This window comes from Eleutherodactylus coqui, chromosome 11, assembly GCF_035609145.1.
Source record: "Eleutherodactylus coqui strain aEleCoq1 chromosome 11, aEleCoq1.hap1, whole genome shotgun sequence".
Lineage (NCBI taxonomy): Eukaryota > Metazoa > Chordata > Amphibia > Anura > Eleutherodactylidae > Eleutherodactylus > Eleutherodactylus coqui.
Window position 1 is genome coordinate 133,351,077 of NC_089847.1, and position 144,179 is coordinate 133,495,255.

General features: G+C 47.9%; 2 protein-coding genes and 1 long non-coding RNA gene across 5 annotated transcripts; 1 reads left to right on the forward strand and 2 right to left on the reverse strand.

The window, feature by feature from the left end:
- Positions 1-4,712: 4,712 nt before the first annotated feature.
- Positions 4,713-66,801, forward strand: USP47 (ubiquitin specific peptidase 47). 3 transcript variants are annotated; one of them, XM_066583550.1, is made up of 29 exons: positions 4,713-4,859; positions 14,349-14,408; positions 15,786-15,977; positions 18,795-18,908; positions 19,209-19,362; positions 19,781-19,877; positions 20,347-20,492; positions 20,906-20,985; positions 21,065-21,214; positions 24,497-24,592; positions 24,673-24,825; positions 27,022-27,186; positions 27,284-27,412; positions 38,748-38,824; positions 39,288-39,343; positions 40,801-40,913; positions 40,983-41,087; positions 42,598-42,805; positions 43,874-43,989; positions 47,225-47,344; positions 50,010-50,763; positions 54,250-54,425; positions 55,779-55,859; positions 59,412-59,527; positions 59,604-59,722; positions 60,948-61,078; positions 61,167-61,214; positions 61,298-61,428; positions 62,470-66,801. In XM_066583550.1, exons 1-29 carry the CDS (start codon positions 4,821-4,823, stop codon positions 62,642-62,644), a joined length of 4,101 nt encoding a protein of 1,366 aa, XP_066439647.1. In that variant the 5' UTR covers positions 4,713-4,820; the 3' UTR covers positions 62,645-66,801. The 3 variants fall into 3 exon arrangements, with proteins under 3 accessions (XP_066439647.1, XP_066439648.1, XP_066439649.1); XM_066583551.1 differs by having other exon boundaries at positions 27,025-27,186; XM_066583552.1 differs by lacking the exon at positions 14,349-14,408.
- Positions 66,802-67,842: 1,041 nt separating this feature from the next.
- DKK3 (dickkopf WNT signaling pathway inhibitor 3) lies at positions 67,843-101,540 on the reverse strand. The gene is made up of 8 exons (XM_066583553.1): positions 101,507-101,540; positions 100,066-100,306; positions 92,302-92,430; positions 91,668-91,748; positions 74,779-74,871; positions 74,087-74,225; positions 70,056-70,209; positions 67,843-68,871 (listed from the first exon to the last, which is right to left on the reverse strand). Coding segments are annotated over exons 1-8 (1,074 nt in total). The 5' UTR covers positions 101,509-101,540; the 3' UTR covers positions 67,843-68,636.
- A 16,623-nt stretch (positions 101,541-118,163) lies between these two features.
- On the reverse strand, positions 118,164-119,110 carry LOC136581866 (uncharacterized). The gene is made up of 4 exons (XR_010787092.1): positions 119,094-119,110; positions 118,869-118,949; positions 118,578-118,745; positions 118,164-118,485 (listed from the first exon to the last, which is right to left on the reverse strand). It is a non-coding gene; the product is annotated as an uncharacterized lncRNA (long non-coding RNA).
- Positions 119,111-144,179: the final 25,069 nt, after the last annotated feature.

Genomic DNA, 144,179 nt, shown 5'->3' on the forward strand with positions numbered 1-144,179 from the left:
ATGCTGAGAAATACATGCAGATACTTATCCATCATACAATACCATCAGGGAGGCGTCTGATGGCTCCAAATGTATTCTGCAGCAGGACCATGACCCCGAACATCCAGCCAATGTCATTAAGAACTATCTTCAGCATGAAGAACAGGGAGTCCTGGAAGTGATGTCCTGGAAGGCACAGAAGGATTGGAGCAAGCCGACATCCACAGAAGATGTGCTTAGTTCTCCAAGGTGTCTGGAACAACCTCCCTGCCGAGTTCCTTCAAAAACTGTGTGCAAGTCTACCTAGAAGAACTGATGCTGTTGTGAAGGTGAAGGGCGGGCACACTAAATGTTGATGGGATTTACATTCCTATTTTATTATGTCTCTTTGCATTTTGTTAATTGATAAAAAAATAAACTATTAACACTTGTATTTTTCAGACCATTGTGACTTTGCAGCATTTTTTCCACCGCTGCCTAAAACATGACGGGTTTAAGTAGAGCATTTGCAGCAACAACACTTGATTAGGTAATTGCTGATAAAACAATTCCTCAGTATATCTCCAGCCTTCCAGTAGAATGTCACTCCTAGTGGTGGACATGGTATCATTCGCTGTGTGGTTTATTAATGGTGACACCGGCTTCCACCTGTAGATTATATGAAGGGGGGCGCCCTAAATCCTATGGAAGCTTTCCGAGGGCAGACACATGATCCCCAAGCACTGTGAACTTCAATCCCAAACTATAGTTTACAAAGTTTTTCTGATGTGTCCCTTTCCCAAATCACACAGTCGCACTTTTGCGTCCCCCATTTCCTAGATATTCGGGGGTTACTGTGCGGTCACATTGTGATGCCCCTTTCTCCTTAGTTTACCACTAATTGAGCATCTAATGCTCATGTTAGGCAAAGATCCTCGTTTTAGCCGAAGCATGTGTTAGGCTGGTGAAAAATACGGCCGCGTGAATAGATAGATTTACATTAGCTCCGTACTACAATCCATAAAATACGGACCGAAAACCAAGGTAAAACATATGCCTGAAAGTAGCTTTGAACAGTAGATGGGAGGTCACCATACCTGACCAGGTATCTGCAGTGATGGTGGAGATTTTCTATCATTGCATTGTTAATATTACGCCCTTGAATTAACATTCCAGTATTCTCTTGCCTCTTACTGGAAAATGAACCAAGTTAATTCCTGTATTATTCTCCAGAGCTGCACTCACTATTCTGCTGGAGTCACTGTGTACATACATTACTTTTCCTGTACTGATATGAGTTACATCCCACATTATACTCCAGAGCTGCACTCACTATTCTGCTGGTGGAGTCACTGTGTACATACATTACTTATCCTGTACTGCTCCTGAGTTACATCCTGCATTCTACAGCAGAGCTGCACTCACTATTCTGCTGGTGGAGTCACTGTGTACATACATTACTTATCCTGTACTGATATGAGTTACATCCTGTATTATACTCCAGAGCTGCACTCACTATTCTGCTGGTGGAGTCACTGTGTACATGCATTACTTATCCTGTACTGATCCTGAGTTCCATCCTGTATTATACTCCAGAGCTGCACTCACTATTCTGCTGGAGTCACTGTGTACATACATTACTTATCCTGTACTGATCCTGAGTTACATCCCACATTATACTCCAGAGCTGCACTCACTATTCTGCTGGTGGAGTCACTGTGTACATACATAACTTATCCTGTACTGCTCCTGAGTTACATCCTGTATTATACTCCAGTGCTGCACTCACTATTCTGCTGGAGTCACTGTGTACATACATTACTTATCCTGTACGGCTCCTGAGTTACATCCTGTATTATACTCCAGTGCTGCACTCACTATTTTGCTGCTGGAGTCACTGTGTCCATAAATTACTTATCCTGTACTGCTCCTGAGTTACATCCTGTATTATACCCCAGAGCTGCACTCACTATTCTGCTGCTGGAGCCACTGTGTACATACATTACTTATCCTGAGTTATATCCTATATTATACTCCAAAGCTGCACTCACTATTCTATTAGTTACTGGAAACAGTCAGTGGGCTTGTAATCTAAAGGCCCTTTTACACACAACGATTACCGCTCAAAATTCGCTCAAAAGCCATCTTTTGAGTGATAATCATTGCTTGTAAATGTGCCCATCCTTTACCTTTCTGCTGAACGATGATTTTATGTTCAGCATAAAATCCATTGTTTGGCAGAAGAGCTGATAGCAGGGACTTCACACTGTGTTCTCTACAGGAAGCGCAGATAACATTGTCTCCACTGTCAGACCTGCAGCAGAAAAAAGGGAATGTATTCAGAGAACAGACCACCTGCTGTTCTCTGAATATAGCTCCCGGTGGCTCACACGCATTAATAAGCTACTAATTGGCATTAGTACAAATTAATAGTTTATGCAAAATGATCGCTCAAAAGCCATCTTTTGAGCGATCATCTTTGTGTGTAAAAGGGCCTTAACATGCCGCCTAATAGCTTAGATGGGAACTTTCATCGGATGACTATGCAGGACACGTCCCAGGGTGCAGGTAGTCATGAAGTAGATGGTGGACATTTACTGTATTAGACCCCCACCTAGCAGCACGATGGACATCTTTGGCCTTCATAACTGCAGCAGTTTATCATGTTGTCCATCCACAGTTATCAGAGGTCCCAGGATGGACCAAGAACACCGCCCCCCCCCCCCCCCCCCCAGCATCACTCCACCAGCTGTACAGGAAGGGGTCAGCGATTCATGCTGCTTGCAGCAAATTCTGACCTCCCATCAGCAAGAGAAATCTGGCTCCATCTGACCAGGTGATGTTTTACCGCTGCTCAGTGATACAAGTTTTGCGCTCTTTTGCTGGAGTCTTGCCTCTCTATTTCCTTTACACACAATGGCGCTGGAGCTGGTCGTCTGCTGTTATGGCCCAGGTGTGTAAGGAACGGCGAGTTGTGCGTTCGGACACGTTAGTTGGAGCTCCAGCGTTGTATTCAGCTGACTGTGCAGCCTGTTGGTCAGAATGATTCCTGACATCCTCCACCGACCCCTTTCAGTGAGGAGTTGTTTCCATCCACAGGATCCCCTTTCGCTGGATGTTTTTTTGATCGCGCCATTCTCGGTATACTCTCCATATTGTTACACGAGAAAACCCCCGGTTTGCAGTGAAATCCCGGCCCGGCTAGTCCAGCCCGATGACCGGCCTCGTTGGAAGTCGCTCCGATCGCTGGATTTTCCATCTAATGTGGATTCACACTGAAACTGATCCACGGAAAACTTGTCACGTGATTTTATGCTCCGGGGTCACGGGGGGATTTACCATACAGGGGAGCGCCAATTGTGAGAGCGCCGGGCTGTAGTAAAGGGGCGCTCAGGGTACAACAGGTTAGATCGGTCACACTTCTATTTACATTTATGCTGTAGCTTGACTGACATCCATAAAGACATGTTTGGCAGCACCAGCTTGTTCTTCCGCTGTCATGACTGACGGGCGCTGATCTGCTCGGCTGCCGCTGGGGTCATTAACCTCTTAGTGACCACCCTATAGTGTTCTTACATCCCGCAGATGCAGGACGTGTATGAAGGGCGATTGCGGGGTGACCTCCCTTCATACACGCCGGGCGCCAACTGTTTCTTACAGCTGGTACCCGGCGGCAACAGCCCCGACAAGCCGCACAGCACATTGGGGCTGTTAACCCTTTAAATGTCGCTGTCAATTCTGACAGCAGCATTTAAATCCCCCAAGCCATGTTCGGAGGTCCCGTGATGAGATCGCAGGGAGCCGTGCGGGTGTCACGGCAACCGGGGGCCTTCTCAAAGGTGTCATGGCAGAATGCCTATCAAATTTAACTCTCCTCCATTTTGCCATATTTATAATAAAAGATTCTAAACCCTAAAACAAAAATCCATATTTGGTATCGCTGCGTCCGTAAGAGTCCAATCTATCAAAATAACACATTATTTGTCCCGCAAGGAGATTTTTGAAGGAAAAAAAAAAAAGAATGCCAGAAATACACTTTTTTGGTCACCCTGTCTCCAAGAAAAAATGCAATAAAAAGCGATCAAAAAGCTGTGTGTACTCCAACATGGTACCAACGCAAACTGCGGGGCGTCCCGCAAAAAATTATGTCGATGGAAAAATAAAAAAGTTATTGTGCAGAGAAGATGGCGGCAGAAAATAATATAAAAAAATGAAATATCTTTGAAAAAAAATACAAGTAGTTCAGCAAACAAAAAACTATCTAAGTTTGGCATCGCAGTAATCGGGCTGACCCGTAGGACAAGGTTGGCATGTTATTTTTGGTGCAGTTTGTGCGCCGTAGAAACAAGACGGGCCGAAAGATGGCGGAATTTATTTTTTTTCCATTTCCCTCTACTTAGATTCTTTTTTTCACGTTTTTCAGTACATTTTATGGTACGTTAAATAGCACCATTGAAAAATACAACTTGTCCTGCAAAACGCAAGCCCTCATACAGCAGCGGCGATGGGTAAATAAAGGAGCTACGGTTTTTTAAAGGGGGGGGAGGAAAAGACAAAAATAGAAATAAACAAAAAAGCTCCGTAACTAAGGGGTCGATAATCTTTATAGACTCAGGTTTCATGGCTGCTTGGAAAAGTAAACAATGAGAGCACCAAGATGGCGGCGGTCACAGCTGGCGGTTGTCATGGTGACCGAAGCTGCTCAGGCTCAGGCCGGAAGTGACGGCGCACGTCCTCTCGCGAGAGTTCCGGCGGCCATTTCTCCATTGATTGCGTCTACTCCTGGCAGTAAGCTCCGCGCTGAGGCTCCTCATCATGATCCCCGCCTGAAGCCTCTTGGCCCGGCCGCGACCAGCACGGAGATGGTGCCCGGAGAGGACGGTCCCCTCGTACCCAAAGAGGTGAGGCGGCGCCTCCGGGACGGCGGACAGCGGCTTCTGGCCTCTCAGTTGTGCAGAAGCAGGGGCCCTCGGGAGGCTGCAGGGGAGCAGGGGCCCTCGGAGGGGTGCGGGGGCCCTCGGGAGGCTGCAGGGGAGCCTTGGGCAGGCTGAAGGGAAGCGGGGGAAAGGGGTGCAAGGGCCCTCGGGGGCAGGCTGCAGGGGTTCCGGGGGCCCCTCGGGGGCAGGCTGCAGGGGTTCCGGGGGCCCCTCGGGGGCAGGCTGCAGGGGTTCCGGGGGCCCCTCGGGGGCAGGCTGCAGGGGGTCCGGGGGCCCCTCGGGGGCAGGCTGCAGGGGTTCCGGGGGCCCCTCGGGGGCAGGCTGCAGGGGTTCCGGGGGCCCCTCGGGGGCAGGCTGCAGGGGTTCCGGGGGGCCCCTCGGGGGCAGGCTGCAGGGGTTCCGGGGGGCCCCTCGGGGGCAGGCTGCAGGGGTTCCGGGGGGCCCCTCGGGGGCAGGCTGCAGGGGTTCCGGGGGGCCCCTCGGGGGCAGGTTGTATTAGTCTCTGGCCCCCTGCAGGTAAATGCCTGACCCCCCCCCCTCCCTTTACAGAGGAGAGATTTGATCTGTTTTGATACAATGTAACAAACCCCCAGCTGTGAGCAGTTATAAGGGGGCGGTCCTATCCACTGGATGGGGATAACCTGCTGATTGGTGGGGGTCTCGCCATTGTAAGCCCGCAGTGATGCGGACACAGGACCCCTGTACCTGCGATGGTGGCACAACCTCTAAGCGGAGGATCGGGCATGACTGTACCTGCGTTGTGGGCTGCGGCTCCATCCTCGGCGGACTGCAACCTGCTGGAGATCCGCTGGATCACGATCCGTCCCGCATGTTGGGGTGCAGCGGAAATATATCGCTGATTCTTGGAGGGGGGCTGGTGTCACAGCTGGGGGAGCGGCGCATGTGGAGACCGCCGTCCGACCTCCATAATGCCCGCCGCCAGTAGTTGTCACCCAGCGTCTGCTTCTTCCTTAGGAGACAGCTGATGACCCGTCCTTCGTAGTGCCGTGATGCCAGCGTCACCTTTAATAGCGCAGCCTCCATTTCCGTTCATCCTGAGATTTCTGGTCCATGAATACAATGCTAGAAATACGGTGAAGACTGGCAAATCATAGGTTGTTATGCTCCTCAAGGTAGGCCTTCAACAGTTGCTTGGGGCTGCCGCTCGGGACCCAGCCGGTCATCTGTTTGGGTCTCTGCTGCCATTGGCATTGGGTACGGAGCGGAGGCAGATCGCTCTCCCCTCCGTGCAGCGCCGCTGATTGCAGCTCTCATTGATATCATTTTGTGGTCCGTGACGCCAGCACTTGTGTTTTTTTTTTTTTTAAAGCTCGGTCCCTTTTTTTCCCCCATCATGCTAAACTTCCTGCTTCATGAATACTATGTCAGAAATGCAGTGAAGACTGACACCTCCTAGGTTGTAACTCTACATAGCGTTGATATGATGCCCAGAGTGTGTACAAAGCTGGATGACACTAGAACGGCTGCCACCCAGGTTGACAGTATGTGTTGAACCTGCTCAATGTACTTTTTAAAGGGGCATCACATGTGCCCAGTGTGGGGCCTGCGGGCAGCACATCAGGGTTCTCCGTGCCCCGGCACTACACAGTGTTTGGGTTTTGCCTGGAACGTCTCTTTAAGAGGCTGCTGAGGAATCTTGTATTTGCTGGCATTCGGCTCCACCTCAGTTTACACGGCGCTCTGCAGCGGGTGCCATGCAGCTTGTTTACTGTCGTCCGCAGTATGTATGATGCCAGGTGCACGTTGGCATCAGTCTTAAAGGGGAATTCCAGTTATAGTAGCAGGATTCCCCCCCTTATTCTGTGACTCATGGTGACCCCTGGCCGTGTAACTCGCTGGCGTCACATATTATTATGATGAGCGATGACTCACAAGGCCGCTCTTAATTTTCCAGGTTGGCATTTCATGGGCACACGTTCAATTCTGTATCAGAGTTGTCATGATCTCGGTGGAGTATCCTCAAAGCTGGCCCCCATGATCAGCGGTGCCAGGAGGGTCCAGCATCTACTTTTCTCCCCGCTGAGTGCAGTAACGCTCCTTCCGTTCAGCGTTAAAGGGAACCATACACCAACCGGGCAGCATGAACCTGGGCCACACATGCCCGTTGCCCCGGTAGGCGTTATTCTGTCACGCTTCAGAATGAATCCACACTAAAGTCTGACTCTGAACAGAGCGCTCGAATTTAAGAGGCAGATCGTGCCGTCCTCTTCCCCCACCCGCAGCAGGCAGATTGACAGCTGCTCTCCATGCTTGGGTATAGGGACAAGGCTGTCACTTTCCATGGCCCGCCTCTCTGACTCAAGAACTGCTTTCCGAGTCCAACTTAAGGGTCTGTTCACACGTAGCGGAAATGGTAAGGAAATGTCACGCCAAAATCCACCGCAGATGTCAGCTGCAAAAGTGAGGCCCTGCTGCGGCGCCGCGGCCGTGTTTGCCATAGAAATCGGATTTCCAAATGCCAATCAAATGCAACAACCGAGGGTATTTGTGAGGCGGGTTTGACACATTATTCTGCCCCGTCGCATCCGAGCGGGAAGATACCCTATTATTTTATTTTATTTTTTGCCGCAGAATTTTGTGCGGTTTTTGGTTCAGAAGTCTCCGCCCCCTTTCCGCTACGTGTGAACGGACCCTCAGAGTGTTCGGTCCGCAGCGTCTCAGCGTAACACATACCTGGGCGCAATCTGTCCTGCATGAGCCTTTAAAGGGATATTGCCATCGCAGCCTTTCATGCCGTATCCTGGCGGGCGCAGGTCCAACCTATCCATACTGTTCAGTGGTAGGTGCGCCCGCAATACCAACTCGGCGCCATCTCCTTTTTGCGCTTTTCATATTGACATCGGCGACCTGATGATCGGCGCGGCTCTTAGGGGACGGACCTCCCACTGATTAGGAAAGGTCGTCAATGGTGAAAATCCCCAAAGTTCCAGGCAAGCCCTTTAATGGGGTTTTACTGCAGAACTATTTATCTTCTGCTCTCTGGGGTTAAGTGGGGGTCTGACTGCCGGCACCCCCAGGGATCCTGAGCACAGCGCCCCCTAATGTCCCTACAAGTAGAATGTCAGTTTGCATGCTTGACCCCTGCACCAGTCACTTCTATGGATCAGAGATCAATGCGCTCAGCAATGTCCCTCCGTCCCATTGACGTGAATAGCGCGGCGGTCGTGCGCACGGCTGCTCCGTTCGCATGGGGGACATCCAGGGTGCTTTTCCTGGGATTGCTGGGGGTCCCTGCAGTCAGACCCCCAGTGATCAGATCTCCTGCCCTTGTAGATAGAAGACAGATGTCTTTGATTGCAAAACTCCTTTAAAACCAATTAAAACTAGTCCAACAAAAAGTGTCAGGTTCCCATAGCAACCAATCAAACTTTAATTTGTTAGAATTTTTTTTTTTTTTTTTAATGGAAGCTTCCTGATTGGTTGTCGGGGCCCAGATTTGACCTCAACACCAAAAGTAAATCTCTGTAAAGTTGAAGAAAGTTTGACATACGTTTTGGACACTTTTGACAGCAGGTCATGTGTCGCAGGCAGATGTGGAGGGAGAGAAAAAGTTTGGCGCAAGTATATGTGGTATATTTACCGAGCGCCACGTGCAGCATTGTTGGTTGCCAGGTAACCATGTAAACGTATCTCTGCACATGTCCGGATTCTAAAGCTATCTTTACACAGGGAGATTATCACCCGAATTGTCACTGGAAACAGTCAATTTGCGCGATAGGCATCCTGTGTATTCGCGGCCGGCGCTCTGAGCGAGAAATCACTGGGAGACGATTGGTTTTCATCAGACCTTTAAATGAAGCGACCGTCGGCCGTGTGAGCAGCTTCTGGATATCCCCCAGCGAGCTTCACCTGAGCGATAGTTGGTGGGCCGGCTGTCGGGCTCCGGTGGTCCCGTGTAAAGGTACCTTAAGATGTTTACCCGTCGCCAGAAGCCAGGGCCGCGGTGTGAAGTGGCGCGATGCCTAAAACTTGTTCAGTGACGTTTATAGCACTTATATGAGGGTTAGTGGCCCTTTAAGACCCCCTCCCTCCTGGGCCCCCGTCGGTGTTGTCTGGTGGTCCGGCTTTTATCTGTGCAGCTGTTTAGTGGAGCGTTCAGCTAAATTTATATCCTTGCTCGGTGTCACCTGCTCCTCAGCTCTGATGCCTCCATGAAGTTGGCGCTGGGATCCGTGCCCTCCGCCCGCCCTTACTTGGCTCCAGAAATAGTTGGGCGGTGAACTGCGAGGCCTTCTATCTGACACCGCATGTTTGATGCGGTCCGGCTTTTGGAGGGGTTTGGGTTGGCAGATGGTAGAACGCTGTTTCTCTGCCCACCTGCTAGGGCACCATGTGTCACTGGCAGCTGGCATAATAGTCACCTACTTCTGGCCTTTTCCATGTGATGCCACCTCTCGCCAAACTGTGGTTGCTGTCATCTAGGGGGGCTCCTTCTACGGACCCCTCATCTCCCCACGTATTCATGTTTTGTCCCAGCATCGGAGATGGCAATGTTATTATCCGCCATTGGTCTTCTGTGCCCATGTCCCTTTGACCCGCTGGTTCCAGGCACCGTTTTCAGTCTCATGATGGCCAACGCCGTTTTCTTACAACCTATGCACACCGTCCGCTGCTCTCTGATTGGCTATTTGTACTCTCCAATGAGTGAGCAGGTATAGTCCGTCAGCAGCCTGACTTGGCGCTGCGTGTAAACGCTCCCTGCTCAGCGCTCCACGTAGATTAACGTGTGAAGATGCCGCCGATCACCTGACAAGCGAGCGCTCATTTGTGTGTTGGCGACACATTGTGAACGCGGCATGTGCCGCCAACGGGGATTAAACCGCATGGCGGTCATGTGAACAATCGGTCGGCCTGCGTAAAGGCCAGATAGATGAGCGCCGATCGCCCTGATGTCGGCTAGTTTGCCTGCCTCTGGCGCAGGTCCTGGCCGTTCGTGCGCGCCTCTAATCTGGAGTTGATTAGGCGTCTTAAGCCGTGAAGTGTGGTTTTAGCAGAGCAGTAATACCTCTTAGTCCCGGCACGGGGATTTACTCCACTTCTCATGCCACACCTGCGAGAGGCTCTGCCCGCCTGCCAGTCTGTTCCTCTGCCCGCTCTTGCCAAGCTGTCATTGTGCAGAAGATGATCAGTCATGGCTGAGAACTAATAAACGGTCGTCTGGTGCCACCGTAATGGACAGCGCCGTGGATCCGTGGCCGCTGTGCCTCAGTGGGTGGGGGGCGCCCTATAATGCGTCTGTAATCAAGGGGACAACTTGTAGTTTTGGTTTAACCTCTTTAACGTTCTGTTTCTGGGAAAGTTGGGTGACGACCTTCATGGCCGCCAGAGCTTTCCTGAATGCGGATACTTGGACATTATATTGTGCCATCAGGAACCTTGGAAAGCTGGGTATTGGTGGCAGAAGCCGCGTACCATCGGGTACCGGGATGAGCGCCCCTCCTTCTCCCGTCTATACGTTGCTGTGCCCGTATACGGGATCGCCCGCAGCTCCAGGTTACTGGCGGTCGCCGCGGCGTTACTCATTGCGGTCGTTAAGCCTTCCTTCACCCTTCCAGCCGGCAGTTCCATTCCTCCCTCGTCCCTCCGTGACGTGGTTTACAGCGCCCGTTATATGGCCCGCAGTGGAGATCGCAGCTCAAAGTCTTGCAGATAAGCAGCGAGAAAGCAAGAAACTTTCTACTCGGGAACAGGAAGTAAATCACAGCCTTCCAATCCCCCAACAACCAGCCAAGACGCCGGCCGGCCTCGGAGCTTGCACTCGGTTGCTTGACATTGGACCTTCATCAGTTGGCGCTCGAGGGGGGTGGCATGGTGAAAGATGCCCGCGTGGGCTGGCCTGAGCTGTGCCGTGGCCCTTCTCGCTGAAAAGGAGCCACATGCCTCCCGGCACGGGCGTCTCCATGCTGCGCTTCATCGTCAACCTCTTCCTCTCTTGTTCCAAAGCCAAAGATGACTTCATCGTCCTCAGTCAGGTAAGTGCGCGCGGCGCGGCGCCGGTGACCGTGCGTCATTGTGTAGTTATGTACATACTGGTGGACGGAGTCATGTGACCTCTAACCAGTGACCCGCTTCTGTAACGCGTCCGCAGCCCCGGGGCGGTGATCTGTATAGGGTTATGTACGTAACCTACATTATGCGTATGACGGGCTGCAGTTATTGGGGGCACATGGGGGGTCGTGGGCCATTTTTGTGTTCTCTGGTTTACACGGTTCTGCGTTGTATGCGGCGCTGGTCACCCTGGAGGACCCCCAGCTACAGCGATGGTGCCCGCCGTCCTCTAGAGCCCGCCGCTGCTCTGTTCTTGGTTCCCTAGCTTCGCATATAGAGGAACCTCAGTTTGGCGCACGTCATTGAGTCTTCAGGCTCATTCACGCGGTTGTATGTATATTTCACTCTGTGCGCGGCGTATCCGCGGACTGAGGCTCCTCCTATTCCCTACTATTTTATTTTTTTTTGCACATGTATTTACAGCAGCAAACCCCCCCCCCCCCCCCATACGCAAGCGGGGCCCATTGTTTAATACGTGATGAATACGCAAGCAGCGTGCGCCGTCCCATTGATTCAGTCGGCGATTTTGGTACCTGATAAGTACTAAAATAGGACCTGAAAAGTCTGCGCAAGTCTATGCGGAATCAGCAGTTCGTGTTACATGTGTGCGAAATACACGCGTGACGCAGCGTACATCTCCCCTTGTGAGTGAGCCCTCCCGCTGTGTCCAGGAAGGGGATGTGATGAGCAGTATGGCTGACAGATCTCTGCTCCAGATCTTGGGAAAGCTGGACTTGCTAAGTGCCCACACCCCGCTGCGATGGTGTAACACTTGGCACCGGACGTTGGCTCTTGTGTAAGCCTGTGACGGCAGCCTGCTGCAATAGTCGCCAGCAGCCGGTCGGACGCTGTGAGGGGAGGGGGGGTCCCGGACAACAGATGCGCCTGCTGACGAGCCGCCCGGAGAGCCTCCTGGTCCGTTGGCGCTCACGCCCGACAATTCTTGGGACTCCTTCACATCACTGTTTTCGTTTTTGGTGGCGTTGTACCAAGACTACACGTTATTCCCTTTCCACAGGATAGGGGGCAGTAGCTGATTGGTGGGGGTCTCGCTGATGAGACCCCTGCTGATCTCAAGCATGGGGGCTCCCTGTAACCCGTCATCGTGTCTGTGGGGTTACTGCCACTGCAGTGAGGAGACTGAATGGAGTGCAAGCTCTGTGGCACCACTTTCACTTTCAGTGGGAGATGCCAAGGGCTCACTTGGGTATTAGTCAGCCCCATGGAAATAATCGGAGTGCCAACCGTCTGCCCAGCCAGCGTTCACCCTGACATTACTGCGGGGCACCGCCTCGTCTTGTGACCTCATCTCTGGATATTTACGAGTCTGCTGTGTTTTATAGAAAAAACTTTTATTTGTCATTTTTGTTTTCTGTTGGAACGTCTTCTGTTAATCATTGATTCCTTGAGGAGGAACATGTGACCCGCGGCGACTGGTGACTCTGTAACCTACATGGCTGAGGCACGGGATCTCCAGCCGCCACCCAGAGTGATACCAGAGGTCATCTGCTGCTCGTCAGCGCCCGGCCGGGTGGCTGAAGGCCCTTTTACACGGAACGAGTATCGTTAAAAAAAAATCGTTAATATGAGCGAAAATGAGCGCTAATCTTCAGTGTAAACGCGGCCAACGCCAGAACCATCAATTATTCGCTTTTCGCTCATCGTTGGTTTTATGCGGTTGTTAAACTCATCGTTTGCTCACTAATCACTGGGTTTAAATATCGGTTGTTCTCAGTCACTAAAGCTGCGTTTACACGGAACAACCATCATTCCAAATGCCATTCAAATGACCGATAACAAGAATGGCGCGCTTCTTATTGGGAATAGTAAACGGCGACCGAGAAGTGAACGATTCCCGACGATGATTTTCCTGTCTATACAAGCTGCGGGAGAGCGAAGAGCCGGCGCGGTCAGCAGCTCGGGCAAACAAGTCGTCAGATGTGAACGACTTCTCGTTTTACCGCGCCAGCGATGTATCTGCGGTATAAACGGGCGGCACGAGAGCCAACGCCGACGCTTATTTGCTCATTCACTTGTTCAAACAACAAATCTGCAGGTCTAAACAACCCCTTCTTGAGGTTAGTGGATATCATGCAGAGCGGTCCTCCGCTCAGGACCGGCGTTTGTGCACTTGCACACTAAGGCCCATTTACACGCAAAGATAATCTTTCAAACGATTGCTAAAACTTTAAAATCTTTCAATCTTTTTGCATAAAGTGTTAATGGCCAGTAATGCTTAACACGTTATCTTCATTTGCATGTAAATGGGCCTCCATGATCTATTTGCAGAGCACAGCATGTGACTAATCACACGCACAGCTGCAATGTTCTTCACGCAACTCCTGGCAGAATGCGATATAATCTCCCGTTTCCTCGGAGAATACAGTGTGCGGTCTGTTCAGAGATCCTTTATGTCTCTGCGGCTGAACGATGGATTTTAAGCTCACCTTAAAATCATTGAGACAAAAAGGGCACTATGGCAGCGTTTACACGTAACTATAATCGTTACATGTAAACGGGCCTTTAGATGAATGTTGGCCAAATCTGTGGATTTCAGTGGGACCAATGAGGACAATGAACTCCTCCTGTATGCAAGGGAGAAAGACAATGGACTCTGCTGGCCAGATAATCTGCCGCCCAAACACCCCGAGCTGCCACTGAAGTTTATGTAAAGCAATTTACACACAACGATTATTGCTAAAAATTCGTTCAAATGACTGAAAATGAGTGCTAATCATCGCGTGTAAACGCTGCTATTGTTCACTCTTCGGCTGAACGATAATTTTAAGGCAAACTTAAAATTCATCGTTCAGCCGCAGAGTTATATACAGGGCCCGCATGCTGTGTTCTGTACGGGAGTCAGAGATTACATTGTATTCTGCCGACAGCCCGTGTGAGAACGATGGAGTTGTGTGCAGAACTCAGACCACATGTTGTGCTTTGCAAACAGTTCCCGAAGTCCTTTTTACACGCAAAAGAAGCTGATAAAGTGTTAGTGGACATTAGTGTGCATTCACACTTTATGTAAAATGATTGCTAAAACTGTCAATCTTTCAGCCGTTTGAAAGTGTCTTTGCGTGTAAATCAGCCTTTAGCCAATGAGGGAGAAGACAGATTATTAGGTGCGAGTACTTTAATTCAAAAAATGTCAGCAGTTCGTTCAGTCGTGCTGTTTAAGCGATAGTCGTAGCGTGTAAAAGGGCCTTTAGGAGTGTGGCAGGGAACAAGGGGGGGGGGGTTCTTCTGTGGAGTCTGGCGGGGAAGAGGGCAGCAGGTTCTGTGGTCTGTTGAGCTTGGCGGTCGCTTACTACCCTCTCCCATCTCTTATCCCGGAGCACTGGTGATGCCCTGTGTGCTTCTCACGGACCCCTTTCTGCCCCCTAGGGTATGTTCTGGAGTTGCAGACAGAGTATCTTTAATGAGATGAAGAAGAAGTTCTCGCAGGTAGTTTGGCGCTTGCTGCATGTCCGCGGGCCTAACGCTTCTGATGCCTGCCATACCATTAACCCTGTTGTGTTGGGTGACTCGCACTAACGGCTCGGCCCGACGCTTCACGCACATGGCGGAGCTATGTGATGCTTGGCCTGGCACCGTATCACCAAAGGACCGTCCTCGCGCCGGAACATGGCGACCGCTTCAGCGTGGCAACAGCTTTCCTGTTTGTCTTTAAATGGGAAACCTTCATCCACCACCTCATGATACACGGAGCCGTAATACCACGGGGGCGGCTGTACGAACATCCTCTATAGGTGATGGTGACCCAACGTGGATCTGATTAACCAGCTTAACCCCCGCCGCTGTATGGGACCGCGAATGTTCACACGCAGCAGAATTGGCGCAGATTTTTTTGCTATGGAGAATCTGTACTAAAATTCGCAGCAGATCTCACTTGTCCAACTGAAAGGGCGAAATCTGCTGCAGATCTGCGTCAAAGTCAACGCCGAATGGTGCCAATTTTTGACGTGGTTCAGCACCAAAATCCGCTGTGGTTGAATGTACCGTCACAAATGGCGTGTTCGCTGTGGGCTTTCTGCAGTGGAAAACCCGCAGAAAATGCGCCGCGCAATTTGCAACTGCTGCTAAATGTTCTCAGTGGATTTTGCTGCAGAAATTTAGCAGCGTTTGTAATACAAGCCACGTGGGGGCCAATTCAAAAATCTTGCGTGGAAACAATAAGCGGATATTTTGAAAATGGCGGCCGTCCTCTCACGAAGGAGCAGTACATTGTAGAAGAATTAAATGCGCCGCCCAGCCTCAAAATGTTTTTTCAGACCTGTTCGGGGTGATGAAAGTTTTTTAAAGGGCATAAAAGTTTTTTTTGTTTTGTCTCCTGCTGCTGCTTCCCTGCGGTCGACCTCCCGCCGCAGCTGCGATATTGTCACACCGGGGACGTGCAACGGCTGCAGCGAATTATTGTCTGAAGTGAGCTGATGATCGGCTGCAGCAATCGCGTTGCTGCTGTCGGTGATGGCATCGCTGCTGTAGCAGGAAGTGGAAAGCAACGAAGCATCCGCCGGGGTCAGACGGGAAGGACTACTTCTGTGTTTCCACCATCCTGGGCCGGTTTCATAAAATGTTTTGAGGCCGGGTAACCTATTGAAGCTGCACTTGTGTACATCAGCTAGGAAGCTCTTTCGAAGGCAACCCACCTGACAGCACAAGGTAAGTCGTCTGCATTCGGGGTTTGCGGGACCCCCATAGTAGCGCCTTGTGCTGCGGAGTGCCGTGTTCTGCTGGATGCCGTTTTCGGCTACCTTGCACGCTGCTGTTTCGCTTTTGATGCTCGTGGATAACTTTTTGGTTTTTGTTTTCTCCTCCCAGATTGAAAATGCTGCTGATGAGCCCAGAGTGCTGTGCATCGTACAAGACACCACAAGCTGCAAAACCATCAACGAGCGGATCACCCTGAACCTCCCGGCCTCCACCTCTGTGCGCCAGCTGTTTGACGATGTGGCCAGCAAAGTGGGCTATGTGAGCGGGACCTTCAGCCTGAAGTTTGGGAATGGAGACATGGTGAGGACTGAGCACACGTGACACCAGCGGCTCTCGGATGGAAGGCTAGTCTCATCTGAGGCCGACGTCGAGAATCGCTCTTAAGGCTAATGCCCACGGATGGATTATTGCTGTGGAATTCACGGCCAGACTTCCGCAGTAATGTCTGTCCATAGACAAGCTGTGTTAAAAGATTCTCCCCTGCCCACAAGCAGAAATCACTGCGTTTTTCTTTTTTCTTTTTTTCCCCCCGCTCGCGGGGAAGAGGCGCGGCATGTTCTATTTTGTGCAGAAAATCACACGGACGGCTTCTATTGCAGTCGATGGAAGCCATCCGTCCTGCGATAATCCGAGCAGTGGGCACAGCGGAAGTATCGCGGCAATCCGCGTTACAGCCCAGCGTTGGTGCGTCATGCCCTACACTGCACATGCTCACCGAGTGAGACGCGGTAACGGGCAGGTGAGTATGCGGTTTCTGCTTGCGTGTTTTTTTTCTTCTTCTGTGTTTTTGCGTGCATAACATATGTAGGTATACGCATGTAGAACACACATGTGTGATTATACACAGGAAATATTGAAGGGATGAGCAGTTGTAATTCTGTGTTTTTTTTTACACAAACCCCCGTGTGAACGAGCCCTTAACTGCACTCCGTTCTGCATTGTACATCGGACGGCTTTCATTTTTAAGTCTGGTATTGAACAAGTAGTTTTTGATGCCGTTCTTTGAGCCAACTTGTTTACAGCAAGAAGAGGTAGATGGCGTTCCTTTTATATTTATCAATTTTGGCTTTGGCGCAAAAAGTTACACCAAAAATTCCGGATGTGAATCCAGCCTTGGTGTTCTGATGCGGCGGAATATTTCCACTGCAGATCTGGCCATGAATCCACTGTAAAATCTGTTACATGGGGATTGTGCTGTGCATTCACACCAGCTACCTTGAAAGCGGAAAAATCCACAGTGACCAGTGTTGGCCTGATGTGCCCAGGGCCCACCAGTAATCTTTATTTGGGGGCCCCTATAAAGATCCATTCTTGATCCACATTCACAAGTTCCTCACCGCCACCTGCTCCTTATTCTTGTTTGCCTGCAGCTGTCTCCACCGAAGTATATGGAGAATGCAGCGGGCTGGAATTAGTGGCCCCCATTCATCCAATATATGAAGATCCAGTGCGGAGATAGGCTGGGGGCCCACCTTGTGGGCTATTCTGAGCCTGACAGTGACCATCCAGAACAGAGCAACTTGGTCATTATTACATCTGGAAGGATGTGGATGAGATTCATTTATCGCCTAATGGCAGGTAAAATCTCCGGCAAATTCTGACTTCTGTGCATTTAACCCCTTGAGTGGCAGGTTTCCTACCACACTGTCGTGCCCACCAGGGCAGGTTTTTTAAAATGGTCTAATCATTGAATTTCAACTAATTTTGCAGTTGCGTCTCAAGAGCCATAACTTTTTCCTTTTTCCATTGACATGGCCATATGAGGGCTTGTTTTTTGCGGGACAAGTTGTGATTTTTTAAACGGGGGAGGAAAAAAAAAATGGGGGAAAAAAGAAAAAAAAGGGGCCATGTCATTAAGGGGTTAAATAATGTATTAACTTCCTTCTCTGGGTCATTACGACGCATGGATACCACATGTGTGATTGTATGTTTGATTTTTTACAAAGTAAAGGGAGACAAGTGGTTTTATTATTTTTTTTATAATTTGTTTACTTTTTTTTTTTTTTTCTTTTGTCCCTTTAGGGGACTTCCACAGGGACCCATCAGGACCCCCTGATCACATTCCGGGGGTCCAATGGTGACAGCCCTTTACATGCTGCAGTGACAGCCCGTTACATGCTGCAGTCACAGACTGCAGCATGTAAGGGGTTAACACAGCAGAGATCGGAGGTTTTCTCTGATCTCTGCTGTAAGAGCTAGTACCTGGCTGTCCTCTGACAGCTAACAACCAGCTCTCCCTGCCACAGAGACCATCGGCTTGCTTCTGACAAGCCGATGGTCTCTATGGCAACCTGTAAACAAACCAGTGCAGGAGATTGCCGGCATGTCGGCAATATCTTCTGCTGGTTTTTCAAAGCCCTTGCTTTGTTCTCTCTGGGTTTGTGCAGGCAGAGCACACTGTCACAGCTTGTGGCATTGTGCTCTGCAGCTCCCATAGTGATACATAGCCCGGAAATCTTCTGGGCTATGTTGCTATGAGCAGTGGAGCTCGTCCCGGAAAATTTCCGGGCGTGCCACTCAAGGGGTTAAATGGCATTCTGGTCCCAACAAGACCTCTATCCACGGGGTTGGGAATAACTAGCTAATCAGTGAGGTCCGAGTCCTCTCCTGACTTGCCCAACCCCCACCCCTCCCCCATACACAAGGACGCTTAGGGGACCTTTTATACAATACGACTGTCTGACACAGAAGTGCCTGCCAGCTTTACCAGCGACTATTTCTACTGTGCTTTTACACATAGTTGATCAGCAATTGGTGGGATTGTTCCGGCCGCCCACCTTCATTCACAGTAAGCATCAATGACTCCTATTTATGCTGAGCGGGAAGTCACCCATAACTCGTTCTGTTTCATTGGCAATTGGGGTATACTAGAGTGGGCAGAGCACCCAGAAGGGATCGTATGCCCATGTGCTGAGCGTATTGGCCCTAGACGCGCCGTCTGTGTATTCTGCTGGTCGTCACCATTGCACCGCACACTAATCATTGGAAGCATTCCAGCCCTTGTTCTTCCCATTTGCTGCATACATGAATCCTCTGGGCTAAATGTGTAAAATCCATTTTATGTCCGCCAGCGTTGTGGGGCTTTTCTTACAAGCTGCTGTATTTATGCCTTTTCAGACGGAGCTGGATGCCGCCCAGGGCCAGTCCTTACTGGATGCCGGCTTTGAAGCAGGAAAGAAGAATTTCCTTCACTTGACGGATAAGAATGGGGAGCAGCCTCAGCTGACATCGGTAAGAAGCCCCGCACTCCCCAGTGTCAGCGGGAAGACTGGGATCTGTGGGGGTGCAGATACCTTCCCTGCCCCGTATTATGGGTTCACATAGCAGTGGCATCTAAATAATGGTCATTCGTGTTGGTCCTTCACTAGAGCAGGACCAGGGACAATATTTACATGGTTTTTGTGTTCTTCCCTTATTCTCATGAGGCTTGCACATCAAAACGGGTCAATCTACTATAAGGGCATTCGGTAGCCCATATCTGTGTGTGATGTGCCTTGTGTGCCCTGATCTCGGCATCGCCTGTGTTTCTAGGATGAGTCTGGGACGGCAGACAGCAGCGGCCTGGATGACAGCACCCAAGAGAAGTTCATCGGCCCCCTCCCCAGAGATGGATCTGTGGGCTGCACCAGTGATTACGTCAGTCAGAACTACTCTTATTCATCACTTCTCAGCAAATCCGACACCGGTAATCCTAATTTCTTCTAGTCTGAGCCGCCCGGCCTGCGGGGTTACATGGCTCAATTTGAGCCATATAACAAGTGCAGGGTCAGCACTCGTCTCGCCGGCCCTCACACAGGCTGATTAAGAATTGATGGGGCCGAACGATAATATGCAATTGTTTGTCCCCCTTACAGTTTCACCATTGACGGCAGCACATCCCCCTTTTATACGGGGTCTGTACTGCTGACGGCAATTATTTCAGCTGTGATTGATAAACAGATGTTTGCTTCTTCATCGGCGCAGTGCAGCTTCGCACAGTCCGATGGGATAAGCAAATGTCCCCACGGTTATTACCAATGATTGGTCAGTGTAAAAGGCCTTTTGCTGCATTGTACATGAAGTGTCCCGTCCTAATTACTCCCATCTTCACTTTCTGTTCCCAGGTTATGTGGGTTTAGTGAACCAGGCCATGACCTGCTACTTGAACAGTCTTCTCCAGACGCTGTTTATGACGCCGGAATTTCGGAATGCTTTGTACAAGTCAGTATTTGTCAGTTTGTGCTTTAGGGTGTGTTTGCACGTAGGTAATTTGGATTTTGGGCAGATCTGCAGTTGATTTCACCCTTTCAATTGTATTCTAATTGAAGGGCTGAAATCTTCTGCAGATCTGCAAGTCTGCTGCATGTGAACGCACCCTTAAACTTCGGATTGGGTGTACTAAAGTTTAATTGTTGTATAGGAAGTTCTACAACTTTCTAAAAGACTCTGCATTTTAATTCCTCACCATTTTCTAGATCTTTGCTTGCTGGCAGTGAATGGGGGCATTATAGTCTACCACATCCTGTGTACATTGAAGGCTGGTTGAGTCAAGCCGCCTGGTCTCCAGGCTATATCCCCTTCTATCGGCACCTTCTAACATAAAGTTTTTACATTAGGGACTTGGTCATTTTTTTTCTAGTTGTCCACATTGGTTTTTGCAGGGTACAAATGACTACTTGTTGTCTTTCAGGTGGGCGTTTGAGGAGTCTGAGGAAGATCCAGTCACCAGCATCCCGTACCAGCTCCAGAGATTATTCGTCTTACTGCAAACCAGTAAAAAGAGGGCGATTGAAACGACGGACGTGACGAGGAGCTTTGGATGGGATAGCAGTGAAGGTAATGGCCTGCTCTGATGAAGGACTTCGTGGTCCTGGAAGCTGTGACTTACGGCAGCGAGTCTCGGATTTTATGTAGGTGTGAACTAACACAAAGGTACTGACAAACGGTAGAGCAAGAATGTAGTAGAGTATAGTATAGGGTCTCTGTAACGGTGAAGGATGGGGAGGTTATATAGTAGTAGAGGATAGTACAGGGTTTATATAGAGGTGGAGGGCAGGGGAAGGCTTATAGACCAGCGGAGAGGTAACGTTGCTGATTCCTAGAGTTAATTAGATTTTCCTTGGATCACCATTGCTCTCTGTTATCAGCCAATACTGAGTAGGCAGGAAGTGTGCAATAATATGCCCTTTGACACAATCGCCTCCCTATCCTCTCCTGTGACTGCTTAGTGTGTGTCCTGTATTCTGCAGCGTGGCAGCAGCACGACGTCCAGGAACTCTGCAGGGTCATGTTTGATGCACTGGAGCAGAAGTGGAAGCAGACGGAGCAGGTACGTGTGCCGCGACCAGTGCAGAGCATCAGCAGGGGAAAGCCCTGTAATCCTTCTAGATGTGTTATGTATCTGGCAGGCCGACCTCATCAATCAGCTCTACCAGGGCAAGCTGAAGGACTACGTGCGGTGCCTGGAGTGCGGCTATGAGAGCTGGCGGATTGACACCTTTCTGGATATCCCACTGGTTATCAGGCCATATGGCTCCAGCACAGCATTTGGCAGCGTGGTGCGTATACCCCAAAGCTCGTCTTCTGGAAAATTTGGGAATCCTACTTTATTTCCCAAGTTAAGCAACTCTTAAATAAGACAACTGTCTGGTGCATTACCACCCAACAGGCGTCCAATGGACTACCGCATGTGCTAAACGCTGGAGCGATATTTGCTCATGTGAAAGGAGGCGGGGTGGTCGGGGATCATTCAGGGATCATTCCGGCCACTCTCCTTCATTCACAGTTAGCAGGAGTCGCTCAAACCTTGTGAGTGGCTCCTAATTACACAGGCTGACGGTCACTTAGTTTTTATTTCTGCTAAAAGCCAAGGGACTTCGGCAGGTGAGCGATTCCTCGATCTGTGGGCGGCCACATATACGAGGGGCAATTTATAGCCCGACTTTGCTGTGGTCGTCAATAACTCAGGCGATGATCGCCCCGCATAAAGGTACCTTTTAGGAACTGGAGTCGTCAAATAATGGCACAATGTAGCACAGGGTCCCTGTCGGGTATCCCGCCATTTGTGGAACACTAAGGGTGCCTTCACATGGGACAGGAACGCTATCTTTTCTCCTTAGGGTGAGCACTTAGAAGTGAATGAGGAGTATTATAAGGCCATTCGTGCTCCTCTGGGTAATATGCAAATAAGGGAGATGAAACAGTACCTCTCCAGCACCACCTATTGGAAGGCAGCATTCCTATAAGTCAATGTTAGACTTTTTATACAAGCCTTGAAACAATTTCTGGGAACTGAAATCCAAGCCAGAATCCATAGACAGGCAGCTGAACAATTCCCACTCATTGTTTCAAGGCTTGTATAAAGAGTCTAACATTAACTTGCAGGAATGCTGCCTTCCAATAGGTGGTGCTGCAGAGTTATTATTCCATCTCCCTTATTTTCACATAAATGCAGAATTTGCTGCAGAAAATCTGCAGCGTTTACGGTGCACGCCGTGTGGACGAGGTGGAGACATTCCCTGCGGAATCCCCAGCGTATTTGAAGTGCGTTGTGGATTCTAAAGTTGCAGCTTGTGAATTTATTCCGGGCTCACACGACTTGGAGCTCCTGCACAGTGGCAAGGGCGATATTGGGCCATGATTCACGGCTCTATCGCTCTTGCAGTCCTACTGAAAAATCACTGGATATGAGGCGTTTTCAAAAGGACCCGGCCTCGGATCTCTGCGGGGCTAAAGGAATTCCCCATAGAGAGGAAAGAGGGAGGCGGAGCTACAGGGGATCTCCTAGAGATCTCTCCATATTTGGGGAGAGCGGGGTGGGGCTGGAGGGGCTTCCCCGAGAGCGGGGTGGAGCTGGAGGGGCTTCTTATAGGGATTCCTCTCTCTTGGGGAAGCCATCTAGCCCTGCCCCCTATCTAGGAGATTCCGCTGTAGCTTCGCGATCTTCTCTCATTGATTTCAATGGGGCTGGCGCTGCTGCCACCAGCCCCATTGAAAACAATGCAGAGATATCGCTAAAAGAAACGACATGCTGCGATTTGTTTTATGCGTAGCAGCGCAGTGCTATGCAGGAAAACATTGCAAATATGAATTAACCCTTTCAAAGGAATGGGTTTCATATTTGTCCGAGATTTGTGTGTCTCGCAACGCACAAATCTCGCACAATTTTCTTGCCAGTGTGAAGGAACCCTTAGTCAGATTGTGTCTGTGAGCCCGGCCAGTGACCCTGTGTTTGGCAATTGATTGTATTGCTCATGACCGCGATGGCTCACACACAGTACAGGTTTTGGGTTTTTCTTTGTATTTTGCAGTCTGCTAGTGATGCCGCGGGTACCCCACCCAGCCCATGCGCAATGTATATGGGCTGCTTGTTGGACGCCTCAATTCACATCAATAGAAGCTGTCCATGCGGATTCCACGGCAAAATAGAGCATGCTGCGACTTTTGTTCTGCTTGTGGAATATGCAATTCGTGTTAGAGTGTGAAAGGAAAAGAAAAGTGCATGGCTTTCAATGTCCACGTCTTACTGCGGAAACCAATTGTGGAGTGCGCAATTCAAATCCAGTCGTGCGAGATCGGCCTTATACTGAGATTTGATAGTGGATTACAGCCTTTGTGATGCAAAAGTTGAAACCCGCTGAAAATCTGCACATATAAGTCTGGATTTGGCCCTCAGTTTTGCTTATTCGCTGCTGATCTTTCCACTTTGGAAAGCTTGCAGTATTTCCCGTTACGAGGTGCCCGAGGACTACATACACTGCAGTGACTCCATAGCAAAATCTGCATGCGTTTATTTCTGTAAAATCAGACTTACAGCATCAACAAGCAGAAATGTGTGTTTTAGTAATTCAGTTTTTCTAGTATGAATGGAGCTTAAAGGGGTTGTCCCGCACCGAAACGGTTTTTTGTTTTTTTTTAACACCCCCCCCCCCCCCCCCCCCCCCCCCGTTCGGCGCGAGAGAAAAAAAAACAACCCACACAGCGCTTACCTGAATCCCGGCGGTCCGGCGTCTTCATACTTACCTGCTGAAGATGGCCGCCGGGATCCTCTGTCTCCGTGGACCGCAGGGCTTCTGTGCGGTCCATTGCTGATTCCAGCCTCCTGATTGGCTGGAATCGGCACGTGACGGGGCGGAGCTACACGGAGCCGGCATTCTACACGAGCGGCCCCATAGAAGACTGCAGAAGACCCGGACTGCGCAAGCGCGGCTAATTTGGCCATCGGAGGGCGAAAATTAGTCGGCTCCATGGGAACGAGGACGCCAGCAACGGAGCAGGTAAGTAAAAAACTTTTTATAACTTCTGTATGGCTCATAATTAATGCACAATGTACATTACAAAGTGCATTATTCTGGCCATACAGAAGTGTATAGACCCACTTGCTGCCGCGGGACAACCCCTTTAAGGTCCGAATTCTCCGATGCGACGAGCGTCTATTCACAAGCATGTCGATCCGTGCCCGTTACATTTTTATTTACATGGGCTGAGAATCTCTTATGGGAACAGATGATCTTTCGTCCCCATAGGCCGCTGTATCGCTCCCTATTCACACCTAGATAAGCTTTTATGCTGGATGGAAGTCAGCAGTTAGCGAATGAATGAGCATATTTGCTGATTCCGTCATCTGATCGTTGGCCCATTCACACAACCCAATTGTAAAGCAGATAAGTAGCCGGACCTTATGGCGATTAGGGAGTTTGATTTGTCCCATCTGGAGAAGGCAGGTTGAATAATAGTCCTAATTTAGGGAGTTGCCCCCTTTACAGTTCCCTATTTTAGAAGTTTATGTTCCCTTCTGCCCATCGTGCGGGGCTCGGGCTAATCTTTCTCATCCATACCAGGAAGAAGCTTTGCATGCCTTCATTCAGCCGGAGACCCTGGATGGTCCTAACCAGTACTTCTGCGAGCGCTGCAAGAAGAAGTGTGATGCCAGGAAGGTGAGGCATCCGCAAGCGTTACAGTAAGCCGTACGTCTCTCCGCCACAGAACTTGGGAGTGATAACTTTACCTCCTACAGGGCCTGCGGTTTCTGCACTTTCCTTACCTCCTGACGCTGCAGCTGAAGAGATTCGACTTTGATTACACCAGCATGCATCGCATCAAGCTGAACGACCGCATGACCTTCCCCGAAGAGCTGGACATGAGTCCTTTCATCGATGTAGAAGATGAGGTACGGTTTTTGTTGCGCTTCATGTTTTCACTTCTGACCGAAGTTCTACTCTAACGACGGAGATGAGACCAACTTCAGATCTCTGTGTAACTCTCTGTATGCTGCGATCAAAGCGCACTGTAACTTACATGGGGACAGCACAGGCCAGATTTATCTTGGATCGCTTCACAAGTAATCCCTGCGATGTGGTCTATACCTCGTATGAGTAGATGAGCCGGGGTCCACTGCAGGACCCGGGGCTTTCTGCTCAGGATGCCTGCTTTTAGCCCCTGTACCCCTAAGTATATAGGTTAATGTACTTTTGCATGCACATATATAGATAATATAGAAAGAGTTAAATATATAAATGAATGACAGCATTATTCTGTAAGATCCTAGAGAATCCATTATGTGGCTATAATTAAAAATGTAAACACTATTTTTACACTGTTACAAATGAGGGCTTGTTCACAGCATTTGGGGAGCAAGAAAACTGCACCCCTTGGACGAATGGACCTCCCTAACTGTAATTGGGTCTATTCGTTTTCCGTCCAGCAGTCCGGCATCCTACTGGACGAAATAGCGCAGTTTACTTTTTCTAGCGGGAACCAGAGATGGGGGTTTCGAATGGAATCTCTGCCGCTGATGTGAGTGAGCCATTGTATACACATGTTGGATATCACCATACCCATAACTGTGAATGGAGCCGCGATCTGCATGTGTGAACACCGCTGCATTCATTTCAATAACATGGATAGAAATCAATGCGCTCGACAGTCTTCCTCTGTTCCATACAAGTGAATGGATTGGTGGTCACATGTTCCCATCGTCGTGCCATTCAGATGAAGGACTTAGGTTGCCCTGATGGAACCACCAGCGATCAAATAGCGGTCAGACCCCATCAACTAGACCTTTTTATGGCCCACCCCTGGATAGGGGATGAAGGGTATTGGAGAGAAAACCCTGTTAAGACTAAACCTGTTCTTCAAGCGGTAAATGTAGGTTTAGGCAAAAGGTTAGAAGACATTGAGAGGAAACAGACTGACTGCTTCTGCGTTCACAGTTCTACATGATATGACCACATTGTTCTCACATGGCCAAGAAAATCGCATGAGATTTGTTTGTTGCGAAACGCACAAATATGAACCCCATTCTTTTGAAAGGCGTCATACATGAGTGATTTCCCCCACCCCTTCTCCAGCGTGATGCGGGAAACAAACCGCTGCTATTTTTAACGGGGCCGACAGCACCGCACTGTGTGTGATGCAAGGTTTCCCACAGTGGATATCGCAGTTACTCCCATTGTTTTCAATGGGTAAACCTCACATCGCACGTGGTGCGATGCTGGCGCCATTGAAAACAATGGGAGATGCTGTCCGCCACGGCGGAGAATTGCTACTTCCCCAAAGTGATCCGTGGCGGTTTTGCTATATACATGCCTCGCATCCGCAGGGAAACTGCATGTTGGCGAGCGCGATATCTGGCGATCATTCACGGTTCATATATTGCGCTCGCCCGTGTGAAGTTGCTGCTCTGTTCATGTTCTCTTCATTGACTTTTACTTGGTCATACACAAATCCATGTTATATCTGATCAGTAATTTACTCTGGATTGTGAAAAAATGAACTATAGTTCCCATAAAGTGAGTTTCGGGTGGTATAGTTTCTCCTTGAGTGGAGAAGGAGTTAGAGGGTCTTCTACATGCTATGCAATGCTTCCTGGGGAAAAAACATGCAAATAAGTGATGGAATAATCTTTCATAGCGCCACCTGTTGGAAGGTACCTGTCCTATTGCAGCATGACCAGGGATTTAAGCCACACCAGAGTACCCATGCCCAGAACGGTTGTTCTGTGGTTCTCGCGCCTCACCAGTGTCCAGTAGGGTTCTGCTTGGCTGGGTGAGAGGCCATCACTATGAGTCCATCTGGGTAAGGTTTCTTCTTTTGAAGAGCACCACGAAGGTACTGGGAGTCTTGGACAGGCCATGCAAATGAATGAGGAAATACTCCTCCACACCGCCACTCATTTGCATGGCTTTTTCCCATGGAACATTGCATGACTACATAAGACTCCCTGCCGCTCACATGGTGCTCTCCACAAGGACAAACCTTGTCCAGATTGTGTCATGTGCCGGTCCGTCAGAGGATCGCTGCCGATGTGATGAGAGCCGTCAGTAACGGTTATCGCTCCCTTTTTGTCTTGTTTCATCTCCTCAAGAAGTCCCCTCAGACGGAGAGCTGTACGGACAGCGGGGCAGAGAACGAGGGAAGCTGTCACAGCGACCAGATGAGCAATGATTTCTGCTCGGATGACACCCTGGATGAAGGGATTTGCCTCGAAAGCAGCAACAGCGTCGACAAGCCAAACAAATCACCGGAAAAGGTAAATGGAGGCTGACAAGCTGGAGACGGGGATGACAGCGGGGCCGTGCGGCGCTGCGGGTGAGGACTTACATGGATTGTCTTTCCTTTGTTCCTAGAATTCTTTGTATGAACTATTTTCTGTGATGGTCCATTCGGGCAGCGCCGCCGGCGGACATTACTATGCCTGCATCAAGTCTTTCGCGGATGACCAGTGGTATAGCTTCAATGATCAGCATGTCAGTCGGGTGAGTCCGCAATCGGCTGCAGTTAGGAAGTCTATTTGTGCATTAGATCCTGCGGCTATATTTTACTGCAATGATGGGGATTCGCACACTAAGGTTATAGATGGTACGTAAAGCACAACGTTCCTGGCCGCTGGACATCATCCATTAGGCCGAATGAGGCAGAATACTTCCACCAACCGATCTCGCTGCCAATCTACAGCAGAATCCGCACATGTGCATTTTGCCCCATGCATTGAGTTTCTGTAGTCCATGTTGAACGTCCACAGGATTTCCATGACATATTAAGCAAATCCCACGGTTCTTCAATTTGCCCATACTGTCAATAATGGTTCCTCTATTGGCTGTGCGCTTACAGACCAGCATTTCTAACACCAGTCTTAATATTTCACCCGGCGCATAATGCACCTAATATATGAGGAGGCATCACCATTCAGAAGTCCTGGCAGCTTGATGCCCAGGCTGTGAGTGTTGGTGCCCGAAGAATGGCTAGTGATGCTGCTGCCTCTGATTTGGCTGCAGCCGTCATGTAGTGGTGATTCTAAAATAAAGACCGTGGGACTGCAGCTCTGAGGACAGGAAAGCACCGCTTATTTTGGTTTAAGCCGTTTACCTGTCAATAAAATATCTATATTGTAACTGGTGTGAGAGTAGAGGCCCGTTTACACACAACGGCTATTGCTCAAAATTCATACAAACGAGTGATATTTTAGCTTCACAGTAATGATTATCGCTCACTTTCGCTCACTTGTCGTTCGCGGTTGTCTTAGCTGACTTTTTCAGTCTACTTAAACCTTGTTGGCACTCGCTGGTTCTTGTCCTGTGTGACAGCTCTCCGCTCAGCGCTTCACATAGGAAGCCGGGAACAAGAAGCCCGCGAGCCGGCGGCAGGACTTGGAGTTTGAAAGCTCTGCATGAGCGCTGATGACATAGCGGTGATGTCAGCAGTCGTGCAGTTGCTGAAGACTGTCGGCCCGTGTAAGAGAGCCTTTATTCAGCGGTTGCCTTAGCATATTATTCTTCAGGGTTATTACAATCCATTTAGAGACTCCTAAAAGCAGTAAGAAAGGGGAACAAGATTACGTGGGAACTGTTCAAAGAATGAGGATTTTGTCTCCCAAAGTAACCTTAATAAGGAGAGACGACGACAAAGCGTATCCCGACAGCAGCATTCACAGGGGGGAGAAAAATAACAATGGGATTACCTGAAGAGAGAAGCCCAAAGATTCATCTGGGGACTAATTACCACCTATAGTCTACATCTGTTTATCCGTATAATATAATTAAGAAACATTGGCCTATTGTAACACAAGACCCCCAGCTGGCAAAATGAATCCCATCAAATCCACAGATAATCTTACGAAGGGCAAAAACTCTGAAAAATTGTCTGGCACCGAGCAGATTAACCCCTTAGTGACGGCCCCATTGCCTTTTTACGTCCCGGCCTGCTGGGCTTAATTCCCAGAGGATGTAAAAACATGCCTCCTCTGGGAATGCAGGCTCAGGACGTGATGGCTCCATGCTGCCAGTTACCGGAGGTAGCCGACAGCATGGAGCTGTCATCCAGGGCCACGGGACCCCACCCCTAGTCACGCGATCGCCGGTATCCACAGATACCGGCGATCGCGTTAAGTTTACCAAAAAGTTGAAAAAAAGTTAAGATTTCAGCTCCCCTTACGGATCGGATCTGTAAGGGGAGCTGAGAGTACTCACGCCCTGTCCTGAGCGCCATCCGGCGTCTTAGTTCTCCCCGGCCCTGCCGCCGGCGTCTGCGCATGCACAGAGAGCCGGGAGGCCCGGGAAATTTAAAACTCCCTGCTCCCGGCTAGTATGAGTAGCTGAGAGCAGGGAGCGGCTCCCGGTCACATGATTGCTGCTATCCAATGGATAGCAGCGATCATGTAAAAGTTAAAAAAAAGTTGAAAAAGTGTAAAAAAGAAAAAAAAGTTTTTCATCTCCCCTCATGCATCATATCTGTGAGGGGAAATGAAATTAGGTACCTAAAGCCCCAGATTTTTTCGCGGACGTTGCCTGGCTTCTGTGCACATGCCCGTCACCAAAATGGCGGCCGCAGGCGCAAACGCCGCAGATTGGCGGGGTAATTTTAAATCTCCCCGCACCTGGCTACTAAATGTTGCCACGAACCTGGAGATTTCATGGGGTGCCATGGTACGCGTTTCCCAATCACGTGATCGCCGTTATCCAATGGATAACGGCGATCACGTAAAAGTAAGAAAAAAGCTTAATTTTCACCTCCCGTCGCGGATCGGATCCATGAGGGGAGGCGAAATTACTTAAATAAGGCCACCAGCAAGGTTCCCTGACGGGATCCTTATCCGCGGACCTTCCCCCAGTTTTGTCGAATGCGCTTGTCGCCAAAATGGCGGACGCAAGGGCAGAAGCTGGGGAGGGCAAGAGGAAATTTAAAATCTCCTGGCTACTAAAGATAGCCAAGAGCTTGGAGATGACACAGGGGGGCCGCGGTGAGCGTCTTCGGTCACGTGATCGCCATTATTCAATGGATAATGGCGATCACGTAAAAGTTAAAAGACAGTTAAAGTTTGACACTCCGTTCAGTTTGGGCCCCGTTGTGCATCCAGACAGAAGATTAGGGCCACAAGGGGTATGTTTCTGGACACGGGACAAATGAAGGTATCCATTTTGGGGTGAACGTCTTCATTCCTATGTATGCTGTACAAAAAAAACTATTTTTAAAATGACATAATTGCCAAAAAAACAATCGTAATTTTTTCCTTCTGCTTTGCTTCGATTCATTTAAAAACGGCAAAGTCAAAATACGCAGCACACCCCTAGATGAATTGTTAAGTGGTCTAGTTTTTAAAATAGGGTCATTTCTGGGGGTCTCTATCATTTTGGTCCCTCAATGGCTCTACAAGTGAGCAATGGGGCCTAAATCGCCCTAAAGCAAAATGTCTGTTCTGAAAACCACCGGCTGATCCTTTCATTTTGGGCCCCGTTGTACATACAGACATAAGATTAGGGCCACAAAGGGTATGTTTCTGAACACGGGACAAACGGGGGGATCCATTTTTGGGTGAAAGCCTCCATTCACATGTCTGCTGTCCAAAAAAAACTGTTTTTAAAATCACAATTGATTTAAAAAAAAAATTGTAATTTTTTTACTTCTTCTTTGGTTTGATTAATTTAAAAACTGTTGGGTAAATATACGCAGTACACCCCTAGATTAATGTGCTAAGAGGTCTGGTTTCCAAAATGAGGTCATTTGTGGGGGTCTTCCGCGTTTTACAAGTGAGCAATGGGGCCTAAAACGCCTTCAAACAAAATGTCTGATCTGAAAGCCACCGGCTGCTCCTTTCGGTTTGGGCCCCGATGTACATACGGACATAAGATTAGGGCCACAATGAGTATGTTTCTGAACACGGGACAAACGGGGGGGATACATTTTGAGGTGTAAATCCTCGTTTTCATGTGCACTATAGAAAAAAATCCTCTGTTTAAAATGACGTATTTGCAAAAATATGAAACTTTATTTTTTCTCCTCTAAATTGCATTAATTCCTGAAGAGAAACTGTTGGTTCAAAATACTCCTGACCCCCCTCAGTGAGTACATTAAGGAGTGTAGCTTTTAAAATGGGGTTATCTATAATTCTGACACCCATGAGCCTTTGCAATCTTGGCTTGGTGCAGGAAAATAAAGTGTTCCTCAAAATGTTAATAATTATTGTTAAATTTGTACGTCTCCTAAATGGTTAAAAAAAAACAAGTTTTTCTAACGTGCATTAAGAATAAGTAAACTGATGGAAATATATATCTTAGCAAAAATTTGTACAGTATGTTTGCACATATTTGAGATATTACAGTTGAAAATGTGAAAAAATGACATTTTGTGTGTGTGTGTGTGTGTGTGTGAGAGACGTGCATGTAGCAGAGCTGTGTGTGTGAGAGACATGCATGTAGCAGAGCTGTGTGTGTGTGAGACGTGCATGTAGCAGAGCTGTGTGGCGCCACCAGAAACGCTGATACTATAATTTCCTAATAATCCTTATCAAAGTAAAGAAAAAGCCTTCCCCCTCTTTTATCAGCTGACACAAGCGCTAGATAAGGAGTCTGCCCACCTTCAACATATTTCCCATTATATGTACAGTGAGTCCCCAGCTAAAATACTGAAAAGGTGCAACAACCACAAAATGCTGGATTCATCTATATATATAAAATTGAATGTATGCGTCTGTCTCTGTCTGTCTGTCTGTGTGTTTGTCCTTTATGCGCTACTACACAATTCATCTAATCGCCATGAAACTTTGGGAAGTTGTTGAGTACACTCCTGGAAAGATTATAGGCAAAGTACATTTATGCTACGATAAATGGCGTGCGCGTCGTCGACAGTTACGCCCCCCCCCCCCCACGTAGATCGTTCAATTTCTATCATTGCCACTAATTCTCTCACTTCCCAATGTCGCAGAAACAGGAAATTTGGCCCGAGCATTTATTATGTCATAAATAGGAAAAGGTAACGGGTCCCAACTCGATTATTCAATTCTAAGCGCCAAAGAATTAGCATCCAAATTTTACGTATGGAATCTAATTGTCTCACTTCCTGATATATAGACATACATTCATTTATGTCTGTTTGTCCTTTATGCATTACTACACCATTCATCCAATTGCCATGAAACTTTGGAAAGTTGTTGAGTACACTCCTGGGAAGGTTACTGGCATAGTACAACTATCCTACGATAGGTGCCGCGCGTACGAGCATCGTCAACAGTTATGCCCCCCAGACAAAGATCGTTTGATTTCCATCTCAAGCACAAAAGCAAAAGGCATTACGAGCAACGGGAGGCGTGTTCAACTACAAAATGATGTATCCGCCGAACGTTTCACAAGACAATTGCTGGAAATTGAGAATGCTGAGGTAAAATGAAACCTGTGCTGTGATTGGTTGCAATTTCTTATACTGCTGAGGTAAAATGAAAGCTGTGCTGTGATTGGTTGCTATTTCTTATACTGCTGAGGTAAAATGAAAGCTGTGCTGCGATTCGTTGTTATATATTATACCACTGAGGTAACATGAAAGCTGCGCTGTGATTGGTTGCTATATATAATACTGCAGAGGTAACATGAAAGCTGCGCTGTGATTGGTTGCTATTTTTTATATTGCTGAGGCAGAATAAAAGTTGCGCTGTGATTGGTTGTTATTTCTCTTACTGCTGAGGTAACATAAAAGCTGTGCTGTGATTGGTTGTTATATTTTATACTGCTAAGGTAACATGAAAGCTGTGCTGTGATTGGTTGTTATATATTAGCAACGCGCGACGGGTAAGCTAGTCTATATATATATCTATATATATCTGTGTATATATCTATATATATCTGTGTATATATATATATATAATATAAAATTGAATGTATGCGTGTCTGCGTGTCTGTCTGTTTGTCCTTTATGCGCTACTACACCATTCATCCGATCGCCATGAACCTTAGGGAAGTTGTTGAGTACACTCCTGGGAAGATTATAGGCAAAGTACATTTATGCTATGATAAATGGCGCGCGCGTCGCCGACAGTTACGCCCCCCCCCCCCCCCCCCACGTAGATCGTTCGATTTCCATCATTGCCTCTCATTCTCTCACTTCCCAATGTCGTAGAAACATGAAATTTGGCATGAGCATTGATTATGTCATAAATAGGAAAAGCTAATGGGTCCCAACTGGATTATTCAATTCTAAGCGCAAAAGAATTAGCGTCCAAATTTTACGTACGGAATCTAATTCTCTCACTTCCTGATGTCATCTATATATATAAAAAGGAATGTATGTCTGTGTGTTTGTCCTTTATGTGCTACTACACCATTCATCCAATCACCATGAGACTTGGGGAAGTTGTTGAGTACACTCCTGGGAAGAGTCCTGGCATAGTACAACTATCCTACGATACGTGGCGTGCGAGCATCGTCGACAGTTTTTTTTTTTTTGTTTTTTTTTAAACTCTCTTTATTTGCACAAATAAAATGGTACAGTACAGACTACAATGGAAGTTGCCAATCATATAACCTTCAGCGTATTATTTGTGTTCTGTACATTGAAGAATACCACAGTAGGGGAGTAATTTTCTTATTGAGAGAAACATGCAAGATTCTCGGGTATTGTATTCAGCGATTGCAACTGTAAACTTATTATCTGAAATTGGGGATAAAACAAAACTAATTAAACTAAAACGGTCTGTGCTGGTCTTGTTATTTCGATTTAAGGTTATATTGGTCCAGTGAGTAATGTGGAGTGTGTGTCTAGCCAGGGGCCCCAAATTTTTTGATGTTTGTCTGGGTTTCCCTTATTTTGATATATGATTTTCTCGTAGGGGATTATGGCGTTTACTAGTTGGATCCATTTTGCAATTGTTGGTGGTTCTGCGGCCATCCAGTGCATGGCTACTGTTTTTCGGGCTAGGAATAATGCCTCTTTAAGAAATATGCACGTGTATTTTGACCATGTCTCTTCTTCTAATAGGCCGAATAGAATTATTTTGGGGTCTAAGTTTATGTTGTATGGGGGTGTTAGAAGTTGGTTTGTGAGAGAGACTACATTGGACCAAAAGGTCTTAATGTACGGACAGTCCCACATCAGGTGCCAGAAGTTCGCGTCTGGTTGACGACATCTGCGGCAGGAGTTCGAGTGGTTGTTTCCCATTTTAAATAGACGGCTGGGGGTGAGGTATGATTGATGAATAATGTATAATTGAATCAGTTTATTATTTATGGCAGGGGAGACTGACAGAGGGGATTCCTCTATTTCCTGCCATTCTTCAGGTGTCAGGGATGGGATGCGGAGCTTCCATTTATTGAAGATTGGGAGTGGGTTGGGGCCCATTTTGGCTGAGAGTAAGTGTGTATACAATGTTGAAATTAAGCCCTTGGGGCCCTGTGACTTTAGAATCCCGATTGTAGGGTATTTTGAAATTTGGGTCGAGGCCGGGGGAAATTGGGTGTTTAACGCATGTCTCAGCTGGAAGAACCTAAATAATTGCAGATGTGGGGATTGCAGCTTCTCGCGCAGCTGGGTGAACGTAGGGAACGTTCCATCCGTGTATATGTCTCCCACTGAAAGGACTCGGAGATTGATCCAGTATGAAATGTCTGGAACGGAGTGTAGGGCCGCTAAGCCAGGGTTATCCCAAAGAGATAAGTCCGGCATCACGTCTCTGTATCTCTGAAGTGATTTAGTCTCTCCATACACTAAGCGCCAATCTGTGTAGTGGTAGAATTCCTGATGAATGTGTGCAATCTGGGAATTCTAAATAATTTAATAGATTATTGCCTGTCACTTGCATTGCTAAGTATTGATCTGCAATAGGCATCTCCTGGTTTCGGAACCACGACTGGATATTTCGTAACTGTCCTGCCAGGTAGTATAGCCGGAGGTCTGGTACGGCCATTCCTGCATGGTCTTTTGGCCTTTGTAGTGACAAACGGCTCAGTTTGGATCGGGTGGAGTTCCATATAAATGATGTGATGAGTGAATTGAGGGATTGGAAGAAACGTTTTGGGACCTGGAGTGGCATGTGTTGTAGAATATATAGGCATTTACCGTATATACCGGCGTATAAGACGACTTTTGAACCCCGAAAAATCTGCTCTGCAGTCGGGGGTCGTCTTATACGCCGGTAATTCAAAAAAAAAAAAAAGTGTAAAAAAAAAAAATTCATTACTCACCTCCCCCGGCGTTCTGTCGCGCTCCGGCAGGCTGTCGCTCGCTCCTCGTCCCGGCGCAGCATAGCTTTCTGAATGCGGGGCTTGAAATCCCCGCTTCCAGAAAGCTAATACACACGTCGGCAGCCATGACAGCATTGAATGGCTGTGATTGGCTGAATCACACCCATTCAATGATGTCATTGAATAGTGTGATTGGCTGAAGCCACGTGTGCTTTAGCCAATCACAGCCATTCAATGATGTCATGGCTGCCGGCGTGTGTATTAGCTTTCTGGAAGCGGGGATTTCAAGCCCCGCATTCAGAAAGCTATGCTGCGCCGGGACGAGGAGCGAGCGACAGCCTGCCGGAGCGAGCGACATCCTGCCGGAGCGCGACAGAACGCCGGGGCAGGTGAGTAATGAATTTTTTTTTTTTTCTCCACTGAATACCGGCGTATAAGGTGACAGTTGGGGGGTCGTCTTATACGCCCCGTCGCCTTATACGTTGGTATATACGGTAGGTTGAATCGCCATTTTAACCAAATTTATGCGGCCTGCCACTGATAGCGGTAGTTTAGTCCATTTCCTGAATTTATGTCTAAGGTTTTCCTGTAAGGGTACAATATTATCGTCTATGGCATTATGACAGTCCCCAGACATAATTATTCCTAAATATTTAAACTTGGTGACTACGGCCAGATCATATCTAGATACCCAAGGGTCGTTTTTGGGGTTGAGTTCCGTATAAAGAATTGTGGATTTGATCCAATTTACGTATAGTCCGGAGAGTTGGGAGAACTTGTCTATGTGGTTCATAGCTCTGGAGAAAGAGATATCGGGGTCTGACAGGAAGAGTATAGTGTCATCTGCGTATAGGCCTACCTTACTTTCAAGTGTTCCCCATTTGATGCCCCGGACATTAGTGGAGGATCTCAAACGGATCGCTAAAGGCTTCTATGGCTATAGCAAACAGGGCTGGGGATAAGGGGCATCCTTGGCGAGTACCTTTTGAAAGCGGGAATTCGGCTGAGGGAACGCCATTTACTACTACGTTAGCTTTCGGGGATTTGTATATTGTGTTGATCCATTGTTTAAATTTGGGACCGAATCCGAAGCGGGTTAAGCAGGCCTCCAGGAAACTCCACTCCAGGGAGTCGAAAGCCTTTCACATATCTAGCGATACGAGGGCCCAGGGCATATTATGCTGTCTGCCTAGTTGAATGGCTGTCTGAACTCTGCGAATATTGATCGTAATGGATTTCCCTGGCATGAAGCCGGTCTGATCAGAGTGTATTATGGATAGGATTACTTGGTTTAATCTGGTGGCTAGGATTTTTGTTAGGATTTTATAGTCTACGTTCACTAGGGAGATGGGGCGATAAGAGTTACAATCTGTTGGGTCTTTATCGGGTTTTAGGATGACTATGATGGTCGCTTCATACAGGGAGGGAGGTAGGGATTTTTCCAATGAGGCGTGATGTAGGGTTTTGTGCAGGAGTGGGGTTATTAGTTCGTTGTATTTCCGGTATATTTCTATTGGGAGGCCGTCGGGTCCGGGGGATTTATTAAGTGCCATGTCTTTAACTGTTTGTTGGATTTCTTCCAGCGTAATTGGGGCATCTAGAAATTCCACTTGTTCCGTGGTGAGTGTTGGGAATGTCAGGTCTTGTAAGTAATTAAGGACTTCGGAGGGGGTTTTGTTTGTGGAGGAAGTGTAAAGGTTTGCATAGTACTCCTTGAAGCAGGTTGTTATAGATTGCGCATCGGTGAGTTCTATGCCCTGTGAGTTTTTTATTTTCAGGATCGTGTTGGCTTGGTTTTCTCTTTTGATAAGATTTGCCAATAAGTGGCTAGATTGATTGCCTAGTTCAAAGTAGTGTTGTTTCATTAAGAATAGTTTGCGTTTAGTTTTGACGTATACTTGTTTATACAGGCGGGTGAGGCCGAGCCAGTTTGCTCTATTGGCATCGGTGGGGTTAGAGATGTATGTTTTTTTCCACCTCCAATGTTTGGGATTCGAGTGCTTTATCTATTTCGTAAGTTGATTTTTTTTGATATAGGATATGGCGGATTTAAGACATCCTCTGAGGTATGCCTTAAATGTATCCCACTTCAGGGCATAGTGATTGCCATCGTGGGCTTCCAGGAACATTGATATATGGGTTGGTGTTTGATCATTTGCCTTCAGGAGTTTAAGCCAGAACGGGTGTGTTTTCCAGGCAGGGATGATCTTGGTGTTTGGAAATGTTAGAGTTATTAGTATGGGGCCGTGGTCCGAGATGCCCCGTGGGCAGTGTACTATATCAGATATGTGAAGTACCAGTGTTGGGGAACATAGAATGTAGTCTATTCTCCACAGTGTGTTCTGGCCTGCCGAGTGGCAAGTGAATTCGAGTGTCTGGATGTCTCAGACGCCAGGGGTCTATCCAGCCTACACTCTCGAAGAGTTGTTGCATGGGGGAACCATCTGTGGTATTAGGTCTAAGAGGTGGGTGGAATCTGTCTTTGGTTGGGTTCATAACTTGATAGCATCGTCGACAGTTATGCCCCCCAGACAAAGATCGTTTGATTTCCATCTCAAGCACAAAAGTAAAAGGCATTACGAGCAACGGGATGAGTGTTCAACCACAAAATGATGCATCCGCCGAATGTATCGCAAGACCATTCCTGGATATTGAGAATGCTGAGGTAAAATGAAAGCTGTGCTGTGATTGGTGGCTACTTCTTATACTACTGAGGTTGCATGAAAGCTGCGCTGTGATTGGTTGTTATATATTATACTGCTGAGGTAAAATGAATGCTGCGCCTCGATTGCTTATCTATATATATTTAAAAACGAATGTATGTCTGTCTGTCTTCGCAGCAACGCGCGACGGGTAAGCTAGTTGTTAATAAAAACAGGGGAGTTGATCTTAGAAGTACGTCTGGTGCCCTTTAAGAAAAGGCATTGTGCCAACAACCACTTTTTTCCCCCTACATTTATTTTAAGAAAGGGCACCATTGTGGAGGCTGTCTATATACGGTCATCTAAAACTGGTTTGCTGGGGGAAGTCGGCACAATTATGCGATTACTATATTTGCATGTTTATAAGATTAACTCTTTCCAATCCACTGTCTGACCTCTGAAGACATTATGATTTAAGGCTGTACAGCTCCAATGTTGGAAGACGTTCATTGGGGTTGTCTTACTGTATATTGCCAGCCTCTCCGCTGTCGGAGCCTATCCAACGTGTCACCTCATGCAGTACTGGCTTTAGCCAGCATATAGCGCCATTGTATAATGCCAGAAAAAGTAAGCCCCCTAGGAAAACCAGGATACAAATTGGATTGGAAAGGGTTAATGTATTCATGCGTTACTTGCAAAATGGTTAGCAACAAAAATTCTGCATGCGGTGTTGGTGATTGGACAGCTGTGGGGTGCCGTCTGACACTAATTGGTTAATGCTATTCTTCACTTCTCTATATAAGTGATAACACAGTAAGTGGCTTCAGAGAAGCTCGGAGCCGCGGTTCCACCTTTTCCGTGTTGTCTCAGTACTTCAGTGCACTGTATAGATAGTTGGGCATACCTGGTTGACGAGGCTTCGATACCCCTTGAGTATGGCCTCAATTAGGAGATTACGCCAACACCGGCCGCCCCCTGGAATAAGCAGACCGGTTTTGTTTTCACAGATAACTCCAGAGGATATTAAGAAAACCTACGGAGGATCTACAGGAAATCGCGGTTACTACTCCAGTGCCTTCGCTAGGCGAGTGCATCTTGTATTCCCTTTGTTGAATAGTTATCTGATTGCAGGTCACTTAGCTCTTCAGGGGGTCATTACATAACATTATTCCCTATCTGATGGGTGGGAGGTCTGACCGCTAGGACTCCCACCGAGCCTGCGATCATTGGGGGTCATACGACAGAATATGGATAGAAACAGTAAATGGCTTCGTAGGCAAAACTAACCTTAAACCTCCGTGATCTCGCTGGTTGCAGTGATCACATGCCGCACACAATCCTTGCATGTAACCATTAGCTGCAGTGCTGGTCAGCGGGGTTAGTGCGTCATGGCTGTGGCCTAGAGGCCCGTGGAGGACCACAGAAGGTGAGCGTGCGCGCCTGTTTGTCATCTTTAGTAATTTGTGGCCATTTATGGACCGTAATATGACAGTAACGTGTATTTCAGTCGTGTACTATATTTTACAAATCTGTTTATTCCCCTGCAGTTCCACTAACGCATATATGCTAATGTACCGTCTGAAGAACCCCGCTAGAAATGCAAGTGAGTAACCGTCATAGCGGAGTCAGAATAATCTACCAATTATCCTTTGTTTTTCTTGTGTAAAAATAATATACATATGTCCACCTCTGAAGTCACTGTGTGCATACATAACTTATCCTGTACTGATCCTGTATTCTACTCCAGAGCTGAACTCACTATTCTGCTGGTGGAGTCAGTGTACATACATTACTTATCCTGTACTGATCCTGAGTTACATCCTGTATTATACCCCAGAGCTGCACTCACTATTCTGCTAGTGGAGTCACTGTGTACATACATTACTTATCATGTACTGATCCTGAGTTACATCCTGTATTATACTCCGGAGCTGCACTCACTATTCTGCTGCTGGAGTCACTGTGTACATACACTAATTATCCTGTACTGATCCTGAGTTACATAATGTATTATACCCCAGAGCGGCACTCACTATTCTGCTGGTGGAGTCACTGTGTACATACATTACTTATCCTGTACTGATCCTGAGTTACATCCTGTATTATACTCCAGAGCTGCACTCGCTATTCTGCTGGTGGAGTCACTGTGTACATACATTACTGATCCTGTACTGCTCCTGAGTTACATCCTGTATTATCCTCCAGAGCTGCACTCACTATTCTGCTGGTGGAGTCACTGTGTACATACATTACTTATCCTGTACTGATCCTGAGTTACATCCTGTATTATACCACAGAGCTGCACTCACTATTCTGCTGGTGGAGTCACTGTGTACATGCATTACTTATCCTGTACTGATCCTGAGTTACATCCTGTATTATACTCCAGAGCTGCACTCACTATTCTGCTGGTGGAGTCACTGTGTACATACATTACTTATCCTGTACTGATCCTGAGTTACATAATTGTATTATACTCCAGAGCTGCACTCACTATTCTGCTGGTGGAGTCACTGTGTACATACATTACTTATCCTGTACTGATCCTGAGTTACATCCTGTATTATACTCCAGAGCTGTATTCGCTATTCTTTCAGCTTCAGAGCGGAAATCTTCCAGTACGTACTTTTTTGTTTGGCCACATTCTGAGAAGTTCTTTTTGCCACAGATACCATACAGTCACAGGAGAAGCTGCCACCCCTTCTCCCTGCATTTTAGAAGCTCATCTCAACTTGTGACCAAATACCTAACAGACTATTTCCAATAATAACCAGCAGAACTGTGATTTCAGCTCTGGTGTAAGATTGTAATTTAGTTTTAGGGGTGTTTGTCGCCCTTCCAGTGATAGGGCTAATGTTCGCGCTGCACTTTAGCTTGCAGGTTCAGCCCAGCAATTGTCGGGATTATTAAAGCCGTATTTATATAATTAAGCCACAGTCCAAAGACGATGAGTGTAGATACACTGTATGGTGGCGCCCCGCAAGCTGAAGTGAACTATATGAAAACAAAATGAGACAAACGTGAATTGTCCGGTCACCCATCCTGTGCTTCACTTCTCAGGGTTTCTGGAGGCCTCCGACTTCCCGGAGCACATCAAGAGTCTGGTGCAGAAAGAGAAGGAACAGGAGGAGGAGGAGAAGCGGCAGCGGGAGATTGAGCGCAATACGTGTAAAGTAAGTCGCCGCTTGCAGGGATGAGCGTTCTGTAGGAGCAGCCAATGAAGCTCTTCCCTTCTCTTCTAGCTGAAGCTTTTCTGCATGCATCCTGTCAAACAAATCCTGATGGAGAATAAGCTGGAGGTCCACAAGGACAAGACCATGAAGGAAGCCGTGGAGATCGCGTACAAGGTAGGATGGTCAGCCCAATGTCTGGGTGGGGCTATGAACTGTTCTCATACCGCCACACAGCGCCGAGTGTCTCCAGGACCGGCGGTAATCAGGAGATGTAAGATGGTGGAGCCGTGCAGTAATGTGATGGAAGAATTGCGCACGTGTGTTTGTTTTCCTGCCCTTTACTGTAAAGTATTGAGTAACTTAGAAATAGTTAAAGATTAACCCCTTCCTGCCGCCTTTTATTTTTCTTTCTTTTTTTTTCTTCTCCCCGCGCCACTTTCTAAACATCATGACTTTTTTCCCATTTTCCGGGCTTCCTTAGGATGAGTTGTATCCTTCAGCGGTACATTTAACATCCAATATAATGATTTGGGAAAACTTTAACAACAATTGTAAGTGGGGCGAAATGGATAGAAACGTGAATGCACTATTTTTGGGTGTTTTTACGGCATTCTTGGCGCAGTAAAAAACGGCTTTATGTTCTGTTGGTCCGTAAAACTACGGTGATACTAAACTTTATATAGCTTTTATATGCTGTTGCGTAAGAAATAAAAACTTTACCGCCGTCGTTTGACTCCCATAACTTTTTAAATAGCTTTTGTCGCTGCGGCTGTGCGGGGGCTCGTGTTTTGCGAGGCGACCTGTAGTTTTATTGGTACCATTTTGTGGTGCAATGTCTTCTTATGCACTGTTTTTTTCTTAGACTGGCATTCTATGAAGACATGCCACAAGTGATCCCTACGTCTAGGTTTCAATGAGAGCTGTGCTTGCAGTTACATGCGCCGGCCACTACACAGAGATCAGCAAGGAGACTTGTGTTCCAACCCCTGTGTATTTGCATCGCTGACAACATGCGCCCGCTCAGCTGATCGGTCGGGGTACCTGCTCCTCTATTGGCCCATTTTTTTTCTCTTGCGATTGATCACATGACTACCAGGATGCCGGTGATGAGCGGCGTCTGATGTTGGGTCTTGCTGAACTCTGTACAGCCCGAAGAGTGACAGGAATCGCTATAGTGAGGGAGATTCCCCCTGTAAAGGCTTGTTCACATGAGTGTTAGGATACTGTTGTGCAGCTCTGTTCGGGGAACTGAAAAATGGTGAAACTCAAAGTCCCACATTCTGTACCTGCTGGGCCCAAACTGTGCTGGACGAGCCCCATTGACTTTAATGGAGTCCATCTGGATTCCGTTACGTTCTCCCTCATTTTCCAGGACAAAGTAGCGCTGCTTGCTACCGTTTTGGGGTACGTACACCCCTTCACCTACAACCCCAGGATGTCTGTTTACAGTATGTGGCCATGAAGGGGTTGAGGGACAGACTATAATAACAGAGGAAAAATTCAAAAACGAAAAAATATTAAAAATTATCTCCCCCCCCCCCCCCACACTTTTTAAAAAAAATTTCTATAAAAATGAAAAAAAGCCACAATCTTCTCGACAGTAGCCAACCAAAGCACATGATAGCCATTACACGGATGCATGCTGTACCTGTGGTCATCGCAGCTTTGACCCTTTCTGTTGCAGATAATGGATTTGGAGGGGGTCGTTCCACTGGACTGTTGCCGACTAGTGAAATACGACGAGTTTCACGATTACTTGGAGCGATCTTATGAGGATGAGGAAGATCGGCCAATGGGACTCCTGCTTGGGGGCATCAAGTCCTCCTACATGTTCGATCTCCTCCTGGAAACAAAGCGGCCAGACCAAGTGTTCCAGTCGTATAAACCTGGAGGTGAGCGGTCGGAGCTGTATGGCATTGGCTGCTTTCTGCCTGTCTTTGCTATGTTAGGAAGGAAAGCCTTGATGGGAGTGCGAACAGGAAGCCAAAGCTACTCATACGGCTTAGGTGGCTGTTGAGCAAATGTTTGGCCTGTGTTAAGCTTGCCTAATACAGATCTATCCTGACTTTTAGGTGGATATGCCATATCTTAAGCTGTAGCCTCTATTGCCCCCAGCCTGACTTATGCGGTGGCACGGGCTGGTCAGGACTTGAGGAAAAAGCCCTGCAAGCTTTGTTACAGTTTCTGTAACTCCCTTAGAAGTCAATGCAGGTTTTGCTGTACTACCCTGTTTGCATAACCCCCTTTGACTTCTATGGGAGTTACCGAAGCTGCATAGCCCAACCGTGCAAAGTAGTTTGTCATCCTGGCCACCTTATTTAAGGTACCTTTACACGGGGCGATTATCGCCTGACTAATCACTGCAAAGAGCGATTTTAGGAAATAGTGTCCCCCTGTACACACGGCTGCCAGTGAGGTGCTGAGCTAGAATTCGCTCACATGTCTGAGTCCTTGGGTTTTGAGAATGCAAAAAACCAAGCGGCTGTTGGCTCATGTAAACAGGCAGAACATGGCTGAACGACTGCCTGTTGGCAGAGAATGGTGCTGGGTGGCCGCAACAATGTCTGGCTCGCTCCACCTCCGTTCTCTAATCGACTATTGCTTCTGTCTGATGGCTGTCGGGTGCTTAAAGGGACCTTTTACAAGGGTCTTCCCAGCGCGGCCGCGTGCTGCCCAGACAAGCCCACCCCTTTAATGCTTCAACAAAAAAGAAACCGATGAAAAACAGACAGTTTGGACCACAAAACACAACAGTATCGGAGCCAAAAGAACTGTCTGTATTCTTCATCTGTGTTTTGATCCACGTTTTCACACCCAAGTGTAAAGTAGTCGCCTGGAACTTCTGCCTGAGCCGATATTTGAGATTTGGCGGCATCCCATAACGTGGTTCCTGCTCTGTTTGTCCTCTTACATGCCCGGTCTGTAATGTTTCCACTTTTTGTCTTGTCTTTCGTCTCCAGAGGTGATGGTGAAGGTCTACGTGGTGGACTTGAAGACTGAAACCATCGCTGCTCCCGTCAGCGTTCGCGCCTATCTCAGTCAAACCATCCAGGAGTTCAAGCAGCTGATCTCAAAGGTTGAGTGCGAATCTTACAGGGAAAGGATTCTGCTGTTTTGTCTTTTTGTGAAGAATATGATTTGTGGTCCTAAATATCTCCATTAATATAAAGTTGGATTCTTCCAGTTGTCGTAGTGTAGGGCCCTGTGAGGTCATTAACGTGCTTGACTTGTAATACCAAGCCTGGCCACTGCAGTGGGAATGGAGTTGTTTGCTCCTTTCAGAAATTGGCTCCATGCACAAACGCATTGGCCCAGAGAACAGCTAATCGGCTTGTGTTTCTGGTGACACACCCCTGCTGATGATCTAAGGATTGGCCATCAGTAGAAGTTTGGAAGGTGTCCGCCACCTGGAATGCCACTAATTCACTCTTTTCTGCGTGCGCTCATGCATTAAGCTGATTTCTGCAGGAACCAGGCGGCTCCATTGCCACTACAGAAGCCAGACTTTATATTGCTGGCAAAATTCCCATTCAGTTCAAGGCCTGCAATACCAAGCCTGGCCACTGCAGTGAGAATGGAGTGGTCTGCTTCCTGTAGAAATCAGTTTAGTGTATGAACACACCAGCCCAGAAGATAACTTATTGATGTGGGTCCCGTGCAGCAGACCTTCGCCAATCTACTACTGATGACGTAGTCTTTTATTATGTTTTTTGTTTTTACCTCCTCACGTAACCCCCTTAGTGATGGAGCTTTTGGTTTTTTTCCATTTTCATTTTGTTTTTCCTCCCTTTTTTAAAACATTTTAACTCCTTTTCTTTATCCATCGACTTCACTGTATGAGGTCTTTTTTTGCACGACGGGTTGTATCTTTTAATGGTACTATTTAATGTGACATATAATGTACCGAAAAACATTTAATAAATTCTAAGTGGAGAGAAATGGGAAAAAAAAAACAAAGTTCCGCCATCTTTCGGTGCGTCTTGGTTCTACGGCGCACAAACGGCAACAAAATGACATGATAACTTTAGTCTACGGATCGGTACTATCACTACGATACCAAGAGCGTGTGTGTGTGTGTGTGTGTGTGTGTGTGTGTGTGTGTGTGTGTGTGTGTGTGTGTGTGTGTGTGTGTGTGTGTGTGTGTGTGTGTGTGTGTGTGTGTGTGTGTGTGTGTGTGTGCAAAATTTTCTCTACTACTTGGTTTTTTTTCCCAAAAGGTAAATAATTTAAAAAAATAAAATTCACCATTTTCTGCGCACAATAACTTTTATTTTTCCGTTGACATAGTTGTGAGGGCTCCTTTTTGTGCGGTACGTCCTGTTTCTGTTCGTACCATTTTTGAGTACATATGACATTTTGATCGCTTTTTCTAGCATTCTTTCTGTCTTTTTTTTTTTTTTTTGGACAACGTTCACCGTGCGGGGTAAATAATGTGTGACTTTGATCGGATTTTTACAGACGCGGCGATACCACATATGTATTTTTGCTTTAGTCAGATTCTTTTATTCTAAATATGGCAAAAGGGTGTTTTTTGTTTTTTTTTTACTTTTATTTCTTTTTTTCCCCCTAAATAGTAAAACTTTATTTTTTATTTTTTACATTTTCTTTTTGTAATGCTGTAGCATTACATCATACTGCATTCTGACAGGCAGTCTATCAAGCCACCCCACGGGGATGTTCAGAAGGCCCCCGACTGCCCTGACACCCGCACAGCTTCCCCGATCTCAGAATTGACCGCGGCATTTAAAGGGTTAGCAGCTCCAATCGGCCGTGTGGCATGTTGGGGCTGTTGCCCGTGGGTGTGGCTGTAATAAACAGCTGACACCCACGATGTATGGAGGGAGATGGCAGCGCCGTCTCCGTCCATACACATCCGGCAAATGGCAGGACATAAAAACCCTATGGGGCCGTCACTAAGGGGTTAAAAATCCTTAACTTTTTTATCTTTTTGTTTACATCGCTACATTAGGGCTTGTTTTTTTTTTGTTTTTTTGCAGGCCAAGTTGTATTTTTCAGTGATACAATAAGGCCTCATGTCCACGGGGAAAATCAGATCCGCTGCAGATTCTACATGGAGAATCTGCAGCGGGTCCCTCCTGCCCCGCGGACATGAGCGCCGAAAATAGCAATTTAAAAGCATTTACCTATCCGTAGCGGCCGGCGAAGATCAGCTGTTCCTCACGGCCGGATCTTCATTTTCGGCCGGCGGATGAATTCCTGACGCCGGCGGCACGTCGTCGATGTGCCGCGCGCATGCGCCGGCACATCCGCCGAGCCGAAGCAAGGGAGATGCGGCCGTGAGGAAGAGCAGAGCTTCGCAGCCCGCTGCGGGTGAGTAAATGCTTTAAATTCCTATTTTAGGTCTCCCGCGGATCCGGACGGCTTCCATAGGCTTCAATAGAAGCTCGCGGGAGCCGTCCCCGCGGGAGACCCGCACGAAAATGGAGCATGGTCCAGATTTTTTCATGCTCCATTTTTTTTTAAATCACTTTTATTGACGATCCGCGGGTATTTATGTACCCGCGGGTGGTCAATGCATCCCTATGGGATGCGGATCCGCATGCGGGAGATCCGCTGCGGATCCTAAATCATATTTTCCCCGTGGACATGAGCCCTAATTCTAAGTGGGGTGAAATGGGGAAACGGCAATTACGCTTTCTTTGGAGGAGGGGGGGGGGGGGGGGTCTTGTTTTCTCGGCATACACACTGCAGCAAAAAAAGACCACTTCGTTTTGTGGGTCAATATGATTTTGATGATTCATAATTTATATATAGAATTTTGTTTGGTTTTTGCTGTACTATTTTTAAAAAGTAAAATATCTTTAGAAAAGAATTATTTTTTTGCTGCCGCCTTCGGACCGCCATAACTTTATTTTTCCGTTGATGGTGGTTTGAAGGCTCCTTTTTTTGCGGGACCTCCTGTAGTTTCTATTGGTTCCATTTTGATGTCACGTGACCTTTTTGATCACTTTTTATTAAGTTTTTTTCATCGATTATGTGATGAAAACTGCACAATTCTGTCTTTTTTTTTTCACCATGTGGGATGATAAATTTGTTATTTTGATTTGACTTTTATGGCCGCAGAGATACCAAATATGCTTTTATTTAATTATAAATATGCAGAAAGTCCCCCCCCCCAATAATTAAAGTTGTGTTTTTTTAGTCCCCATAGGGGATTTGAACTTGCGATCATTTGATCACTCATACAGTATAATGTAATACCCCAGTATTACATTATACGGCATTTTGTGAGGCCGTCTATGAAGGCGTTCCACAACCCCTGTAATCATTCTGACTGTTGTATATTGCAGAGCATAGATTTGCCTCCTGAACACATGCGGATTGTTCTGGAACGCTGCTACAACGACCTGCGTCTCCTCAGTGTGCCCAATAAAACGCTCAAGGCCGAAGGGTTCTTCAGAAGCAATAAGGTGAGCGTTAACTATAGAACTCCCCATCTTAAGGACTCTCTCACACGAGCGGATGTTTGCGGCGCGCCAAGATACTGCAATAGTCCGTGCTATGGACTCTTTCACACACACGTATATCTGGCGCCGTTTTCGCGGTCCGATGATATACGCTACCATATGATGTATTGGATTCCAGTGCATCAGATCACACGGCTGTATTCCCATGGCGTAAAAGCCCCCGGCTGGTAAATGTAGCGTCGGGTGCTTTTATGTCCTGGAACTATCTTTGTGCCCAGAATACGTTGGCCGCTGCATAGGCTCCTATGCGGACATGGGGTGGGTGCTTAGCTCCGCCCCCATCCCGCTCACTCTCATTGCAAACTCATTGGGAAAGAGAGGAGGTGAGCCGACGAGGTGGAGGGAAGAGGAGGCTTATATGCGCAGAGCACATGCTATCTGAACGGGCGCACAAACGTTAGATTTGTGTGCCCGTTCACGCGTTTTTATGGCGCCGGCAGACGCACATAAAAATGCCTACGCTTGTGGGAAAGAGCTCTGTGTGAGCGGCATAACTGAAAGGTCATATGAGATTAGTACTGCGTACTGCAGAATACGTGCTAGCATAGGCTGGTGTGTAAGAGCCCTGAGCAGAGAGGAGTTAAGGCCCATTTAGATACGATTGTCGCTCAAAAGATGTCGCTCAAGTGACTTTTGAGCAATCATCGTTGTGTCATTTACAGCGCAAGATGAGTAATCGTCTTGCGCTGCCAGCGGAGGATGCAGAAAACAAGCGGGGTCTCCCCCGCTTGCCTTCTGCATCCAGCTGTTTTCTGCACGGAGCGCCTGGCTGTTAGACAGCAGAGCGCTCCATGCCAGATATGGAGAACAGAGCTGGACCGCTCTGTCCTTTATACCCAGCCTGTCTTCAGGGAGCGACCTGGTCAGAGCTTCGTAGATCAGTCAGATCACTTACAGCTGGTGACCAAGGAAACCTCTGTGCTGTCAGTCCCATTCAGAGCTTTGAACATCTACGCCTCCGTTCTCTCTGTGGCACTGAAAGCAGCCGGTTCTGATCCGCACTAGCCCGCCTGCGGTTGGATCACTGATTGTTTGTGCTCTGAGACCTGCAACAGGCATTTAGTGGGAAATACAAGCACATGATGACGACTATCACCTTTTGCCATCATTTCTTTATAGGAGTTGTCCTACAAAAAGATGTTCTCACCGCCTCACAGTATAGGATAGAACGCTTATTGGTGGGAGTGCAGCCGCCGGGATCCCCACCTAACACAGGAACAAGGGACCCCCCCCCCCCTTTAATCTACTGTAGTCCAGAGACAGCGGGGGTCTGTGAAGAGCAGATAGAAGCAGTTAATGAAGCTTCTGTCCTCATTGCAACCTTCATAGCGCTTTGTAAGTGCTGTGCGGTGAACGGAGGCAGCGGTAATGTCGTTGCTTCTGTTTAACCCAGCAATCATATGATCGCTATGTGCCCCCAACATAGCAGAGCTGTGGGGGATTTTTTTTCTCAGCAGCCCCTATAGAATCATAGAAAGGTAGAGTTGAAAGGGACCTCCAGGGTCATCGGGTCCAACCCCCTGCTCAGTGCAGGATCACTAAATCATCCCAGACAGATGTCTGTCCAGCCTTTGTTTGAACACTTCCATTGAAGGAGAACTCCCCACCTCCTGTGACAACCTGTTCCACTCATTGATCCCCCTCAATGCCTAATATCTAATCTGTGTCTCCTCCCTTTCAGTTTCATCCCATTGCTTCTAGTCTTCCCTTGTACAGATGAGAATAGGGCTGATCCCTCTGCACTGTGACAGCCCTTCAGATATTTGTGGACAGCTATTAAGTCTCCTCTCAGCCTTCTCTTCTGCTAAACATTCCCAGATCCTTTAACCGTTCCTCATATGACATGATTTGCAGACCGCTCACCATCTTGGTAACTCTTCTCTGAACTTGCTCCAGTTTGTCTGTCTTTTATAAAGTGGAGTGCCCAGAACTGGACCCAGTATTCCAGATGAGGTCTGACTAAGGAAGAGTAGAGGGGATAATGACCTCACGTGATCTAGACTCTATGCTTCTCTTAATACGCCCAGAATTGTGTTTGCCTTTTTGGCTGCTGCATCACACTGTTGACTCATGTTCAGTCTATGATCTATTAGTATGCCCAAGTCTTTTTCACATGTGCTGCTGCTTAGCCCAATTCCTCCCATTCTGTATGTGCTTTCTTCATTTTTCTTGCCCAGATGTAGGACTTTGTATTTCTCCATGTTAAATTCCATTCTGTTAGTCGCCGCCCACTGTTGAAGCTTTTCTAGATCTTTTTGAATACTCTCCCTCTCTTCCTTAGTGTTGGCTTTCCCTCCTCCTTTCCCATCAATTCCCTCCAGTTCATTTATAAAACTGTTGACCACCGCTGGGCCTAGGACAGAGCCTTGTGGTCCCCACTTTATACATTATTTCAATATTGGTGCAATTTCACAAGAAAATACTGTGCAAAAAGTTATTTTGTCAGCCCAACAAAACGGACAAATGTGCAAAATTGCTAAAAAGTATCTGGTAACTGGTTAACCATGCACATGGGGTAATACACAGACCGCATGATATGATTAATTCTCTGCGGGTAATAACTTTTTATGTTCTGCCTGCTGATGCGTCTTCTTACTTTTTGTCACAGGTGTTTGTAGAAAGCTCGGACTCCACCGACCACCAGTTGTCGTTTCCAGACTCTCATCTGTGGAAGCTTCTAGATCGTCACGCTAACACCATCAGGCTGTATGTTTCATTACCTGAACACGTGCCGGGCTCCCACGCCAGCCGCTCCACCTGTCTGAAGTCATGCGGGGACTTTTGCGAGCGTGTGAAAGGCAGCAGCAAATCTGTTGACGCTATTTTGGAGGAAAGCACTGAAAAACTGAAGTCCCTCTCTCTGCAGCAGCAGGAAGAGAGCGGCAACGGGGACAGCAGTAAGAGCACGGAGGGCAGCGACTTCGAAAACATTGACTCTCCCCTAAATGAGGCGGATTCCTCGGGGTCAGCCGACAACAGAGAACTGGAGAATCGGATTCTCCCAGCTGACCCCGAAAATAACTTCCCCTCAGAAGAGCGATCGGACTCTGATATTAATAACGACCGGAGCACGAGCTCCGTGGACAGCGATATTCTCAGCTCAAGCCATAGCAGCGACACTCTGTGCAATGCGGACAATGCCCCCATCCCTCTGGCAAATGGGCTGGACACTCACAGCATCACCAGCAGCCGGAGGTCCAAAGCCAACGAAGGAAAAAAGGAAACGTGGGACACGGCCGAAGAAGATTCCGGCACGGACAGCGAATACGACGAGAGTGGGAAGAGCCGGGGAGAGGCTCAGTACATGTATTTCAAAGCAGAGATGAATTCTGGGGAGGAAGGGTCCAGGGAGGGACAGAAATGTAAGTTTTGCTGTAGCTTGGCTTATTTTGCTTTGTATTTCACATGATCCTGGTTGCACTTCCCAAAATTAAAGGGGTTTTACAACCAAGAACACTTATCCCCCTATCTACTAAGTAGGGGATAAATATCTGATTGCTGAGACACCCAGTCCCCCCCCCCTTCCCCCACACTAGATCGGCGCACATGAATGCATCATTGGAGTAAAGTGGCGGAGTACTAGCTTGACCTCCTCTCAATTTACTTCTATGCAGTAGGCGGAGATTGATGTGCTTAGCAATCTTCATCCATCCCATAGAAGTGAATGGCGCTGTGATCACGCAAGATCACCTGCGATCCAATCGCGTGGGACGTTCGGGAGCACCGTTCTTGGTATCCCAGCAGTTGGACCCCCCCCCCATGATTAAACCCTTTTTTCCTGTACTGTAGATGGAGGATAAATGTCCTTGTTGATAAAAACCCCTTTAAGGATTGACGAGCTGCATACGGAGTATAATCCTATCAAGAGAAACCCTAAAATTGAACAGATTATGGCCTCTTACACGCGGTAAAGCCTGCGCGGAGGCCATGCCACTCTGTTGGGTGGCGAGTCTGATGGTGATTACACATATCCTTCTGTTTGATTTGAGTGGAAGTTGAGGTGTGCAGAGATACAGGAGAGGCGCCGTGTACCTCTGAAGGGAGATCTATAATACACCCATGTACATTGGCACTAAATCTATATATAATATGGCATAAAGGCCCTTTTACACGGGTCCGTGATCACGAGCAAATGTCCGTCCACATGATTATTGCCCCGTGTAAACAAAGCGGCAATCAGCTGACAGCAAACACTTGTCAGCTAGTCGGATCTCCTGTGCTGCTGCAATAATTGTCTGCCACACATCCCTGCGTAAAAGGGGGACGTTCTGCCGGCAATGATGGATATGTACTGGGGGGAGGGGTGGGGGGCATGATTGTTCTTCCCCTGTATTCAATCTGAATCTGCCTCTGTGAAGGCCATTTAAACTAATGCTAATATCAGCGCTTGTCATCTGACTCGGACTGAGCCATCTGGAGGGTCTTTAAGGCCCTTTTACACGCTATGATTATTGCTAAAACTGCCGCGTGACTGAACGAACTGCTGACATTTTTGCATAAAATTAACATACAGATTGTTTTTAATCACCTCCTTTTCATCATTAGCTAAACTAAACTCTGTACGAGTTGTTTGCTCAGCTGGGAGTGTTTGTGTGAGGGATTATCTGGCCGGTAGATTCCATGGTCTTCTCCTGGCAGAGTAAACAATGTACTCATTATGTATGTAAGGCAAACGCAGTGAGTACATTGTTCACTCCCCGCAAGTCGGCAAGCCGCTCAAAAGACTGAATGAACTTCTTTCAAATGGAATGTCTTTTGAGCGGTGAAGCGATGTTTTTTATGCAGGGTGAAAACCAGCGCTGAACGAATAGCGCACAACTGCCTGCGTTTACGTGTAACGATTATCGCTCACTTGTTGCATGTAAAGGGGCCTTTTACGGTGATTGTCTTACGTCAGCCATTACCTGGAATGCAGCCCCAGCCATGTCCGGAAGTGTGGGGCAGCGGAGGATGCGCTTGTACACCTCTGCTCTCATTCACTTCAATGTGACTGTCAGAGATGGCCGACTCTGTTGCATTGGAGTGAATGGGAGTGGTGGTGCCCATGTGCGTCCTCTGTTGCCCTACACCTGCTGGCACTGCTGGGCAGCAATCTGGGTATGGGCTGTTGTGAGACGACCCCTTTAACTTTGGAAGTGCTTTGAGTTGTATCACTGGTGGTTTATGCTGTTGCATCGTGTCTTACACTCCAGTCACATCCAGAGCTGCAGTCACATCAGTACATTCTTGTATATGCATTTAGCCTTTTATGTCCATCTGGGGTGAGAAGTGAAACTTGAGCATTTTGTAAAGTTTCTGATTCTGTAAAATAGAAGTTCCAATGCTGAGTTTTGTATTTTGCGACCGATATCACAGACTGAAGAGAAGCGATAACCTCTATAATGGCAGCAGTGATTTCTCCGTACATTAGACCCAAGAAAACCTAACTTTTTTTCATTTTTTATGTCCTGAAAGCTGCATTTACTATAAATCAGGCGGCCTTTAACCCATTGCTATATATGGATGTATTGGTACGTCTTGGTCCTCCCATAATTGACGTCATGGTGATCGTGCCAACGTTACCACTGTCCCTACTTGATCACCGTCTGGAGGTCGGCTATTATAGATCTACATGTCACTGCAGCCATGTTGGCCCTGAGAGGGTTAACAGGGTTTTCTGGGACTAGAATATTGATGACCTATCCTTAGGAGATATCCTCGATACCTGACTCGTGGGGGTCCTCTGTCCAGGACCCCCTCTGATCAACTGTTTGCAGTGACCTCAATGCTTGTGTGAGCGCCGCAGCCTCTTTTTGGGCCCGTGACGTTATGTTTGTCAGTCGCACGGCTTTATAGCAGCTCAGTTGCATTTAAATGAATGGGATTAAGCTGCTATACCAGGCATCACCACTATGAAATGTACAATGCTGTGCCTGCTAGGTAGTTAAAGGTCTGCAGCACTCTCCTATCTTCAGACAGATCAGTGAGCTTTGCAGATCTTCACCGGTCGGATATTGATAACTTATCCTAAAGGCCTATCCAAAAAATATTAACCCTTTGTGTGATCCTGAAGGCTAGAAATGTCCTGTTCTTGCAAGGTTTAAGAGTTTTCCATAATTTTACTATTGATGACTTCTCCTCAGGACAAGTCTTTAAAAGTTGATCGGCAGGGGTCATCTGCTCGGGACCCCCAGCGATCAGCTGTTGTTGGGTCCATTGTCACTGGCAACAGAGCTGGAAGCTGACGGCTCCGTCCTCATTGCAGGCGTCCAAGTAGGTACTGCAGGAACGTCTCCCATTGACTTAAATGCAATACCACCCCAGGCCACTGCAATGCGGACAGCGCTACCTGCTCCCTGCTGTGTCTGCACTGCTAGTAGGACTGAAGATCCTGAGGGAATAACCCTCGCTGATCAGCTATTGAGGACTATTCCTGAAGCCTTAATCTCGGGCGACCCTCCGATCCTGGACAATCAAAGATGGCCGCACCGCTTCTCTGACTATCCGATGCATGCTGTGTATTAGTATGCATCATTAGTATAAGGCATCATTCCTGCTTTGATTAGCCTGTGCTCACATGGGCAGCATCGGCCAATGAAAGCAGGTATTTTCTCAGCGTACATCAGGTAGTCAGAGAAGCGGTGCGGCCATCTTTGTCCAGGGTCAGACGGTCGATTCGTTCACATCTGGGTGTTTGAGCAGGAGGTCGGACACATTGCACAGATGTCTGCCAACCCCAGATGATGAGACCGCCAAAGAGATTCCTGCAACCGATCACCCGGATCCTCCCGCCGCCGTCTACGGGGAGTCTTCTTGCAGGCTGCCGGTGACTGCGGCTTCCACTGCTGATACCAATCTCTTCCCTACAGGTTTATTGGTGAATGTAGATAAAAGAATCACCCTCTCTGCTTTCAAACAGCAGCTGGAGCCCTTTGTGGGGGTCTCGTCCTCCCAGTTTAAAGTCTTCCGCGTTTATGCCAGCAACCAGGAGTTCGAGAGCGTCCGCCTGAACGAAACCCTCTCCTCCTTCTCTGACGACAACAAGGTAAGAAGCCGGTAAACAAGAAGACCAAAGGGTTGTACTAGGATAACGTTATCCCCTATACGGAGAACGAGAGGGAACTTGGCTGGGGTCCAACCGTCCCAGGAACAGAAGTCGCGAAGGCTCCTGCGTAAATGAAGCGGTTGTCGCACGTGTATGCGGCTGCTGCATTCATTTAAACTGGAGCTCGGAGATGGTAAAACGCTTGAACTGGGCGAACGCCATGTTGGTTCGGCAACATGCGATTGTGACCACCGCTGCGTTCATGCAGGGACCTTTGTGACTTCTTTTCTTGGGATCGGAGGTGGTCCCAGCGGTCGGACCCTCACAATGACTTGTTAGTCTGTATCTTGACACCCTTTTAATGTCACACCCTACACTGCATTTACAATTTTACTGTTTTCCTGTTGGCTCTCTGGCTGACCAGGCGACTCAGTCCGTATTTTAGTGACCCCCCGATTTCAGGGGGGTATATTACTTGCAATTGTAATTCTCTACCATCCCTCCAACCTGCCAGTTCTGGGTCCTGTTTTCAGCCATCCAAGATGGCCAGAGCAATCTTCTGACTACTTTAAGGGGACTCGGTCGCCACATAACAGCACCATACAGTAAGTTTTGGTGCCATTCCGGGAGCCAGGGGATGTAATTTTTATACTCGCCCGGTTCCCATGGTGTCTTGCCGTGAAGTTCATGCAAGATATGAAAACTTGACTGTTTTCTGACCGCCATGCACATGGACTTTTGGAGGAGAGCGCGCACGCAACGGTCTGAGAAGAGTCAAATTTTCAGACCGCACCGTCTTCGTGGCAGATCGCTGCAGGAACCGGGTAGCAGTTGGGTAGAAACACATTCCCCGTCACCATCCGGAACGGCACCATAGCTTTATGTTTTGTGCTGGCAGTGTCCTTTTAATGACCACAGTGCATTGGCAATGTCAGATGCTCAAGCACTATACCTGCTCTCTAATTGGACAGCACTGATCACATGAGCACTGGCCAATGAGAGCAATGCACAGTATGTATTGGGTAGTTAGAAAAGGATGGATGAAAACTTGGAATTGGTGGATCATGGGGACGGCAGAGAACTACTACAGGTAATATACCCCTGTCTGTCCCGGGTGGCCACTTGAACAATTTTGTTGCGTTGGATTTTCTTAGGCAACAGCAGAAAAGTGTATTAATGCGAGTGTCATCCCTGGGAAGTGTGCGCATCCGGCCGCCATAGCCTCAGTTACACCGCCACCGTTCAATAACGTACATTATTACCCGCACAAGAGTTTATCACTTGTATGCTGGGAACGTACAGACGTCCTGATACCTGCGGCACGTAGTAACAACCTGCATCTTTCTTCTGTAGATCACCATCCGGCTCGGCAGGGCCCTGAAGAAAGGAGAGTACAGGGTGAAAGTATTCCAGCTCCTGGTGAACGAGGCCGAGGTACGAGACGGGCGCCGCGAGGTCCAATGATTGTTGTGTTAGTCAAGGGATCTGTCAGCAGATTACTCTCCTGCCTACTGGCCATGTACTACTGTGTAGATCCTTGTAGCCCAGATATACAGTCTCCTACCAAAAGTAATTTACACACCTGAGCTAGAATAACAAGTGGTATTTATTTCCATATATTAGTGGGGCTTCTTTGGCCCTAATGACATTGGATAATTTGTGGCATACTTTCTACTACTGTATGATACACCTTCAGCTGGTATTTCCCTCCATTCATCCTGCAAACGTCTGGAAAGTTCTCAGAGAAAATGGACCCTCTTCAAATTTCCTGACCCTACGTTCCAGTTTGTCCCAGAGATGTTCAGTAGGTTCAGGCTGGGTCTCTGTGCAGCCGGTCCAATCGTGGAACAACCACATCTTCAAACCAACGTAGAACAATGTTGGATGTGTGAGGCGCGTTGTCTTGTTGGAAGTATGGCCGACCATTCCCAGAGTATTGCCACCTTGTTGGCAGCACATTATTGTCTAGGATGTTGGGGTACACTTCCGTGTTCATGGTTCTTGTCCCTACAACCAACTGACCGAGACCATGCCATGTTAAACACCCCAATCCATAACTGGACCTACGCCGTACTTAACTGTTAGCCAAACAGTCTGGTAAAAGGTGTTACCCCAGATCCTCCACACCCGGGTACAGACATCTGATCTGAAGATGGAGCGACGTGATTCGCCATCCTATAGAACAGTGGAGGCGAACCTATGGCGCGTGCGCCAGAGGCGGCACGCAGAGCCCTCCCTGCTGGCGCGCGACGCCATCGCCGCTCACCACTAGTGAATACCGGCAGGGGCCGCGGCTCCCCTGCCGTTATTCACTCACTGCATTGCTAGCCGCACAGATCCCGGCCCACACTGGGACGTCAGTGTGCAGCTGGGATCCTCCTCCCCCTCCCCCTACGTCTCCTCTTAGGTTCCGCGAGAGCAGGGGGAGGAAGCCTGATGTCAGTGTGTGCCGGGATTAGGGCCAGCAGCAACGCTGAGCAGGGGAGGACTGGAGCTTCCACGAGGAGCAGTGGGTGTGTTGGTCTTAGGGGGGCCGCTGGGGGGGGGGTCACTAATACGCTGGGGGCAGCTGTAGGGTGTCACTATTATCGCTAAGGTTGGGGGGGGGGGGGGTCATTATTACCACTGGGGTATGTTTACATGTGGCGGAAATGGGCAGGGCTGTTTCAAAATAGACCGGGTGCAGATTTTGACTGCTTTTTAAATGCGGAAATGCTGCAGAATTTCCCACAGAAATTTCCGCATACAAAAGCAGTCAAAATCTGCACCCTGTCTATTTTGAAGCAGCCCTGTCATTTTTAGAACGACAGGGGTAAAATCATACGTTGTGATAAGCCCCGCCCCCTGATGTGTTGGCACTTTGCAATAATAAATAAGCAGGTTTTGGGTTGCAGTTTGGGTACTCGGGCTCTAAAAGGTTCGCAATCGCTGCTATAGAATGTTCTACCATTGCTCAACTATCCAATGACGACGATCCTTCCACCATTGTAGATGGGCTAATACATCTTTGCGAGAACTCGCCAGACATTTGCAGGATGAATGAAAGGGAAAAACTAGCTGAAGTGTATCAGACGTTATGAGAAAGTATGCCATGTAGAGCATCTGTTATTGGGGCCGAAGGAGCCTCACTAAGGGTTAACAGATGGAAATGCTGCTTTTGATTCTTTTGGTAGGATAGTGTTAAGAAAAACAAAAGTGCGCGGTTTGCCACAGTCTCTCAGCGCTCCTATTAGCCAGACATAGTGAGTGCGGCGTATCCATGAGAGGAGCGCTGCTCCTGATCTCGGCTGATCGGTGAATTGAATTGGCAAATATCTAAAGGTAAAAAAAAATGTCTGGAATAAGGGGCGTGGCTAAGGGGATAAACTCATCCGTTAATTATACGGCGTCCACCATTTTCCTTTTTTTTGCGCTAAATATTGGTGTAAAGTAAGGGGGAGAGGAATCTGATAACCGGGAAACTAACATTCTTGTCCAATCGCTGGGCCGTGTGAAGGTGCCGACAAACAAGTGAATGCTCATTCATCCGGTTATATGTTGCACAAGAAAACCGTTGTTAACGACGCATCTCGCTGTGTAAACGAGACGACGAAACTATGGAGGATGAACGATTATTACTGTCTGAATCGGCCTGTGTAAAGGCCAGGTAGATGAGTGCCGATCTCTTAGATCAGCGCCTACCTGGAGCAGATTACATGCTGTGAAGGGACACTCACTTGTCTAATGTAGTGCGCCAAATTCATCATGCGTCTCATTTGGATAAACGTGGCGCCGTTTCTGCCCGCCGGGTCTAGTCGTCTTCTGGCTAGATTCAGGACTGTATTAATAAATGTCCCCCAGTATGTTAGAAAGTTCTAGAACGTCTTATTATAATCTTACTTCACGGCACCCGAAGGCCGTTCTCCAGCTTTGCTGTTCTGCAGATTTTCTTTTATGATCGTCGTCCTCCATAACGGTCTTTACTAACGATCTCGGTCTTGGGCTTTGGCTCCACAGCGACTTCGGTCACGTGACGTAAAGTTATGTGGCCAAAAGACGTAAACCAGGCATGTGAAAGCAAGGCCTATTAGAGCTGCGATGTGACTGTTAAACAGCCGCAAAATCTCCGACTGGCCCCAGTCCCGCGCGACTTGCATTACGGTCTGACGACAGCCGCCATGCAACCTGCAAACTAAAATCCAACAGCTTTGGATTTTTTGGTGACTCTAATGTTGTAATGTGACCCCGCTGACGATCATTAGATGCAATGCTGTGATTTGCACGACCAGAGTCACCATGTAGCCCTGACCTAATGGCGGCCCGTCATCTGGTCATTTGTGCTACCAGCGGGCAGTTAAAGGTTCCACTTGTTCACTTTTCCTGCCACGGTCTTTGGAGCCTTAAGGCCGGGGCTACACACGACTTTGGTCGCACAACGTGTCATTGTATCTAATGGTTGTCAGTGCGATTACGTTGCGAACTAATGTGACCACGGCTGCAAAAAGAAAAAAAAAACTGTTGGATCAGTGGTTGCATACACTTTGCCATTGTAGAGTACAGTTGAAGTCGCAGGCGAGTCACAGTCACACGTGAACTAAAACCCTTGCGGAACAGCAAGTCACAAATCTTGTGGTCACATGACTTTGAAACTATTGCACAACCTAGGTCGCCGTATAGCCGCATCTTAAAGGGGTTTTACTTTTGGCAACCTATCCTCAGGGTAGGTCATTAGCTGATCCGCGGGGTTCGCCTCTTTGGATTCCCACTGATCCCTGAGCTTGCTGTCCATAACCTGCCACCCATACTGCAGTGGCCTGGTGTGGTACTGCAGTTACAGCTCCCATTGAAATCATTGGGACCATCCTGGGATGTGGGCAGCATCTTCGGCTTCCAGCAACTATTGATGAGCTATCCTGAAGCAAGGTCACCAATAGTAAAACTTTTTTTTTTCTTTCTTTTTTTACCAATTCAAAGCCATAATTAACACTTCCCTGATTTATTTGACAGCCGTGCAAGTTCCTGCTGGACGCAGTGTTCGCTAAAGGGATGAGCGTGCGGCAGTCTAAAGAGGAGCTGATTCCGCAGCTCAGGGAGCAGTGTGGCCTGGAGCTCTCTATAGACAGGTAGGTGGTCGTCCACCGCTTGGTACGTCGCCATCTAGTGGCTGATCGCATCACGTGACTCTTATCACTTTTGTAGATTTCGTTTACGGAAGAAAACGTGGAAGAACCCGGGCACAGTGTTCCTCGATTACCACATGTATGAGAATGAAATTAGTATTTCAAGCAACTGGGAAGTTTTCCTGGAAGTGCTGGAAGGTAAAGTGCAAAGACCTCTGCGGTTACTCCACGGGGCGCAATCTGCGAAAACGGGAACCGTGATCAATACTGGGAGCAAAACATTATCCTTGGGTCTCCGATGCACTAGCGGTTTTTATCTGTGTCGGATGTGAAGAAAAAACAGACGACACGCGGACCGCACACAGACCTGTAATAGTCAGGCCGCACGCACTACTCGGGCACACGGCATGGGTGTGGGAGGCCTTATGGCAATCTAAGGGGGTGGTTGCTGTACTGAGTCCTGAGCTAATACAAGGGTGTACTTATAAAGAGTCCGGGCAAAGAGCTGCCTCCGCCCCGGATGGCGACCAGTTTATCTCATGTCTGAGTTACGGGGAGGCTCCTCCTGAAGATGTCGGTTTGTTAACGTTTCATAGACTTGTAGAACAGTTGATGTCAAGAATATTTTTTAGAGGAAAAACCAAAACGGCCCCCTAAAAGAACATCGGCCCCCTAAAAGAACATCGGCCCCCTAAAAATGGCCGTACACTTGAGATAAGTCTGAATTGGTTGACTTTGGACGTTTCGGGAGACCAATAGGCACAGAATTAATGCAAATGATCGTTCGCGATGACTCTTCTTTCTGCCCCAAAATCGGTTTCATCAAGTTGGAAAATTTCCGACTGACTTTGCTGAAATTGCAAGCCGACAACAACCCAAACCTTCTCTGACCGCCTGATAGACTACTGATGCATACTAATACACTGTGTACAAGACGCTCCATGCGGCTCATGTGGGCAGCACTGCTCAGTCTGGCTGGCGTAGTGCCTCAGACTAATGATGCACACTAACTACACAGACGCGGCCATTTTTATTTGCCGCTTTAATAGAAGCCTTTTTCCGTCTGCTTTAGTTCCTCATTGATTACAATGTTAAATAAAAACGGACGCCTTCCTTTCTGTTGGGTTTCTGGTGTTTCGGCCAGCAGGTAGCGCTGCAGACTGTGCTGGCCGTTCCATTAAAATGGTGGAAGCCGGTGGCTCAAAACGTTATTTTGAAGACCCTTTGAAAGCAATGAGGTATAAAACTGAACGCCGAGCGCAGATGTGAACGGGCACTTAGTTAGACTCACAACTTTTAGGGTTCTGGTTTGGGTCTAAGACCTGTAAAATGTATGACCCCTCCTGAAGGGTCATTGTGGGCCGCCCTCCTGGTACGCTCACGGCCTTCCCTTCTCACCCGCCTTCCACATCTCTCATGGCAGATTGTGAGAAGATGAAGTCCATGTCTCAGCTGTCTCTGCTCACCAAGAGGTGGCGGCCGTCACAACTGCGGTTGGACCCCTTCCAGGAGATCGTGCTGGAGACCAACAGTGTGCTGGAGCTGAAGGAGAAGGTGAGGGAGTAGTTACAGGCTGTGACGAGGGGGGGAGTCCCATCATCCGGCCGTACTGATGGTAATTCGCTGTTCCTCCTCCTTTTAGATCTGTGAGCTCAGCGGGATCGCCTTGGAGAACCTCGAATTTGCAAAGGTAAGTCCAGTCCCTCCCTGGAGCTGCTCTGCAGTACAGCAAGGGTTAAATGACAGGATTATAAATGTGACTTTGTTGCGCAGGGCCGGGGGACGTTTCCCTGTGACATATCCGTTCTGGAGATACATCAGGACTTGGACTGGAACCCGAAAGTATCGACACTGAATGCCTGGCCCCTCTACATCTCCGATGACGGCGCCGTCATATTCTACAGGTGAGGGAGGGGGGCACTGGGCAGCTTTACGTAGGAGGAGGCGGGCTGAGTGTGTTTGGCCGGTCTTGCACAACCAGATTTGAATTGCGGATTCAGTGATCGCCGGCCATGCGGACGATCCGCGGTAATAAGTGGGCATTGAAAGACATGTAGTTTGCTTCACACCCGCCGGTACGAATTGCGGATTCCATGAGCAGAAGAAAATTCGCAGCATGCTCTTTTTCTCCGCGGATTCCATGCCGACGGCCTCCTTTGATGGCGCTGGATACGTGCGACCTGCAGCCTGTACGCAATTAACATTGCATATGGGCTGCAGGTACCCGCGTGGTCGCTAAGTGATGATGCGGGGGGTATACCAGCAAAAGTAAAAACCTGTAATGTGTATGAGCGCCTGCGTGCCTCCGCGGTCGGGTACAATAGTTGCTTGCCGCTGCGGGGGTCATTAGCCGGGCTCACAGCCCTCATGTGAGTCCAGAGTGTGCGGATCTTGTGGGTGAGGTATATAGCCAGGAGCGCGGTCTCTCAGAGCACTTCAGGAGGGGTTTAGCTGATGTCGTTGTAGCGGAGCCTGCGGCAGCACAGAGGATTTCAGGAGAGGAATCTGCTGCTCTTAGGTCACAAACTTGGGGGTAAGGGCTCCATTCACACGGCGTCGGCGTATTTTGGCCTGCGAATACACAGCATGTTCTCACTTAAACATCCACTTCCGCTCCTATTTCGGCCCGTTGTGTAGATGTTGTTAGACGCGTATTCGCGCTGCCACATTCTATTCTTCGCACCAAAATGGGATTTGCTGCGTATTTTTTCACGTAATCAAAAAATACGGACATGTGAATGAACACATTGAAATCAATGGGATCTAGCCACTGTGTACGGCACGCGTGAATACGCCCATGTGAATGAGCCCCTACATACTAGAAGCAGCCGGGCCCTCCAGCAGCACAGAGCACTTCAGCAGGGGCTATGTTGATGATGTGTGAGGATGCATCAACTCGTCTGCCGCTGGAATTAACTCCTAACACCTTTTTTTCCCCCTCGCAGGGATAAAACGGAGGAGCTGATCGAGTTAACGGACGAGCAGAGGAACGAGCTGATGAAGAAGGAAAGCAGCAGGCTGCAAAAAACTGGACACCGCGTGACTTACTCCCCCCGCAAAGAGAAGGCGCTGAAAATCTACCTGGACGGAGCGTCCAATAAAGACGCTGCTCAAGACTGACGCACAGCGGCCATCTTGGCAAGCCATGTTTCCTGTTTTCCAGATAGGTTCACTGCCGCAGGAGTTTGCGCCTCTTGGCGGGGTTTAGGGGTGGGGTTGTGGGAGAGGAGTGTGAAGCTATGTGACACCAGCACTGATTGGTCAGCTGTCTCAGCCAATCAGCAGCCTCGTAACCTTCTGGGTTCCTCGTTTGTGACTTCTAATCGTGTTCTGCACTATTGGTCGATTAAACTGTAAAGCTGAAAGGGACGTGCAAATAAGAGAGATATTTAAGTATATATTAAGTTAAAGCAAACCGGGTGCAGCGGAGGAGGAGGGGCATCACCTCGCTCAGGTAAGACGCGCGTGGCTACAGCCCTGGATGGCTTCAGGCTCTTATTTGTTGGGGGAGGGGAGGAAAAAAAAAAAAGCCTGGACACTTTTATGTTGCTGATACACACATTACCTCATTGAGAGTGCGAGTCTGTATGTGAGCGAGCCCGGCCGGTACAGTCACACTAGCCTGATACTGCTGTATACATCCGGACTTGTCTCTCGCCCGCCGGTGGGTTGAGACGGGCTCTGGCCGCCGCCGCCACAGCCTGGGTGGTGGAAGGGGAAAGAGCGCTATGTGCTGACCGATGAGGTATAGAATGTGAGGCTGGATGCTAGCAATAGAGCAAGATATTGCCGCTCTGTAACTGCTGTCGAAACTACATGTCCCAGCAGTCTTACAGGTAAGTGCCACCCAGGCAGGAGAGGACGCAGAACAGTTTTCTATATGCAGCGATTGCTGCATTCTGCGTCTCCGTAGATGCCAAATTCCTAAATATTCTCAGAAAGGGGGTGGTTGTTCAGTTGTAAATTGATGGCCTATCCTTAGAATGGGCGACGGAGGTCTGCTGCCTGAGACCCCCACTGATCGGGCAAAGTTGAAGTAAATAGATAAGGGCTGCAATACCAAGCCTGGCCACTGTAGTCAGAACGGAGCTGTCTGCTTACTTTAGGAGCACACTGGTGCAGTGAACTGCTGATCAGCGAGGGTCCCGGGCAGCGGACCTCCACCAATCTACTGTCGATGGCCCATCCTAAGTATAGGCGATCAGTCGTTCCCAACTTTTAAGTAAAGGTTCGATCCAAAAAAAGCACGGAGGGTTGGAGATGGTTAAAAATATATATATTTTCTTTTAAGGACTTGTTCACATTAGCACAAAGGGGTTCGGTTTCTGTAATGGTATCCACTGGCCGAGCAGCTCCGTCTTCTGATGAAACGCACTCGCTATAATGGCGTCCGTTCGCGTTTCGTCCATCTGGCATTTTACAGGATGAATTGGTGCTGCATGCGGCGCTATTTTGTTCTGTACGTTAACGGACTTGGTGGCGCGGCTTCTGGATGGAGCCTCCGATGCTGCTGTGAAGAGGCCTGAGCTATTCGTACTTCTCCAGTCTGGCGCTGCCGCTCCCATCCTCACCGCCGGGGTTTACGGACACGCTGCAGCGGTGACGGGTCTGTAGACACCCATGACCCCCGCAGCCAGTCGCTGCCCTCAGCAGTGGTATATGGCTCCACTGCAGTTTATCAGCAAAGCCTGGCGTGAGGATGGCAGCAACACAGCTGCGCCAACGGGACTGGAGCGTATAGTCAGCGGATTTTTTTCTTATTTTTAACCATTCCCTTCCCATGTGCGTTCTTTATATATGTATAACGTGGATGCTCCCTTGTCAAAGACGACCTGTCATACATTCAGCAGCGCTGGTTGCATAGCTCGGCCACCATGGCCCTGCGACTATCAGTGCTCCTCTTCATAGTTGCCTACATTCCCCTCGTAGGGCTCTTCTTAGATTCTGTTCCCGATGCTGTGAATGTGGCAAGTGGGAGGTTCCCAGTGCTCTGTCAATGGGCGACATCAGCTTTAATTGGCATTGAGCAGTGGGGACCACCCACTTGTCACATTCACAGTACCAGGAGCCGGTATGATGGGGAGTATGAAGACAAACAGCAGAGCTATGCCTCCAGCACGGACTTTAACATCTCTCTTTAAAGGGATTGTCCCATTGCTAGCTGTTTTGCGGCAGGAAGCAGATGGCTCCATACACTGCATGGTGGTCCATTCACTTCAATAGGACTCAGCCTGCAATACCAACCCAGGCCACTATGCAGTGTACAGAGACGTCCACTTCCTGCAACAAAACAGCCAGAAGTGGGACAACCCGTTTAAAGGGGTATTCTGGAAACGGGTGAAATTGGGAAGAAAAAAAAATTGCCCATTTACTGCTTGGGACCCCCACCAACAGTGCAGAATCCCTTCCCCTATTTCTGTAATCTAGTTGTGACTGGGTCCCCGGGTCGCGTCGCAATCTCAATTTAGCAGACAGCCGGTCGCCAGCCCCGTTGATATAAGTGGAGCAGTGCGGCGCCGTTCATTTCAATGACATTGGAGCAAATAGCCGTGCGCTCTGCTGCCTCGTCTGCCCTATTGAGATGAATAGAGCCGCTGCAGCGCATCTGCAACCAGCAAACCCAACTGCAGTAAGGCTGGGTTCACACAGGGCGGATTTCCGCGCAGAATTTTGCCGCGGTAAATCCGCTTGCGGCCGCTAATCCCGGGATTAGTCAGCCAAGTGGACGAGATTTCACACGGGACGGCAAATCCTGCTGCGGCGCGGATTTGCCGACCGCAGCATGCCCTTTTTTTTTTTCCTGCCGTGGACGCGCTCTCCTCTATGGGAGCGCCGGCCGCAGCGGAAGAGCAAGTGGCTGGGCCGTTTCAAAGCCGCCGCGGGTTTTGCAGCGGCGGTTCTCCCGGCGGAAATGTCGCGGTTTTTAGCTGCGGCCAAACCACGACATTTCCGTTGGGAATCCACCCTGTGTGACCGTGGCTTGAAGAAATGGGAGAAAGGATTCTGCACTGTGAAATGGGGGTGAGGAGGGGGGGGGGGGTTCCGGGGGGTCCCCCACTAGCAGCTCAGCTCTATTGAAGTAAATGGGACTGAGTTGCAGTACAGCACATAACCTGTGCATAGGGGTGGTGCTATTTCTGCATGAAAGCTCCGCAACTATCTTTAATACACTGTTTTAAACCCTTTTGAAGATCCCTGCTTGTTGTCATTGAATGGGAACCCTGTTTACATCCTACAGCTGAGGATCAGCTCTGATTTGCCCTCTTTACGCAGATGCACGGATGTACCATAGGGGTCTCTCCTAGATAGCCCTGTAGCTGTATGAGCAGGACTAGGTCAGAACACGGTTTCAGGCTGTGGGTGTAAACAATGAATATTTCTATTCACTGACAGCAAGCTTAGAAAAAACTGGCTGATTTCTTCCAAGCACAGCGCCACCCTTGTCCATAGGGTTGTGTGTGGTATTGCAGCTCAGCTTAATTGAAGTGAATGGGAGATGAGCTGCAATACCAGACACAACCCTATAGACAAGGGTGGCGCTGTGCTTGGAAGAAGGCAGCTATGTTTTTCTAACCCTTTTAACAATTCCGTGGGATTAAGCACAACCTAGAGGAAGTTACTAAAATAAGATATTAAAGTGCCCCTCCGCTCCTGGAGAAACAAAGATGGCCGCCCAGCTTCTCCGACTACCTGATGTGTACACTTTGCATTAGTATGCATCAGTAGTCCAAATCACTGCAGCCTGCTTTGATTGGCCGGCGCTGCCCATGTGACCAGCATGTAGTGTTTTTTGACTACCCATGGTCACCGATACAACGTGCGCATCAGGTAGTCGGAGATCCGTGCGGCCATCTTTGTCTAAGACCGGAGGGGAGCATTAACCTGCTCTTCTTTCTCTCCTGCCCCCCAAAATAGTAGTGGATCGATGCACACAAAGTGTCCGAATGCAGATGAAGCCTTATGTGCTTGCTGGGACTTGTAGTTCTACAGCAGCTGGAGAACCGCTGGTTGCCTCGCTTTGCAATAGAGCAATCTTCTACTGTGTTTCCTTCCGAGTGTAAATAGAAATTGTCCCCCCTGTCCCCGATCCCCGCAGCGGTCCCGGATCCCCGCATATCTCCACCCTGTACATTGGGCAGTCTAGCTGCCTGTTTCAGTTGTTTTCCCATCACCTGGTACTATATACACTTCTGTAAACACTTGTGGGGATTTGTATTACATTTTCTTTGGGACACTCTTGAGTTGTGAACACTTTTTTTTTTTTTTTTTTTTCCCTTCTGCGGATTTTTTTTTTCTTTCAAACTTCCTCAAATTTGTCTTCACTTTTTTTGTTTTGATTGAATAAACCCCCAAAATGTAATGAATTTCTCTGCATCACTTTTGAAATCGCCATCTAATTTATAACGGATCAGTACAAGGTTTTGATAATTTTTTTTTTTTTTCCGTGCCGACCGCTGTTTACAACGAACATGCCAATAAAGTAAGAAAAAATGAATACAAGTCACGTGTGTTTCTTCCAAGGAGCTGAGTGCAAAGTCACTTGGGGCTTTATACACCCGATGGCCCCTGATTACTCCCCCGTCTAGTGGTGCTTTGATCTTCAGGGCTGCAGCCGTTCGTCGTGCTGTAGATTCCACCGGGTGATTAAATCGTTTTGCAGGAATATCGGCCCCTGCGGACAGGAAGCTGCTTGTAGTTGCTGCAGATTAAGATGGCGGTGGTGACATGTACTGACCAGCTGACAGGAAGGGGTCAGCGACTCATGCTGCTTGTGCCAAATTTTGAGCTCCCATCAGCAACAGAAATCTGGATCCGTCTGACCAGGTGGTGATCTTCTGCTGCTCAGTGATACAAGTTTTGCGCTCTCTTGCCTGCTGGAGTCTCGCCGATATAGCCCATCCGAGCTAAAAACGACGCATTGTGCGTTGACACATTAGTCAGAGCACCAGTGTTGTCTGCAGCTGTTTCCATCTAATGTGGATTCACACTGAAACGGATCCACGGAAAACTTGTCATGTGACTTTATGCCGCCCTCCAGGGTCACGGGGAGAATGTCCATACAGGGAAGCGCCAATCATAAGAGGGCTGGGAGCTCTAATAAAAGGGCCACTTTGTGTTTGCAGCTCTTTCTCGAACCACAAGACTAACTTACTTTGCTGCCTGTTCCTAACAAGCCCACCAGGGGGTGCTGCAGCCATTAACATGATGCTGGATGTGCCGTCTTCTAATAATCGCTAGTAATGAAACGTTTGCAGTTTTATTGTTTTCTCTTTGTTTTTAGGAAACAACTTATCAAAGACCAGACACTTGCCACAAGCTGCACCGATATTAAAATAGTTTATTCACTGAACACGTGAGATCATCTGTTCTGCCAAAAATATAATGGTTGGTCGTAAGTCATGTGACACATGCAAACACGAGAATGTACAATTATAAATTACGGTCGATGTTATTATTGCACTTCCATCCAGCAAAGTGATTTCTCTACACTTCAGGTCAATGTGTTCTGCCCTCCAGTGCTGGCCTAATGTTAGACCCCTCCACGGGTGGTCTAAGCTGTGACCGGGCCATCTTGGACCATGAGACGGGGCCCCAGGAACCAGCAGATTATTTAGGAATAGAGGAGTGCATCCGATCATAGAACGCTGCACTCCGGTCCTGCAACAAAGTTTTCTCCCAGGACTGACTGCTTGCCCCAAGCTTTGTTTACAGGAGCCAGGATGTCCCGTTTAATTTTGAAGACCTCATCCTTCTGTGGCGGGCGGCTGCATTCATGGTGCCTAGACTGGTTGGCGAGGTGACGGTCCTCGTCATAAAAGTAAAGCCAGCTGGATGTCGCCATCCATAGTTCAGGCTCTTCGTGATTTGGGTTGCCGCAGCTCGTTGCTCTCCTCACCATTGCCGCCGCTTCCTCCATCATTCCTGGTGGGGGGCTGAGGTGACTTATTTGCAGCTGTCAAACCAATTACAGAGCCCTCCCTTTCCAGCTGGGGAATCCCATGCAGGTTAAATGGCTTTACAGCTGCAAACGAAGCAATTGGGAGGGGAGGGGAGGGGGTGGGGGACATTGTTTGGATTTTACATCAGGGAGCTGATTAGTTTTAGGAGATCTTCAAATATAATCAATGAGCTGCAGCTGAGGAACAAGCCTGGACTCTCTGTCAATGAAATCTTCAGCGGTGCTGAGGTCCAATCCCAAACCTGTGGGTGCAATGAGGCTGTCCTCATAGACTATCTCGTCTTGGGCCTCCGGGGTGTAAAAGGAGGGGTCCTCTTCTGGGCCCTCTGGTTGTTCTCGCTTGGTGTTGGGTAGAGATGGATCTTCACAGATGGACGCCAAGCTGTGACTAAGAAAACAGAAATCAGTGCGATGTCCCAGCCGTGAGGGCCACAGGTGAGGCCGGGGTGGATGTGCTGCAGTAACCTACGGAGTGCCCTTCGTGTTGCACTAGAACCGTCTACAGGTATGATAATGAGCAGTGGAGTGCTCTCTATGGAACACAAGAATGCTCACCACATTCCACATGGACCACTGAAACAGTCCGTGTCCACATAGAATGCTCCCTGCGTGGTGCAGGAACCACTAGAATGGGCCGAGTCTGCATCCAATACAGGGAGCACTGTAAGGGTCCTCATACAATATACAGTCCACATATGATGCTATGAGAATGCTCTCTGCAGTGCAGACCAGTCCCTAAAATGCTCCCTGTTGTGTAGATTAGTTGTACAAATCCCATCTCTATAGTAAGTCGCTTGCTCGCCCTCTTCATGGTATTTTGGACAATAGAGTGCTCTCTGCATTGTGTGGCGCAGAGTGTTAAGGCAGCAGACTGCAGTCCAAAGCTCTCACTCACGACCTGAAGGTTGTGGGCTCAATCCCCGCAAGGTTCAGGCAGCTGGCTCAAGCAGGACTCAGCCTTCCAAGGTCGGTAAAATGAACACCCAGAATAAGTTGGTGCTATAGGATAACAAGTCCCCAGCATGAATGGTCTTATAAGTCTCTCTACACTTTCCAGGTGCTCTCCCTAAGGAGAAACAATACCCTTCCCACCCAAAGACTGTTAGAAGAAGGTTGGGCATTGACTTCCACTAGGTGGCGCTGGAGAGTTATTGTACCATATACTCCCAGCTGTGTATCCTCAATGACAATATGTTTGCACTATATCGCCCCCTGGAGCGCTGTGTGCCGTCTCTATAAGCTACTGCAATGTTACAGACTGGTTGTTAGAAGATTTTCTAAACTGGATACAGGATGGTCTGTGCGGCGTCAGAAAAGCGTGCCCCTCTCTCCATCCCTTTCCATCCCTGGCCATATTAACCCTCGAATGCACTACATTGATATAGAGTACACAGAGGACTCCAATAGGTCTTAGTAGACAGACTCTTGAGTTTTAGCCCCGCCCACAGCATGTAATCCTGCCCCACTTCCTCTGTTCCTGGTTCTCTTCTATCTCCCAACCAACACACTAGGACCACGTAATGACACCCTGAGCCTCCTGCTTCTTTGCCATCACCACTCCCTGGCCGTTACCTCTGAGGCTGGCACACGAGGCCGCTGGGGCACGGACAGAAGTTCACAGGGATTTCAGACTCCAACTCCCAAGTGAAGAGCTCCAGTATTGTGTTTGGGGGTTGGCACTGCTCCCCCTTACCAGGCAGCGGGGTGCACACAGGAAACAGGAGACCTGCAAGAGGACAAGAGTTTTGTTACCCCAAGACTGCTGCATGCCATCGAGGCAAAGCTGTTGCCCAGGATTAGAGAAACATGGCTGCTTTCTTCCAAAAACAGCGACACCATTGTCCATGTCTTGGGATTAATAGTGATTCACAATGAAGGTGAGCTGCAATACCACATACCACCTATGGAGAGCAGTGGTGCTATTCTGTGTTCTGGAACAAAAGCCGCCATGTTTTCTAATCTCAGTAATCTCCTTAAAATAGATGTACTTTTTGTAATATTAAATCCACTTTACTCATCCTGAGTTCTATCACACCTTCTCCATTCACATCCAGAGCTGCATTCAGAGTGCTGCCGATAGTGATTCGGCTTCACCAGTTTAAGTCTCACATCAAAGTGCTTTTCCAAGATCCTATATTTTAACGTACTCTGCTGCAAAGCATTTTGGGAGATGTAGTGTTGTATTTCTTTAACAAACCTGCTGTACAGTATTTGGCATAAACATTAAAATGCCTAACCAGCAGGGAGTTGTGAAGCTTGTACTATTGGTTTTCCGTGAATATAGGCCAGTGGTGGCGAACCTGCGGCACGCAGAGCCCTCCCTGTTGGCACGTATTGCCGCCGGCCGCTCACCACATCAGTGAGTACCGACAGGGGCCGCGGGTCCCCTGCTGGTATTGACTCACAGGGCTGCTAGCCGCTCTGATCCCGGTGCACACTGTGACGCCAGTGTGCAGCTGGGATCCACCTCCCCCCTCCCTGCTGTCTCCTCTTAGGTTCAGCGAGAGCAGGGGGAGGAGGCATCCAGCAGCACACTGATGTCAAAGAGTGTGCCGGAATGCATATTAACTTTATCCCCACCACTTCTGCCCTATTCAGCAATTCCAGCAACCTGATTGTTTGGTGAATCAGCCAACCCATCAGGTTGCGCAGAGCAGCAACGCTGGGTAAAGGAGGGGCAGAGGAGGGGGTAAGTATGTGAGTCTTAGGGGTGGGTGTCAGTATCATAGTGGGGGCCACTGGGGGGGTGTCAGTATCATAGTGGGGGCCGCTGGGGGCTGTCACTATCATAGTGGGGGCTGCTGGGGGCGTGTCACTATCATAGTGGGGGCTGCTGGGGGCGTGTCACTATCATGCTGGGGCCGCTGTGGTATGTCCCTATTACCGCTGGGGCCGCTGTGGGATGCCCCTATTACCGCTGGGGCCGCTGTGGGATGCCCCTATTACCGCTGGGGCCGCTGTGGGATGCCCCTATTACCGCTGGGGCCGCTGTGGGATGCCCCTATTACCGCTGGGGCCGCTGTGGGATGCCCCTATTACCGCTGGGGCCGCTGTGGGATGCCCCTATTACCGCTGGGGCCGCTGTGGGATGCCCCTATTACCGCTGGGGCCGCTGTGGGATGCCCCTATTACCGCTGGGGCCGCTGTGGGATGCCCCTATTACCGCTGGGGCCGCTGTGGGATGCCCCTATTACCGCTGGGGCCGCTGTGGGATGCCCCTATTACCGCTGGGGCCGCTGTGGGATGCCCCTATTACCGCTGGGGCCGCTGTGGGATGCCCCTATTACCGCTGGGGCCGCTGTGGGATGCCCCTATTACCGCTGGGGCCGCTGTGGGATGCCCCTATTACCGCTGGGGCCGCTGTGGGATGCCCCTATTACCGCTGGGGCCGCTGTGGGATGCCCCTATTACCGCTGGGGCCGCTGTGGGATGCCCCTATTACCGCTGGGGCCGCTGTGGGATGCCCCTATTACCGCTGGGGCCGCTGTGGGATGCCCCTATTACCGCTGGGGCCGCTGTGGGATGCCCCTATTACCGCTGGGGCCGCTGTGGGATGCCCCTATTACCGCTGGGGCCGCTGTGGGATGCCCCTATTACCGCTGGGGCCGCTGTGGGATGCCACTATTACCGCTGGGGCCGCTGTGGGATGCCACTATTACCGCTGGGGCCGCTGTGGGATGCCACTATTACCGCTGGGGCCGCTGTGGGATGCCACTATTACCGCTGGGGCCGCTGTGGGATGCCACTACTACCGCCGGGGCCGCTGTGGGATGCCACTATTACCGCCGGGGCCGCTGTGGGATGCCACTACTACCACCGCTGGGGCCGCTGTGGGATGTCACTATTACCGCTGGGGCCGCTGTGGGATGTCACTATTACCGCTGGGGCCGCTGTGGGATGTCACTATTACCGCTGGGGCCGCTGTGGGGTTGGGGTGGAGTCACTATTGCCACTGGGGGGTCCCTATTACCGCTGGGGCCGCTCTGGGATGTCCCTATTACTGCTATGGCCGCTGTGGGATGTCACTATTACCGCTGGGGCCGCTGTGGGATGTCACTATTACCGCTGGGGCCGCTGTGGGGTGGGGGTGGGGTCACTATTACCGCTGGGGCCGTTCTGGGATGTCCCTATTACCGCTGGGGCCGCTGTGGGGTGGGGTCACTATTACCGCTGGGGCCGCTGTGGGATGTCCCCATTACCGCTGGGGCCGCTGTGGGATGTCACTATTACCGCTGGGGCCGCTGTGGGATGTCACTATTACCGCTGGGGCCGCTGTGGGATGTCACTATTACCGCTGGGGCCGCTGTGGGATGTCACTATTACCGCTGGGGCCGCTGTGGGATGTCACTATTACCGCTGGGGCCGCTGTGGGATGTCACTATTACCGCTGGGGCCGCTGTGGGATGCCACTATTACCGCTGGGGCCGCTGTGGGATGCCACTATTACCGCTGTGGGATGCCACTATTACCGCTGGGGCCGCTGTGGGATGTCACTATTACCGCTGGGGCCGCTGTGGGATGCCACTATTACCGCTGGGGCCGCTGTGGGATGCCACTATTACCGCTGGGGCCGATGTGGGATGCCACTATTACCGCTGGGGCCGCTGTGGGATGCCACTATTACCGCTGGGGCCGCTGTGGGGGGGGGGGGTCACTATTACCACTGGAGAATGTTTACATGTGGTGGAAATGGGCAGGGCTGATTCAAAATAGACAGCGTACAGATTTACAGATTTTGACTGCTTTTTGGATGTGGGAATGCTGCAGAATTTTCCACAGTATTTTCCGCTGAGGACGTTCTGCAGCATTTCCACATCCAAAAAGCAGTCAAAATCTGCAGGCTGTCTATTTTAAAGCGGCCCTGTCCTTTTTTAGAACGACGGGGGTAAAATCATATGTCGTGATAAGCCCCACCCCCCTGACGTACTGGCACGATAAATAAGTGGGTTTTGGATTGCAGTTTGAGCACTCGGTCTCTAAAAGGTTCGCCATCATTGCTATAGGCTATCTTTTTACAGGCACAGCCCCGTACATAAAGTGTGGCGGCTCCTGGTATTGCAGCTCTATCCCAGCTGCTTGAATGGGAATGAACTGCAGAACCTAACACACACATGCCCATCCAGACCAGCTATGGTGTCCAAGTAACCATTTTGCTTAGGGGCAGGATTCCTAAAATAAGGGCATCAGTTTTCTGCAGCTTTGGCTGTGACTAGAGTATAAGATAAGATCAGTAATAGGGATGAGCGAGTATACTCGCTAAGGCACTACTCGCTCGAGTAATGTGCCTTAGCCGAGTATCTCCCCGCTCGTCCCGAAAGATTCGGGTGCCGCCGCAGCTGACAGGTGAGTTGCGGCGGGGAGCGGGCGGGAGAGTGAGATCTCCCCTCCGTTCCTCCCTGCTCTCCCCCGCAGCGGCACCCGCATCTTTCGGGACGAGCAGGGAGATACTCGGCTAAGGCACATTACTCGAGCGAGTAGTGCCTTAGCGAGTATACTCGCTCATCCCTAATCAGTAACCTAAGTCTTCTGCCAGCTGATGATCAGGCTGAACAGAGATTGCACACAGTATCATTGGTGGCATATAGAAGGATGGATGTAGTTACTTGTATGCACAGCGCAGCACAGTCCGAGGCCGCAGTCCTGCCGAGTCTCACAGATGGTCCCGCTCTCGCCCTTGGAAGACGTTCTGCACTGACCCCACACACACAGCCGTCCCGCACAGCACTCCCCGTCCCTGGCGCACTGCCAAACCCAGAGAAAATGGGAAAACAAGCAGATTATTTTACTAGAAAACTCCATGTTAATTTTCCTTCCCCTGAGATTAGTAGATTCTCCAGTCACATCCAGAGCTGCGTTCAAGATCCTACAGGATTGCTGTTAGCGCTCTTGCTATAGGACCTCACTGCTGCCCCTAGTTAGCAGTACTGCATTGTGGGAGATGGAGTTTTACACAGATGTAACAAAGTTTAACCCAATGCTGAAAAGTCGCTGCAACAAGTTATGTTAATATAACAAAAGCCATCGAAAAGGCAACAGAAAAAAAAGTGGTTAAACTTTTAAAATATAGAAGCAATGTGACTTCTACGTGTAAATCAGCAGATTCGTGACTGCAGCTTTGGATAGGACTGGAGTATGCCATTACATTACTGATCCCGTTACGGACTTTTCACACGAGACGGACGGACGCCGCAGAACGCAGCCGAATCTGCAGCTGTGGAATTCCACACTAAAATCCGCGGTGCGTTGTGCAGCCTAATCCGCCCCTTGTGAACGGTTCCTCAGTCTTTCTCCTTACCGGCTCCTCGTCCTTACACGGCAGGCACCTGTAGGTAAAGCTGGAGAGATGACAGTAATTCCCGGGCCGGCAGTCCTCGTCCACGATGCACTCCTAGAATGACACACAGCCATCAGTAACACATCGCCGGCTCTAGGAGGAGGCATGCTGAATCATCTACATTAAAGGTAAACCACAAGAGGGGCACACGTCCAACATTGTCCCCATCCCCTTCCCGTCACCTACTGGTCACCATGCCGTCCAGTGAAGCATATAACATTCTGTCAGGTACAGTTTAGTACTTGTAGTAAGTACATAGAAATAGCTGCAGCCACCAGATATGTACTGCTGCACCCTCATACAATACACCTAAATAACACCGCCGCACCGTACAGATAAATAATGCTGCCACACTGCATGCACATTCACTCGCTGCCTCCACCCTCTGAGGATTGGTGCTTCCCTGTATGGAAATGATGCAGCATAAAATCACGTGACAAGTTTTCAGTGAATCCACATTAGATGAGAAAATCCAGCGATCGGAGCGACTTCCAACAAGGCCGATCATCGGTGCTGGACTAGTCGGGGGCTCACTGCTAACCGCAGGGGGGTTCTCATGTAACGGTGTGGGGAGTATACAGAGAATGGTGCGATCGAGGAAAAAATCCAGCAAAAGGGGATCCTATAGATGGAAACAACTCATCACTAAAAGGGGTCGGAGGAGGATGTCAGGAATCGTTCTGACCAACAGGTGCAGAGTATCATAGAGAGACCCCATTAAAAAAACCGCTAGTGGGTAAAAGCCCTTAGGTGGAACTCCGATAGCAGACAAGATGAAGACCTCTTCCGGCTCCTAATCACTCCTCTACCGCCCTCTCTCACACCACATGGCATGACAAATGTGATACATTTACATGCAGGCTTTGGATTTTATTAGACATTAACCTCTCAAGCGCTGCAGCAGTGCAACACACACACTGGAGATGACAAGACAGCTTTGCACAGTGAATCTACATAAGACATACATGTATGACACTTATGGAGGGGAGCAGGATGGTGTACCGGGCCACTAAACAGGCGCTGGCAGTCAGATTATGCTGGGCTCCAACTAACACATTCAAAAAGTACAACTCGCCATTCTTTAGCACGGATGGGATATAACAGCGGACGACCAGCTAAAGTGCCAGAATTGTATTACTGAGCAGCAAAAAACATCTCCTGGTCAGATGGATCCAGATTTCTGTTGCTGATGGGAGGTCAGAATTTGGCGCAAGCAGCATGAATTGCTGACCCCTTCCTTTCCACTGATGGGATAATGTCAGACCCTCTGTCTAATTTGCAGGACTGCAAAAAGCTTCCCGTCCGCAGGGGCCGATATTCCTGCAGAACCCTTTCATCACCCGATGCAGTTTCTGAAGGCCAAAGCAGTCCACCGCTACTAGATGGGGGCTAATCAAGTATGTAATGCTGCCATACACTGCACATAACTACCGCCACAGTGCACATATATCACCTTCACGCTCAGATGCAGTTGGACTAAGTTGGAGAATAAATTCTGCAATGATCATCCAGCATCTTGTGTCTGTGACTCCAGAAATGGCGCAGACGTGTCCCATCCCCCGCTCAAACTTCTGTACTTTGTATTGTGAATGTCATACCGCCTGGTTCGCCACTTGCAGACGTTTCCTACCGAAAACGAGAGGCGAGCGTCTGCCGGCCACGATTGCTGCTCTCAGTGGCCTCATTAAGGAGGCGGCGCAAAGAGTTACAGAAAATAAACACATTTGTGGCCCCTCAGGTTGTCATCTAATCGCCACGTACACAAAGTACTCGCTCCTGTAATGTGATTATCTGTTGGGGACGAGGAGGCTAAAACACACGGAGGGGGGCGGAATATATAATAACCAGGGAGAGAACGCTTCTGTCATCCCTGTATTACTGAGGAAATCTAACGTACATTCTCCGCAGCCTGACAACAGAGAACAACAGACTGCTTTCACTGTTCCTACAGTCAGCCTCTGCTCAGCTAGAAATGCTTGATAACAGAGAGCAATAGATTTTAAAAACAAGTGAACAGTCTATTCTTAGACATTGCATTGGCTGACTAGGACTCTGCTACAACGTATCCTCTGAACCCTCCACTGTGCCTCCTGGCATCCATCCTGATATGTAGATCTCTTAATCTTCACTTCCACTTCTCTGCGTATTTCTGGCGGCGTGGACAATTAGCTACTGGCAGGATGACACAGAACGAGGCCGAGCGGCCAAAGTGCAGACGCCGAGTCGTCTATTAACGAGAGGAAAGACGGCCGTGGCAAAAGAGGCGAATCAGAAGCCACAAAGTGCAGCTGATCACAAGGGGGCTCAGAGCAGGACAGGGCGACGATCAGATAGACGGGGGCTCAGAGCGGGACAGGGCGATGATCAGATAGATGGGGGCTCAGAGCAGGACAGGGCGACGATCAGATAGACGGGGGCTCAGAGCGGGACAGGGCGACGATCAGATAGACGGGGGCTCAGAGCGGGACAGGGCGATCATCAGACAGACGGGGGCTCAGAGCGGGACAGGGCGATGATCAGATAGATCGGGGCTCAGAGCGGGACAGGGCGATGATCAGATAGACGGGGGCTCAGAGCGGGACAGGGCGATGATCAGACAGACGGGAGGTCAGTGCGGGACAGAGCGATGATCAGACAGACGGGGGCTCAGGGCGGGACAGGGCGATGATCAGACAGACGGGGGCTCAGAGCGGGACAGGGCGATGATCAGATAGACGGGGGCTCAGAGCGGGACAGGGCGACGATCAGATAGACGGGGGCTCAGGGCGGGACAGGGCGATGATCAGATAGACGGGGGCTCAGAGCGGGACAGGGCGATGATCAGATAGACGGGGGCTCAGGGCGGGACAGGGCGATGATCAGATAGACGGGGGCTCAGAGCGGGACAGGGCGATGATCAGATAGACGGGGGCTCAGGGCGGGACAGGGCGATGATCAGATAGACGGGGGCTCAGAGCGGGACAGGGCGATGATCAGACAGACGGGGGCTCAGAGCGGGACAGGGCGATGATCAGATAGACGGGGGCTCAGAGCGGGACAGGGCAATGATCAGACAGACGGGGGCTCAGAGCGGGACAGGGCGATGATCATAGACGGGGGCTCAGAGCAGGACAGGGCGATGATCAGACAGACGGGGGCTCAGAGCGGGACAGGGCGATGATCAGATAGACGGGGGCTCAGAGCGGGACAGGGCGACGATCACACGGGGGCTCAGAGCGGGACAGGGCGACGATCACACGGGGGCTCAGAGCGGGACAGGGCGACGATCACACGGGGGCTCAGAGCGGGACAGGGCGATGATCAGACAGACGGGGGCTCAGAGAGGGACAGGGCGATGATCAGACAGACGGGGGCTCAGAGCGGGACAGGGCGACGATCACACGGGGGCTCAGAGCGGGACAGGGCGACGATCACACGGGGGCTCAGAGCGGGACAGGGCGATGATCAGATAGATCGGGGGCTCAGAGCGGGACAGGGCGATGATCAGATAGATCGGGGGCTCAGAGCGGGACAGGGCGATGATCAGACAGACGGGGGCTCAGAGCGGGACAGGGCGACGATCACACAGGGGCTCAGAGCGGGACAGGGCGATGATCAGATAGATGGGGGCTCAGAGCGGGACAGGGCGATGATCAGATAGACGGGGGCTCAGAGCGGGACAGGGCGATGATCAGATAGATGGGAGGTCAGAGCGGGACAGGGCGATGATCAGATAGATGGGGGCTCAGGGCGGGACAGGGCGATGATCAGATAGACAGGGGCTCAGAGCGGGACAAGGCGATGATCAGATAGATGGGAGGTGAGAGCGCGACAGGGCGATGATCAGATAGACGGGGGCTCAGAGCGGGACAGGGCGATGATCAGATAGACGGGGGCTCAGGGCGGGACAGGGCGATGATCAGATAGACGGGGGCTCAGAGAGGGGCAGGGCGATGATCAGATAGACGTGGGCTCAGGGCGGGACAGGGCGATGATCAGATAGACGGGGGCTCAGAGCGGGACAGGGCGATGATTAGATAGACGGGGGCTCAGAGCGGGACAGGGCGATGATCAGATAGACGGGGGCTCAGAGCGGGACAGGGCGATGATCAGATAGACGGGGGCTCAGAGCGGGACAGGGCGATGATCAGATAGACGGGGGCTCAGAGCGGGACAGGGCGATGATCAGATAGACGGGGGCTCAGAGCGGGACAGGGCGATGATCAGATAGACGGGGGCTCAGAGCGGGACAGGGCGATGATCAGATAGACGGGGGCTCAGAGCGGGACAGGGCGATGATCAGATAGACGGGGGCTCAGAGCGGGACAGGGTGATGATCAGATAGACGGGAGGTCAGAGCGGGACAGGGCGATGATCAGATAGACGGGGGCTCAGAGCGGGACAGGGCGACGATCACACGGGGGCTCAGAGCAGGACAGGGCGATGATTAGACAGACGGGGGCTCAGAGCGGGACAGGGCGATGAGCAGATAGATGGGGGCTCAGAGCGGGACAGGGCGATGATCAGATAGATGGGGGCTCAGAGCGGGACAGGGCGATGATCAGATAGATGGGGGCTCAGAGCGGGACAGGGCGATGATCAGATAGACGGGGGCTCAGAGCGGGACAGGGCGATGATCAGATAGACGGGGGCTCAGAGCGGGACAGGGCGATGATCAGATAGACGGGGGCTCAGAGCGGGACAGGGCGATGATCAGATAGACGGGGGCTCAGAGTGGGACAGGGCGACGATCAGATAGACGGGGGCTCAGAGCGGGACAGGGCGACGATCAGATAGACGGGGGCTCAGAGTGGGACAGGGCGACGATCAGATAGACGGGGGCTCAGAGCGGGACAGGGCGACGATCAGATAGACGGGGGCTCAGAGCGGGACAGGGCGACGATCAGATAGACGGGGGCTCAGAGCGGGACAGGGCGACGATCAGATAGACGGGAGGTCAGAGCGGGACAGGGCGACGATCAGATAGACGGGAGGTCAGAGCGGGACAGGGCGACGATCAGATAGACGGGGGCTCAGAGCGGGACAGGGCGATGATCAGATAGACGGGGGCTCAGAGCGGGACAGGGCGATGATCAAACAGACGGGGGCTCAGAGCGGGACAGGGCGATGATCAAACAGACGGGGGCTCAGAGCGGGACAGGGCGATGATCAGACAGACGGGGCTCAGAGCGGGACAGGGCGATGATCAGACAGACGGGGGCTCAGAGCGGGACAGGGCGATGATCAGATAGACGGGGGCTCAGAGCGGGACAGGGCGACGATCAGATAGACGGGAGGTCAGAGCGGGACAGGGCGATGATCAGATAGACGGGGGCTCAGAGCGGGACAGGGCGATGATCAGATAGACGGGGGCTCAGAGCGGGACAGGGCGATGATCAGATAGACGGGGGCTCAGAGCGGGACAGGGCGATGATCAGATAGACGGGGGCTCAGAGCGGGACAGGTCGATGATCAGACAGACGGGGGCTCAGAGCGGGACAGGGCGATGATCAGATAGACGGGGGCTCAGAGCGGGACAGGGCGATGATCAGATAGATGGGGGCTCAGAGCAGGACAGGGCGATGATCAGACAGACGGGGGCTCAGAGCGGGACAGGGCGATGATCAGATAGACGGGGGCTCAGAGCGGGACAGGGCGATGATCAGATAGACGGGGGCTCAGAGCGGGACAGGGCGATGATCAGATAGATGGGAAATAAGAAGCATCACTATAAGCAGATTCTTCACAGCATCTTATAAAGATAAAAGTTACTCATGCTTATTTAGGCAACCAGGGTTAAAGTGACAGATCTAATACCTATGTATAGATATATCAGGGGTCAGTACAGATATCTCTCCCATCATCTATTATACCCAGGACTGTAACCAGGTGGCGCTCTCTACATCTAGAGAAAAGGTTTCTACACCACACAGAAGGGTTTTTTTTACTGTAAGAGCAGTGAGACTATGGAACTCTCTGTCCGAGGACATGGTGATGGTGAACTCGATAAAAGAGTATAAGAGGGCCTGGACATCTTTCTTGAGCAACACAATATTATATGTTATATCACTGATTACTCAGAAGGGTTGGTGATCTGGGGATTAGAGCAATTGTAAGTTTGGAGTTGGGAAAGAATGTTTTCCCCTGAAATGAAGAAAATTGGCTTCTACCTTATTGGAGCTTTTTGCCTTCCTCTGGTTCAACAGGGTGGGGGTCGAGGGTAATAGGCTAAACTAGACGAACGTGTTTTTTCAGCCTTATTTATTATGATTACATGGGGGCTCACTGGAGGGCAGAGTGACTGAGTGCGAGACACGGCGACGATCCCACGGGGGCTCAGAGAGGGACAGGGCGACGATGACACGGAGGCTCAGAGCGGGACAGAGCGACGATCACACGGGGGCTCAGAGCGGGACAGGGCGACGATCACACGGGGGCTCAGAGCGGGACAGGGCGACGATCACACGGGGGCTCAGAGCGGGACAGGGCGACGATCACACGGGGGCTCAGAGCGGGACAGGGCGACGATCACACGGGGGCTCAGAGCGGGACAGGGCGACGATCACACGGGGGCTCAGAGCGGGACAGGGCGACGATCACACGGGGGCTCAGAGCGGGACAGGGCGACGATCACACGGGGGCTCAGAGCGGGACAGGGCGACGATCACACGGGGGCTCAGAGCGGGCCAGAGCGACGATCACACGGGGGCTCAGAGCGGGACAGAGCGACGATCACACGGGGGCTCAGAGCGGGACAGGGCGACGATCACACGGGGGCTCAGAGCGGGCCAGAGCGACGATCACACGGGGGCTCACAGCAGGATAGGGCGACGATCACACGGGGGCTCAGAGCGCGACAGGGCGACGATCACACGGGGGCGCAGAGCGGGACAGAGCCACGATTACATGAGAACAGTGTCGGGCTGAGTCATGATTACTGGTCTGTCTTTTATTGTGTCTGTGCAGGAACAGGTTAAAGTAACCCTCTGGTTTAGGGACAAAACTCTTTCCCGGGACCGGAGGGAGAATACATATTACCTGCAGTTCTTCTCGGTCTTCCCTCTGATCAGCCGCTTCTGGGTCTTGTTTTCATCTAAGATGGCTGACACAATCTTCAGACTACCCGATCGCGCGCATTACACCGCTAGTGTAGACTGCCAATCAGAAACGACGGTTCATACAGGCAATTATCTCCCTACATAAATGGTCCTTTAAAGGGTGACTTGAGGAGAAGGGTGTAAATTATTGTGCTGCATCATCCGCGGCGTCGGTCATCCTGTATCTGAGCGTCTCCTGCGAGTTTCTGAAATGCAACAAGCCGAAAAAATAGCCAAAGGCACAAACCCCCCCGACTGTTATTCTTTGTCACAAGGGATGAACAAACATGACCTGGCAATAGCTGCGGGGCTCCCTGAGCGAGAGCGAACTGCGCAAATCACCCACCCGACGCTCTGTGCTTAGTCACAAGTACCGAGCCGAGAAACCATCACCCATACACTGTCCTATAGACAGTCATCACCCATAGAGTCATATACGACAGTCCTCAACCATACGCTGTCCTGTATGGCGGTCCTCACCCATATGCTATCCTATACAGAAGATATCAGACGTTATACAGGGTACAGTGAAAAAGTCAGATCCTACACTATATATCATATCGGTTTCCTATATGGAAACAATAGCGTACTTCAATAGGAAGGCATGGATCTGCTGCCCAACGGCGCCATCCTGGCCACCATGAATGTGGAATCATTATACTCCAATATCTCACACAAAGATGGACTGACCGCCTTTCCCAGGTCCAGCCTAGAACTTACTTCATAGTAGAAGCTGATCAGGTTGGTCTGACATGATCGACCCCTCATGAACCCATGCTGATGAGGGTTTATACCGCTGTTTTCCTTGAGGTATTCCAGGATGGCGTCTCTCAGAAACCCATCGAATATTTTCCAATTACTACTCTCTCTTACAGGGGCCACGACACACCTAGAGCCTCATACATCACTCCATCATGTAGTGCATCCAAGCCTTCCTATTCAATCAAGTACGCCATTGTTATTTCCCTATAGTACTGAGATATAGTGCTGGATCTGGCTTTTTCACTACACCTTGTATACAGAGGTGATCAGACAGCAAACAGAGGTGTTGAAACCTTGCAGAATTGTAATACAAAGACTTTTCATTGTACAAGGATTGCGCTATAATTGCATAAGAATGGAGGGCCCATACATTGTTATATATAGAGCCGGCCATATAATATTATAGAATCATAGACTGGTAGAGTTGGAAGGGACCTCCAGGGTCATCGGGTCCGACCCCCTGCTCAATGCAGGATTCACTAAATCATCCCAGACAGATATTTGTCCAGCCTTTGTTTGAACACTTCCAGTGAAGGAGAACTCCCCACCTCCTGTGGCAACCTGTTCCACTCATTGATCCCCCTCACTGTCTAATATCTAATGTGTCTCCTCCCTTTCAGTTTCATCCCATTGCTTCTAGTCTTTCCTTGTGCAGATGAGAATAGGGCTGATCCTTCTGCACTGTGACAGCCCTTTAGCACTTTGAGGCTTGAAAAAAAGCCCCCGTTTAGGGCCTGAAACGTTGCCTTTTTAGTGCCGATTATGGAGGATTAATAAAGAAATTTTGTCACATATTATTGTGCTGCCTGACACTTACTTTCTATTATTGATCTATTGGGACGGGTGTCCAGCCCAGAGTTTTTGGCGTGCACGCTCAGATTTTGCTCCAGCCGTAGTGATTCCCGGCTTATACTTTATTGAGTGCTGTTGACATTTATCTTTTCTACATTTGCTCTGTGCAGTGATAATATGTAGACAGATTTCCTGCAGCTCTGGGTATCAGGAATCCTATTTTTTCGCCTCTGCTATATCATTGGTTCCTGACAGAACTGCTTCATGGACATGTCTTATATTTTAGGTCACTGGCCCTTTAAGGGTCATTCCATGACAATTTCTTGCCCACCGCTGTCCTACTGTGAAGATTCTGCCATGGAGAGTATCACATGGAGCAGTGGGGACCAGTGTCATACGCAGTGACAGCAGTGCCTGCCAGCGGCTGATGAATTATATATCAGTTGTCTTGTAAATGAACACGACTCACATTTACGAACTTCCCCGACTGCGGCTCGTCCTGACTACTAATGAGAATGTAGCACTGCAGCCTACATGCACTCATTAGTGTCCCAGCCGCGAGGGGGCAGCTGCACGGGGCTCTCTGGAAGGTCAGGGGTCACAATCACTACACCTTTAAGGTGCGAGTTTCCACTGCGGCACATCCATGCCAAATGTATGTAACAGTTCCAGCACCCACCTTGTGCCCACGCCACTTACATGACAGGTGCAAGAAGAACATGCGCTCTGCATATGTGGCTGCAGGTGTAACAATGCAGTAATCCCCAACATGTGGTTCTCCAGTTGTTGCAGAACTACAACTCCCATCATGTACCGATAGAGGGAAAGCACTGCTTTAAAGAAAATAAACCTTTTAAAGGGGCGCTCCAACCCAAGTTATCTTCAGCCCAGTGACTGAACTGCTTTGGCGCTGCTGCGTTCAGCACAGTCTAAGTTTGGATGGGGCTCACAAATTTATCGCCATATGACATTACAGAAGTTAAAGGGAGACTCCAACCAAAACTGCTTCCCGGTTAGGGGCCATGAGCCAAGTAGTTAGAGAGAAGCGGTCCCTCTGGCTTGTAGTTGGCTCAGACTTCCAAGCTAATATTTACAGTGCTGCTGTTGTCATCATGGGCAGGGTTACCTCGTTCAGGTGGGGAACTCAGTGCAGAGTACAGGTAATCTAGCGGGTCACCTCAAATCATACCTGACAACTTTTAGAACCTACCATCTAGGAAACTGAAGAAGAGTTTTCCCATAGGCCACACCTCTTACCACAGGCCACACCCCTTTACATGCCACATTCCCTAGAGCAAGGGCACTATAGTGCATATTTTGAGACTCCCCATCCGGAACAATTTTCAATTATTACCCCCTTGTGGAAAACACAAAAGGGACACTATAGAAAATAAGAGGGAGTCATTACATTGTGGGGTCACAAAAGGTAGAATGTTTACTGTGCAAGTGGGATCCTGCATGGTAAAAGTTCCCCTTTGTTACTTCATAAAGTAATAATGCCCCTTCAGTTTCTATACTGTGCCTTTCGTGCCCTCTGCAAGGTATGTGCCCTTTGTGCCTCCCATAACGTAATACTGCCCCTTTAGGCTTCCATTACGCAGTGGTGCCCCCACTGTGTAGCGCTTCCTCTGGGCCCCATTGTGTAATACTGCCATCTTGTGGTGACTTATCTTGACTTATCCTCCTACTGGGTCTCTCCCCTCCCCTCTGGTAAGCAGCTAATCAGATGGAGATGACAGAACTAAGAGAATGATGAGTCAAGATGCCCATAAAGCGGTCACATGGTGCGTGGATGAAAGGAAACTGCGGATGAAGCAAGTTGCGCTGTCCAGCACTTGAGAAACTTGCCAACTCTCCTGGTAGGTCTTCCCATTTCTCTGGAAGCCTCAGTCATTTTGGGAGCGTTGGCCAGTATGCTTTAAATATAACCCAGTTTTCCACAGGAATTACTTTGTGCAATTAACTTGCAGGAAAATACATTGCAGTTCTCTTGCGGACTGCAGCAGGTTTTCTTCCAGGGTTTTCCCAGTATTATGCTATGCTGAAGGCATGTTACAATGAGATGCAGAACTAGGGGTTGTAGTGCTTGGGTTATGTTTAAGTTGTAGTTAAATAATATCCCTGCAACCAGTGTCAGCTATTTTGGAGATGAGAAAGAACAAAACACATTGGTCAGCCAGTCGCTCCTCTGCAAACGCCGACCCTCCCTGCTCATGGAAAACTTGTCAGACTTTAGTATAATTTATTAGTCATCTCTGTGCCCTCCTGGATTAATACATAAGGGCGCTCCAACACGGAGTTATGAAAATCCACATAACAGCCCGCATTACATGGTTGATGGACCTTATGAAGTCCAACCTATAATACTGCAGGGTGGATCCAGAAGAAGGAAAAAAACTCCCAAGTCACAGATGTCAAGTGTCCTGGATTAGTGGAAAAATTCCTTCCCAACCCCAAATAGAAAAATAAATCCTCAGATTACCAACCCTTCTCCAGGACCCTCAAAGAATCATCAGCCATCACAACATGCAGGTCAGGACAGACAAGAATGCTTATCGTTCTGATTGTTTTGTGAGAAAAATGTGAAAAAGGGGGTTTTGAATTTTAAACATTTTTCAACACTTTAAAAAATTTTATTACAGTTTCATTTCACATAATTTTTTTCTTCTCAGTATTGCAGTATATTGTATTTTTCAAGGTCACATATTAAGCGGTGCCACAGGCAGGGCTTAATACGCTTTAATATAGGTCAGCCCTTAGAACCTTCATTACGTCCAGAGATACCATGGCAACCCCCAATCACATCAAGCAGAGTCTATGGCAAGTCAGAGGGAGGACACCTCCTCCTCCAGTTGACATTTTACATGCTGCAGTCAGGATAGACCATGCATGGGCTAGCTCTGACTGCTGTTTAAGGTGGGTGTCAGCTATCAGAAACAGCTGGCATCGGCTGGGTATGTAGTGGATTCAGCTCTCGAGCCCGTTACAGTACATACCCACCCTGCACCCCTGTGATGAACATGCACATCACAGAAGGGGGAAGGGGTTAAAAAGAGGCGCTGACAAGATCTCAAGTTAGTGGGGCCAACTGCATAGCTTTGCAGTTGTGGCCCCTGACCATCGCAGCTTTTTGTTTTTTATTGAGTCCCACTAGATTTGTCTGCCAGTGCTTTAAATGTGTCAAGTGGGTGGTCCACACTACTTACTGTCAATCAAATCAAAGTATTTCATGGAGACCACCCACTTGACAGATTCACAACTGGGAGTCAAATCTAATAGGACTCAGAATAATGGGGAATAGGAACAAAAGCAAAGCTGCAGCAAAATGTGCAGGACCGCGCCAAATTTATGCAGCTACCCTGCTAACCTGAGGACACATCGGCTCTGCACAGCTTTATTAGTACAATCTCCGAGCTAGAAACAGGTTAGTGAATTGCAGAAGTGTAAATCCTTCTTTTTACCCTTTCCACTCCAATTTGTATCCTGGTTTTCCTAGGGGGCTTACTCTTTTTATGCCATTATACAACGGCGCTATCTGCTGGCTAAAGCCAGTACTGCATGAGGTGACACGTTGGATAGGCTCCGACAGCAGAGAGGCTGGCAATATACAGTAAGACAACCCCAATGAACGTCTTCCAACATCGAAGCTGTACAGCCTTAAATCATAATGTCTTCAGACGTCAAACAGTGGATTGGAAAGGGTTAATGTTATTCCCACATCTACCACTAGGGAAAGCGACCCTGCCAAGAGGAATTAGTGAGGGTTGGGGAGAGGCTAATGGAGACATGATTTTACTCCCGCACTATGAATGCATTGGCGCTGCACAGATTACACAAGACATCCGTCTACTTTCTGCACCCCTGACCATATCATGCGGTCCTGGTGACCTGGAGGTGTCGCTGGAGCGTTGGCACATCTCACTCCCTAATCACAGGGATGTCCAGGTGGGGAGTGCGGAGTATCACATCCACACATGGAGATCAGCACCGCGTCCATCGCTCTCACACCTCCGCTTGTGTGACATGGAGCGATTATCCGGATGGGCAGAGACAAAACTGACATTGGATCCTATTCAGAAATTTTTTTTAAAGCGACCCTCCCGGCCCGCGACAGGAATGGAAAGGAGGTTATATTACAGATGTAGCAATTGTTAACAGAACTGTCGAATGGTTAGAAGGCTGTGTTCACACTTGTCATATTGGGATATATTTTTGAACCACAGCAAAAAAGAAATAAACGCAAGAGATTTTTTTTTTTGTTTTTTTTTTTAAGAAACCACGTGTTTTTTATGCGGCATTTTGCTGTGGTTCGAAAGGCAACTACGAACGCAGCCGGACTCAATTTATCGTACTGTAGCACATTGTAGTGGTGTTCCAACCAGTTATGTGTCAAGGTAACGTTTGCTACATCTGTACTTATGACTGTCCTCTTAGCGGTTCGGCCACTGATCAGCCTGTCCCCAGAGTATCCAGTAGTGATGGCAGCGCGGCAGCCTTGTTGGAAGAATGAAGCGAGGCACCAGGACCAAGTGAAGCAGCAGCGGACCTGGGTAAAGCATGGCACCAGATACAGTCGGAGCAGCGGGTAATGTCGTAGACTACTCAATGCACACTGAGCATTGCTGGTGCGACAAGAACCACTGCTACCATCTTGGTTCTATAAAGACGGGCCCCTAAAAAGGCGGATCAGGAAAAGGACGGCACCAGGTAACATTCCTCCCCCTGCTATCCCTGGACTCATTTTGTGGTGGGATTGGAGTGTTGCCTTAAAGGCCACCCCAACCTTTGTAACCAACTGTATTGCTCTGGTGCATCCAAAACAAAATATGAAACAACTTTGCAAGTAGTCTTGATAAAAAAAATAAATAAATCTATGACCGTTTTGTGTATACAGCCTTTATGCAGACTTCTCTGTCTCCATGGTGACAGACTACAGAAAACCCTGTGTAGTCTGATCCTGCTGTCCTATTCCCTTCCATCTGTCCACTATTTCTTCATACTCTGAATGGAGAGGTGTATGAGTGCAATGATTAATCGGTCACCATGGAGACACGCAGGTCTACAGCGCACCTGTACAAACTTTTTAAAATTTTTTTGCATTGGAAAGTTGAGAAATTTGTTGCAAGTCGCCATACCTTGTCCTAGGGCACGGGAACACAATCCAGATAATGAGAAGGGTGCATTCACACAGGAAAATTTTCACAAGCGAGTTCTGTCCGACGGCGATATGGACGGAACGCGCAAATAACACATAGTTTGCAGTGAGTTTATGCACTTTGTGTCCTGTTTTTGGGAGACTCTGCAGTAAATCACTCATTATTTCCTATGGGATTTTTTTTTTAAATCACAATTTGCATGCGAGGGCCATGGGATTTTACCTCTGAAACTATGGGAAGTACTTGCGATTTTTCGTGCAGGTGAAAATCCCAAGTATAGCCTCCTGCACACGGGCGGAAATTCCCGCAGAATTTCCACCCATGGAAGCTGCCATAGGATTGCGTTAGCAAACGGAATGCTAGGCAGACCGCCGCGATTTGTCTGCGCGAAGTCTTGCGCGGCAAACAAATCACGGCATGCTCTATTTCTGTGCGGGCCTCACATAGCCCCGCACAGAAATCTCACTTCCCCCCCAGCCCCGGTCTGCGCATGCGCCGGCACATCAAACAGCCAGAGCCGCGGAAGCAGGTGAGTACACGCAGAATTCTCACAGCGGGACCCGACCGGAGCCCCTGCAGAGAGCAGCGCGACACTCACCTGCTCCCAAGGCCCCGGATCTTTCACGTGTCGGCTGCCGGCGCAGACCGGAGCCGGCGGCCGGGGAGATTTAGCATATAGAGCATTTAGAAATAGAGGATGCCGCTTTTTGATTTTGCACAGACAAATCGCGGCTGACTGCCTAGGATTGCGTTTTGTAATGCAATCCTATGCAGGCGTGTACGGGCGGAAATTCTAGATGAGATGCACTTTTGAAACAAAATTGTCAACATGACCGTTGCGTTACGAGGCTGCAGTCACAGTTGTTGTATTTGGCTGCATTTTTGAACTGCACCCAAAAAAAAAAAAAAAAAAATTTATTATTTTTTTTATAAAGAGCACCAGTTTTTTTTAATGCATTTTACTGTGGTTCAAAAATTTAGCAAAAATGGCAACTATGAAAATCCCAACTACAAAAATGTAATAAGTTTTCAAAACAAAAACGCATCGCGCTCACTCCAAATCGCGAGTTTTAAGAGTGCAATAACCGTCAGTGTGAATGCCCCCTTAGATGGAAGTCCAGCAACTTGCAGCATCCAAACACTGAAGATATAAGCTACTGGCCTCCAGACTGATACATTGTAACAAACTATCAGCACAGGCGAGAGATGTGCTGCAGATGGGTTGGATGCATTATTTGGACCCGCATTAGTATTTTATGCCTGTGTTTGCTCTTGGACACTTGTGCAAATACTGCAGAAAATGGAAACTTGTGCTGATGTGAAAATGTAAAATCCCAGTCACTAAATCCTTTATCCAAGTGCACAGCGAAGAATGTATTAAAGCCCCCATGTTCACATACGGCGGTCACCTCCTGCAGTCACTTCACAAGCTCCTCACAGCCGGGAACTCCGTAGAGTTAGATTATTGTCCCATCTGTTCCCTTCACACCTCACCTGCCATAAGTGACCTCTCTGAGGCCAAGATACTAGAAGGGTCAGGAGTAGAGATGAGCGAGCATTGCCCTTAGCGAGTACCTGCCCGCTTGAGACAAAAGGTACGGGTGGCGGCGCGGGGGAGCGGTGAGTAGCGGCAGTCAGCAGGGGGGAGAGAGAGATCTCCCCTCCGTTCCTCCCCGCAGCTCCCTGCCAGCCGCCGAACCTTTTAACTCGAGCGGGCAGGTACTCGCTAAGGGCAATGCTCGCTCATCACTAGTCAGGAGCCCACAATGCAGAAAGCGCAAGAAGTCTTAGAACCGACTTCTCATAAGTCAATAGTCCATATGAAGCCTCTTAATGTAGCTTAGTAGAGGAATCGCCAGTTCTTTCCCACCTGCAACCTCGCTGTAAATATTCAGAAACCTCCACAGTACAAAAGCCCATCTACAGAAACCCAGCCAGGGGAGGAGGGGGTGCAGCTACACATTGTTCTCTCTTCATCTGCATGCTGTGCGAGGGAAAGAGCAGAAATGGCAAGATATCCGACTACTCCAGGGTGTGGTGCACGAATGCCCCTTTTACACGGGCCAACTATAGAAGGGGCTGTAATGCCCGACAACCATCAACTGTCCCAGCAATGATTGTTCTTGTGCTTTAACACAGGATTGGCGCTCTGTAAATGGAGGCAGAGCGGGCCGGAGATCGTTCTATCACGCCTCCATTCACAGTAAACTGTCATAGATGAACAACTGCCTGTTTAAACTGAACTACGCAGCGGCAGACCGGCGCATTTACTAATGATGACGACGCAGATTTGATTTCACTCTCTGGTTTTATGAATGAATCAGACAGCATCTGGCTTTATTCTGTCGCCGTTTGCAGTACATCCCCTTTATCCAGGTCCCCCATATTGTTACACCTCATTACTGCAGCTCGTTACTCCTGCCAGAAGACGACATCTTATTTTAGGGAACATGCTCTGAGGATGAAAACCAGTGTGCCTCTGTAGTTATGTTCTCGATGGGCAGCAGCTGTAGATGGAAAGTCAGAGTTTAGCTGAAGAGACAGATGAACGTCTATCCTGAAGGTTCGGAGCCAAGAACTTTTGTAAGGAAATGAATTAAGATTTGTGATATTGTAGAGGCTGCAGAGAGTAAAGGAACCAGCAGCAGACAGCAAGAACACATCTTCAGAACCCGTAGTGCACCAAACACATTGGATCCAAGATGGTACCCAGCATACATGGCAGTGAGCCCCCTATGTACACAGACAGTGCCCAGACAGCCCCCAGCATAGCTCAGCAGAGCTCACAGTCCGAGAATACAGAGAGGCGCCAATCCTTGCCCACAAAGACTGGCGATACCAAAGAGGAAAGATATTACTCAATTTACACCCACAGAACAGCAGCGCCAACCATCACCATGAGAGATACCCAAAACAGCAGAACCCATTAGCAGCGGCTGCAGCAGTGCCGATTCCAGCTTGTACCCGAGGAGTTAGCAGTGCAGTCCGTTGATGAGCAGCAATTGTACTATAATATGTGTAATATCAGCACACTACAGTCCAGCCCAAGTGTAACCAGACTTACGTGTCCCGACGTGTCGTTGCTTTTCAGCGACGATGTAATTTTCTGGGAGATATAGGTGGATCCGCTTTTATTGTCGGTTTCCTGCAGAAAGTAACAACATGGCGGCATAATGAGACAAGTATAATCATATCTCTGGTTGTTCTCTAATCAGCGATCGGAAACAAGATTAATGGAACAGATTATGAAGTTCTGGAAGACAAACAACTCTTGATGTGATGTCATTCTGATGCAGCCAGATGTAACGGGAAAGGATTTCAGTGGAGCAGAGGTTTATTATTTGCCCTCGATTCTCCCTAAAATCCCTGATAACCCGTGTATTTGGAAAATCAGCAAGATAAAGGCAGCTGTGGCAGAACCCGCCAGAACAAAAAGACTATGGTGCCACAGCCCACCAGGAACCAAGTCAGCACAGAAAAGGTCAGGTTGGGGCCAAACCGCCGCAGCAGAGCACAGCGGGGGCCAAACCGCCACAGAAGAGGCTCCTAAAAGCAAAGCCAAGACAGCCTGCCTCATAGCAACATATATAGTATATGGGTTACAAGTAAAACTGACCACTGGACATACTGACCAGACCCAGACCACCACCACCACTTCCCTGCACATATTGTACGAGTTCATCAAATCATATCATTACCTTGGTGATTTCCTGCTTGGTCACAATGGTGGCATTTCCCACTTTGGTTTCTTTTACCGTTTCATTATGATAATTGGGCGGCAGGTCTTTTAAGGAGACTTTGTCTTCCAAGACGTCTTCTGCTTCCAACTAAAGAAAAGAAATATTTTAGATCTAAGAAACAGGAACCAACATCAACAATAGCAAAGTAAGCTTTATACAAAGACACCGCGGTTAGGAAAGTCTGGAAATCCTCTGTGCTGCTCTATTCCTCCTAGTATATAACTCTGTCTGTGACCTCCACAAGATTAGTGCCACTTTTATACTTAAAGGGGTTGTCTCACAAAATTAACTTATTACCTCTTCACAGCAGGCAGACCATGTGACTGCTATAGGGCCCTTGGAGAGGTCTGATCGCACCACTGTTTTTGTAACTGGGTAAGAGAATGTATGCGGTATCTTCCTCCACAGGGTAACAGTATCGTCAGCAAACAAGGAGGTGGGGAATTGGCTCAGGGGTCATTTTAAAGCACATGGAACGGGAAATGAACACCAACCAGGCCCTCCTGGTCTGGGCAGAAAAACTGGACACCATAATGGGGTGGCCCCATCTCTTCTATGTATCACAGAAAGGGAAATATACATTTATATTAGTGTAGCGACTCATAAGACGCTAGGAGCCTTGACGATTGGCTTGTAAGCTCAAGTATTTTGACCAAAATCCAACTAATACCTTGCATTTATTATTATTCACTTGCAGTGCAGCTTTAAACGCCGGCGAAGCCCAGGGTGGCAGTGCCAATGTGGTTCACTTTTTGAGGCATAGGGCAACCTGCTGAGCTATTATGGCGTCATTAATAGGTTGCTTGTTTGTATGGTGCACTACATGTATCAGAATGGTCTGACACTTTGTATCTACCCTGTGTGGGAGTATACACCAAGCAGCGACCCCCTCTATATAGGAGGTTGTGTGAGCGTCTGTCTCATCGGTGTCCTTCACAGGTGTAATTGGCTCCCTCATTTGGCATTTGGCTGCCTGCATGCTGAGGTGGCACATGTTTGCCCTCCTGAGTCCGTAAGTATATAGCCATTTTCAGTGATCATTTGCCTCATCTCTTCTATGTACACTGCTGGGTGCAAATGCTGGCATCCCACCGTTCATGAAAACGTGGGGTCTTAAGTGTCCTGGAATGAGCGGCGTGGTGTATGCAAGCAGTGCGTTAGTAATGACTGAAGCAGTGTGACCGCCACTCCATTCCACAACACTCGGGATCCTGCTTCTTGAGATGGGTGGGGATCCTCGCAATCGGATTCCCACAGATCTGATTCTTATCACCTCTGTAGCCAATACGTTCATTTCATAGAAGAACTCCCTTAAATACTCTGCGCTGCTGGGAGGACGTTGCTAATTCAACTATGTAACACTTAGTGACCGATCACAAGAACAGCACACGGCTCTACTGCAATACTCTGTCGCTGCGGATTGTTTCGGCTCTTGCCACTGTGCAATTCTGTTACCCCTCCTCAAAATAAGAACACTTCTCTGCTGAAATACTCTGCGCTAAGGATCCTGTTCCTTCCACAACGTAACTCTCAGGCTAGCTTCCCATGGCCGAGCGCGGTATCGGGCCAAAAAACAGCCCGTTATCGCGCTCATGAATGTACAATGTCCCCACGGATGAGAGGCACTTATGTCAAAAACGCCTCCCGTCACTTCAGTACAGCTGCGATGGTGAAAGCCACGCCAGAGGATCGGCAAGCGTTTCCCATTGCTTTGAATAGGAAACCTGGCATGCAATGTGTTTTTTGGTTGAGTGAGGTGTTCCGAGTGGACGCCCAAAAGTAGGACATGGTGCGATTTGTTTTCCTCGCTGCGGTGCACCACACAAATATCGCGTGACTGTCATGGCAGTGTGAAAGCGGCCTCAGTCTGTGACCCCCCCCCCCCCCCCCCCAGAAGATCAGCAAACTCCTATAGTGAAATACTCTGCAGGATCAGCCAGCAGCACAGAGTATTTCAGGAGAGGACTCTGCTGATCTTGTAACGGGTCAGAGCGTTACATAGTGGAAGCAGCAGAGTTGTTCCCAGCAGCACAGAGTATTTAAAGGCTTTATCACGTGACAACCCCGTTAAGGATCCTATTCCTTCCACTATGCACCTCCCAGCCTGTGACTTTCCACCAGATCACTCCTCTACTGAAATACTCTGTGCTGCTGGATTACTAATCCCTCCATAGGACATATCTGCTTCCGTCTTGCTCGGATATTTCTGAAGCTCCGCTGGTATTCGCGGGTGAAGAGTTCACTTTCCTGCAGCTCAGAATTGAATAATTTCATGTAAATTTCATTCCGCCTTGAGGACAAAACGAGCTCAAATCTGCAGAATCTGCGACTCATCCATAATTTATAAACATCAGCAAACACGAAGTATCGCCGAGCGAACGGCAAAACACGAAGATACTGCGGCTCGTGAGTCACCAGTCTGTGCCAGCAGTATCCGAAAAGTGATCAGCGCTCCCCCAGGAGCCGTCGCTGCGCTGTACAAAAATCCTCCCACCTAGTCATGTAGCGGCGCATCCATCACTGCTGCGAGGAGGCAGAGCTGCCTGCCTGACCGTTACTGGGAAAGCTGGGTGACAACGACCCTTGTGGGGAATGCAGTGGACGCCATATCGGCTGTCACCCAGAAACCGGTATAACCAAGTGATGGCTGAATTCTTGGCAAGTGCTCATTCACATCGGAGTTATGGATTCCTGTTCCATCTTAGGATCAGAAAAGGGATTCCTTGGCCAGAATGTTTCAATTAGAGAATAAATCTAAACGGACCCCAATAACCACTTCAGGACCACCAAAAGCAAATAACATCATGTGGTTGTGAAATATGCATAGAGCGGGTGGAGGAGCCAAGTCCGCACCATATCGGGCGTCTATTAGCTGTTTCTGACAGCCACTGGTAACTGCCCTGAGCAGAGTTAGCTCTGATCGTAGCAGTTAACTGTTTAGATGCCATAGTCAAAGCTGACCAGTCAGCAGGGGGACCCCTTTCCGCACCCCCAGCTACACAATCAGCGAGTGTTAATAGGCTGGTACGGCAGCCTGGAGCCCGCTGAAGACTCCCAGGTCTACAACACTTAGATGCCCGAAAGGCAACATCAAAATCCCCTATATACTGCAATACTGAAGTATTACGGTATATAATACAAGTGATCAAATAATCGCAAGATCAATGAGAGTTACATAGTGGAAGAAGCAGGATCAGGCAGCAGCACAGAGTATTTTAGGAGAGGAGTGTGCTCCGTGGGGACTAAAAAAAAAAAAAGTTCTAAAAAATGTCCTCATACGGCCATGTGATTGGAAAAATTAAAAGAGTTATGGCTCATGGTAGGTGGAGACGAAATTAATGTTAATTTGACTTTTATGTCCGTATTTTTGATGATAAAGTAGCGCTGGAAATTGATGGATATTTGGGCCGGAGACTCCAACGCAGATGTGTGCGAGACCTGACGGAAGAAAACATAACACTTTGCTGTTCATGTCTTGTACTCCAATCACATCCAAAGCTGCAGAGTTCTTTTGGTTAACATCCTTCGTACAGCCGGCCTATAGGGGTGAACCAACATGGCAACGATCGCTTGTCCCCGTAGCAATGATTCTCGGCGCGGGTAAAACAAAAGCACGTAACGACCAACACGATTGCTGATCTGCGTTCGCTTACAGCAGGCTCATTCACGCAGGCGTATGCAAATTTGGTCTGTGAAAAACGGAGCAATTTCACTGCATACGTGCGCTTTTTTTATGCCCGCGAGCCGCCCGGATGTCATCAGCTGTTCACAAGCTCCAAAAAAATAAATAAAACTGCAAGAAGACTCAACTGATGTCACTTTTTTGTTTTCACCACCTCCTGGCAACATGCGCAAAACCGCAGCGCACACGTAACATCCGCGTTCACAGAGGCATCTTACCTTCCCCTGGACCTTCATCAGTGCAGCACGGACCAAAATAGGAGATGCTGCGATTTATTTTAGTTTTTCATGCAACATCGGTCGTTGCAAGTTTAAAAAAAACGCTCACCTGAATATACCAATTTACTTGGATTTGTCCGTGCGCCGTATGTATTCAGCCAGGAACAAATATGGAGGCCGATGGACAGAAGACACCCCTTTAGGCTCTGTCACACGGCGCGTATTTCATCAGAAACCAGAAGTGGAGAGTTTTGCATCTCTTCTACGTTTTATACCCCTCCTCTTAAGGAGCCCTTAGGCTGAGAATCAGTCCACGTAAAAGGACACTTAGGGCTCATTCACATTTTTGCGCATAATACACAGTGTATAGAAAGCATTGATTTCAATGGTTTCGCTCACAAGCGCATATTTTTTCACAGATCTTCGATCACCTGACTGGATACTCGCCACGTCCAATTTTGCTGCGTATTACCGCAATAGGCCATTGAAGTGAAGGGGCCGACGCAAGTATATGCGCCTTTTTGCGTACGCAAACACTCAATGTATTTGCTCCCACAAAATAGGCGAAATACGCGAGTGTAAGCGATTTATGTTATTACGCAGTGTTGAAAAAAAAAATATGCTGCATATTCACAGACCAAAATACACGCACACCCGTGTAAGAGAGTCATTAGTCATGTGAAAACAGACGCGGCTTTAGCTCCTCCCCATTGTATGACATGTGACCTGACAGCCGGTATGTGCACTACCATCAACCACTGCTCACAAGGACCAGGAATAGAGCAGAAATGTAAATGCAGCTCTGGTTGTGACTAGAGCATGAGACATGATGTCATCAGCATCAGCCCAGAAATATATCTGCAGACCCCACTGTGCGCCCAGCTCGCCTACAAACCATGAAATGCTAGAATTGTTAATGTCGCGCTGGCCCTTTAAGGCACATGCTGGCGATCGCCCAAACCATCCCCCCCCCCCCAACTCCAGACATTTGGTTTGTCTCATGGAAAGAAGTGTGGTGAAGTTTCTCCTATTTTCCGTGCGGTGACTTCCCGGAGAGCCTCGGCCCGTTATTTCATCCTCTGTTTTATTTAACACGCTGCCAAGAAAAAGATGCACTGAAAAAAAAAAGAAAAAACCTGCGGAGGATTCGTGGTTAGATGGCGGCACGTGACCAAACGCCGAGACGAAAACGTAACATTCCTCAGGCGCATATAGAAAATCCAAGTCTGGGAAATCAAGGCGGAGTTAACCCATTAACAGCCTGTCCTATTCTTATTAGTCAGTCTGCTGCATAATGAGAAGATCCAATATCGCTTTGTGCTCAGGTTCTTTACCATTTTCAAGATCTCTGCTTGCCATCAGTGAATGGGAACATTCAGAGACTGAAAACAGTAGATGCTTTGCTACAATTGTCTCCAGTCTAGGTGGTGGAGCCATTCTAGACAGAACTATATTATGTTAGCTCCTCATTAGGGTATGTTCACATGTAGGGGAATTGGGCTGCACTTCCCCCAAAGACCAAAATCAGCATCAAACTCCATGTCAAAATCCGCATCAGTCATGTAGAATTCAACACAGATTTTGATGCGGATTCACAGCAGACGTTACCACTTCAATTGAAAGGGTGAAGTCTCTAGCGGATCGGTGTCAAAATCTGCACCAATGGTGAAGAATTTGGGAGTGGATTATGATCCCCATCACAGTCAGCTGCATATGAACATCCCCTTGGACCATGTCTACACGGGGCAGTGTTAGCTGCAGAGGTTCCAACAGCAGAAAATCAGAGTCAGAATATGCGCCATTTGGTGAATATTCTGACATGATTTTTGATGCATCTTTCTCTCTCTCCCTTTTCTTCTCCATCCACACCCAGACCATCATAATGACTCCTCCCAGCCACAACGTGTCTCTGCAGAATTTTGACACACACAAATCTTTGGCTCATTACTTTTCCAATACCCTCCCTGCTTTTTCCATATCCCTACACAATCCATAGTGCCCCAGATAGTAAATAGGCCCCATATAGTAAGTGATGCTTTTAGTGCCCTCCACACAGTAAGCGTGAACCCTTTTCTGCCCCTATCAGTAATAATGCTTACTTTCTGCCCCCATATAATAATGCCATTCTTTCTGACCCCATAATATATAAGGCTGTCACTTCTGCCCCATACGTTATGTTGCCAATTCTGCCCTATAATGAATAGTGTCGCCTTTTCTGCCCCCATTAATAAGGCCGCACTGACAGCTGTCCTGATGACAGCTGATCCTGAGTGGCAGATCCACTAATCAGCTATTGATGAACTATAAGCCATCAATAAAGTCCCAGACAACCCCTTTAATAGCTATACTGTATACATAACCAATTATCTTGCGGCTCCCCTATAGAGTTAATACATCCCACGTAGACAGGCTGGCAGCTCCCGACTCCTTCAGGAGCATCTGTACCCAAAATGTTGTTTTTTTCTATGTTTTAGCCTAGAATATTTGAGAACAATGTGCACGGAGTGTCTGTGGATTAGTATAAAGAACCTTCAGACATAGCGATACTTCAATGAGGGCATCTGAGGGGTTGGCAAAGGTAAGCAACCACCAAGGGTGGCAAAGATAAAATGGGGCTAATTTGACTGTAAAAAAAAAAAAATCTTGCAGTTTACACAAATTAACTTTCTAACCAGCAGTTAGACCAGGAGTTGCCTATTGACATAGGAGGCCCCTGTACACATGGTATGTATTACTAATCACTCCCCAGTTGTCTTTGGTCCAGGTAACTGGCACCGCATTTGGTTAGAATGCCATCCCACATCAGGACGGAGTATGCGGCATAGGGCCCAGAGCGCACAGAAGCCAAAGTGCTAACCACACCCGAAGTGCACACTACTGTCTCTACTCAATATTAGGATCAATGAGGTAGATCGTTTGCCAGGAGCAAAAAGGAGTGGAGAGAAGGCCTGAACTTAGTGGCCAGGGGTCTGTATTGATTTAGGGGTCGGTTTTGGGGTTGGATGCTGCTCCCTACCCCATCCGGTTTTGATTTGGGGCTAGTATTTTCTACTTATGCTCAGCTTATATATCTGCATCCTCGGGCCCTTTTGTTTTAGCAGTATCTGGGGTAATTGGGCAACACTGTAGGTCGGGCACAAGAGGCAGCATCTAACCCCCATTACTGTAGGATAGACGTGTTATGAAGGCAGTAGGACAGATGGTTTCTGATGTTACAGAAGGTGGGAATGAGCTTCAGAAGCAGTGAGCCAAAGTCAAAGTTGAACACTGAGTTTCCTAGACTGGTGTCTTTTGTGGTACTGGGGACTTTGGGCTCTCAGGCTCCATGGCCAGTAGTGCCTGCAACTTCTACAGTCCCTATAAATACAACACTGGCCAAAGAGGGTAGGAACTGCTCCAGTTTTCTGATGAAATGGTCATAATGGTCTGGGCCGAATGGCGAAGAAAAGGAAAGTGGTGAAAGTAAAAAATCTCCAATAAGAAATCATGTCACCCGTTTTTAAAATGTTTCTAAAGATCTGTTATTAGCAAGTAATGTATCTTTGATTTCATTCTAATAAGACGAGGATGCAATTTGCCTACTCTGCCTAGAGTATCAAAATACATTGTCCCTGCATGCAACTACTTGGTAAGAGGGGGCTAAAAGTTAAAGAAAGGGTTTGGAGGAGTTGTCAAACCAATAGTATTATGGGAACACATTGTCATGTTAGCTGTAGTGTCTCCTCTCTGCTGTATACCCCACTAATCTTGAGGCCATCCCTTTAGATCGCCCCTCTCATTCATGCATTAGGTTGTACTTGGTACTGCAGTCCAGAATTTTACCTCTTTCACGGCATTCCTCAGCTTTGTGTTTGTGTCCTTTATCAGATCTTCTACCTCTTGGAATATCTCGTTCAGACTGCCATCATCTGAAGAGCGGCTATGCGGGAATTCCACATAATCTAGACCAGCATCAGGGTTTGGGCTGTTTAGTATTGGAGAAGCGACCAAAAGGCCCAAAGTCACAGCCAGGACCACAAGGAGCATTGTGGTGACACGAGGAAACCGGAGGCTCTGGAAGAACCTGCAGAACACAGAGAAAAACTGTGAAAAATCTTTAAAAAATCACTGTCCTGTGCATACCTCTCAACCAACCAAAGCGGGGTGAGGCTTATGCAAATATGCTAAAAAGTGGGTGTTCCAGGTCAGATCAGGGCTTTAACATGTTCTGCGAATTAGGATGGAAGTGTTAGGAGGTAAAGCTAATCTGGCCTCCAGTACAGCTTCCACTTACCATCTGAAAGGCAAGCCTATGTAGTACCACATGTTCTGCTGCCATATCCATACATACTTAGGGAGACCGACCAATCAGAACTCATGAACAGCTGAGTGACCTGTAATGGGGCCACATGATGGCTATGATGGTGCGAGGAGCATTGTGCAAACTAATCCCCATAACAAGAAATCCACATTCACGTAGCTAAAATAACTACTCTGCAATATCAGAGATCAATATCAACAGATGTCCGGGGCAACAGGCGACGAGAGCAGAGGCATTGACACGGGATGAAGCAGCAATAGAAAGAAAACATCCCGAGGAGAGGAGCAAATCAGGAGATCAATATCTGCATGTCATGAGGAGGAACCGCAAATACAGCCACAAGATATCACACGGATATATAGCACATGTGTACACAGCACAGCCACTACATTACATGCATAGTCAAAAGCGGAACACACACAAATATATCACATATACACAACCAAAGACACAGGGTAAAATCACACTCATACATAAAGACCCAAAACATGTACATCACAGGTTATATCGGGCACATATAAAACATCATGTGTCCACATACACACCCGCTAACAAATCAGAGGAAAAAGGGTTGGAAATCTCTACATGTGTGAAGTACTGCAGCTTCCAACATATTTATTAAAGCACTCACACACATGTACACAGATTACATGTAACAGTTCCTCATGCTATACATATGTTTGCACATTATGATCGCATGTACCGTATACACAAATATCATATACATCTATAGAAAACTATAATACAGTATACAAATATGAAAAAACTATCACATACATATAATAATGCACATAGACACACACCTCCAACACACATATACACTTCTCTCACACACGCACGCTATATCACACCCATTTATACAGCACATACATGTGCATGCTATATCACACATATATACATATACACAGCACAACAGTGCACACTGTATCACACTTCCCCATCTCTCACTCACCCAGCACATACATGTGCACACTATCACACACATGACGCCTGCTCACCAACCTGCAGCCGCTCAGATCCTGGACTTACAATCCTCAGCAGCAGCTCCAGTCTGCAGGACCCACCCCCTAATCTGCATACTGAGCTCTAATAGGCTGATCCTGAAAGCAGTGAACCAGGCGTCACCTTGAGGGCGAGGGGGAATACAGGGGGAGGCACAACACAGGATACAATGTATCTGCATGTAGCAGAGCTTAACATGTTGCAACTGTATATAGATACACAAATATATAAAGTACTTGTGGGTTATCCGTCACCATTTTTTTAAATATGTACCACTGAACGCTATCTTGCAGGCTGTTGTCGTGTTTACGCCACCTGAGTGATGTTATCAATGTTTATGTTTAGGAAAAATAAAAAGTTTAATAAATACTGTTTTGGTGAAGCATCTGTGGAATTAATTAAAAAAGTGATGACCCATAAGTATCATATATACATGCTGTGCATCTACTGTATGTGCTGTTTTTGCTGTATCTATTGTATATCTGCTGTACATGAAGAAATAGTATCATATGACGAAAAGTGCTGCGACTTCTGATCCACTTCATCAGCTCCTCAGCATTGTAAGATCTTTAATCCACTATCAGCTCCTCAGCATTGTAAGATCTTTAATCCACTATCAGCTCCTCAGCATTGTAAGATCTTTAATCCACTATCAGCTCCTCAGCATTGTAAGATCTTTACTTCTTGTTAACGAATTAATAAAAATGCTTTAACACCCCGAGGCCAAAATCCATCCAGATGTAAAGCCTCTTTTATTCAGCACGATTATCATACAAATTGCTCGTTAGATTGAGCGGTTTGGACAATAATCGTACAGTGTGAACGCATGCAGTGATATATCGCTGATCGGATCTCTCATGCCATAAAATCATCGCTGGTCTGCCGCCGCACCGTTCAGTGTGCACAGACCGTAGTTCATCTATGACCATTAGCGTGCATTCACACGAACGTATATCGGCTCGGTTTTCGTCCTCGTGTGCAGGGGGGGGGGGGAGGATGGAAGAGCCAGGAGCAGGAACTGAGCTCCCGCTCCCTCTCCGCCCCTGTGCACTATTTGCAATGTTGAGAGGCGGGTCGGGGGCAGGGCTAATTTGCGTACCTTAGCCCCGCCCCCATCCCACCTCCTCTCATTGCAAATAGTGCAGAGGGGCGGAGAGGAGGCAGAGAGGGGGCGGGAGCTCAGTTCCTGCTTCTGGCTCTTCCATCCTCCCCCCCACCCCCTGCAGAGGGAGACAACGTATATCGGCTCGGCGTGAAAACCGGGGGGGATGGAAGAGCCAGGAGCAGGAACTGAGCTCCCGCCCCGTGCCACTATTTGCAATGGGAGGGGTGGGGGCGGAGCTAAGTGCCAGTACTTAGCTCCGCCCCATCTCACCCCCTCCTATTGCAAATAGAGGCGAGGGGCCGAGAGGGGGCGGGAGCTCAGTTCCTCCTCCTGGCTCTTCCCTCCCCAACCCCTGCAGATGAGAACACCGTATATTGGCTCGGCATGAAAACTGAGCCGAAATAGCCCTAAAATACGCTGACCTGAAAGCAGCCTCAAGGGTAAATGTGCAGAAACATCCAGACCCAGCAATACCTGTGCCTGCTGCCCCCCAGTTCTGGGCAGCTCACCCCCTAAAATCAGAACTAACAATAAACACCTGAGATCTCTTTATAAAGTGCAGCATTTTGTTTACTAATATGAAAGCTAGAAAAGCTGAGGGATATCAATGCGGCCCCACAATGGCACCCACAGTGTAGCCACGCAGCTTTCTCAGGCTCCCGAGTGGAAAAAATTTGGGGACCTTTCACACGGAACAGAATTGTGATGCAATCTGTGTAAATCCCACACCAAAATCTGTTGCTTACTTGAGGATTTCGATGCAGAATTGAAAATGGCCTGAAACCTGCCCGTAATTCCGCATCAAAATCCGCAGTTAGACCTGCAGCTTTGATGTCAAATTCTGCAGCTGTGGATTTTGCTGCGTTTTATGATGAATTTATGTGAAAGGTCCCTTGGGGTTATGCAGTGATAGATCTTCACCAGTTCAAGTGCCATCTGGGAGAAACAGAAAGACGAGACTTCAGCGGGCAAAAGGAGCACAAAACTAAGCAGCGAAGAAAGATTTCCTGGTCGGATGGATCCAGATTTCTGTTGCCCCGTGCTGAAGGGAGGTCAGATTTTGGTGCAAGCATCATGAATCAATGACCCTTTCCTGTCAGCCGATCAAAACATGGCAGCACCTCCATCTAATCTGCAGCGACTACTGAAGCTTCCTGTCCACAGGGGCCGATATTCCCGCAGAACAATTTTAGCACATAGTGGAATTTACAACATGATAAATTGCTTCGGTTCTTAAAGGCAAAGGAGGCCAAACGTGCTACTAGATGGGGGCTCTAATAAAAGGTCCATTTAGTACAAACTGGCGAACCAACTTACTTCTGAAGGAATGGGGAATTTAAGTATCCAGACCATCCCCCAACAGTATAAAGGATAAAGCAGGATAGGCATGTTTGGGTTCAGTATGATCCTCCTTTGTTCCTGCAATAGATAAGTCACCGCCAGGGGAGGGGGGGGGGGGGGAGTTAGGAAAAATAACTATTTCCAAAGAGCATTCATCTAAGGGTGCCTTCCCACTAGTGATATTTCTTCTTGCGATGCGAGAGCGATGATTATGAAGCCAATGATTTTCAATGGTTCCATACTCATTTGTGATTTTTACCTCTAAGGCCTCCTTCCCCGTAATTCGTAGCGGAAATCCGCTGCGTTGCCGGCTGCTATTAGGTTCTATTGAACCTAATAGCTCAGGGCTCACTGTGCGGAATTCCATCGCGGAATTCCGCACCGGGAATTCCTTCGCGGAATTCCGCACAGTGAATTCACCCGTCCTCACCCGCGGCATGCTCTATTTGCCGCGGGTGTACGCGTGTACGGCTTCCAATGCAGTCAATGGAAGCCGTCCTTTCACGCTATCTTCCGCTGTAGCACAGCGGAAGATAGCGTGAAAATGCTTTTCCGCCCACCGCGTCATATGACAAGGCCGGCCGCGTCATGTGACGCGGTGGGAGTGTCACATGACGCGACAGGTGGGCGGGGAAGCGTCATGCAGGAGCGAGGACGCCGGATCCGCAGGTAAGTATGCGGTCTCCTGGGGGGCGCCGTGACGGGCTCCGCCGCAGAATTTCACGGCGGAGCCCGTCACGGACGTGTGCAGCCGGCCTATGTCTCGCACTGCAGAGAAAAAATCTGCAGTATCGCTCAGTATTTTCAATGGGGCCAGCGGCAGCAACGCTAGCCCCACTAAAAACATAGGAAGAATACCGCGGACTTCTGCCACAGCTGTGACATTGAAAACACTGAGTGATATCGTAGATTTCTCTCTGCGCTGTAAAGCATTCGCTCTCGCAGCGCAAGAAAAAATATCGCTAGTAGGTAGGCACCGTAAGGGTGCAATCAGACGACCGTATATCGGCTGGGTTTTCACGCCCAGCCGATATACGGCGTCCCTGTCTGCAGGGGGGGAGGATGGAAGAGCCGTGAGCAGTGGACGGAGCTCCTGCCTCCTCTCCACCCCTCGCCACTATTTGCAATGGGAGGGGCGGCACGGGGGCAGGGCTAAGCTCCTGTGTGTAGCTCCGCCCCATTCTGCCCTCTCGTTGCAAATAATGGTAAAGGGTGGAGAGGAGGCGGGAGCTCAGCTTCCTCCCCCTGCAGAGAGGGACACCGTATATCGGCTGGGCGTGAAAACCCAGCCGATATACGGTCGTCTGAATGCGCCCTTAGGGTGTATTTACATGGCAGATTATTTCACATGTTTTTTGTGCATTGCACGGAAATAGAAGTCATTGTTTGCAATGGGTAAATAAGAAATTTCAGGGAGAATATAACAAAACTTTCCTGAAAATACACTCTTTCTAAAAAAAAAATCCAGCCCCTAGAGTTGTCATTTTGCTGTAAAGCCCGTCCTGCAGTTCCATCTCAGGCAGATCTGTAATGATGAGAGTTGTGGTGATTAGATGGACGGTCTTGTCACCGGAGACCTTAATAGGGGTTCCCCCCTTGGCCTATAAGAGGCTCTCGGAGGCTCCTTGTGTGTAGTGACCTCTTCTTCCGCTTGTGTAGAGCTTGTTGACCACTAGACGCCTCTACGACGCAGAGAAGAGATTTCACCCCGATATCAGAGTCTAAGAGGGGCGCGTTATTGGGGTGTGAGAAGCTGGATGGTCATAGTGATGAATTGTCCACCACCGGCTGTTCTAACCAGACTGTTAGGAGGTGTTGGGACCAGTGGATGAGGGCACACAAGGTGACCGGGCTCAGGACGCCCCCTACAGACCACCAGTAGAGAGGAGCGTCTGACCAGACTGTTAGGAGGTGTTGGGACCAGTGGATGAGGGCACACAAGGTGACCGGGCTCAGGACCCCCTACAGACCACCAGTAGAGGGGAGCGTCTGACCAGACTGTTAGGTGGTCTTGGGACCAGTGGATGTGTGAGGGCACACAAGGTGACCGGGCTCAGGACCCCCGACAAACCACCAGTAGAGGATCATCGGATTGTCTGACAAGCACCAGTAGCTCCAAGTGTTTTGTTGTCCACCATCCAGAGACAGGGGGTGCCATTGTTACACCCCTGTGTCTGTCAGAACCATTTCTAGGTGCTTGCCTGAAGGACATTTGGTCTCACGGCCCCCATTACATGTACGGCCTTTGACAACCAACATCACCTCTATTTGCAGTGGAGTCGTACACAATAAAACTGGACGCTGCGGAGGGGAACCGGGTTGTTTTCAGCAATGAATCCAGGTTTAGTTTGGGCGCTGATGACGGTTGTGTTCATATCTGGAGACCTCGGGGTGATCGCCTCAATCCTGCCTTTGCTGTGGAGCGGCACACTGCCCCCTGCTGGTGTGATGGTTTGGGGTGCCATTGCATACGACAGTCGGTCCCCCCTAGTGGTGGTACGAGGGACAATGACAGCTCAGCGATATGTTCAGGACATCCTGCAGCCACATGTGTTCTTCTCACGGCGGCTTCCAAGAGGCAGCGGGATAATGCTCGGCCGCACACACAAGCGGGGCACAGGAAGCCCCTACAACATTGTCACACTTCTGTGGTTGCAGTGTAGCCAGATTTATCGTGAATAGAACATTTATGTGTTACCATGCAGGGCGGCGCAGGGTCCCGCGGTCAGCGCGCGCCGCCCTGACGTCGGGGCTCTCCCGGCAATGTGGAGCGGCTGGTGTGCAGCGGCGTGGGCGTGTCCGCCCGCACTCCTCCACCTCTCTTGTGCAGTAATGGGGGAGCTGGCTCCTCCCACTCTCTGCCCCGGGGCGGAGTCTTTCGTTTATAAGGCTGGCAGTGACCTGAGCTCACTGCCAGTTATTGGTTCTGCTTGCATCTAGTCAGCCTGTCTCAGTCAGTGCTAGTTGCTAGTCAGTCTCCTTCTAGTTTGCCTGTCAGCTTCCATCTCCAGCCTTGCTTTGCTTTGTAGTCTTGTTGGTCATTTCCATCTGCCTCTTCTGTCGGCACTCTGTCCCCTGTTAGTTAGTTCCATCTAGGCAGTCGCCAGGTCCCTAGCCAGAGCAGGGACCGCCGCCCAGTTGTCCGCCTGGGGTTAGCCAGGGCCGAGGCAAGTAGGCAGGGACAGTGGGGTGCGGGTAGTTCAGGGCCCCGCATCTGGCGCTCGGGGGGGCAGAGTGCCGTAGCATAACTGGCCCTTAAACTTTTTCTATGGAGGCGATCAGCGCCCTTGCGAACCAGCTGCAAGCCCTGGGGCCGGTGGTCCAGGATTTATCCGCCCGTATGGCAGCCCAGGAGCAGCGGGGGGTGTCGCAGGGGCCGGACGCCTCAACCAGTACCGAACCCAAGTGCCCTCTTCCCGAGGTGTTCTCTGGGGAGAGGAACAAGTTTTTTGTTTTCCAATAGGCGTGTCGCGTGTTTTTCGGATGCACCCCCGTTCTTCCGGCTCGGAGGCCCAGAGGGTCGGGCTTATAATGTCCCTGCTGTGGGGCTTTTTCCATCCCCGAGGGTTCCTCCTGCCTGCAGTCCGTGGACGCATTTTTTCTGGAACTCGGGGGTATCTTCGACGAACCGGACCGAGTGGGGTTGGCGGTTTCCCGGCTGTTGGCGTTGCATCAGGGGTCGCTTTGTGTGGAGGATTATTGTTCCAACTTCAGGCGCCATGTGGGTGATACTGCATGGAACGATAGCGCTCTGAAAGACGTTTTTCTGCAGGGCCTCTCGGACGCAGTTAAAGACCTGTTGATTTCCCATCCCGTTCCCGGGTCCTTAAAGGAGGCTATGGAGCTAGCGGTGAAGGCAGATAGGAGGCTCAGGGCTGGGAAGCAAGATAGACAAGTCCGTAGAGTCAGGGAGGTCGTTTGTCCTGTTCCCTCCTCTTCCGTACCAGTCGCTGTTCCCAAGCCTATGGAAATGGACCCGCTGGACCCCAAGGAGCAACGCCGGATTCGTTTATTGCATCATCGTTGCCTCTACTGCGGGAAAGCTGGACATTGGGTGATAACCTGCCCCCTGAAGCTTCAGCGCCCACAGTCTGAATCGGCGGAAAGACTCCCTGTCCTAGGCGATTGCAGGGAGGATCGCCTAGGACTACAGGTACTTCCTAAACTTCTGGTACCTTGTCAGGTTAGATTCCGGAACTTCTCCCGCCCAGGGGAGGCGTTTATTGATTCCGGAGCAGCCGCTAACCTGATAAGCATGCGTTTTGTTAGACCCCTGATGGCTGAATTTATGGCGCTGAAGACGCCAATTCGTTTTACTAGCATTGATGCTACCCCTCTTGCTTCGGGTTTGGTACGATGGAGGACCCCAGTGTTACAGTTCACGGTGGGGGGTCGCCACTCGGAAGATCTATCATTCCTGGTGGAGAAAATGTCGGTAGACATGGTACTAGGGATGCCGTGGTTGGCGTTGCACAACCCCCAATTCGATTGGGCCACTAGGGAGCTGACCCAGTGGGGACCATCCTGCCATAACCATCTAGCTCCCCTTCCTCTCTGCTCAGTTGATACCGCGCTCAGTCCCCATGTTCTGACTTTCCCCTCCTACCCTGTCTGCCTGAGCCTGCAGCCGATGTCGCCACCGATGTGCTGCAGGAGGGATGGAAGGAAGTGCAAAAGAATCTAGAAGTAGTGGGGTCTCGTATGCAGTCGCGCAGTGGGAAGAGTCTGTCTGTATCTGAGCCGTACAGGGTGGGACAGAAGGTGTACTTGTCTTCTAGAAATCTCAAAAGGAGGGTCCCAGCCTTGAAGCTAGCGCCACGTTACGTGGGTCCGTTTGTCATCACACATGTGGTGAACCCGCTCGCCTACGAACTAGGTTTGCCAGCTACATGGAGGGTTCACAGGGTGTTCCATAGGTCTTTATTGAAACCTTTTGTCCCTTTGGTGTCCGCCTGGGGTTAGCCAGGGCCGAGGCAAGTAGGCAGGGACAGTGGGGTGCGGGAAGTTCAGGGCACCCCACCTGGCGCTCGGGGGGCAGAGTGCCGTAACAGTATGGGAGCATCTGACCACCTACGAGTTTACGCAATCTACAGGTTCAGTTACAGCAAATGTATAGTAATATGCAGCAGGATACCAGACAGAACCTGTATGCCTCCAGGACTGCCAGTATCACATCTTGTATCTAAGCTAGAGGCTGTACAACAGGGTACTAGAGGCTCCATGCTCATCCGCATCACATCTTGTATCCAAGCTAGAGGCGGTACAACAGGGTACTGGAGCCTCCATGCCCACCTGTATCACATCTTGTATCCAAGCTAGAAGCGGTACAACAGGTTACTAGAGCCTCCATGCCCACCTGTATCACATCTTGTATCTAAGCTAGAGGCAACAGGGTACTAGAGGATCCATGCTCATCCGCATCACATCTTGTATCCAAGCTAGAGGCGGTACAACAGGTTACTAGAGCCTCCATGCCTGTCCGTATCACATCTTGTATCCAAGCTAGAGACGGTACAACAGGGTACTAGAGCCTCCATGCCTGTCCATATCACATCTTGTATCCAAGCTAGAAGCGGTACAACAGGTTACTAGAGCCTCCATGCCCGCTGTATCACATCTTGTATCCAAGCTAGAAGCGGTACAACAGGGTACTAGAGCCTCCATGCCCCCTGTATCACATCTTGTATCCAAGCTAGAGACGGTACAACAGGGTACTAGAGCCTCCATGCCTGCCCGTATCACATCTTGTATCCAAGCTAGAGGTGGTACAACAGGGTACTAGAGCCTCCATGCCCGTCTGTATCACATCTTGTATCCAAGCTAGAGGTGGTACAACAGGGTACTAGAGCCTCCATGCCCCCTGTATCACATCTTGTATCCAAGCTAGAGACTGTACAACAGGGTACTAGAGCCTCCATGCCTGCCCGTATCACATCTTGTATCCAAGCTGGAGGGGGTACAACAGGGTACTAGAGCCTCCATGCCTGCCTGTATCACATCTTGTATCCAAGCTAGAGGCGGTACAACAGGGTACTAGAGCCTCCATGCCTGCCCGTATCACATCTTGCATCCAAGCTATAGACGGTACAACAGGGTACTAGAGCCTCCATGCCCACCCGTATCACATCTTGTATCCAAGCTAGAGACTGTACAACAGGGTACTAGAGCCTCCATGCCTGCCCGTATCACATCTTGCATCCAAGCTATAGACGGTACAACAGGGTACTAGAGCCTCCATGCCCACCCGTATCACATCTTGCATCCAAGCTATAGACGGTACAACAGGGTACTAGAGCCTCCATGCCCACCCGTATCACATCTTGTATCCAAGCTAGAGGCAGTACAACAGGGTACTAGAGCCTCCCTACAAGGGGTCAGCTTTCCACTATAAATGGTACTTTTGCTCTGATATTGTAATCACATACTTATATCAGTGTTACAACCACACAGAGAACATTCCCTTCAGTTTCCGACCGGTTCTAGGGGATTGGTTTTTAGAATAAGTGTAATATAAGGCTGAAAACAGAATCCTGCAGATCTGACTGTCTGCTGTCCGGCTCCCAGGGCTGGAAATGCAAATAGATCCCATCCACAGTGTACACTCACTACCCCAGAATTAAAGAACCACTAACTGAAAAGAGACAGCTGGGCTATAGAGATGCAACATATGAGCAGCCAGTATCACTCACTGAGTATTTGAATGTAGGGATTTATAAAGCACTATAACTCCCAGCATGTCTGCCAACTCATAGATTGAAAGTGAAAAACATATATTTACATAATACTCTGATGTGCCCGCTCCCGCCCTTAATGAATGTACTACTTATGATATTTGCTCAGACAAGGAGCCGTCCTCTAGGAGTGACTCATAATCATGATGTTGTTGGTTTATACTCAGCACAGAAGGGGAGAGACATGTGGATTGTGCCTGATGAAGAACAGATGGACAGGATGAATGAAGGATCATGTCTCATTAGTGTAACATCCAGAAATGAGAAACAGAATGAGACTAATAGCTGCAGTATAATATCCAACAGCTAAAAGTGTACAAGAAACAAATATAATCTACATAAACACTGGAGTACTATGTACATACATCACTTATCCCGATCCTGAGTTACATCCTGTATTATACTCCAGAGCTGCACTCACTATTCTGCTGGTGCAGTCACTGTGTACATACATTACTTATCCTGTACTGATCCTGAGTTACATCCTGTATTATACCCCAGAGCTGCACTCACTACTCTGCTGGTGGAGTCACTGTGTACATACATTACTTATTCTGTACTGATCCTGAGTTACATCCTGTATTATACTCCAGAGCTGCACTCACTATTCTGCTGGTGGAGTCACTGTGTACATACATTACTTATTCTGTACTGATCCTGAGTTACATCCTGTATTATCCCCAGAGCTGTACTCTCTATTCTGCTGGTGGAGTCACTGTGTTCTTACATTACTGATCCTGTACTGATCCTGAGTTACATCCTGTATTATCCTCCAGAGCTGCACTCACTATTCTGCTGGTGGAGTCACTGTGTACATACATTACTTATCCTGTACTGATCCTGAGTTACATCCTGTATTATACTCCAGAGCTGCACTCACTATTCTGCTGGTGGAGTCACTGTGTACATACATTACTTATTCTGTACTGATCCTGAGTTACATCCTGTATTATACTCCAGAGCTGCACTCACTATTCTGCTGGTGGAGTCACTGTGTACATACATTACTTATCCTGTACTGATCCTGAGTTACATCCTGTATTATACTCCAGAGCTGCACTCACTATTCTGCTGGTGGAGTCACTGTGTACATACATTACTTATTCTGTACTGATCCTGAGTTACATCCTGTATTATACTCCAGAGCTGCACTCACTATTCTGCGGGTGGAGTCACTGTGTACATACATTACTTATCCTGTACTGATCCTGAGTTACATCCTGTATTATACTCCAGAGCTGCACTCACTATTCTGCTGGTGAAGTCACTGTGTGCATACATTACTTGCCCTGTACTGATCCTGAGTTACATCCTGAATAGAGATGAGCGAGTATACTCGCTAAGGCACTACTCGCTCGAGTAATGTGCCTTAGCCGAGAATCTTCCCGCTTGTCCCTAAAGATTCGGAGGTGCTGGAGGCGGGGCCTAGTGGACGGAGTTATTTGGTAGACATGGCGGTCTTTGTCAGGCTTCTGGACACAATAACACTGCAGGTGCGGATGGTTACAGGGCCCCCTCCCCGCTATCTGCCTATATGCTGCAGATGCTATTGATTGTGGCATATAAGAGGTTAAACAGCCCGGATTTGAGGTTTCTCTGCTGGATGTGTTTTCATTCATTTACAGCAAACAGGAGTTGTACGGTAGCAGTTCATGTGACGGTTAATGCTTCTCCTTCCGCATAGCAGCAGCCGATGGAAGAACTTCACTTGATGAAACCCTCTCCACGCCGACCTCTAGATGGCGACGTCTCCGTCGAACACCCTGCAGTACCTCTAGCAGTATGGAGGGGCGGTCCGCATCCTGCTGGGGTGGTACTACCTGCTGAACTGGTCACCTTCGTACTGGTCACCTTGGTCACTAAGGTGCAAAAGCCTGTTTGCGCCTTAATGACCAACTACCTTTTCTGTTCTTCTCATCGCGGTACGAGGCTCGGGATTTGCTGGACAGCTTGTATTTTTTAATGGCCTCATAATGTATAACTTGTATTAGTTTTTTTTTTTGCGGAGGGGGAGAAATTCTATTATTTTGTTTTTTAGATTTAGTTTTTAGGAGGTTCCGTGTGCAAAAAGTGCTGCTATTATTCTCCGGTCGGCACGATTCCAGCGACGCCAAGTTTCTATAGTTTTTTTTAAACATTTTGCTTTTTTTTGTACACAAAAATCCTTTTTTTCCCGATTTCCCATCGCGGCAGCTCTCTGCCGGCTTCTTGGGATCAGCGCCAGTCTTCAGTTATCCCATTTTTTGGAACACGGGGTATTTTGATTGCTTTTATTCCATCTTTCTCTAGAGGCAGGATTAACATTCGCCATTCTGGTCTGTTTTGGATCTTTACCGGCGTTCCCCGTGCGGTATAACTGACGTGTTAGTTCTGCGCCGCTACGATTACATCAGCATCACATTTATTCACACTTCAATAAAATACTTTTTCTTTTAATTGCTGCATTTAAAGACCCTGAAGATCTTCTCTTTTTATGTCCACGGTGCGGTGTGACGGGTATTTTTGCATGGTGAGTTGTACTTTTTAATAGTACCATTTGTTGATCGATGCAACGTTTTGATCACTTTCTATTCTGTTTTTTGTAAGGCGGTATAGACAAACGGTAACTGTAATTTTTTTCTTTTAATGACGTTCTCTGCAGGTAAAATAATCTAACTTTTTTTTTCTGGGTCATTGCGAACGCAGCGATACCACATGTGATTTTTAATTTTTTTACATAGTAAAGGGGAAAAGATGGGGTCTTGGCGTTATTTTTTAAAATGTTTAATATTTTGTTACTTTTATGTTATACTTTTTTTAACTTTTATTTTGGTCCCACTAGGGGACTTGATTATCACCATCTTTTAGCACTCTTCTAATACACTACTATACATCAATATAGTAGAGCCTATAGAAAGCCTATGTACATAGGAGCAGTATTATAGTAGTTATATTCTTGTACATAGGGGGCAGTATTATAGTAGTTATATTCTTGTACATAGGGGGCAGTATTATAGTGGTTATATTCTTGTACATAGGGGGCAGTATTATAGTAGTTATATTCTTGTACATAGGGGGCAGTATTATAGTAGTTATATTCTTGTACATAGGGGGCAGTATTATAGTAGTTATATTCTTGTACATAGGGGGCAGTATTAAAGTAGTTATATTCTTGTACATAGGGGCAGTATTATAGTAGTTATATTCTTGTACATAGGGGGCAGTATTAAAGTAGTTATATTCTTGTACATAGGGGCAGTATTATAGTAGTTATATTCTTGTACACAGGAGGCAGTATTATAGTAGTTATACTCTTGTACATAGGGGGCAGTATTATAGTAGTTATATTCTTGTACACAGGAGGCAGTATTATAGTAGTTATACTCTTGTACATAGGGGGCAGTATTATAGTAGTTATATTCTTGTACACAGGGGGCAGTATTATAGTACTTATATTCTTGTACATAGGAGGCAGTATTATAGTAGTTATATTCTTGTACATAGGGGGCGGTATTATAGTAGTTATATTCTTGTACAACGGGGGCAGTATTATAGTAGTTATATTCTTGTACATAGGGGGCAGTATTATAATAGTTATATTCTTGTACATAGGGGGCAGTATTATAATAGTTATATTCTTGTACATAGGAGGCAGTATTACAGTAGTTATATTCTTGTACATAGGAGGCAGTATTATAGTAGTTATATTCTTGTACATAGGGGGCAGTATTATAGTAGTTCTATTCTTGTACATAGGGGGCAGTATTATAGTAGTTATATTCTTGTACATAGAGGCAGTATTATAGTAGTTATATTCTTGTACATAGGGGGCAGTATTATAGTAGTTATATTCTTGTACATAGGAGGCAGTATTATAGTAGTTATATTCTTGTACATAGGAGCAGTATTATAGTAGTTATATTCTTGTACATAGGAGCAGTATTATAGTAGTTATATTCTTGTACATAGGGGGCAGTATTATAGTAGTTATATTCTTGTACATAGGGGGCAGTATTATAGTAGTTATATTCTTGTACATAGAGGCAGTATTATAGTAGTTATATTCTTGTACACCGGGGGCAGTATTATAGTAGTTATATTCTTGTACATAGGAGGCAGTATTATAGTAGTTATATTCTTGTACATAGGGGGGCAGTATTATAGTAGTTCTATTCTTGTACATAGGGGGCAGTATTATAGTAGTTATATTCTTGTACATAGGGGGCAGTATTATAGTAGTTATATTCTTGTACATAGGAGGCAGTATTATAGTAGTTATATTCTTGTACATAGGGAGCAGTATTATAGTAGTTATATTCTTGTACATAGGAGCAGTATTATAGTAGTTATATTCTTGTACATAGGGGGCAGTATTATAGTAGTTATATTCTTGTACATCGGGAGCAGTATTATAGTAGTTATATTCTTGTACATAGGAGGCAGTATTATAGTAGTTATATTCTTGTACATAGGGAGCAGTATTATAGTAGTTATATTCTTGTACATAGGGGGCAGTATTATAGTAGTTATTTTCTTGTACATAGGAGGCAGTATTATAGTAGTTATATTGTTGTACATAGCCAGCAGTATTATAGTAGTTATATTCTTGTACATAGGAGGCAGTATTATAGTAGTTATAACATCCGTGTCCCTCTTGTACTGTTATAGTAAGTTTGCCATCACCACAGTGTCTGGCAGAGAATCCCTTGTATCTTTGTATAGAAACGTTTTTCCTCTAGATGTAGAGAGCGCCCCCTTGTTACAGTCCTGGGTATAAATATGTGATGGGATGGGTCTCTGTATTGCCCCCTGGTATATTTATGATGTGCCTATAGCTCTCTTCTGATGCCCCCGATGATTCTAATTGCCTTGGCAGCAGCCGCCTGACACTGGTTACTCTAGTTAAGCTTAGGGTTATAAAACCCCCAACTCCTTCTCCATGTGTGTCCGCAGTGTTTCCCATTTAGTGTGTACTGGTGGATGTATTTCCTGCCCGCGTGCAGGACCTTACATTTATCAGGGCTTTACATCATCTGCCTATTTTCTGCCAACCTCCAACTTATCCAGATGCATTTGTAACCGTTCACAGATCTGTAGAACCAAAACTCCGACATTTCGTTCTATTCCAGAATAAAAGCAGCGTTTTATTTAAACTTTGTGAATAAAAACATCTTCTACAATTGTTCTTATCTATAAAGGTGAAATAAAACATTTTCGTTCTGGAATCCACGGAAGTGCCGGAGTTTTGCTTTTATTGTTTACGCGGTACTTGTTCCTCTCCGTGCGTCCGGCGGGCAGTGTATCCATGCGGTGTGCTGGCATGTGGAGTTGCATCTGTACACAGATCTATATGTAACTGTATTCTGTCCTCTTGTCTTAATTACTTTTAATAGTTTTGTATCATCTGCCAATATTGATATTTTACTGTACATTATGCAGTTTATGGGGTTGCTAAGCCTGCAGTACCAACCTGGGCCACTACACAATGTATGGTGCTGTCTGCTTCTTGCAGCATAACAGCCAGAAGTGGGACAACCCTTTAACCCCTTTAGTGGCACGCCCGGAAAATCTCCTAAAAATCAGTGTTCAAATGTACTGAAGACTACCTAAACCTGCCACTGAAGGGGTTAAAGGGCAAAGCACCTGTGAAACCTGCAATTCAAATCTCTTCTTAAAGGGGTTGTCCATCTTTACACTATTGATGGCCTATCTTTGGGCCATCATTCATCCTTGAATTTAGTGGGAGTTTTGCATGCAATACCAACCTGGACTATCAACCGTGTAAGGGTGGGTTCACCTCATGTATTTGCAACATTGCATTCCCTATGGTGTATTCACATGTCCGTACTTTGCAGGTGCGTGCCTGCAAAGATAGGACATGTGTGCACTACAGGAAATGCACGCATTGTTTTCAATGGAGCCGCGGCTGTTTTCTTCACCCCAGCTAGTTAAAAAAATGTATACTTTATAAGCCCCTCCCTGAAAAGACATTTTAAAAAGTGTACAAAAAAAATCAATGCTCACCTGCTGGGGCTAAGCCACACCTTATGCAGCTGTCTCCGACTCTGTAGTTCTCAGCTATCAGCAGCCTAGGATTCAAAATCACCGCCTGTTGGCAGCTCTGATTGTGATTGGCTGAGTGCTTCAGCCAATCACAATCAGAGCTACCAGCGGGCGGGGATTTTAAATCCCTGGCTGACGATAGTTCAGAACTACAGAGCTGGGGACAGCTGCAGAAGCAGTGGCTGAGCCGTGGAAGGTGAGTATTTAATTTTTTTACAATATTTTAACAGGCTTTTCAGGGAAGGGCTCATGAAGCCCTTCCCTGAAAAGAAATTGACGTCTGCCGGGGCTCAGCGGCAACTTCTGCTGCGTTCCTCGGCTCTTTGGTGTTGCTGAGCTATCAGCAGCCGGGGATCTAAAATCCCCGGCTGCTGATAGCTCAGTACTATAGAGCCGGGGACAGCTGCAGAAGCCGCGGTTGAGCCCCAGCAGGTGAGAATATATATATATTTTTTTCTTTACACTATTTTTACAGGCTTTTCAGGAAGGGGCTCAGCCAATCACAATTAGAGCTGCCAGCAGGCCGGGATTTTAAATTCCCGGCTGCTGATAGCTGAGAACTAGACAGGGACAGCGCCAGAAGTCGCGGCTGAGCCCCGGCAGCTGAAGAGAGGTATGCTTTTTTTTTTTTACACTATTTTTCTTGGATTTTCAAGGAAGGGCTTATGTTTAAAGCCCTACCCTGAAATCCAATGACGAGGTGCCGGCAACAGGATTATCTACCGCAGCTGTCACACATGAGTGAGAATTGTAGAATTCCTCTGCTGCATCTGCCACAGATGTGGCAGATGTAGCGGCAGGGAATTCTTTTAACTAGCGGGGGTGAAGGAAACATCTGCCGCATGCGGCAGATGTGTTCTTCAAGCCCGCCGAGGTCACGGCAGTGGCGGAAAGGTAAGTTTGTTTTTTTTTACACTAAAATGTTTCTTTTTCATGGAAGGGCTTATATGTAATGCCCTTCCATGAAAAAGAATGCAGGGGTGCCGGCAGACCATTGTTTTCAATGGAGCTACCGGCAGAAGCTGCGGCTGCATTGACAACAAGCATGCAGCTGTGTTCACGCGTGTTTTTGCTCGTACCTAGGTGCGCACATATGTATGCACCTAAGTACACACAAAAACACGCTCGTGTGAGACCCACCCCAAGGATGGACAACCCATTTACTGAAATACCTTTAACCAAGTAGCTCTTGTCATTAACACAGTTACTTCTTCTCCCTGCACTCTGGATGATGATTCAATGTGTTCACGAAGACTCGAGCGGTACCACTGTCTGTCTGTTACATTGTATCTAAATCACAATTCTAGACAATCAGACCACATTCTGAGATCCAGGGAATTTGCAAGGGTTCACTTATTAATATTTACAAATGTAGTTCAAACAAGACGTGACACTCAGATGATTTTTAATGTTTTATTGAAACAGCTGCTACAATACTTTATCAATCAGCCATAAACATGTCGGTCCTAACATTCAAGTCCAGGTTCGTACCATGACTCAGCCGAGCCACAGACGGAGATATTTGTCTTTCCTTGTGAGGTTCCTTCATTAAAACTTCTGGGATTTGGACCTTTAGTCCAAATATCTGAAGTCCGGCATAGCACTGCAATGCAGCCGTACGCAGCGAAGGCAGAGGAGCACTTCTGCTTATTGCAGTGGAGGAGGAGGCTTCTTGAGAGCGTCATAAGCCTTTTGATGTGGAAATTATAGGTGATGCTGAGCTGTAGGGAGAAAAATGGTCTTGATTAGATTCTTTTTACAAGATCTCTTTCTATTCTACATTATTTTTCCAGGAGGGGATCGGGTAGATTACCGCCAAGTTTATAAATCCGGAATTCTAGATTTCGCAAGACTCTAGTAAACGATAAGAGGTAAAACCAGCAAATGTCTGTGACCTAAAATGCGCCAGCCAAATCTCTTTTCAGCAGTCCCAGAAATAAGAGTAGATGTATTTTGGGGGCAGAAGAGCCGGTGGAACAACCTGCAATAAAACATAGGAGAAATGAGGGAGAGTCGCCCATGATAACCATCTAGAAGTCAGCGATATGACTGATGGAGAATAGAGCTTGTATAGGGAAGGGTATAATGTGCTACTCTGACTCACCCCAAAGATAGACTCTTTGATGCTAATATATATGTCCATTATGATGGAGGGCTCTCCAGCAGGGGGCGCTTCTCCATTAACCTAGAAGAATGTGAGACAGCATTGTAAGAAAGTGATGACTACAACTCTATGCATATTACTACTAGTCTACTTCTATATAGTCATAATCTGGAACCTGGTGTAAGTATTTACTGTAAGACAACGGGGAAGATGAGAGTCACTTACCTTCTGTGATCCAGATGTCACAAGTATCAGCAGAAGTAATCTGATCGATAACTTTGGCAACAACATGGCCAATCGAATTCATTGCAGATCTGAGAAAATGGGGAGAGAAGAGGAAAGTTATCACATTGTGCTTGATGACATCTTAAAACATGCCCAAAACTGCCCTCCCCTCCACCCAAAAGAATACATGCCCAACACTTCACTCTGCACCAGGAGGACTTGGATCGATCTGCAGTTCTGCACTTGTCATTGTTTTCCACTTACTTATTATTTGAAGCGTCGGGGTCTGTAGATGAATCAGGGATTCTAGAAATCGCAAGACTCTTGTAAACACCAAGAGGTAAAACCAAAAGAGGCAGCAAATGCTTGTGACCTAAAAGGCGCCAGCCAAACTTGTCTTTGCAGCAGTCCCAGAAATAAGAGTAGATGTATTTTGGGGGTGGAAGAGCCGGTGGAACAACCTGCAATAGAACATAGGAGAAATGAGGGAGAGTCGGCCATCATATCCATCCAGAGTCAGCGATATGACTGATGGAGAATAGAGCTTATATAGGGAAGGGTATAATGTGCTACTCTGACTCACCCCAAAGATAGACTCTTTTATGCTAATATATATGTCCAATATGATGGAGGGCTCTCCAGCAGGGGGCGCATCTCCATTAACCTGGAAGAAGAATGTGAGAGACAGCATTGTAAGAAAGTGATGACCACAAATCTATGTATATTACTACTAGTCTACTTATATACAGTTCAATAATCAGGATCTGGTGCAAGTATTTACTGTAAGACAACGGGGAAGATGAGAGTCACTTACCTTCTGTGATCCAGATGTTAGAAAGAACAGCAGAAGCAGTTCTGCAACCACATGGTTATTTGTATTTACTGCAGAGTAAAAAGCATGGCAGCAATGGAAGATGCAGAAATTAGAGAAATGCAAAATACTTTATTTCTCCATTTAAAGTTGCTGCTGCTTTTGACTTTAAATGGAGAAATAAAGTCTTTTGCATTATTCTAATTTCTGCATCTTCTATTGCTGCCATACTTTTTACCTTGTGGATTACTTGTGGATTACGGTCCAAACCCTTCATATAACGTGCACATGGTATTCCAGCTGAATTGCTGGAGTGTGGAGATTTTCCATTTTTCTTTGCTACTGACCACTGCTTCTACTTCCTATTCACTGCAGAGCTGAGCAAAGAGAGAGATAAGAGAGGAAGTTATCATATTGTGCTTCATGACATCATAAAACATCCCCCCCAGGAGAACACATGGCCTACTCTGTGCCCCCGGATCAAAACATGCCCCACACTGTTCCCCCAGGAGAACACATGCCCAACTCGGTGAAGACTCTGATTCGTTGGGCAGTCAGATGCACAATGCATGCCATGTAATCTGGTGTAATCCCATCCGTATAGTACATCATATAAGATAACGGTCAGTTATAATAACCTTTCTTGCCTGTATGTCCACGGTGAGCAAGTACTCTCCGTCCGAGCTGAGACCACCGCCTTTGAGGATGAGAGCTATTGGGGGCCATTTTCTTGATGTCTGGAGATTGGGTTGATGAGCCCTCAATGTGGTGGCTGTCGGGGCTCTTGAGTGTGCCATTTTCTTCTCCTTCTGTTCTCGGCTGCATCTTTCTGAGCACCGATCGCTGTCTGTGGTCAGTGTTTATTTTAAAGTAAAGAAAACTCACGAAGATAGTTACAAGTGGTACAATGAAAAGGTATAAATGAGCTTACAAGATATTGCTGACAGATGCTAGAATCATTGTTTTCCTTACCAGGATTTGACTGCTTATCTTTATTACAGTTAAATAGCTTTAGAATTTCAACACAACAGTAAACATGAAAAATGTAACCGTGACAATAACAAAAATGGTTCTCCTTGATCTAAATAGGATATTTTGAGAGCCAGATGCTCCATATCACGAAAAAATTGTAGACATTGTTTGATCCTATTGCCATCAGTTTTTCCATTGTGGCATGTGCGGATATTAAATTCTGTAGGTCTATTCCCTGAGGAGGATATTGGTTTTTCCAATTTTTGGCTATGAGATTATTTGCTGACCTAAATATATGACCTAATAGTTTTTTTGAGGCTTCCCGGTGACCCCTAAGATCCAATAGTAAAAGTGCTGTTCCTGGGTTCTTAGGGACAGAAGTCCATATTAAGCTTCTAATCATCAAGTACACTTCTTCCCAATAGGGTTTAATACATGGGCAGTCCCAGAAGATATGTAATAATGTGCCCGAGAAACCAAACCCTCTCTAACAATGATCATCGTTAGTTAGACCTTTATTTTTTAGTAGAGATGGGGTAAGGTACCAACGCAATGTGATTTTCAAAAAGGTTTCCAGGATTCCTGCTCCTTTTGTTGCCCGAGAGGCCAAATTAAGTGCTGATTCCCAGTCTTCCATAGGGAAGACTTTCCCCAGATCTTTCCCCCAGTTTAATAGGTGTATTTTCTTATGTGTCCCAAAGTTTCCTGAAAGGTAATCGTAAATGAATCTTGTATGTGACTTGGTTGTTAATCTTTCTTTTTGCAGGAGTTGTGTTGCTATTGTAGGGACGAGTCTCTCTGTTTCTTGAAGGCCAAAAGTTGCTTGTAATTTTTGAAAGGAGTTAACTATCTCGCCATCCAAGAGGTCGTTAATATATAAAATCCCTTTAGATTTCCACCTATTTATTGGAAGATCGTTAATAAAATATGCTCTAACCTCTATACCTTGGGGTAGCACAGATGAGACAGGGCCCCCCGACTTGACAAGAGAGCCTGCCATGCTTCCATTGTTGTAGGTAGAGTTGATTCGGTGGGTTTTAATATTTGAATGTCTTGGAATTTAGATAAAGAGGATACCCACAAAAGTGCTTCCAAGGGTCCTGGGTTAAGAATTATCCCTTCAATTCCCCTCCAACCCAAGGTTGGTGATATGGATACCCACTGCCTAGTTTGATTTATTATAATAGCTTTATAATAGACTTCTAATTTAGGGATACTGACACCACCTTTACCTGTTTTTAATATCATAATATTGGCTGCCACTCTGGGTTTTTTACCTTCCCAAATGAACTTTGACATCTGGAATTGGAGCCTATCGAAGAATGTTTTGGGGACCAAAATTCGTGGGGATCTGAAGACATAGAGAAGTTTAGGAAGTGAGACCATTTTGTAAACTGAAATCCTGCTTAACCAAGATAGGCCGCGTCGCCTAAAGACATTGATATCTTGTTGTATGGTATCCATTAGGGTGTTAACATTTTTATCGGTTTATTAGTTTTAGGGGAAATGTCAGGGTAATGCCCAAGTACGGAATGCTCTCAGCTTGCCACCTAAAGGGCAGTTCTTTTTGAATTGGCGCTTTCAAAGTTGAAGGTACATTAGCTCCTAGAATTAAGGATTTATTTACGTTAACTTTGTAATAGGAAACATTTCCATAGTCGTTTAATATCCTAGAGGCATTACGAAGAGATGTCAGAGGATTGGTGAGTGTAAGGACAATGTCGTCCACAAAAAGGCCAATTTTGTGTTGGCGGAGCCCTGCATTTATCCCTTTTTTCTCTGCTTCACCCCGCAATGCCTCAGCCAAAGGTTCTATCGCCATGATAAAAGTTAATGGTGACAGTGGACATCCCTGTCTCACCCCATTTGTAATGTCAAAAGGCCCCGACAGGACTGCATCAACCAAAATTCTTGCAGAGGAATTAGTTTAAAAAATATTAATCAATTCCACAGCTTTTTTACCAAAGCCAAATTTTTGTAAAGTTGTGAATGTGGACTCCCAGTGGACCCTGTCGAAGGCTTTTTCTGCGTCTAGTGTTAAAAAGACAGAGGGTGCTCGAGAGCGATCTACACGATGTAAGAGGTCAATAATTTTTCATGTCCCATCAGAGGCTTGTCTTCCCTTAGTAAAACCAACCTGGTCCGTATGTATCACATTGGGGAGTATTTCAAGAAGTCGGTTAGCAATAATCTTTGCAAAATTTTTGTGTCTGAGATTTTATAGAGAAATGGGAAGGAAATTTTCTGGTCTGTCTGGATCTTTGCCTGGTTTTGGGAGAGTCACTATGGTAGCCTGTAAAAATTCCTTTGGGAGATAGTCGGTGCGCGTTGCTGATTGCAGTGCTTTTAATAAGTATGGGGAGAGTTTGGTTATGAACAATTTGAAATATTTATTGGCGAATCTGCCTGGGCCTGGAGCTTTGCACTCTTAATTTGGTTCTTGTTTTAGTCATTTCAAGCAGTGATATTGGGACTCCCAATTCTTCGTTATTTTCTTGAGTTATTTGGGGAAGCGGTATTTTTCGGAGGAATTCCTTTATGTTACTGTGGGTAGGATGAACAATACTTGGGTCCTTATTGAGATTATATAGATTATTATAGTAGGATCTGAAAACTTCTGCTATTTGTTCAGGATGCGATAGTTTAACCCCCTGACCTCCTGGGTCCCAAACAAAAGGGATTTTTGTCCTTGTTCCCCTTTTCTTAATTTGATTTGCGAGCCATTTGGATGGTTTTCCAATAGAGGCATACCTGGTGGTTTTAGCATTAGTTAATTCCCAATCAAAGTCACTGAGCAAAAGATTTCGGAATTTTTCTCTTAGAGTAAAGATCTGATTATTCATTGTGTCCGATGGGGTTCACCTTAGTTTAGTTTCCTCTTCTTCAATTTCTTTGATAAGTTTTTGTATTGCAAGTGCTTATTCTTTTTTATAATGGGAACCCAATTTGATAAGTATACCTCGTATGTATGCCTTATGGGCTAGCCATATGTTCATTGGGTCAGAATCTTCCATGTCATTACAATTGGATTAATCTTCAAGTTCGTTCAAGATTATTTTGCTGTATTTAGGGATTTTTAATAGGAAGGAGTTGATTCTCCAGGTACGGGGGGATTGGGATGCATTTAACACCAAGGATGTAATGCAAGGTGCGTGGTCTGACCAAGATGCAGTACCCAATTTAGCAGAAGAAATGCTGGGGAGAAATGTTCTATTTACTAGGCAAAGATCGATTCTTGTAAAAGTATTATGTGGAGCCGAATAGAAGGAAAACTTCCGAGCAGATGCATTTTTGCACCTGATGGTATCGTATAGGGCTTCATCTTGAAGCCATTTATTTAATGTGAGGCTTGCTCTATTACTACATCCCGTGGAATCCAATTCTTTGTCAGGAATTACATTAAAGTCCCCACACATAACCACATTACCCCTGGATGATCTCCGCACCTTTTATATTAATTTGTTTGGTGTTTGGGACATAAATGTTCACTAGTGTCACTGGGATAGAGTCAATAATACAGGAAAGGACTATATATCGGCCTTTTGGATCTGCAATCTGTTCCACTAATGAAAAATGTAGGGAGTCTTTAGCGATCATTACTCCGGCGTGTTTCCTTTCTGCATTGGCAAAAAATGTTAAAGGATACTTGAAATGAGACATTTTAGGTGGTGCGGAGGCCACAAAGTGAGTTTCCTGCAAACACATTATATCAGCCCTATGTCTCAATGCATCTTTCCACACAGCCTTCCTTCTATACGGGGAATTAAGACCATGTACATTAAAAGAAAAGATATTCACTGACATTCGCATTTACAAGAAGTAGATCATGCAAAAGGAGCCTCCGATTCAAAAACCATGAGAACAAAAGGATACAAATTTTAACTAAAAAGAAACAGCGGACCATTCCAATTAACAATAAAACATTTGGCTCGCGATCCAGCGCTCCTACCCGCAAGAGGGATCTGGTAAAGATCCAGGTCCTCCAGTGGGAAGGGCGCGTGGCCTCCATATAATTAAACGTCCCTGTGACAATTAAGGCTCTTGGAGCAAATGTAACCTTATCACTGAAAAGGCCTTGACACTAAAAGAAAACTTTATTAATGTATAAGAATAAAAAACCACTTCCTAACCCACTAGGGTGGTTAACCGAAACAGACACACAGCTACAGACAAAAACATATAACCATTCATCTGAATGAAATATGAATGTAAGGGGGGACAATAGAATGAAAAAATTACTGGGTACAAAATACCCCAAGGTGTTACAGGGTATTGATATTAAATGTAGCGATAATGGTATGACGCTACCTATCAGGATAGTTTAGAGTCAAATATGATTGACATAGTAATCAATTGATATAGAATAGATGTAAGTACCTGGGCTGGTGGGAGGAAAAGTACGTCTTCAGCGACACCAATCTATTGTGGACGCAATATATCGATATGTGGATTCGATACATTGATGACATTTTTATCTTATGGACTGGAACAGACGTCCAGTTCCTTCAGTTTGTTGAAGAGCTCAACAAGAATCCATTAGGCCTGTTTCTTACCTCCGAAATCCAAAAGCAAACCATTACCTTTTTGGATCTTTCTATATCAAAAACGGAAAGTGGACTTGTAACTACAACACTCTATAGGAAACCCACTGCTACCAACAATTTTCTACATTATCAGTCACCACCCAAGATCACTAAAAAATGGCATCCCCAAGGGACAATATATTCGTGCCAGACGCAATTGTTCCAGCGAGGATGAATTTTTTTCGAAGTCGATGGATTTAACCCGTAGATTTCTTAATAGGGTCTACCCGTCCGACGTCTTGGAAAAAGCACGTGAGGAAGCGACAAACATGACACGAACGGAACTATTAAAAGGAAAAATAAGATCAGAAGGAGAAAACGTTCTACGGTTAATTGGCACATTTGATGATGAGGCCCCCCCAGGATTAGAAACATCATCTCAAAATATTGGGACATCTTGCGCGATGATCCGGACCTAGTCGACTTCTTACAATCACATCCAACAATAACTTACAGAAGAGGCCTGAGTCTAAAAGACCGCCTAATGCGTAGCCATTACAGCAGACTATTTGGACCCTCAAATTGGCTTACGACCACTACACCGACCGGTTTCTTCCGCTGCCATGGATGCAAGGCTTGTCCTGTTATGAAGAAGACTAAACATTTTCAAAGTGCTTCTACTGGGGAAACTTACACCATCCACGATTTCATTAATTGCAGATCCTCATATGTAGTACTAGCTGATATACCCGGCTTCGCCCGAGTGTTATATATATATATATATATATATATATATATATATATATATATATATATATATATATATATATATATATATATATATATATATATACTAGCTGATATACCCGACTTCGCCCGAGTTAATTTGGTACTGGTGTTTATCTGGTGTTCACACGGAAAATCTTATGAAGTCGTGGTTACTTTAGAGATACCGGAAAAACATATGTTCACCATTTTGCATAATTCTCTGCGTTACCCAGGAAACACCACATGGAGGTAACCATGCGACGTTTCCTTTATATAAAATGACATCAGGAAGTGAGAGAATTAGATTACGTACATAAAATTTGGACACTAATTTTTTTGCGCATAGAATTGAATAATCAAGTTGAGACCCATTAGCTTTTCCTATTTATGACATAATGCTCTTGCCAAATTTCCCGTTTCTATGACACTGGAAAGTGAAAAAATTACATTCCGCATGTAAAATTTGGATGCTAATTCTTTTGCGCTAGAATTGAATAATCGAGTTGGGACCTATGAACTTTTCCTATTTATGACATAATCAATGCTCGTGCCAAATTTCACGTTTCTATGACACCGGAAAGTGAGAAAATTAGATTCCGTAGGTAAAATTTTGGACGCTAATTCTTTTGCGCTAGAATTGAATAATCGAGTTGGGACACATTAACTTTTCCTATTTATGACATAATCAATGCTCCTGCCAAATTTCATGTTTCTATTACATTGGGAAGCGAGAGATTTAGATTATGTATGTAAAATTTGGACGCTAATTCTTTTGCGCATAGAATTGAATAATGGAGTTGGGACCCATTAGCTTTTCCTATTTATGACATAATCAATGCTCGTGCCAAATCTCCCATTTCTATGACACCGGAAAGTGAAAAAATTACATTCCGCACGTAAAATTTCGACGCCAATTCTTTTGCGCTAGAATTGAATAATCGAGTTGGGACCCATTAGCTTTTCCTATTTATGACATAATCAATGCTCATGCCAAATTTCGAGTTTCTATGACATCGGGAAGTGAGAAAATTACATTCCGTACGTAAAATTTGGACGCTAATTCTTTTGCGCATAGAATTGAATAATGGAGTTGGGACCCATTAGCGTTTCCTATTTATGACATAATCAATGCTCGTGCCAAATTTCACGTTTCTGTGACACCTGAAAGTGAGATATTAGATTCCGTACGTAAAATTTGGACGCTAATTCTTTTGCGCATAGAATTGAATAATCGAGTTGGGACCCATTAACTTTTCCTATTTATGACATAATCAATGCTCCTGCCAAATTTCGAGTTTCTATAACACCGGGAAGTGAGAGAATTAGATTCCGTACGTAAAATTTGGACGCTAATTCTTTTGCGCATAGAATTGAATAATCGTGTTGGGACCCATTAACTTTTCCCATTTATGACAATCAATGCTCAGGCCAAATTTTAAGTTTCTATGACATTGGAAAGTGACAGATTTAGATTACGTACGTAAAATTTCGATGCCAATTCTTTTGTGCTAGAATTGAATAATCGAGTTGGGACCCATTAACTTTTCCTATTTTGGAGATAATCTATGCGTGTGCCAAATTTCATGTTTCTACGACTTCGGGAAGTTGGAGAACTTTTGGCGAGTCAGTCAGTGAGTCTGTGAGGGCTTTCAGCTTTATATATATAGATATCTAGCAACATGCCCATGTCCGAAAGATTACGTGGGGAAAACGATTCAGCAGTTGCGTAGATGTACCTTGGCCCATCTTGGTAATATTCACAGAAATGAACAGACCAGCCTATCCACTCATATGAGAGAGAAACATCCTGATCACCCTGAATCAGTGATATTCAGAGGTATTGAAATCATACGCGACAATGGTCGCAAAGGCGCCCTCAATCAAAAACTACTCCAGAAGGAGGCCTTTTGGATTCATCGACTGGACTGTATAGCACCAAAAGGTCTCAATGACAACATATCCTTTGTTCCGTTCATTTAAAAGCTTCCGCTCTTATACATTTACCTCATATGAGGTCTTTTTGCATTATTTAAACATCTCGAGGCTATTTTTGCATGGAGTGTTACCTAAGGACTTATCTACCATCTAGTTCCTTCGTTTCACCTTACAGGAACTGTAACCACTTACCTTAAAAAAGACAATTTGCATCAATCCACTCCATCATATGCATCATCTTTATATCCCGGGAAAATACAAATATCTCTTGACAATTTAATCATCTTATGCGAATTACGCATTGCAAGGTCCAGCGTCCCACTGACAACCACATGCTACAACGGGTTCTCACCTTTTGTCTTCAGCCTTATGTTATCATGGATGGACAAATGATACATACAGTATAACATTCAAGATTTGTTGCATTATGCAAATATAAAAATCTTTATTCAATAATACAATTGGCAATCAGTCTATCACATAGCCAGATTATGAATTGCTTTTGTCCAAATTAGGAGATCAACTGTGATTCAGTGTTTTATCTAACTGCATTCTTTATTTTTCATACATACTAATGTGCATGTTGCAATGGGGTTTTAACATTTGCCCACAATTGCTGTTGTACCCGCCCCCCCCCTTCCGACAACGTAAGGGTTAATTGTGCGTCGTCCTTGTAGCTTGAGATAGCGTTGTCAGGTGACCTCTGCGTCATGCTAGGGCGTCTGAGATCATGCGGCGCCGCTCACGTGACCGCATGTCACATATTGCAGCGTTTAGCTTGCTATGTGCTTATACTGAGCGGCCCTTCATCCTGCTCTATGCACTTTACATAGACACTCCCACTGATGTCCCCCGGCGTCTGCCACTCACGTGACCGGACATCATGCAATGTGACACATCACGTGACCTGATGATGTAGTGATCTAGCTCCCCGGGATCTCCCTTCATGTCTTTCTATTGGTGTGACAAGTTAAACACCGCCCTGAGGGGCGGAGTTACACCTATAAAAACGGACTTTCGGCAGACCGTTACCAGGTCTGTCAGAGTGAAGTGCTGTCTGTAAGGGCTCTGTAGTATTTAGTATCAGGTGCTGATTCCTGCAGCAGTGCATTATTCCAGCCGCTGTATCACTCCTATATACAACTAATATCAGCCCTGTCAGCACTTTACATGTCTTTTAAATGAAAATGAAAATAATGAATGCGTGCGATTATATCACGCGGTATTTTGTCTGGAAGGAAGTTTGGTTTCGGTAGTCCATGCGCCGTCGATAATTAAATCCTGAGAAGGTGTATCAGGGAGAATTTTTCTTATAAATTGTTTAACATAGTCCTGGATTTGCGAAGCGGAAACAGATTCAGGGACTCCACGTAATTTCACATTATTTCTTCTTCCCCGATCCTCCAGGTCCGCTAGTGTTGCACTTCTTCTTCGAGTGTGTAATGGGAGTTGATCAGCTCATTATGCGATTTAACTAATTCGCCCATTTTTGTTTCTGTGTGATCGACTCTCTTACCCAAGTCCTGCACAGTGGAATTAACAGAAGCGGACAGTGCCTTCATATCTGCTTGAAGTGTGTCTCTCAGGGCCAATACGATGTCCTTAATGAAATTTTCTGAGGCTGGTGAGTTGGAGGATTGGAGCATAGCAATATGATCTTTATTAGTTGCTGCTTTTGGGTTGGGGGATTTTTGTAGCGGGATATCTATTTGGGGTTCGCTGGGCATCCAGTCCACATCAAGTAGGCTGGCATGTGGTTCAGCTTGTAGTTTGCTTATTGCAGAGGGCTGGTCTGGAGAGACAGTATTATTGATTCCTGATCTAAGTGGAATGGATGGGAGCACCTTTCTCCTTACTGCCGGAATTTGTTGCAGCTCTCCAAGGAGTTTTGATGCAGAATCGCTCCCTGGTTCCCAGTCACTGTGCCCACATGGGGCACCTGCCACCTGAGGCCCTCCAACGAGCCCCGAGCCAGGGGTATTGTTCCAGTTCTCAAGTTCTGGGCTGAGCTGAGAGAACAGGGGATCCTCCTGCTGCACTGTTTTAAACTGTGTTGCTGGCCACCATTCTCCCCCTGCTTCCCTATTCTCCTCCATAGGCTGAGCATTATCTGTAGGAGACTGTACCTTATGTTCTCCGCTGACCGGGGAAGCAGAGAGATCAGTCGCTTTCATCATCGGGACCCGCGGCAGCTCTGCAGGCAGCATCGCCATGCGTATTTTCTCCGTGCCCCGTCTCCTCTCCCCATAGTGGTCACTGTCTTCGGGGGTTTCTACTGCAAGCTCCCCTATGTGACGGGGTAGCAGGGGAGCCATCACTACTACTGTCGGGGACCGCAGCTGCCCCTCCATGGATGTCGGCATAAGTCCTCTCCCCGCTCTATGGCTCCCCTCCGACACGCGAGTATTGCCCGACGGAGTCTGCCCAGTAGTGGATGGCCCGAAGTAGTTGAGCGGGGGAGAGCTGAACTTTTGGCTCTGCAGAGCAGTCTCTCAGTAGGCATCCCCGCACTGACATTCCCGGCATCCCGACCCCGCTCCTTAAAATGCAGAATTGTATCTGGAGCCTCTCTGCTATCCACCACGGCGCCCGCCTTGATATTCCGAGTCCTGTGCATCAGATAAAGAATAGAGTCCTGAGAGTGCTCCCTTCCCTCCTCCAGAGCAGCAAGTCTGTTGGTGTCGCCTTGTTGCCCTCTTGCGCCGGGAAAAACTCTTCCATCTTGCGAGGGGGAGCCATGGGGGGGGTCTTTTCTTCGGTGGCATGTTGGTCCCCCTAGTTTCAGACTTCTTTTGGGATCTGGTCTGCTATGCTGAGTGCTTTGAGATAGCTGTAATGGGTGAAAACCTAGCGGAGTTCTCACTCAAACGTCCGTCCTGGTCCTCGGTTAAGCCACGCCTCCTGTGGTCAATGTTTATGATGCACCTGACGGATTGCTCGGCTCCTTTAGGACATCACATAATGACAACGCTCTATATAAAATGTACAGTTTAACAGTGGAGCATATATATTTGTCAGGCCAACTGCTGTTTTGTCTGTATGACCAGCCACTTTCTTAAAAAGAGTGCACCCCATGGTCACAGAAACTGTGTTTTTAATCCCACAGTGGAATTCTATGGCTTATTTCACCACCAGATTAGATGAACAGTCTTGTCACCTGAGGCCCTAAAAGTGGTTCCCCCCTTGGCCTATAAGAGGCTCTCGGAGGCTCCTTTTGTGTAGTGACCTCTTCTTCCACTTGTGTGGAACTTGTTGGCCACTAGACGCCTCTACGACGCAGAGAAGAGATTTCGATGAATTGTCCCCCACCTGGCCATTCGAGCCAGACTGTTAGGAGATGTTGGGACCAGTGGATGTGTTAGGGCACACAAGGTGACCGGGCTCAGGACGCCCTCTACAGACCACCAGTAGACAGGAGCGTCTGACTAGGCTGTTAGGAGGTATTGGGACCAGTGGATGTGTGAGGGCACACAAAGTGATTGTGCTCAAGACCGCCAACAGACCACCAGTAGAAAGGAGTGTCTGATCGTCCAACAAGCACCAGCAGCTCCAACTGTTTCATTGTCCGCCATCCAGAGGCAGGGGGCGCCATCGTTACACCCCTGTCTGTCAGAACCATTTCCAGGCTCTTGGCTGAAGGACATTTGGTCTCACAGCCCCCATTACATGTACGACCTCTGACACCCACCATCGCCTCCATTTGCAGTGTTGTTGTGAACTATGAAACTGTACGCTACGGAGGGGAACCGGGTTGTCTTCACTTACTTATGTCAACATTACAATCACACATAGAAAGTTTAATTCCATTCTGAAAACTTCTAGGGGAGGGATTGTTTTTGACAATGAGTGTCATTGCCGTAGATTTCAATCAACGCCTCCGAACCAGACCTCCTGTTACCTACAGTGCAGCGGCCAAACTTCTTTCCAAATTCCAAGGTACAGGTTATTAACTAAAATCTGGACCACCAAAAGCCATTACCCATAAAGCATCATCAATGGCAGTTTTGGCTTCACTCATTCAGACGCCCTAATGTTGCCCCCGTCTGTCTCAAGAATTAGATGGGTTGTATTCTGTGGCAATGACACATGTGCTTCATTCACCTAACATAGTCTGACAGGTTTCCCCTGCAGCTTGTACACAAAATTGCATCCCTCTCTGCCAGTTTTCATTCTGTATGGGCGCTTCCACACTTCTATAAGAAATAGATAATTTTGGTGTCAAAAGTTTAACAGAAGTTTAAGCAGTTTGATGTTAAGACTTTGAGTTCGCCCTCTTGTGGCCATTTACGGACTAGATTTTTTTCTTTATCCTTGTGTATTTCTTTTCTTCCTTGTGGACACAAATGGTTGTCATGTGTTTATGTGTTTTTCATTGTAATGACATCCTTTGTCTCCGCTCACTTGATCTTCTGCCTGTCACAGTCATAAAAGATTAATTTTAGAGCATCCTCTTCATATACAGCATTTTACTGCTTATGTAATATACGTTTTGGATATTTTTGGATGAGTGCACCCTCTTGTGGAGAAAATGAAGCACCGATTGAGGTCATCAGTGTGTTGGTCTGCCCACTAGTGCTCACAAGTGGCCTTGATTTTGAGATGTTAAATTTAGCATCTTAGCTCGCCCTCTTGTGGTCACAGAGATAAAGGTTTTTGGTATTTTCCCAGTAACAGCCATAGCCTTTGTATTTTTCCGTCCACATAGTTGTGCGAGGGCTCATTTTGGAATACATACGACTTTTTGATCACTTTTTATTACGTTTTTCCTTAGAGACAAGGTGACCAAAACGCAATTTTGGCGTTATTTATTTTTCTGACTACGTTCACCATGTGGGACAAATAATATGATAGATCTGACTTTTACGAACGCAGCAATACCACATATGTTTTTTATTTTGATTCTGTTATTGTAAAAACGGCAAAAGGTTTTTTCTTTACTTTTATTGCCTTTTATTTTTTTAAATAATGAAGAAAACTTTTTAAAACTGATTTAACTTTCTTTTAGTCCCCATGGGCTCACACGGCACCAAGTGCAAAACGCCATGCAGGCTCCTGCAGCATTAACAGCTGTGAACCCGGTCATGACCCTGTGTGCATCCGCGTTTGTACTGCGCATGACTGCGTACTCATGTAGGCGGTCATGTGTATATCACCTGGTTTTTGGGGTTTATATTTACCGTGCCGTCACTTAGTGATGGCGCATATACCCGCAGCCCATATGCAATTACTTTGTGTATGGGTGTATATCTACACGGGACAATAAAGAACAATGGTCTATATTTCATGTATATATGCGCGGCAAAATACAACACACTGCATTGTATTTGGTGCTCGCGGATCACGCAATTCTGACACACTATTGTGAGCGGAACCGCGCAAGGCAATGTAATCGAATTCCTGCAAACTGCTGTGTATGACTCGGGCCTACCGAGCTCACGTAATACGCCATTCGTGTGAGTCCAGCCTGAGGGTACATGAATTTGCGTTGGTTTGATCGCTCCTGCAGTGTAGCGCAATACATAGTATTATATCATACCACGATTTGACGGGCACTCTATCTAGCCACGCTGCAGGCATAGCTTGTTAGGCAATCTGCAGTGGCAGACCTGCGGGCTTTCAGAAGTGCGCCAGTTGCCATGGCAACCACATAGAACCCCACAATGGTGGGAACCGTTTTGGACCCCTAATCGGGGCATTTAAATTCCATTGTCAGAATTGAATGCAGCATTTAAAGGGCTAACGGCTCCGATCAGCGGCGCTGCTGTTGCAGGCTAGTATCAGCTACAGGACACAGCCGGCACCTGCGTTGTATGGAGCGGGATCAACTCCCCATACTCCTTTATACATACCCCGAACGTATGCCCTGTAGTGTTAGCGGTTAACACTGATAAATGAAAGGCTCCCCACACGGGCAGGGAAATACATATCACCATTACACACCAGGCTCACACGAGCGTAATTTATTAGCGTGTTACGCAACCGATGCATGTGCGTATAAAACGCGGTGAAAGTACATTGATTTTCATCAATCCCTTCATACTTGCGTATAATCCGTGCAGCATGTTCTGTTTCACTGGGTCTTAAGCCCGTACAGCCCTATTATTCTCTAGCAGAGCGTAATAAGCGCTGTACGTATACGCTTACATTGTGTATGCGCGCCGTTTATACGCAACGTCCTTAAGCAACACAGCGGGAAATTAGAAAAACAAAGCAATAAGGAAGGCTGCGCAGGACAGCGTGAGTGATACACGCTGTCATACATGGCGATACGCCTGCCCACCTCAGTAAAACACTGCGTTATACAAGCAGCATTTCACCACACACTCATATGAGCCGGCCCACATGGAATACCGCTGAGGAGCAGCACTGCCATGGCAAGGGACTTGGGGGTTTAGTTAGCTGTAAGCTGAAGGGCTCCTTCCCACGGGTCAAGCAGTGTGTTACCGCCATGGCAGCAGGATCTCGCCATGTCTTGGCCTTCCTTTGGATCAACACTGGGGGGGTAATAGGCTGAACTGGATGGACGGATGACATTTTAGTGTCCATTGTAGGCACTTACGGCAGTAGACAGGGGGCACTCTGAGCAGTCTGTGACTACACCCACCCCATATACAGCGAGCTGCGATGTCCTGTGTGATCGGACACTGTTCTATCATCACCAGCAGGGACTTTATCAGTAATTGTGTTACCATGCAGCACGGCGCGGGGTCCCACGGTCAGTGCGCGCCGCGCCGGCTTTGGCGTCCTGGAGCTGTGACGACAGGGCTCTCCCGGTGACGTGGGGCGGCCGGTGTGCGGCGGCGTGGGCGGTTCCGCCCGTAGGGCGACGCCCACACCCCTTCATCTCTCTTGTACTGTAAGTGGGGGAGTTAGCTCATCCCACTCTCCGCCCCTGGGCGGAGTCTCGCAGTTATAAGGCTGGCAGTGACCTGAGCTCACTGCTAGTTATTGGTTCTGCCTGCTTCTAGTCAGTTTGTCTGCAGCTAGTCTCAGCCAGCTCCTAGTTTGCCTGTAGCTCAGTTTTTGTTCTTTTGGTCATTCCATCTGCCTTTGCTGTCGGCACTCTGTCCCCCGTCAGTTAGTTCCAGCTAGGCAGTCGCCAGGTCCCTAGCCAGAGTAGGGACCGCCGCCCAGTTGTCCGCCTGGGGTTAGCCAGGTCGAGGCAAGTAGGCAGGGACAGTGGGGTGCGGGTAGTTCAGGGCACCGCATCTGGCGCTCGGGGGTCAGAGTGCCGTAGCATAATAATTGGCCCTTTAAACTGTTTTGTCATGGAGGCGATCAGCTCCCTCGCGAACCAGCTACAAGCCCTGGTGCCGGTGGTCCAGGATTTATCCGCTCGCATGGCGGCCCAGGAGCAGCGGGGGTTGTCGCAGGGGCCAGACGCCTCAACCAGTCCCGAACCCAAGTGCCCTCTTCCCGAGGTGTTCTCTGGGGAGAGGAACAAGTTTTTTGTTTTCCAACAGGCATGTCGCCTGTTTTTCGGATGCACCCCCGTTTTTCCGGGTCGGAGGCCCAGAGGGTCGGGCTGATAATGTCCCTGCTGAGGGGGCTTTTTCCATCCCCAAGGGTTCCCCCTGCCTGCAGTCCGTGGACGCATATTTTTTCTGGAACTCGGGGGTATCTTCGACGAACCAGACCGAGCGGGGTTGGCGGTTTCGTGGCTGTTGGCGTTGCATCAGGGGTCGCCTTGTGTGGAGGATTATTGCTCCAATTTCAGACGCTATGCGAGTGACACGGCATGGAACGATAGCGCTCTGAAAGACGTTTTTCTGCAGGGCCTCTCGGACGCAGTTAAAGACCTGCTGATTTCCCATCCCGTTCCCGGGTCCTTAAAGGAGGCTATGGAGCTAGCGGTGAAGGGAGATAGGAGGCTCAGGTCTAGGAAGCAAGATAGACAGGCCCGTAGAGTCAGGGAGGTCGTTTGTCCTGTTCCCTCTTCTTCCTTACCAGTCTCTGTTCCTGAGCCTATGGAACTGGACCCGCTGGACCCCAAGGAGCAACGCCGGATTCGTTTATTGCATCCTCTCTGCCTCTACTGCGGAAAAGCTGGACATCGGGTGATAACCTGCCCCCTGAGGCTTCAGCGCTCACAGTCTGAACCGGCGGAAAACTCCGAGTCCTAGGCGATTGTAGGGAGGATCGCCTAGGACTACAGGTACTTCCTAAACTTCTGGTACCCTGTCAGGTTAGATTCCGGAATTTTTCCCGACCAGGGCAGGCGTTTATTGATTCCGGAGCAGCCGCTAACCTGATAAGTATGTGTTTCGTTAGACCCCTGTTGGCTGAATTGGTGGCGCTGAAGACGCCAATTCATTTTACTAATATTGATGCTACCCCTCTATCTACGGGCCTGGTGCGATGGAGGACCCCGCTGTTGCAGTTCACGGTGGGGATTCTCCACTCGGAGGAACTGTTGTTCCTGGTAATGGAGAAAATGTCGGTTGACATGGTGCTAGAGATGCCGTGGTTGGCGTTGCACAACCCCCAATTCAATTGGACCACCCGGGAACTGACTCATTGGGGACCATCCTGCCATAGCCATCTTGCTCCCCTTCCTCTCTGCTCAGTAGATACCGCACTCATTCCGGAATACTTGTCTGACTTCCGGGATGTGTTTTCTAAAAGCCTGTCAGAAACCCTGCCTCCCCACAGAGAGTGGGATTGTGGGATAGACCTTATTCCAAATAAGCCCATCCCTAAGGGAACCATTTTTAACTTATCTAGGCAGGAGCACGAAGCTCTCAAGGTCTATATTACGGAGTCCCAGGCCAAACATCATATTAGGCCATCCCGTTGCCCTGCTGGGGCGGGTCTCTTCTTTGTCGAGAAGAAGGATGGGACATTGAGGCCTTAAGAACCAGTGCTCTCTGCCTCTGATTCCTGACCTCCTGAATCAGGTGGTGGGAGCCTACTGGTTTTCTAAACTAGATTTAAGAGGGGCTTATAATTTGATCCGTATCTGCGAGGGGAATGAGTGGAAGACGGCTTTCAATACCCCGTTGGGACACTTTGAATGTCTTTTGATGCCATTTGGCCTTTGTAATGCCCCTGCTGTCTTCCAGGGGTTTATGAATGCGGTCTTTCACAACGTCTTGGGGGTGTTTTTAGTCATCTACCTCGACGATATCCTGGTATATTCTCCTGACTGGGACTCTCATGTGCAGCACCTCAGGTTGGTACTAACCCGGTTACGTGAGTACCAACTGTTTGTCAAATTGGAGAAATGTCTGTTTGGCACTCAACAAGTGTCCTTTCTAGGGTACGTAATTTCTCCGACTTCCGTGCAAATGGAGTCGGATAAGGTGGCAGCTATCTCCCAGTGAGTCCGACCAGGTGATCTGAAAGCACTCCAACGGTTCTTAGGTTTTGCGAATTTCTATCGCAAGTTCATTAGAAACTACTCGGTCATCGCTCAACCGTTGACCGATCTTACCAGGAAGGGGGCTGACTTGGTAAGATGGTCACCTGAGGCCCTGGAGGCGTTCAATCGTCTCAAAAGGCCGTTTTCGGCCGCCCCGGTGCTTGTTCAACCTGACCCGCAACGCCCCTTCTTCGTGGAGGTTGATGCATCTGAGGTGGGGGCTGGCTCTGTGTTGTCTCAGGTGGTTAGCGGGAGGGCTGGCTACAGTCCATGTGCATTCTTCTCACGAAAGTTCAGTTCGGCAGAGCGTAATTACGATGTGGGCAATCGAGAGCTATTGGCAATCAAGTGGTCCTTAGAAGAGTGGCGTCACCATCTTGAGGGCGCTAGACATCCCATCACGGTGTACACTGATCATAAGAACCTAGTATATCTTGCCAACGCTAAGCGACTCACTGCACGTCAGGCCAGGTGGGCTCTGTTTTTCTCTAGATTTAACCTCGTAGTGACGTATCTCCCGGGGGCTAAGAATGTAAAGGCTGATGCTCTCTAGCAGAGTTCTGGGTTGCCAGAATGTGAGTCGCTGCCTCCTGAAAATATCCTGGAACCTGGGGTTGTGGTTGCGGCGGTGAACTCTGGTCTCATGCCCCGCCTTCAGAGTGCTCAGCAGGACGCTTCACCAGGGGTTCCAGAAGGCAGATAGTTTGTGCCAGAATCATTACGTCTCATGGTTATTGAAGAGTCCCACTCGTCAGTTTTCGCGGGTCATCCGGGAGTGCAAGGGACTCTGGATCTCTGCTCCAGGCTCTACTGGTGGCCTGGCATGTCTCGTCAGATACGGGACTTTGTAAGGGGGTGCTCTATTTGCGCTCGCGGCAAGAATCGCCGACGGCGTCCGGAGGGTCCTCTGAGACCATTGCCTGTGCCGTCGCACCTTTCGGTAGATTTTGTCACTGACTTGCCAGAGTCACGAGGGTTCACCACCGTGCTGGTGGTGGTGGACCGTTTCTCTAAGATGGCCCATTTTGTGGCGTTAGAGAAACTTCCTTCGGCAATTGAATTTGCCCAAGTCTTCGTTAAAGAGATTGTTCGCCTCCATGGAGTTCCTGAGAACATTGTCTCTGATCGCGCGGTTCAGTTCGTGGCGCAGTTTTGGCGGGCTTTCTGCAGAAACCTTGGGACTTCGCTTTCATTCTCTTCAGCATTCCACCCGCAGACTAATGGTCAAACTGAACGGAAGAACCAGGATTTCGTGCAATATTTAAGGCTGTTTGCAAGCGAGAAGGCTCATCGGTGGGTTGAATTTCTGCCATTGGCAGAGTTTGTGCTTAACAACCGTACCAGTTCTTCCACTGGGGTTTCTCCGCTTTTGTGCGTTTATGGCCAGCATCCCCGTTTCCTGACTTATCTTCCTACCCCGTCTGCCTGTCCTGCAGCTGATGTCGCCACTGATGTGCTGCAGGGGGTATGGAAGGAAGAAGTATAAAGAATCGAGAGGTAGTGGGGTCTCGCATGCAGCTGCGCAGTGGGAGAAGTCTCTCAGTTTCTGAACCTTACAGGGTGGGTCAGAAGGTGTATCTGTCATCCAGGAACCTACGATTGAAGGTCCCGTCCTTAAAGCTTGCGCCGCGCTTTGTAGGCCCTTTTACCATCACGCATGTAATTAACCCACTCGCGTACGAACTTGAGTTGCCAGCCACGTGGAAAGTGCATAGGGTTTTCCACAAGTCCTTATTGAAACCCTTCGTCCCTTCGGTGAGGCGCACCTCCGGTCCCCCGCCTCCCACCCTGGTTCGGGGCGAGGTCGAGTATGAGGTTCAGGAAATCCTGGATTCTCGTCTGCGACGGGGGACCTTGCAGTATCTGGTGGCTTGGAAGGGTTTTGGTCCTGAAGACCATTCCTGGGTGGCTGCACGGGAAGTTCACGCTCCCGTGTTGGTACGGCGTTTTCACCGTCGTTTTCCGGATAAACCAGGTCTGGTTTTCGGGGGCCCGGAGGTCCCCCGTAAAAGGTGGGGTAATGTTACCATGCAGGGCGGCGCAGGGTCCCGCGGTCAGCGCGCGCCGCTCCGGCATCTTGGAGCTCTGCCGTCGGGGCTCTCCCGGCGACGTGGGGCGGCCGGTGTGCGGCGGCGTGGGCATGTCCGCCTGTAGGGTGCCGCCCGCACTCCTCCACCTTTCTTGTGCAGTAGTGGGGAGTTTGCTCATCCCACTCCGACCCTGGGCGGAGTCTTGTAGTAATAAGGCTGGCAGTGACCTGAGCTCACTGCCAGTTATTGGTTCTGTCAGCTGCTAGTCAGTTCTATCTGCAGCTAGTCTCAGTCAGTCCCTAGTTTGCTTGTCAGCTTCTATTCCAGTTTGCCTGTTGCGCAGTATTTTCTGTTTGGTCATTCCATCTGCCTTTTCTGTCGGCACTCTGTCCCACGTTCGTTAGATTCTTCCGTGCAGTCGCCAGGTCCCTAGCCAGGGTAGGGACCGCCGTCCAGTTGTCCGCCTGGGGTTAGCCAGGGTCGAGGCAAGTAGGCAGGGACAGTGGGGGGCGATAAGTTCAGGGCACCCCACATGGCGCTCGGGGGGTCAGAGTGCTGTAACACACAGGACAACTTGTATACTTTACAATAGGGAATTCTAACTTTATGTGCAAGTATGTGGTTCTCCCGGTAACTTTTGGTTCACCTAAATACCCATATCAGAATTGGCTACTCACATTTGAAGGGTCCCTGATTGATAGTACAAATTATACACATAATGATGCAGATTGTGAGGAAACATTGGATGGTTTAGTGTGCGGACCGGGCACGGTTGTATACGAGCCACGTCTCTTGCAGCACTCTAAGTATATGTAAATGCACCGTATTGCCACCCACGTTTGCTATGTCTGTAGAAATCGGTCCACAATGTGTGTGCCTGGTAACAAGTAACGTCAACGCCACAGAGATCTACAATTTAACCCTTCCATTTTTCGGGTGTCTTAGAAATGTACCTTGTTTATATTAATGTCTATTTCTACCTGAGGCTGCCTACCGACTACCGTTTTTTTTCCCCAAGTGTCAGTGGGACTTGCTAATGTTAAAATCGCAACGCACAAATGGGAATGCAGCCTTCACCAGTGCTGATAAGGCAACCTGCCCCTTTTAACAGGAATAGTTATGGGAGGAGAATGGGAAGCTTGAATGGGATAATGAGTCAACGCAGAAGCAGTCACAAAACGGAGATTGTTAGAGAACATATTTATGTAAGATTGTCAAATAGGACTTCTGTTTTAGCACAACTCACAATCTTTCTGTTCTACATTAGGATTTGATCTGCCATGGGCGGCACCATGATCACCGCTGCAATCCCTGCTCTAGCTTGACAAAGACCGAACTCTACAGGTCGTAACATTGCTGCTGCTTTTGACTTTAAATGGAGAAATGAAGTATTCTGCATTTCTCTCATTTCTGCATCTTCCATTGCTGCCATACTTCTCTGCAGTAAATATGATTGGCCATGTTATTGCCAAAGTTATCCATCATATTACTTCTGCTGTTCCTTGTAACATCTGGATCACAGAAGGTAACTGACTCATCTTATCGTTTACTAGAGTCTTGCGATTTCTAGAATTCCGGATTTATATACAGACCTCAGCGCTGCAAATAATAAATAAGTGGAAAACAATGACAAGTGCAGAACTGCGGCGAGATCCAAGTCCTGCTGCTGCAGAGTGCAGTTCTTATTTAGGGGTCCGCAGTATGGGGCATGTAATCTACTGGGGGGAAGGCGAGGGGTGCAGTTTTGGGCATATATCCTACTAGGGGCATGCATTCTCCTGGAGGATGGGGGGGGGGGGGGCGGTGAAGAGGAGGGCGCAGTTGTTTGGGGCATGTATTCTTCTGGAGTACCGCAGTGTGGAGCATCTGTTCTCCTTGGGTGCGCGGGAAGCACAGTTTTGTGCATGTGTTCTCCTGTGGGACCGCAGTATAAGGCATGTATTTACCAGGAGGAAAAGAGCCCTCCATCATATTGGATATATATATATATAGGCATCAAAGAGTGTGATAACTTTCTCTCTTCTCCCCCTATTTGCTCAGCTCTGCAGTGAATTCGATTGGCCATGTTGTTGCCAACGTTATCGATCAGATTACTTCTGCTGTTCCTTGTGACATCTGGATCACAGAAGGTAAGTGACTCTCATCTTCCCCGTTGTCTTACAGTAAATACTTACACCAGGTTCCAGATTATGACTATATATAAGTAGACCAGTAGTAATATGCATAGAGTTGTAGTCATCACTTTCTTACAATGCTGTCTCACATTCTTCTTCCAGGTTAATGGAGATGCGCCCCCTGCTGGAGAGCCCTCCATCATATTGGATTTATATATTAGCATCAAAGAGTCTATCTTTGGGGTGAGTCAGAGTAGCACATTATACCCTTCCCTCTACAAGCTGTATTCCCCATCAGTCATATCGCTGACTCTAGATGGATATGATGGCCGACCCTCCCTCATTTCTCCTATGTTCTATTGCAGGTTGTTCCACCGGCTCTTACGACCCCAAAATACATCTACTCTTATTTCTGGGACTGCTGGAAAGACAAGTTTGGGGTGAGTAACGATGTCGCACAATTAATGTCCAAATCCCTTGGCTTTATCACTGCTCATTACACGTCATACATTTCCCGGGTGTCACATCTGTAGTTGGCTCTTACCAGACTGCTGGGGCAATGCTGCTGCTACCCATTGACCCCTTATTAACCGGCGCATTTTAGGCCCTGATGAACCAATGTTTCCGGTTTTCATCATTACATTCCTAGAGCCAACATAGCTTTTAGTATTCCATTTTTTTGTGAGGCCAGATATGTAAAATTAGCCATTTTCACCAGTTTTTAGTTCATAGATTTTTTTTACATAATAAAGAGGAGAGTTTGGGGGGTTTGACTATATTTTTTATATTCCTCACCTTTCCTTGCATGTTTGTCCTATGAGGACCGGCCTCTCGCTAAGTTACAGCAACCCCCCTGTACCCCACGATCACATCGCTGGGCTGCAATGTGAGTCAGATGGAGCTTCCTCCTTCTGCCAGCCTTTTACATGTCCTGCTCGCATTGGACACAACATGTAAATGATTCAACGACTGGGATCGGACATTTTCCAAACCCAGTGCACACTGCCCCCCATTATCCAGACCTCCGCACACCATTAATCACATCTCTCCACTGACCTCCAGACATTTAATCGCACACTATTTTGCTGCAGGTTACTCCTTCACCCACAGAGTCGCCGTGTTCATCCTTCATCACCCGGCTGCAGCAAAAGTTCCCACAGCTTTCATCGGCACGGGAGACGTCTGTATGATGCAGCATTGTAAAAAAGGCGCATACTTTGGAATAAGGCTGATTCACGACCGTCATGAGAAAAAAAAAACATGAGGGGTCACTAAGGGGTTAACATAACAAACAGTAATGCTGAGCGACACTCCCAATCTTCTCTTACAGATTCCCGTAGAAACATCTGTCCCATCCCAGGAAGACCAGTCTCCATCATGGGTCATATTTAAATGGCTAGACGAGAACATCTTTGGAGTAAGTGCAAAGTTTGGGATAAATGATCCCTAAACATTATCATTCTCACCTTTTTTTTGAACGCTCCATAGGAGTGCACACTGCCCCCCATTATCCAGACCTCCGCACACCATTAATCACATCTCCCCACTGACTTCCTGACATTTAATCTCGCACTATTTTGTTGCAGGTTACTCCACCACCCACAGAGTCGCCGTGTTCATCCTTCATCACCCGGCTGCAGCAAAAGTTACCATGGGTGAGTATGATATTGACTTACTGCTGTAACCTGCCAATACTTCCCATAAGGGGGCACTAGAAGTGGGGACATAGGAGGGGTCGTCATTTCTACCATCCAACTCACTTCACAAGATATATCAATGATTTGGTTGCAGGCTTCACCAGATAAGACACCAGAGACACCACAAGTGAGGCTCCAGAGAAGGATGGACAGGATTCTACAGCAGCTTCATGAGGTGAGTATGAAATGTGCTTTCTGTACTATTATTACTAGTAGAACTAGATATTCACTTGTATTGGACCCTATTAGTTTCTAGTCTGTGTGCATACATATCATTTCTACCATTGCTTTATCCCTGCCATCCCCCAGGTTAAGGTCCCCCCAATCCCTCTAATTCTGTTCCCTCTTATCTCCCTGAGTTCCTATAATCCCCCATATTCCTCTAACAACTGTCTTCTTCTTATTGCAGAGACTAACTAAGTACACCATGGGACAACCAATAGAAAGTTTATGGGCCAAGATCATCGCATTTGAGATCTATGTCATCGCCCTATTCATAAATGACCTCATTATCCAGTCTCTCTGTAGATCCATCTGGCGGCGAATATTTTAAAGAAGAAGAGCCCAAAGAAGAAGGAGGAGGTCATAAAGAAACGCTGCTGTTTGGTGTCTGCAGCCAACACCAAGGAGATATTTATGGACCCAAGAAACACATCACTGAAGGTAAAACGTGGCGGTAATCTACCGGATCCCCTCCTGGGAACATAATGTCACCTCAATCCCTCTAATTCCGTTCCCTCTTATCTCCCCGAGTTCCTATAATCCCTCATATTCCTCTAACTGCTCTCGTCTTCTTATGCAAAGACTAACTCCCTACACATTTGGAGAACCATTAGAGAGTTTATGGGCAAAGATCATCGCCTTTGAGATTTACA

Excerpts from the sequence above, each read along its gene's own strand:
- USP47 (XM_066583550.1), top strand. The coding sequence starts at position 4,821 with ATGGTGCCCGGAGAGGACGGTCCCCTCGTACCCAAAGAG. Across the intron at positions 15,978-18,794 it reads AGTTTGGGAATGGAGACATG|ACGGAGCTGGATGCCGCCCA; the intron begins GTGAGGACTGAG and ends ATGCCTTTTCAG. Across the intron at positions 20,986-21,064 it reads AGTGGAAGCAGACGGAGCAG|GCCGACCTCATCAATCAGCT; the intron begins GTACGTGTGCCG and ends TGTATCTGGCAG.
- DKK3 (XM_066583553.1), bottom strand. Across the intron at positions 91,749-92,301 it reads CCAAGCAGGAAATCACCAAG|GAAACCGACAATAAAAGCGG; the intron begins GTAATGATATGA and ends TACTTTCTGCAG. Across the intron at positions 74,872-91,667 it reads GCAACGACACGTCGGGACAC|GAGTGCATCGTGGACGAGGA; the intron begins GTAAGTCTGGTT and ends GTGTCATTCTAG.